Source organism: Phascolarctos cinereus, unplaced genomic scaffold (genome assembly GCF_003287225.1).
Source record: "Phascolarctos cinereus isolate Bilbo 61053 unplaced genomic scaffold, phaCin_HiC Scaffold_3;HRSCAF=262, whole genome shotgun sequence".
NCBI classification, from domain to species: Eukaryota; Metazoa; Chordata; class Mammalia; order Diprotodontia; family Phascolarctidae; genus Phascolarctos; species Phascolarctos cinereus.
In genome coordinates, this window is record NW_027555736.1 from 170386577 (window position 1) to 170530755 (window position 144179).

The window sequence follows — 144179 nt, forward strand, 5'->3', positions numbered from 1 at the left end:
GGAATGTCTCAGGGACCTCCTAATCAGGAAGGGAGGTTGAGCCCTTTCGGGTAAAAGCCTGGGCAGAGGTCAAACTCTGCCTTGGATCTTATCAGACTCTTAAGATCAGCCCTCAACACCTCCAGTGACTGGATTATAAAGTATTCAGCAGTAGCTTCACTTACCTAGTGGCTAAAGGTCACTAAAGAGTACATGAAGGGGGAAGCTAGGTGGTACAGTGGACAAAGCTCTGACCTTGGAGTCAGGAGGACCTGAGTTCAAATCTGGCCTCAGACACTTGACACTCACTAGCTGTGTGTCTTTGGGCAAGTCACTGTGATGGGGTGGCTCCCCTTTGTCTATAGGCCCCAGCCCCTCAGCTCCCTTTGAAAGCCCCAGCCCCATCTTTTTTATCTCATTCAGATACCTTTCAGTTCCTTCATTATCTATTCCCATTGTCTATTCAATCTCTTAGACATTCAAATCTCTGGGAATTCTCACCCAGATCCTTTTCCCAGACCCTTTTCCCAGACCATTTTCCTAGACCCTTCCCTGGTCAACCAAAGAATATAAGATCTACTCTGGCCCCCATTCGGGGCTGAGAATCTCAGGCCCACAAGGCTGAGGACGTCTCATGCCTGAAGACGAGCATCACCTGGCCTATATGTTGTATCGCTAATAAACTTTTCCTCTGGCTGAAGATTTGAGTTGAATTCTTGCAGGCAGGGCGGTACCGTGATTTTGGGGTTCCAGCAACACCCCAAAGTCCTAGACCTCTTCAACTTAGCCTTGATTGCTTCACCCCCCAAAAAATAATTATGAGTACATGAAGGCATTGAGTTGTAGTCAGTATAGGAGTAGTCAGAAAGAAGGAGGTGAATGTGATGAGCAAAGAGAGAGGCCACCTTAGACCTTTTATCTTTGAAACTAAATATTTAGAAGGAGGTCTTTTTATTTTTATTGTTTTATTGTTTGTTCTCATGTTTTTGTTTGTTTGTTTATTTGTTTGTTTTTTGTTACCAATACAGTCTGAGATTTCAGGCTGTGCTTAAGCAGCTGGTCTAGGATTCTAACCTTGAATTTTGTTCATTTCAGTTCCATTTTAATATATGTACATTAATCTATTTGTGAGTAAGTAATCCTTTCTGCACTGTGTGATGGAAGAAAAGAGATCAGAATATTGTTGGTGTGAGGTCCAAAGCATGAGAGATTTAGGAGTTATTATTTTGAGTTATTTGTATCCTTAGATAGTGGAGCCTCAGAAAGTAATGGGAAAAGCTGAGACTGGCAAAAATTGGTGTTTCATGCATGTGCCAGTGATAAGGTATGGGCCCAAGCTAAGACCTTTGCCCCTTTCCCCAAAAAGAATTTGGGTCCCATTTGTCTATGGGCCCTAGAAAAACCCCACCTTGGACTCTCCTTGAACTCCCACTTGATCAAGGAAGTCTCTAGAGTTCCCCTGAGGCTGTAATCCCATCAACTGGCCTTTAGTTATTGCCTATGCTATGACCTACGCCCAATCTCCCAATTCTCTGTTACCTTTAATTTAGCCCAGACCTCCGTTATCTATTACCTCCTGATGGTCCCAGGCTACTTCCCACCCTTGATCCTATCTCGACCCCATTCTCTTCCTCCCAGTCACTCCCATCAAGATCCTCCCTAGACCCCTCCTCTAGTCACCCCAACCTACTGCCCACTCCCATCAAGATCCTCCCTAGACCCCTTCTCCCAGACTCCTCCAGTCACCTTAAACTACTTGTCCTCTCCTCGATACCTCCCACAGTCTTTTTCTACATAAGATCCATCTTGTTTCCATTAAGGTACTCAGATTCTTTAAGAGTCTAGCCAAGGGCTGAGATTTACTCTAGCCTACTTGTCAATAGCATCACAAATGTTTAGATTCCTTAAGAGTCTGGTCAGTATGCAGATCTTTAATTAACCTTGTCTTTGACTGAAAGAAGGCTTAGGTCGAATTCATTCAGGCAGGACCCACGTATCGCTATTTCAGGGTCCCAGAACCCTTTAATCTCAACATATGGTTCCCTGAACCTCGACACCAGGATTGTGGTAATATACTTTAAGCTCTGAGTGCTTTCTATGCAGCAGCCTGGCCAGGTTAGCAGTTTCATTTTAATACGCCCAGTGAGCTGTGCCCACCTAGTGGCTTTCCCAGGCATACCACCCTGAGTATTCAACTTAGGCCATTCCTCCTACTGCTGTTAATAGAAGATACAATGATATCACTTGTTTCCAAATGAAGCAAAATGAAAAACCCCTAAGAAGTGCAGGATTTCAGAGGAGGAAGCTAATGCAATTTTGGAAGGCTGTCAGGAGAAGGGGTAGAGCTTAAACTAGGCTTTACAAGAAAAGCAAGACTTAGAAAAATAGAAAGGAAGAAAGGGAATTCCTATCTGGTCAACATGTGAACACAGGTAAAGAGGGAATGGATAAATGGTCAAAGGATATGAATAAGAAGTTATCTACAGAACAAATCTAAAATATCAATAGAAATATGAAAAAAATGTCCCAAATCACTCATAATTGCTATAGTTGTTTAGTTGTTTTCAGTCATGTTCGACTCTCTGTGACCCCATTTGGGGTTTTCTTGGCAAAGATATTGTAGTAACTTGTCATTTCCTTCTCCAGCTCATTTTACAAATAAGGAAACTAAGGCAAACAGGGTTAAGTGACTTGCCCAGGGTCACACAGCTAATAAGTGTCGGAGGCTGGGTTTGAACTCAAGAAGATGAGTCTTTTTGACTCCAGGCCCAGCACTCTATCCACTGTACCACCTAGCTACCCAACTCATGATTAGAGAAATGCAAATTTCAAAAAACTCTGATGTTCCATCTCATACCCATCAGATTAACAAAGTTGAAAAAACGAGGAAAATGACAAATATTAAAGGGGCTACAGGAAAACAGAAACATTAGTTTACTATTGATGAATCAATGAATTGGTCCGTCCATTATGCAGAGATATTTACAACCCCAAAGTCACTAAACTGTGTATACCTTTTGACCAATAAAATCACCACGAGGCCTATTCTCCAAAAATATCAAAGAAGGAGGAAAGGTATCCATAATTACAAAAATATTTATAGCAGGTCTTTTTGTGGTGGAAAACAACTAGAGACCAAGAGCATGCCCATTAACTAGGGAACTGCTGAACAAATCATAGTATATGCAACATATCAAACAGTAATGCAATACTGTTGTGCCATAAGAAATGGTAAAATGGGTGCTTTCAGAGAAGTCTGGAAAGACTTATCTGAAATGATACAGTGAGAACACAAGGAGAATAATTTTTAAAAATATCAACACTGTAAAAATAATTTTCAAAGACTTAAGAACTATGATCAACTCTGTGACCTACTTCTATATGATTATTTAAGACCAAAAATGAAGTATGCTACCCACTTCCTGATAGATGTGAAAGATTCAAGGTATGGAATACACACACACACACACACACACACACACACACACACACACACACGGATAGAGTGCTGACCCTGGAATGAAGAGGACCTGAGTTCAAATCCAGCCTGAGACACTTACTAGCTGTGTGACCCTGGGCAAGTCACTTAACCCTGTTTGACTCAGTTTTCTCATCTGTAAAATGAGCTGGAGAAGGAAATGGCAAACCTGTCTGGTATCTTTGGCAAGAAAACCTCAGATGGGATCACAGAGAATGATGTGACTGAATCCACTCAATGACAAAAAAAAAATATTTTTTGGATATGAACAATGGAGGAATTGTTTTGCTTGACTATGCATATTTGTTATAAGGGTTTTTGTCATTTCCAGTGGTGGGGGGAGGAGGTAGAAAGGAAGGAAAATAGATTTTAGTCAATTTTTAAAAATCAAAATTTCAAAACTTAAGTTATAAGGGGGATATAGGGGTGCCCTATTTAGAGAGCCATTAGTATACCAGTTTGACTAGATGTTGCACTCTCAGGTTACTAGCTCCCATCCCAAGCTGTCCCCCTTTCTTGGACAAATCATTACTCTGGGCCTTCCTTGTCTTATTTCTAAAATAAAGCTGATAATATATTATCAAACTGAAAGGGGGAAAAAAAAGACTGAATTCAATTGATTCCTTGACTTCTATAATGAGATGCCCCAGACAGGAAGGGAAATAAAACATATAGCTGAACTGATAAACAGACAAAAATTTACCTTATTTTCTAATTATCCCTCCCCCCTTAATTAACCATAGCCTCCTTCTTATCCCCCAGGTCCACATTTTGCCAATTTCCCAGGCCTATGTGAAGAAGGATTTTTTTCCCCTCTTCTACCAACCGATATTCTAGAGTTAAAAATAGTACCTTACTCATTAATTGAAAGAAAAATGTGTAACCAGCAAAACAAGGTCCAAAGTTTTCATGGTCAAGATTACAAAGAGCTGGCTGGAGTTCATTAACTAAGTCTCACTCAGTCTGCCATGCAGAGGCCCATCCCACTTCTCTTTCTTCCTCCTGGTCCTCCATTTTCCTTCTCAGCCCAATAACGGAGAGGAGAAGAAGAGAGGGAAGGAACCCTTAAACCTGTCAGTCACTTGGGGCAATGGTCAGTTTAAGGCAGGGGTATGTTAGCGTCAGCTTGAACTGGATTGTTAAATTTTTTTCAGCGTGAGCATTTATACCTCAGAAATTGGCAAACACTGCCAATCAGGGCTCAATTTATTATTTTGTTGTCTGCCTAGAGTTAAGAAAGTGATACAGAAAATGTTAATAATGCAGATCAAACATAAGATTGTGACCTAAATCCAAATTTTTTGGGGGGAGGAGACAGTTGTTAAACTGTTAAACCAGCACACTCCTGGTTTAAGGGGATAATGATGCCAAACTCCAAACATTTGAATCTCCGAGGAGAAAGAAAAGGATCACCAGTGGGAAATGTCTGTTGTAAAGTTCCTTTATAAGGCCTCTTGGAACACTGGGAGCAATGATTGCATGATTCAGTCAAACTGCTTGTCATATTATCTGCTCCTGTGGGAAGGAAGGTTGTAGAAGAATAAGGTGGCTTCCCTCGGGGAGGAATGGAACTGTAGAATTGGAGAATGAGCTTGATTTTAGAAGCCTGATGTTATGGAAAGACAACTGGATGAGAACTCCAAAGCCCTGAACTTGAGGCCCCTGTATGTTACAAACTGGTTGTATGGGTGAATCGCTAAACCTTAGTTGTCTCTTGCTGTTCAGTCTTTCAGTCATATCTGACTCTCCATGACCCCATTTAGGGTTTTCTTGGCAGAGATACTGGGGTGGTTTGTCATTTCCTTCTCCAGCTCATTTTACAGATGAGGACATTGAGATAAGCAGGGTTAAGCGACTTGTTCAGAGTCCCACAGCTAGTAAGTACCTGAGGCTGGATTTGAACAGAGATGAGTCTTCATGCCTCCAGGCCTGGCACTCTACCCATTGCACCACGTAGCTGCCTCTGAATTTTTGTTCAGTCATTTGTGACTGAACTCTTTGTGACCCCATTTGGCATTTTCATGGCAAAGATACTGAAGTGGTTTGCTATTTCCAGCTCATTTTACAGATGAGGAAACTGAGGCAAACTGGGTTAAGTCACTTGCCCAGGGTCACACAGTTAGGAAGTGTCTGAGGTCAGATTTAAACTCAGGTCTTCTTGACTCTAGGCCTAGCATTCTATTCGCTGCGGTATCTAGTTGCCCCCAAAGTTGCCCTACTTCCCTAATTTTGAACTCTAAAGTTCACTCCTTTGATCATGTTCCTCTATTCTATCACTTTTCCCACTACCACACTCCTAAACCTATTACTGTTCATACCCTCCTTTATCTCCATCATTCCCTGTTCTCCTGTTCTGACCTCCCTGTTCTGTCCTCACTTTCCTCCCTTCAGTCTTAACAATAGGTTGATACAATTTGACCCTTCAGTAGCTAACTATTGTTTATGCTGGTATCCCTTACTCCCTTGTTCATGTCCTTTTCTTACTCATATCCTTCCAAACGTCAATCCTGGGTCAGCCCCAGCTCCTACTCCTGAGTTATTAATGCTGCTGGAGGCAGTCATAAACCCATGCTGACCAGGCACCCTGCAGATTCATACCGTTTAACCTCACCTGGGCCCTTCCACGGTTCATCCTTCCTATCACACTTCACGCAGCAACTGTTCCAAACCTTCCTGCATTCTTCAGACTTCCCAAATCGACCCTCAATTGCTGCTGCAAATGATTATTATTTTCTCTCAAATGTGATAAGATAGCCACATAGATATAACAACCAGCTATTGCTATCCCCGGGCAAGTAGGGTCCTAAAAGATTACTCCTGGATCAAAGCACTTTGTAGGCCAGACTGAGCTAGATATTTTGTATTGCTTATAAATCGTCAGCTCTTCTTACCCCTACCCATTGATGGCTCCTTTTAATAGATCCAAAAACTTAACCGTCATTCAGGCTTCTAAGAACAAGGCATTTCATTAGATTAGTATGGCTATAATAAAAATCAAGACACACGTCTCCCGAGCTTTGGGAGGGCCAACCTGGAAGTCCAGTATCTTCTCCAAATGAAGTGGGAGTAGGGCATAAGAGTTTAACTCACAATAGGTGGTTACAAAGGACAGAGAAATGCTGCAGGAGCTTCAGAGATTTTGATCACAGTTGTACAGGCAAACACAACAACAGTATTGTTGATATCAGATTCCTGGAAACTCTGATTTGCCTAAGTCTGGCTTGTAATGCCTGTCTGTTCCTGAAACCCCACTACAGAAAAGGACTGAAGCTTCAATGCTGCACAGTCTGCTTATTGTCACAAATCTAATGCAGCTGTTGTATCCATAGCCACTCTTTTTTTTCTTGCTTATCCAGCAACCTCCATGTAATTCTCTTGCTTCTTGAATCATATCTGCAAGTAAAACTAATCTGGGTCTTGCTGGCACTGAAGTCTCTCTCTACCTCTGTCTCTATCTCTCTTTATGTTTGCCTGTCTCTGTCTCTATATCTCTGTCTTTCTCTGAGTCCGTCTGTCTTATGCTGATTTCCTTTACTCATGTGAGTTTAATAATATCTCTCTCTCTCTCCCTCTCCCTTGAATTCTAGTCCTACATGTCCAGTTATCTGCTGGACATTTCTGCTTAGATGTGTCATTAGCACCTCATGTTCAACACTTCTATACTCACATCTTCCACCCACCCCTCCGTTCCCTATTCTTGTTGGTGGCATATCCACTTTCCATATCCACTCACTTACCAATTTTTGTTATTCTACTTTCACAGCATCATGTGTCCATTCTCTCCATTCATATTACCACCATTCTAGATCAATGCTTCATCACCTCCCATCTGAACTCTTGTAATAACTTCCTAATTGATTTCTTTATCTCTAGTTTCTCCCCTCTAACCTGTCTTTCACATAGCTGCCAAAAATAATTTCTCAAAAGCACAAATTTAATAAGATCACCCCCCCCACTTAGAAACCTCCAGTGGCCTCTAGAATAGAGGGAAAATTCCTTAGCCTGGCATTAAAGGACCACCAAAATCTGAGTTTGATCTACATTTCTAGCTTTATTTCACATTATTCCTCTTCCACATTCCTTCAGATTAACTCTCCTGAACCTGACACACCATCTCCTACTGCTGTGATTTCATACTGGCCATTCCCTGCCTGGAATTAACTCACTTCCCTCCTCTGCCTTTCAGAATCTTTAACTGTTACAGCAAAATGAAGTGAACAATGTAGAATTATGATGACCAAATTTGTCCCCAGAGAAGAGATGAGAAAATGCATGTCATTCCTTTAATTGGAGACGTGGGGGAACTATGGTTATGGAATGTGATATATGCTATCATATATGGTTGGTGTGTTAGCTAGTTTTACTGAACTTTTTTTTCCTTTTTCCAAATCTTCATCACAAGGGAGGGCTTGCTGAGTGGGGTGGGGAGGGGAGGGGAAGTGTAGATTTGGAAATCATTGTGATATGAAAACAAATATCATAAATAAAGCTTTAAAAACCAAATCTTTATCTTCTTTCAAAGCTCATCTCAGGCAACACTTCCTCCATGCAGCCTTCTCTAAGGTACCCAGCAGAAAGTGTTCTCTCCCTCCTTAATATTCCTAGAACACCTCATCGGGACCTCTCATTTGCCTCTTAGTGAAACAGGCCTTGTACTATACAGAATTAAGTATAGTATATTTTGTATATATATATCTATATATGTATATATAATTATCTCTATATATATATATGTATACTTCTGTACTATACAGTATTAAATATAGGTATATTTTGTATCCCTGCCTATTAGAGAGGTAGGAATCCCCATTTCTATTAAAGTGTGTAACATCTATTTCAAAAACTGATCTTATAGAACACAGAATTACTGTAGCTTTAAGAACCAAATGGAATATTCGGAGTTTGGAACTAGCAGGTTGTTTTTTTTTTTTTTAGTGAAGCAATTGGGGTTAAGTGACTTGCCCAGGGTCACACAGCTAGGAAGTATCATGCGTCTGAGGTCAGATTTGAACTCAGGGCCTCCTGACTCCAGGGCCGGAACTGTATCCACTGCGCCACTTAGCTGCCCCGGGACTAGCAGTTTTTAAGAAACTGAGAAGAGCGAGGTAGTGGATATAGTTTGAGAGAAAGTTTAGAAAAAGCAGAGAGGAAGAAGACGAGGAAAAATTTTCTTGAGATAACTGTCAGTTATTTTATGAAGAAATTTTATAAAATTTTTCATGGATTAACTTATTTACCATACTTTTCTGCATCCTCACCAGCAGCTTTACAACCCTGAAGAAGCCTCTGCCCTGCGGTCTGTTCTTCTGACTGATATGTCCCTACTCTTTCCTAAGGGAGTCCAACAGTGTTTCACTTCAGTTCCAGATCAACTCACTGTCCAGACTTTTCTGACTCCTCACCAGCAGCCTTCCCTTTTGCTGAGTGTGTAGATCTTCAGTTTGACCTGGCTCAGATGATGCCTTCTGAATGAATTAATCACAAATGTGTTAGTACTGGGAAGGATCAACCTTCAAATCTGACTGGAGTTGGTTTGCATAACATTCCAGCAGCAGATGCTTCACCTAGATAGTCATTGGAATCAAATTCATGGACGGGCTGTTGAGAAGTCTTATAAAAGCTGTGTTAAAGTTGTTATACCAACTGAGGGCTGAGAGGAAAGAAGGCACAGTAATTTATATTGAATTTTCAGTTCACTAAACCTCATCCTATCCCCAGATATTTCTTCACATGAACTGTGTCTGTCTGCACTTCCTCCATCTTGTACTTATGCTATTGATTTTGGTGAAGCTAAGTATACAACTATATTGATCCCCATTCAATTTTATCTTATTACATTCAGCCCAGAGTTCCATCTTGTAGAAATTATTTTGGATCTTGACTGTCATTCAACATGTTATTTATTTCTTCTAGCTGTGGATTATCACCAGAAAGCTTCCCCCGGTATCATTTGTACACATGTGGACCACTACACATCAGTCTCGTTTTCAGGATTTCTAAGTCTCAGGAGTTTCTCCAATCCTGTTTTGGCAATATGTACCAGGAAGACAACAGATCTCCTTGCTGCTCAGGACAGATGACATGCCGTATTCCTTATTATCGCTCAGCATCGAGTCCACTGTTTACTCTTCCTCTGAGTATTATTGACCTCTCTCATCAGCAAGTCACTTAATCGCTCTGTCCCTCAGTTTTTTCATCTATAAAATGGGTACAGTTCCTGTAGCATCTACTTCAAATTGCTATCGTGAAATTCCAAGTGAGATAACAAATACAAAAGAACTTTGAAGAGCTACATAAATGTCAGTGGTAGTTAGTTGGTGGTGGTGGTGGTGGTGGTGGAGGTGGGGGTGGTGATGGTGGTGATCGTTATCATTCGTACTTGAATTCCCAGGTCCCACTTTTGTGCCTTTGTATAGGTGGTCCTCCACGTCTGAAATACACTCCTGTCTCATATTCACCTTTTAGGATCTCTAGCTTCCTTCAGGACACTGCTTGGGTACCACCTTTAGAAGAGACCTTTCTTGACTCCCTCACCCCCCCCAGTCATTAGTGTTCTTGAATTTACTCTGTATAATTTTGAATATGCTTTACATTCACTTAACTATGTACCCAATGGCATGCAAGGTCCTTAAGATAAAAAACTATTTTTATTTTTTGGTCTTTGTATCTCCAGGGCCTTATGCACTATAATACTTAGTAAATATTTGTCGAATTGAAATTTCTTGGAGCACAAGGAGCTGCAGCCTCATCAGAGGATCCAGTTTGTCCTCTCTACAGGAAAAGCCTATTACCTATTACAGACTCCAAAGCTTCATTGGTTCTTCTCTTCCTTGTCTGGGTCACATTCTTTTACCCTTCAGCCTCTTGACACAAGATAGGATTACCTTTGGATTGTTTTCCCTCCTTGTTTTTCTCTTTGAAACACTTTTTCCACTTTTCCAAGAAATGCTCAGCTCTCCCTGAGAATGCTGTTATCCAAGGCCCTTCATAACCTGCCCCCCATACTTTTCCAGTCTTCTTACACCTTACTACAGCACCTCTGTCCCCCACATCTTCTGTGATCCACGTTGACCTCCTTTCGGTTTCTCGAATAAGACACTCCATCTCCCGACTCTGGGCATTTTCACTGGCCTTTAAATGGCCTTCCCCGCATGACCAGAGCACTCTCCCTCCTCATCTCCACCAACTGGCTCCTCTGACTTCCTTCAAGTCCTAGCCAAAATCCCAGCTTCTCCAAGAAGCCTTTCCTGATCCCTCTGAATTCTAGTGCCTTCCCTCTCGTGATTATCTCCAACTTATTCCACATATGTTTGTATGTAGTTGTATGTTTTCTCTCCCAATTAGACTGGGACCTCTTTGAGAACAGGGACTGTCTTGACTTTCTTTGTATTCCCAGAGCTTAGCACAGTGCCTGGCACACAAGAGGTGCCTAATAAATGTTTATAGATTGACTGACTGACTGACTAGCTCTCCTGTAATAGGGAGACGAGCCTGTGCTTTGCACATGCCCTGCTGTTACACGGTAGTGGCAGAAATGCATTTCGTGCACTGTGCAGATCACTGCAGAATGCTTCTTGCTCTCCCAACCTGCTGAAAATAAACTATTCAGCCATCGGTCTTTTGGTGCTCACCGTGTGGCAGTGGCATATTTACCCTAAGTGAGGGCTCTGTCCCTGGGGGCTCATGAATGAGGCTTTATTTATCATTAGGGAGCCTGACTCTCCTCTCCATAGGACACAAGCTTACTCAGCTACCTTTGATTAGTAGTTAAGAGCCTCTTCGTCAAAATCCTATCACAAGCAGATTTTCCTCGACTAGAGCCTGAGAAAAAGCTCACGAGCAGAAACCCAACTATCGGCCATTTTGTACTTTTTCATGTTTATGAGGCCTCACATAACCTCCTCGAAAGGATCACAGATGTGGAGCTAGAAGGGGGCCTCAGAGACCTCATCCAAGCTCTCCATTTTGTAGATGAGGAAGCAAAGGTCCAGGGAAGGTAAATGATTTGCCCAAGGTCATACAGCTAGCATAAGAGGCAGAATTTGAACCCAAGTCTTCTGAGTCCAGACCTAGTACTCTTCCCATTGCACCACACCAGTTCCCCCTGTATTATGTGCTTCATCTTCTGTCTACAAAATGCTTATTGGGCCTAGTGGTAGGAGCTACCCCAGTGGCGGCTCCAGTACTCCTGCAGGCTAAGAGTCTGGGGTTCCCTTATTTTTCCTATGTTTGTAGACTGAGGGTCCTCTTGCTTTTCTACTTACTGCTGTTCTATGCTCCCACACCTGGGCCTTCTCCTTCTTCCTGTCACCTAGCCAGTCATTGATCTCAACCGGGAGATTTATTAATCCAGTTCCTCTTTTCCCATTTGTCCACATATGAATCACTACAAATCAGGAGTGGTTTTAAGTTTTATAAGACCCAGGAGTTTCTCCAGTCCTGTCTTGGAAACATATACCAGGAAGACAGCAGACCTCTCCATTCTTCATGACAGATCCACACGTGACTCCTATTCCTCAATATCCCTGCACCAAGTCCATTGTCTGTTCTTCCTCTGAGAATTATTGATTGACCTCTCTCATTGGCAAGTCACCTAACCTCTCTATGACTCAGTTTTCTCATCTGTAAAATGGGAACAATTCCTGTAGCACCTACCTCAAAGAGCTCAAAATAATTTAACATATGTAAAGTGTTTTTAGAAACTTTAAGAGTTATATAAATGTCAGTGGCACTTAATAGTTGGCGGTGGCAGTTGAGCGGTGAAAACGTTGGTGGTGATAATGATGGTGGCATGGGTTATCATCCTTCGTATTTGAATTTCCATCTCCTACCACTGTGCCTCTGCATAAGTGGTCCTCCATGTCTGGAACCCACTCCTTCCTCACATCTACCTCTTAGAATCCCTGCCTTACTTTGGGCACAACTCCCATATACCCTGTCATAATTTCTAACCCCAACCTATTTGAACCCACACTACTCTACAGAGGCCAAGATAGCTCCTAGTTATTGAAATATATTATATAAGGTCATCTAGAGAGAACTATCTTAAATAAAAATGGAACCATCCAGATGGTGATCTAAGAGGGTAAATAGAATGCCCTGTTGTACTGAACCAGAGTTCACAAAGTGATCAAATCCAAAGGTCTAGGTAGGAGTTGTGAAAGAGCCCATATCTAGTGACTTACATGGTGGGTGGGGAGGGAGTGGGAATCAGTCAACTGAAGAAAGTCAGGGGAGGAATAGCAGGCAGTAGGTGAAAGGGTAGTTGTCTTGTGAAACTTGTTCACAAAAAAAGGGATTCTTCCCCTTCTCTGCTTTGCTCTCTAATAGGATCCTACTTGGGTTTGTGCAACAGGCATAATGATAGCTAGCATTTATATATAGTGCTTTCAGCAGTTTGAGATATTTGTAAAGTATTTGATCCTCACAAAAACCCTGGGAAGTAGGTGCTGTGATTATTCCCACTTTACAGTTGAGGAAAGTGAGGCAGATGGAGGTTAAATGACATGCCCAGGGTTACACAGCTAATAAGTGTCTGAGGTTTGATTTGAACTCAGGTCATCCTGACTTCAGGTCCAGTGCTATGTACATGGTGCCACATAGGCTTGTTTTCTTCGAAACTGGGGCTTGGGGGTGAGCTGGAGGAGCAAGCTGACTCCATCTAAGGCAGAAAGGTAGAGTCATTTTTAAAAAATAGGGAAATAGAGGTCAAGAATCTAGACACAACAGATCTCACTGTTAGCCATCAGGGTCATTGGGGTAGAAGGAGGACCTAAGGCTGATTGGGTCTCCAGGGAAGCAACGAAGCAAAGAACATATTAGATGATTAAGAATAAGACTTTGGCAAGATGAGGTGGTGAAGATACAGGAAAAGACTGATTCAGGGTTTATGGCAGGGCCTGCTAAACTCTGACCTCCCAGAATGCCCAGTTGGTGGCTGCTGTGACCCTTCTTATAATGTATTTTAGAATATATTTCTTATTCAGGATTTTTGTAACTATAAGAGCCATCCTTCTTTTATGAATATAAATGAGTGGTGTTGCTTACAAGAAAATGTAGATTTGCAAAATACACTTATATATAATTATATTGAAGGTAAGATCTTTTGCTCCTAATATTAGCTTTTTTTTGTATTGAGTTCCTCCTCTAACCCTCTTTTTGACTAAACTAGCATTTATATGTGTAATCCTCCAAAAAACCTGTTATTCCTTTTTCAAAAAGGGCCTTTGTTCTCTAATCTAAGAAGACATTCATCTAACGATGGCCAAGTAACTTTGGGTGAAGAGAATTCCCTTGGTATACTTTTGCTCATACCAGTCATTTACTATTTTGTATACCTATGCGGCTTTATTTTGAAATGATCGATTGATCCTGTATCATTTTTTATTGATCCTATTTACAAGTAATTGATATTGTCCTATTACTGCCTAAGTCAGGATTCTTTGTCTTTGAACTTAGTTCAGAATTCAGCTGGCCTGTAATGGGTTAACTTTAGAAATCCAGTTCTCTTGCTAATCACTGGTCTGGTCTTGCCTCAAAGAATTGAACTCACCTTGGGGGATGTGGCTTGCCATAAGGGAGTCGGGTCCAATATCTTTATACCACCAAACTATCCTTCAATGATGTCTGGTTTGCTGTCTAAAAGATTTGGTCCATTATCTCTAGACCTTGCAAATGGACTCAAAAGATGAACACTTCTTAGGCACTGGGGTTTGGAGGGAATCATTGCTAGCCCCTCACTACCAAACTTTTAGTCAATCGTGTTGTTCCTCTTACCTCAGCTATGTGACTGATCATGTTGTCCTTGACCCCATGATGTCACCTACCCTGTACTATTCTTTGTTCTATGCTTATAAAAGTGAGCTGCATCTGCAGTTCTGGATCTGGCATAAATCGAGGCAACCCATTGATCCATCTTATTCTCAGGTTACCTATTCTGATAATAAAATGTTATCTTGCTCAGAGAAATATACCTCAATTTACCTTTTTGTTAAATTTCACACAGCACTTCCCAGCTGTTTTGGCCTTATACAGACCCCTAAATTGACTAAGATCCCATTATATTCTCCCCTTGTCAGACTTCATCTGGAGTATCATGTTCATTTCTGGACAACATTATCTAAGAAGGACATTGATAAAGTGGAAAGTGTCTGAAGGAAAGAAACCAGGATGGTGAGGGCCTTGAGTCTATGACATATGAAGATTGGTTGAAGTAGCTAGACAGCTTTAGCATGGGGAAATGAAGACAGAAGCTGTCTTCAAGTATTTGAAAGCTTGTCATGTGGAGAAGGAATTTCTTTGTTCTGTTTGGTCCCAGAGGGTAGAACCAATTTTGGCTTTACATCAGAAAAAAACCTCCTAAGAATTTGAGGTTTCCAGAATGACCTGCTTTTAGATGTAGTGAGCTTTCCTTCCTTGAAGGTCTTTAAGCAGAAGACAGATTTCTAGTGGGGATTCTTTTTGTATGTAGGTTGGACTAGATGCCAGATGAGGTCTCTTCCCACTCATATATTTAATTCTGTGATTCTGATCTTATAATTCCTTGTTATCAAAACTTGAGTGGCAGAAGGTAAATGAGCATTCCAATTCTATGCCCCTAATCCGATTTAACCAATTACAGTGATCATAGAGCAATCAACAAGAATTTATTGTTTACTGTGTGCCAGACATTGTTCTGGTGCCAAAGCTTAGCTCTGACGATAACACTTTCCTTCTAATTGCTGCCTCAGAATCCCTAAGGAACCAAGAAATTAAGGAAATGTCCTTAATTCCCAACCAGCTGATCTAAAACATGGGTAAACAGATGGCTGTGGAAGTCCTTTTGTTTTGGGGTTTTTTTTGCCTTTTTTGGTGAGGCAATTGGGGTTAAGTGACTTGCCTAAGGTCACACAGCTAGTAAGTGTTATGTGTCTGAGGCTGCATTTGAACTCAGGTCCTCCTGACTCCAAAGCCAGAGCTGTATTCACTGTGCCACCTAGCTGCCCCTGTGGAAGTCCTTTTGAAGAGGTAGACCTGAAAATCTTCTGTCTTCTGTTTCTAGCCCTCTTGAAGATTCTCATTTGGGTAAATAAGCTTTGTGCATGGGATCTCTTTTTCCTTTCCTAATTTGAACACTGATTTATCACACACACACACACACACACACACACACACACACACACACACACACACACACCCTCACTCATTTAGAGAGACATTTGCTACTAAATGTAAGAAATAATATGGAAAAGTGAGATTGATTACTTTCCTTTCAAGCTTATCTCTTTGGACCAAAACAGCACTAATTCAGGGTTAGGACTTCTAGACATAGACTAGTGGCTTGTTTTCAAAACAACAAATCTAGTAATTTCCAGACAAGTTTATTTTAAATTAAAAAAAAAAGATAACAACTTTAAACAGATAGACAGAAACAATGATTCTCAGCACTTACAAAGGCACCCTTCTCTTTTCTTAGGTCTCTTAATGAACCTATCATACTTTAACTATAGTTTAATTATCTAGGAACTCCCATTAATGGTCAGATCTCAAAATGTAAAGATCAGATACATGCTGGGGAACAGATTAAGGGATTGAATTGGGTTCAAGGATACTAAGAAACAGCTCATATATTTTATGAAGAAATAGATAAGATTCCTTGATCCGTCGGACACTTTCCCCTCGAGCCCAGTGGTATAAGTTTAAATTAGTGATTACCAGGAAAACAACTGTGGAAAATGATTCTCCTCTTACGGGCCTCTGAACACTTACATATTAGCTGTACTTAAGCTCCAGCTTCAGATTCATAAAATGCTTAAAGTCACTGTGCCTGGCATGTACTAAGTACTATATAAATGCTTATTCTGCTCTTTTGCCTTTTCTAGTCTCTGGGTGCTAATGAAGCCCTCCTGAGTTTCTTCCATATTCTCTTCTACCCTTACTCAACTTCTGTCCAGTTTCTAGGATCACATGTACTATTTAACACCCAGAGTTATAGCTTCATGTTCCTTGACAGGCTGCCTTATATGTTGGGGGAGAAGCCAGCTACTACAATGTTCTGTCCAGTGATGAAGCTGGAATCTGGAGAACACAGGAAAGACACAATCCCCACACAGTCTTCTGGTTGTCCAGTCCTGGATGGAAGAGGAAAAGGACTGAGATCAGAAAACCAGGCTCTGATTAATCTTGTCCTCCGTGTCTGTAGTTTTAGGAAGACCCAGGATGGCCTCCATCTTTATGGTCCCTCCATCTTTATGGTCCTCCAGTTCATGGACACTGGGGGGTTCATTCTAGGCAAGGATATACAGTAAGTTCTTCCAGGACTATGTTAATCTCTCATACCCTAGAATTTTCTTTCTCCCAGCTCTATAGAAGGTGCTATATGAAGTTCCAAAACTATTTACCTCTGCATTCCAAATAGTTTCTTAGCTGGCTCTACCCAGTTTTCTTCTTCTTGGACCTGAACAAAAGCAAAATATTGAAAGATTCACTGTGTTTAGGCAGAAGGATCATTGGATATATAAAACAGGGATAACCATGCTGTATATGCTTATAGAGGATGAAACCTGCTCATGCCTAGGGAAGTGAAATGGAGTGCCACTATGCACTATTTTTCCCAAAAAAAGATTAAGCACATATACGGCTACAGAGAAAGGAGAATCTACCCAGGCTCAGAGTATAAAGACTAGAAAGGATTAAGACTGAGTGTCCCAGTCCTGAATGGGTCTCCATAGGAGTTGGCCTGGACTTGACCTGATCAGGAATTTAATCATCAGTGGAGATGTTGAGAGGATTAGAGGAGTAACCCCAGAGTCCTACCAGCACTTTGGAGAAGTCAGTGTTGATAAAACCTGGAACCAGACAGTTCACCCGGATGCCCTTCGGGGCCAGCTCCACAGCCAGTGTCTTAGTGAGGCCCAGCAAGGCAGTTTTACTGATGTTGTAGGGGCCCAATTTCTACAAGGGGAAAAAAATCATGCAAAGTTCCCTGGGACTGGAGAACAGGAAATCTTTCCAGGCTGCTTCTCTCTGTCTTAGCTCTATCACAGGTTGGGGGAATATCTTTGGACTTGGACTGCCATATTTGTTCAATGATGATAAGACCTGCCCTAGATTTCAAGGGGATGTGATAAATGCTGAATGATGTAACAGATGAAAATACACGTTCAAAAATATAAGGCAACAAATAGAGAGTTATTGTTAGAATGTAGGATTTATACCTTTTCTCACGTACTTACTGTGGCCCACCCAAGTTCAAAGAGGTCAATACTTACTGGAACTGGAATGTAGGCTGAAACTGATGATACCAAGATCACAGAACATTCCCTATAAGGAAATGAACAAATGGGATGGTTGTAACTGGGAGACCATATATTTTCAAGAAATTAGCTTTTCTAGTGATGTAGAAGCTATAGAAGCTAGTGGGAGGAGGGACTAAGGTCTGTGATAAGAGGAAGGGATTTGGTGGCATCTTATCAGTACTTCTAGGTAGAAGCTGAGTCCTTAGGGTACTGAAGTATTGGAAAGCTTCTGGTCATAGGGATGGACAGTATCCCATGGGCCCCCATGAAAGACAGTGAGGTAGAATTACAAAATCATAGAACTGATGAGTCATATTAGGTCTAACCCCATACTGAAAACATGAATGTTGTCCACAAGTTCTCTGACAAGTGGTCAGCCAGTTTCTGCTCCACTGAGAAACTTCCTCCAAAGGCAGCCCATTCTATGTCTGGACAGTTCATAAAAATGGAACAGGCTTCACTCAGTGAGTCCCTACTTCAGGGTTCAGAGGAAGAGAGACTGAGAGAGTTAGTTTAGCCTTAGGCATACTAAAGAGAGGTCATCTAATTGTTCATGTTCTGCTTTCCCTGCTCTGCTTGGCCCAGCTCCTGTGCTCAGTAACCCGCTTATTCCCCTCCTCCATTTCATACCCCCTTTTCTCCATATGAGGCAACAGTTGGCCGAGAAGCAGGGCTGGAGACTTCACATTCACATCCAGAATCTGAATTCAGAACAAGAAGGAGATGCAATGTGGTTATTTCTGATTTCCTGCTCAATTCTGTAAAATTCCCTGCAGGAAGTGGCTGGAATGTTATAGCTCCTTTCTCTGTAAGAGGTCCCCAAGAAGGAAGAATCTAGAGATATATTTAAGGGTCTAAGGAACCCTGTCCCTGCCCAAACATTGTGAATATGCAATTTAGGAAAATCTTATAGTTGTCTCTTCCACCATAACTTCTCCCTGTCCAGGTCAACCTATTCTACAACAGGGTAAGAGAAAACAAGAGTAGAAGTAATGTAGGAGAGCTAGTTTAGATAGGTCTAATTAAATGGAGGAGACCCAAGGGGCAGAACAGGGTAGTTTAAAAAGAGAAAGGACTTTGAACAGAGGAGCCCTTTATGATGATCCCTTGAAGAGGGCTCTCATTCCCTCTGAGGGAAGTTGAGTATAGCCACTCTGGGTCAGTGACAGTAATCCAGCTCAATAGTAATGGGCCGAAGCTGAGGCCCTGGCCCCCCCTTTTGGGTGGCACCATATAGATTAAAGGTTTCCCTGGTCAAAGCCACAAAAGGTAGGAGGAAACAGAATGACCATTAGGGAATGTCTCTGGGGTTCATGGCTGGTATTGGGACTGTGGGGTCTGAGAAGAGCATCTTTCTGTGAAGGCAGCTTTTCTTTGGGTAGGGCAGAGATTTCCTTGTCCCTTCCTGGAGGGTTGATTCAAGTGCCATTTCAGGAGATAGAATGCATCCCATCTGATCCATGACATCAGAGGAATCCCAAGCTGAGACAGAGGGGGTAAGATCCTACCCCGAGGTCTGGTGACTAAAGTGCTTGGCCCCTGGGTTGTGCCTGAGGAAAGTTTGTGAATGGAGATAAAGAAAACCTAAGAGAGTGGGCATCTGTTTTCTTAGCATTAGGAGAACTGTAGGTTACCAGTTCCATGAGACAATGAGGACAGTGACCTTGTGGGAACCCGGATTACATTTGAATATATTATCAGCTATAACAGATAGCACGTGACACAAGAATCATTGAATCTGACCCGAAGTCCAACTCCTACGGCCTCACCTTGTTCCACACCTGCTCACTGGCTCCCAGAGTGCTCCCTACTAAAGGATTAACTCCAGCAACGCAAACTACAAAGTCAACACCTCCATATTGTTCTACAACCTAGAGGGGAAAAAAATGAGGCAGAAAATGTGGGGTCAGAGATGATGGGGAGGTAATAAATAGCCTCTCTTTCCCTGTTTGTTTCTCTGGCTCTCTCTTCCTCTATCTCTTTCTTAACTCCTGCTGGATTGAGAGGGTGTGGTCTGACCTGCAGACTCACTCATTGTATATGAGATAATATTCCTTACAGGTGCGTAGACTTAGAGCTGGAAGTGACCCTGGGAGGCCACGAGATTCAAACCCCTGATTTTGCAGATGTGGAAACTGAGGTCCACAGAGGTTAAATGACTTGCCAAAGGTCACACTGATAGAAAGTAACAGCTGGGATTTGCATCCAGATCTTCCTGACATAAAGCCCAGTTCCTTAACCACTAGACTATTTTGCCTTTCCTTGCTCGAAGCTGGAGTAGACTTGTTGTCTCCTGTCAAATTGGAAGTTCTTGCTATAACAACAGTAACAGCAGCAACACAACTTTCACATAGTGCTTTAAGGTCTTCAAGGTTCTTTGCACAGACCATCTCATTTGTTACTCACTGATGCAAGGCCAGTCTTTTCACACTTCTCTGATTGACTTTCTAGTATACTCCTATGGTAGTTGCTTCAAACCTTCTCTACTCCAGCCACCTAGGCCTCTCCTCCTCCTTCTCTCTCATCTGGGCATCTTGCCACACACTACTCTCTCTGCCCCAGTTCCACACTTGAAACCATCACCCCCATCCTCTCCCCTTTGCTCCAGTCTTGGAGGGTGAGATGGCCTTCTCTTAGCCAATGCCAATTCTTCTACACATACAAAGGAGGGTCAGATACCCTCCTTTCTCCTCTGAGACCTTAACCTTCATTCATTACTATTTCTCCCTAATTTTCAATCTATTCTTATCCACTGACTCCTTCCCTGCTGCTTAGAAACATGTTCTATCTCTCCAACCTTAAAACAAGTTCCTGTGCCCTTCCTATCCCCTCAAGCTATCATTCTATTATCTCTTCTCCCTTTCACAGTCAAACTTAAAAAAAAAAAGCTATTTGTACTCATTGTATTCACTTTCTCACCACCCACTCACTTCTTAGCCCTTTCCTTCTGGCTTCTGTTCACTGTACTCAAGTGAAACTGTTTTTTTAAGGTTACCAATAATCTCTCTATTGGTAAATCCAATGGCCTACTCTTTTCTCTATATACTCTCTCTTTTTTGGGTTGTTGTGACACTGCTTTATTGTGGTTCTCTCCCTACCTGTCTGACTACTCCTTAGTTTGCTTTGTTGATTATCATCCATATCTTGCCCCCTATGTGTGATATACCCCAGTGTTCTTTCTTGGGCACTCTTCTCTAACTCTTTCAGTGATTCCATCAGCTCACATGGACTCAACTAATTGTCTTTATGCAACCAACTTCCAAACTGAAATAGCTAGCCTCCATCTCTTTGCTCAGATCCAGTTCCACACCTCCAATTGCCTGATGTATCACTTGGATGTACCACGGATACCTCAAACTCCACATGTCTGAAACAGAACCCTAAATCCATATTGCCTCCTAACTTCCATCCTTCTATTGAGGGAGCCACTATTCCTCCATTCACCCATATTTGCAACCTTCCACTCTCTCTCACCCCTGATACATAATCTAGTTGCCAGGTCTTAGAGATGCTTCCTCCACAACATCTTTATCCCCTTCTCACTACTCATACCACAACTAATCTAGGACAGGCCTCCTTGTTGTTCTTCCTGAATCCAACCTCTCTCCTTTGCATAGGCCAAATTGACCATCCTAAAGCATAAGTCTGACCATACTATGTCCCCAGCTCAAGAAGCTTCTGTGGCTCCTGAGTATTCCTGGGAGAAAATACAACTTTCCTTTTGCCATTTCAGTTCCTTGACAGTCTAACACCAGGCTATCTTTTCAGGCTGACTCTTCACTACTCCCTCTCATGTACTCTTATATTCTAGCCACACTGGCCTTCTTGATGTCCCCCCATACACAACACTTCATCTCTCACTGCTTGCTTTCCATAGGCTGTCTCCTAGCCCTAGAATGCTTTTTCTCTTCACAACCACCTGTTGAATCCTTCAAGACTCAAATCAAGCATTACCTCCTTCAAGAGACCTTTCCCAATTCCCCCAAATCTTAGGCCCCATATACATATTTAGATTATTTTATATATATACATATCTTTCATTTACTTATCTGTGAACATACTGTACCTACCCCCCATCCAGTAGAAATTAAATCCCTGGAGATCAGGGACTGTCTTGCTTTCAGCCAATAGAGTTTCTGGCATGTAGTGGGCACTTAATAAATGCTTATTGATTCATTGATCCTCACAACGATTCTAAGAGGTAAGTGCTACAGATGAGGAAACCAAGTCTCAGAGCAATCGTCATTTGCCCATAGCTAGTAACTGTTAGAGGAGGGATTTGAACCATACCTCTCTGGAGTCCAAGTCTAATACTCTATGGTGTCATACTGCCTTGTCCCTGTTAAATGCTGTCCCAGAACCATTCCTCACAGGGTTGTATTCTTTGTAAACCTTAAAAGGCTAAACAAATGCATTCTTATTATTATGACATAATTTAAATTGTCATCCCAGAACCCCAATTTTGGACTTAGATAGACTGGGTTCAAGTCTTGGTGAATCTTCCCACTAATTACTCTTTGTTAGGTGTCAAGATATTAGGAGACACCATGTTTTCCAGAGCTAAGGCCCAGCAAGCAAACTGTGCCTTTAAGTTGGCATAACAACAATCATTTTGGTTCAGCCTTTGGATGATCTCACACTCTGGCAAAATCACATAATTATTGTATGGCTTTGGCCAGCACCAGGTGCTCCATAAGCATCTGCTGTATTCATGTTCCAAAAGTCATGAAGCCCTGCTATGAATCAAACTGGTGTCATTGTTGCTGTAACCTGTCATCGTCAGGGTTACAGCTTTCTGTGAAGCCATTGGTATAAGTATTAAGATCTTCCCACACTGCCTCGGGTCCCCAACTAGGATTGGGGCCCTAGCATATGTGTCTATATGATCCCCTCCTTGCTTGCAAGCTGTTTCCCTCACTTTGAAATTAACTTATGTTTGATTCCTGACTCTCCTGTCTCTAGCGCTCCAGCCATCCACAGGTTAGAGGCTGATTTGGTCTGATTGACACTTCTATCCAGGGTTTTCCCTGGGAACCTCAGAATATAATTCATTTCTTATTCTCTGTAGTTATGTGTAAAAGGGCTCTCAGTTCCCATCTAAGCACTCTAGCTAATAATATATATTGGATTCAGGACAACCTATATTTCATCCCGTAGAAGTGATGAAAAAAACACGAAGGACTGATAAGAGCCCATGTACAGTCAACATATGAGCTCTTCCCTCTCAGATGAATTCCACCTTCCACTCAGGACTCCTACAATTTTCCAGGCTCAGGGTGCCACCTTGTGGTAGATACTTCCTGGAAAGGGAGACATACTTGTGGCCAATAGATATGCCTCTCAAGTTTCCACCAGAGACCTACACAGTCTTCTAGACTGATAGCACTATCCTAAGGTTGGGATTCCCCAATTTTGGAATTTTGCACTTGGAGTGGCTAGAGTATCACTCCTCTTTCCGTCAAGACAGCACCATCTGTATAACTCAAGGTGGTAGTAGGTAGTAAGGTCCAGATTTGCTGCTCCACATCATAGTTTAGTCTCTTGCTGTTGCTCCAACACTGGGCCATGTGTTGCTCCTCTTCTTTGTAGGAAACTTGGTTTATCAATTTGAGAAGAATTATTCCTCTTCTCCCCAACACACTGGGTCTAGGAGTTTGACATTGTCTAGGAAATCTCCCTCTTTTTTCTAGGAGGAAGTGGGAGAGTCAAAAAATAAATGCTTCTTATGTGAAAAAAAAATTGTCATTACTCAAAGAATCACTCTCCATGTGTCAATGGATCAACAGTTACCCAGGTCAAGTATATTCCCCACACTTTACGAGGGAAATTAATTATCTCAGTAGGGATATCCATAGAGAGATGTCTTTGAGGCCAGAATATATCCAGAACAAAGGTCTCATCCTTCAATCTTCTTAGGCTGAACAGGCTATCATTTCATACCCCGTTAAGGAGATATTAAAAAAAAAATTGTTGCGCACAGAGGTGCCTTCCAAGCCTGACCTTTTTACCTTGTTAAGTTGACCAGTCTGCTTCTAGTCACAGCTTCTACATTATTATTCTTCAAAATTTCAAGGATCCTTGTAGGCCCTCCTGCCTATAAAGATTGGAACATCTCTTTGGCTTGGTTGGTTGATTTTGAGAGTCACTATGACCTTTCTGTGAAGATCCTTTTTAACTTAGTTAGGATGGTCCTCAGTCAAAAGATATAGAGTCTTTCCCCAGACCCACACTGGAAGCTCTGCTCTACTGATATATCCTTCCATAACACAGGGTTACCCATGCATCACAAGGAGGCATCGGAAGAGGCCTTATTATCATTATTACATCATTTAATTATTCCTGCAGCAGGGCAGGTTAAGAGTACTGGGTGACACATTTCTTTTTCTCTTGATAATGAGATGATATTGCCATGAAGACACATTCTAGGACAAATATAGCTAGAACTTGAGCCTGATCATGCAATTGTAACCTAGAATGCAACTTCTAGGGCCTTCTGGTCACCTTAATTTTAATAATATAATTTCTCTTTTTTCTCTTCTTCCAGTCACAGCCTTTATTCCAATCATTCATTTTTGCCTTTCTTTCCTTTCAACAAACATTAGTTAAATGGCTACTAGTTCAACCTCCAGGTAAATCTGTATTTGACTGTGGTATGATGATAACCCTAGGTTCTCCAAGCCTGTGCCAACAGAGCCCAAACTCTGGTAGACTTCTAAGTAGAAATGACTTAGAATTGGGCCCCCACAAAGGAATGTATGTCTGTTATCCAAGGGCCAGCCCAGCTAAGTTCAGATAGGTTCATCATTTGGTTGGGCACAAGGTAATAAATCTTTTGGCCACAGAAACTCTCAAAGTCCATTTAGCAAGTCATGGAAGCGTTGTGATCTGTGCTGGTGAAGGGAAGTACTCACACCAACAAACCACAGCTCTTTGAAGTATCTAAGCAAGCACTCATTATGATCAAGACTATCCATTGTATCTAAGACAATATTCCATCCTCTAATCATTTGTCATCATGCTGCACTCCAGACTTCCTCTCCCATGCCCCAGCTTTATATCCAGAAATCGCACTCTGGCAATAGAATATTCACACATCGGAAGTACCCACCATTACTCCTGTGGCCTCTCTCTCTGATTGGATAGCTCCTCCCAGAGCTTCTATTTAAGGAGGATACCCATGCCAGTCATGTCTTACTCCTCTCCAGGTGGCACTCTGGACTTCCTCTACTATCCCTCAAAGCTGGCTACCTTCATTCCAGATCTCAACCTCCCCACCCTGCCTTCAGCCCCCTTTTGTATATTGCCTTCCTCCATCGAATATAAGCCCCTTGAGAGCAGGAACTGTCTTTCTTTCAAGTTGTATTTATATTCCCAGTTCTTAACAGTACCTGGCACATAGCAAGTGCTTAATAAAGGTTTGTTGATTGATGAATTTTTCCTATATACTTAGAGTCCTTTCTCTGGGGGCATTTACCTGTTCACTATATTCTTCTCCTCTATGTTGCTTTAAAACACTGACATTCTCTTTTAAGAAGATTAGCCATTAACAGAACCCAGACTGGAGGTAGGTGATGAAAGTACTCACCTAGGGTACAGAAACGTGTGTTTATGTTGGGGAGGGGAGAAGGGAGGGAGATAAAATATTTCCACATTACTCTAAACATTTTTATTTGAACCTTTTATTTTTACACCACAGTCATTCTCTCCATTCCTCCACCACTGAATCATCCCTTTAAAAAAAAACCTAAAAGTTGTTGTTTAGGAGTTTTCAGTCATGCCTGACTCTTCATGACCATATTTGGGATTTCCTTGGCAAAGATACTGGAGTGGTTTGCCATTTCCTTCTCTAGCTCATTTTACAGATGAGGAACTGAGGTAGATGCAGGTAATAGACTTGCCAAAGGTCACACAGCTAGTAAGTGTGAGGCCAGATGAGTCTTCCTGACTCCAGGCCTGGCATTCTATCCACTGCACCACACAGCTAAAAGTAATAGTAATTATATTTCATAGGGTGTAACAGATGCCACATCTGTAGTTCCCTGTCTACTGAAAGGAGGGAGTGACTGAGATTAGTATTACCTTTGACATGCTTCAATATTTTGATAAATACATGTTATCTTTAGGGTGGATCTTCCCTCCAGTGGTGCATATTGCAACCCAACCACACCTTCTCTTCCTAAATCAAGTTTCATCTGGATCTTGTAATATTTTGCAAATACTAGTAAAACAATCAGGCTGACCATTTGCCATTCCTCACTCTCACTCTATGAGCAAGACCACCTTATTTTCCATTTACATATCTCTGATGAGATTTTCTTATGGTTCTTAACACATAATTAGTAATAAGATATAACTACCTCCCACACATCCTTGTGTTACTCACTATTTTGATTTTTCTGAGATTGTGGTATTCCATGACTTGTAGTCATCTAACATCACCAGAATGTTGATGTTAAAATATTGTTTTTTAAAAAATGAATATATTTTGAATGACAGAAAATTCTGCTCTTCAAGGCACATAGGTCCTTATTTTTTGATAGTCAAGGTGCATGTATTATGCTTTTAACACATGAGGCACCATCTCTTACACTTGGGCCCCCCAGAAAAGCAATCTCAGTTAAAGGTACTCAGTGGGTCATCACTCACTCAAAACCATAATTCATGAGGCCCTCATTGTATGTTTGCTTTTACCATCCAGCCACAGGGCACATTAACTCAAAGCAAAAGACATTTAATCAAATAAAGTGACCATTTAAACAACAAGAAAAGATTCCTCCCATGCACTACCGTTCCCAAATATTACCAAGCCATCAGAGGGGAAGTGGACATATGTTAAGAAAATATGTTACCAAGAAGAACACATGGATGGTACATGTAGGGAATACATGTGGCCTGGGCACATATATGAAGGGGCAATCATAAAGGACCTGCATGGCCAGGACTTACATAAAGAGGGTATGCTCCCAGAACAACTCACAACTTGGATCCTTTAGGGCTGTTGATGTCCTCTGGTGATGTTACCATGCTGCTGTCTGCTGAGAATCACGTCTGCTGCTCTGCTGGGTTGCTGGTGCATGACTTCACTGGTCCTGTAATGCCTTCTGGGTAGCTCTACTGCTCTCATGGTCACCAAACTACTATTCTCTGTTATCAGATTTTATGCTTTGGCTCTTCAGGGTCATCAAATGACCATTTTGGTTCCCAAATGATAAATGAGGTAACTAGGAAGCCTCTCCTTGACAAAGGCACATTGACAGATCTTTAATCCCTATCAGAGACTATGAGCCATGACATCCAGCTAAGGACAGTTAACCAAATGCCAAACTAGAATGCCCCTAGGCAAAGGTTAGGTCTACTCTGCTGATATGAAATCTATTGTCCAGATAATTATCTTGACAGGATTAGAAATTCTGTGTAGTTTACCTGTAATGCCTTATTTCGTGCTCCCAAAACCCATTTGGGGAGTGAGGGTGTGGGGGTCTGACAAAGAAACCCCCACAGTAGTTATGTGGACGCTGAGGCTACAAAGTTCATTTTGCTCTCATGATCCCTTCCAGATTGGCATGCAAATGAAGCTAAACAAAATTAAAAGCTAAATGAAGAAGGTAAAGTCATCACTCTCTACTCTCCAGAATTGGTTCCTGCCTTTATTATGCATATCTTCTAACAATTTTTTTTTTAAAAAAAGACCTTTTTTTCTATGTTCAATCCATTACAACACTTGACTCTCTCCCTATACACTGATGGAGTAAACTGGCTAAGGGACACAGGCAAAATTTCAAACCGTAAGGGTAAAGAGGAACTAGAATTCCCAAACCCTATCTAGGGGTGAGCCAATTCCTTGCTTTGGCTCTGCCAATCAGAATGTCATATTCCAGATAATGTGTAATTGAGTCCCCAAATCAAATCAATAAACGTTTATTAAGCACCTAGTATCCCCAACCCAGAGTTTCCCTAAGGCCTGAGTCATCAAGATTATCTTCTCTTCAAAGGATCACCTGGGATAGTCCACCCATTTAGGGCAGACCACAAGAGCCCCATGGGTGAGGATTCAGTTGTAGGCCCTCTAAGTCTTAGGCTGGGTAATTAGGAAATGGTCTGGTTTTTCTCTACAACATTTACCAGCATCTTTGATCACTCACCATAGTCACTAGCCTATCTCGGTCCTCTGCTTTCCCTGCATGGCACACCATGCCGCTCACACTCAGTCCTTCTTCCTTCAGTTTCGCCATGGCCCAATCAACTTTCTGCTGCTTGCGACTGCTCACCACCACGTGGGCCCCATCCCGGGCCAACCGTTGTGCAATAGCAAAGCCAATGCTATAAAAGAAAGGGAGACAGAAAGATACACTTGATATTCTCATTCCTTGGCCCCGCTGCCCTCTACCTCACTCCCCTAGTGGCCTCCTCTTTAGTGGAAAATCACAATCCTCAGCCTCTTTTAACTCTAAGGAGCTGACCCTACACTCTCTGATGGATCGGTTACACTCCTGAGAGTATAGACCCAATATCCCTGTTGCACTTTTCAATTAGGAATTTATCTTCACTTACCCCTGGGTGGAACCGGTGATCAAAGCCACTTTATCAGTCAAAATGCCTTTCTTGTCTACTCCAGTGCTGCTCATCCTTACTGAGAGAGGGACCCTGAGAGGAAACAAGGCTTTGCAGGCAAATGCCAGTGTCTGGAACATGTCAATCAGCATCTGATCTTCTTTCCAGTAGTCTCAGATTCAGGGAGAAGCTTGAGAGAAATGATCAACATCATTCATCATGTAAGAACCTCTGACTCGGTACATCATGGAGACTTTCTCTGACCTCTCTCTCCATCTTGGCCCAGGAACAGAAAAGAGAGTATCCTAACTTTGTTTTGTTTTGCTTGTCTATCTTTGTATTCCCAGAACTTAGCACAGAATCAGCAGCGTCATGGTAGGTGCTTAATAAACGCTTTGTAGACTGTCTGACCTGAGCTAGAGATGTCTTACTGTCATTGAGATTTAGTAGCACCGGAATTCTAGTTTTGCTGTCAAGGGGTATGCAGTCAGAGTCCTGCCACAGTTCTGCCATAGACTAAGCTTCTGTGACCTGCTGCCCAAAGGTTATGCTCTTTGTCAAAGTTTATAAGAAATGTCCTCACTTTGAGAAACCCAACTAATTTGTTCCTTGATAGAAGAGGCAGAAGAGAAAATGAGGAGCACCAGTGCCCTTCCAGCTTTAATAGTCCCTCCCACAAAGACTAGGTTATTGTTATCATCAAGAGAGGGAATAAAATCTTAGGAAGAGATAGTTTAGCTGTTTTAGAGAGAGTTAACTGCCATAGCTGAGAGAGACATAGAGAGAAAGTGCTGAGAGAACTTCTTTCCTGAGAGAGTGAGTGATTTAACTGTCATGGCATAAAAGTCTAAAGAGATATTTAGAGAAAACTGAGTGGAGAAGATAACCTGAAAAGAATTTTTGAGGGACTTGGGCATCCAAAAACAGCTAAATTCCTGTTGGATTATGTATGGTCTGTGAAGAAGTCAGCTGCTATAGTTGGTTAGAGATGGCTCTGGCTGTAATCTTTCTCATGGCTGATATGTTATTGAAATATTTAAATGTCTTTTTATTGCCTGATATACTGTTAATAAATTGTACAGACAGTAATATTAATGTTTATCTAAGCCTATGAAACTAGGGAGTTTAGTGAGGGGAGGTGGAAGGAAGAGAAGAATTTATTGGGAAAAGAGGTTTATTCATAAACTGGGATGGGTGCTCAGAGCTGAGTGATTAATGAGTGAGAGAGACTGTGTATTTCTATTCATTTGTGAATAAATGTAAGAACATGCCCCTTGATTGCTTTGGGACACGTTTTGAGAATTACTAAGGAGATGAGCCAGCAGCAGGTAGAGAGAGCTGAGGATGATATGTATCAACTAGTATAATGCCTAGGAGGCAGCTAGGTGGTGCAGTAGACAGAGTGCTGGGCCCAGAGTCAGAAAGACTCATTTATGTGAGTTCAAATCTGGCTTCACTTACTAGTTGTGTGACTCTGAGTAAGTCACTTGACTCTGTTTGCCTCAGTCTCCTCATCTGTAAAATGAGCTGAAGAAAGAAATGGCAAACCACTTCAGCATCTTTGCCAAGAAAATTCCAAATGGGGTCATGAAGAGTTGGACACGACTAAAAAATGACTGAACAAACCAATAGTGTATAGCAAACTAGACCCCCTTTAATATGTATATGAGTGGGGTGAGGGGGGGTTGTGCTTAATCCTGTTACATTTGTATTTGCACTGGTCTGAATAGATAATTGGACAAATATCTCTGTGGCCACTTTTTATCGAAATTCTCCCTTTTCAGCAAGATATCTTCTGCCTTCCCCACTGGGGTTTATTTCCTTCAGTTTTTTCTCTTTGTACCTTGTTTCAGCTGCCCCTTGATCTATTTTCTTCTTCTCTCTGAAATAGGCTCAATTTTTGTCTCCTAAAAGTCTCTCCATAAAGCCATTCCAACTTTACTATCTTCCCATCCCCAAAATCAAAACATTGTCTTTTTGTTGTGTTTTTAAAAATTGAATTCTATGGTTTATTGATCTCCTTTGTGCTGTCCATAAGTAGACTGTAAATGTTTCTTTTATCAAATATTTAGAGAACTGATCCAAATTTGTAAAATAAATAAATCGTTCCCAGTTGATAAATGGGCAAAGGACATCAACAGGCAGTTTTCAGAAGAAGAAACCAAAGCTATCAATAATCAAATGAAAAAAAAATACTCTAAATCATTACTGATTAGAGAAATGCAAATTAAAACAAATCTGAGTTACCACCTTGCACTTAATCAGATTGTCTAATATGACCGAAAAGGAAAATGACAAATTTTGGAAAGGATATGGAAAAATTGAGATACTAATGCACTGTTGGTGGAGTTGTGAAGTGATCCAGACATTCTGGATAATAATTTGGACCTACACCCAAAAGACTATAAAATTATGTCTACCTTTTGACCCAGCAATACTGCTATATCTCTATATCTATATCTCTATATCTCTATATCTATCTATATCTATATCTCCAAGAGATTTAAAAAAAAAAACGAAAAGGACCTATATGTACAAAGGTATTTATAACAACTCTTTTTGTGTGGACAAGGAATAAGAAATTGCAGGGATGCAATTATTGTGGCAATGCCCACAATGATGGAAAGACCAATAATAACAAAAATTAAACTGAATGCTACAAAAATATAATGACCCAGCTTGACCCCAAAGAAGAAATATGAGAAGGCACCTCCCACTGATGAACTTGGACAGACTTTGAAAGGTAGCGTAGAACAGAAGGACCTGGCGTGCTATGGTCCACAGGGTCATGGAAAGTCAGACACAATTGGACAACTGTACAGCAACAACCTCCCACTGCTACTTTGTGGAGGGATGAGTGTGTAGAACATTATGTACAATGTTAAACTTTGTTCATACTTTGGTTAGTTTTATTGAACTTCATTTTTATTCTTTATTATAAAGGACGGCTCTTTGAGGGTGGGAGAAATATCCACTGGGAAATGCAGGTGATCAAAAAATAAAAATTATCAGTAAAATGTATTTTTAAAATATGTTTAAGGACAATGAAGATGCTGGATTTCAAGAGGAGTTAATGCCATGAGAAAATGAATGAATGATATCTTATGGGGAAACTACATAGTGCAGTGGTTAAAACATTGGGCAGGATGACCTGAATTCAAATTTGGCCTCAGACTCTTAAAAGCTGCATGTTCTTAGGCAAGTCACTTAACCTCTGTTTGCCTCAGTTTCCTCAACTGCAAGGTGGGGATCATAATAGCACCTACCTCATGGGGTTGTTGTGAGAATCAGATGAGATTTTTTTTTAAGGCACTTAGCACAATTCCTGGCACATATTATAGGCTATTTAAATGCTAGCTATACTGATGATGTCAGGAAAAAGCATATGCAGGAAAAGGAAAATGCTACACCAGGCAAGCTGGGCCTTTTGAGATCATGATAACAATTAGGGATATTCTTACAGTATCCTCAGAAAAGCTAAAATCCTAATATTTTCATTGAAGATTGTACATGTTTTACTCACATGGAATTTACAGAGAAACAGTAACTTAACATGGCTTAGGATGAAGACCTATCCTGATGCCTATTATCCATGTGACCCTGGGAAAGTCATTTAAGCTCTTTGCACTCAACCCCCTAGGTTTCATCTACTAAGTTCTAACTGGCTCAAACATGGTGATTTGCATTGCTAAAGGAAGTTTCCATACTGGGAGCCCCTTATGCAGATGAAATCACAGATCCTTCTCAGTCTCCACATATTTGGATATACAATTAAAAAAGAACTACTAACTAACACACAGTATTCTTCTTATGGAATCATGAACAAATAAAGGTTCAGCTTAAGACATTATAGTGTCAATTTATACATGTGGCAGAAAAACTAGAATGAGGGGCTCTGTTTCAAATGTACTTAACTCGTGGCTGGCACAAAGCCCAGAAATTCCTTACTGTGCTCAACTGACTGAGTGCACAGGTTTTCAGTCCATTGCAGAATCACGACAAATGAATCTCGTGGTCATTTAAACCTCGTTCCCCAGGCACGTAGCCCTATAGAAGATCATAAATGCATCCTCCAAAGCCAATTTGCTATGTTTTAGAAGAGTGTAATTGATAGGTAATGTGAAGTCTAATTTCTACCCATATTTTGTCCAGATCTATTATGTCCAGATATTATTATTTCTATACAGTGATGTAGGAAAATGGAGGAAACTCCCAAGAGCATAGGTCACGTAGTACCCCCATGCCACACCCAAACAGGAACAGATCCCTGTGCAGATCCCAAATACTGGGTTAGAAAACTACAAATGAACATTTTCTATGTTGTATTGTGTTCTTTTTTCTTTTGTTGAACATTTTTCAATTATATTTTGATTTGGTTCAGGTCCCACATAGGAATTTTGCAGGCCATGTGGGGAGAGGAGCTTGCCCCAAATTTGACATTCTGATCTAGTCTAACTCCCTCATTTTACAAACGGAGAAACTGAGGTTCGGGGAAGTTAAATGGCTTATCAAAGGTCACACTGTAAAAACACACTCTGTAAAAAGAGTCAGTATCAGAATTCATGTCCCTTATTCCAAATCCAACACACCTTCCATTGCATAATGACTGAACATTTTGACCACACATAGAGGTAACAGGTGCAAAATGCATGCCAGACATGGCCAAGATGATAATTTGTTTTGCTTAATTATTTTTCTTTCTTGGAAGGGAGGATTTTATGGGTAGGAAGAAGAGAGAGACATTGGGAAATGATAGTAATGTTAAAAAAAAAAAGCACTACAGCATAGACATTTTTAAAAGAGCACTGAAACAATCCTCAAAAAAAAAAGCAAGCATTTATTAAGTATCTACTCTGTGCCAGGCACTGTGCTAAGTAGTTTACAAATACTATCTCATTTGATCCTCAAAACAACCCTGAGAGGTAAGTACTATTACTATCATTACCATTTTATAATTAGGGAAACTGAGGCACACGGCTTGAAAGTATGAAATGCACAGTTAAATGTTCCTTTTGATGTTAAATAGACTAACATTCAGCACATGCCTACTGTTTTTGAAGCTATTCTTTGGAATTGTTATTATGTCTAGCAGCATCTCACACATAGTAAGTGCTTAACACATGATTTTTGAATTGAATTTGAAAACTTGAAATTTCTGATCATCATCAGTCTAAACTAGCAAAAAAAATCATTTTCTCATTAAATAGCTTTTTTTCATCCTCACAGTCTATTCATTTGGTAGAAGAAGCAACAAGTCTGGACTAGAATCCAGAGAGAGAAAAGTGGAGAGTTTTCACGGACAAACCTTTTCAAGCTGTGAGAAAGTGCCAGTATTTGTGTGTTAATGGGAAAGTCAATCCCTCATTATGCGAATCAGTTTAATATAAGAAAACTATATTAAATATTAATATTTAATATATAACTAATTTATATGATTAACATTAAATATATTGTGTTAAAACTCAGGTTTAATATTAAAAATAAAGGACATACCATTGCTTTTATTGTTGTAGCTTTCTGTCTTACTAACTTTTGACTCAGTGAACATTCGGAGATTGTGTAATTCTTCTTAATGTAAATTTCTGATGGCCCGTTTATGGCTTCCTGCCCCCAGACTTAGCTCCATGTAGAAAGCCGACGTGAGGGGGCAGCTAGGTGGCATGGTGGATAAAGCACTGGCCCTGAAGTCAGGAGGACCTGAGTTCAAATCTGGCCTCAGACCAAACTCTTGACACTTACTAGCTGTGTCACCCTGGACAAGTCACTTAGCCCCAATTGCCTAAAAAAAAGTAAAAAATAAAAAAAATAGAAAGCCAACGTGAGCCAAACACCAGTTTGTGCTGAACCGTTTGGGGATCATAGTGCAGAAGCAATAGCATTATTTCATGACATTCAGCTGAGGAAGTCCCCTTTACCAATGCTTATTGGTGACATTGTCTGGGAAAACAGGCACACTGACATGTTGTTTTTGAACCTGTGAATGGGTATGACCATTCTGGAATACATTTTGGAATTATACAAAAAATGTTACTCAACAGTTTGTGTCCTTTGACCAAGTTATACCACTGCCACCGTTTACATGTCCCCTCTAAGTCTAAACATGCTTGGTACCTTCAATAGATTATCACATGGCACGATGTGAAGGGGCAGCTAGGTGGCACAGTGAATGGAGCCCTGGACCTGAAGTCAGGAAGACTTATCTTCTTCAGTTCAAATCTGGCCTGAGATGCTTACTAGCTTTGTGACCCTGGGGGCAAGTCACTCAACCCTGTTTGCCTCAGTGTTCCTCATCTTTAAAAGGAGCTGGAGAACCACTCCAGTATCTTTGCCAAGAAAACCCCAAATGGGGTCACAGAGATTCAGATATGACTAAAAAATGACTGAACAACAGGATATTAAGGTTCACACAATTCATGATAGTGAACTCTTCTGGTTGCCCTCTTTTGGATGCTCTCCAGTTTATGTACATTCTTCCTAATACATGTTACTTAGAACTGAGCATAATTCTCCAGATGTGGTCAGCCCAGGGCTGTGTGCAGCTAGGCTAGTTCCTTCCCTGGTCCTCTATTCTACACTTTTCTTCATCTAGCCTAAAGTAACATTATCTTTTTTGGCTGCCATATAACACTATTGATTCTATTGGGCCACTGGGGCAGGAAAGGGTAGGGAGGATGAGAAGGACCTGACCTATGATTTCACTAGTATAGAGAACTAATGACATGGAAATTCCTTCTACTACTGCAAATCACCACTGGTTCTGCAATTTGAAGTCTTAAAGAATTGACTGGGTCACTAAGAGGTTAAAAGACTTGTCCAGGGTCAGTATATGTCAGAGGAGGACTTAAACCCAGGTCTTCCTGAGTCTGAGGCCAACTAAAAGTCTTTCAAACAAATTGCTGTCGAGTCATGCCTTGCCCACTTTGTATTTGTAAAATTAATTTTTTGAAGCTTTGTGTCATCTGCAAATCTGACAAACATGCCATCTATGCCTTTATTTAAGTTTGTTATTTAAAAAAAAAACCCTAAACAGTAGAAGACCAATCACATGTTCCTAGCGTAAAATATGTGAGGGCTCCTTTTATGTTGATCATTAATGACTACTCTTTGGATTTGGCCATTTGAATCGTTCAGCTTACCTCCTCTCTTCTGTGCCTTGAAAAAGTATAAATTACCTGGACAGTATGAGTTTCCCTCTTCCTGAGTTCTCATCTTCCTGTTGATTCAGCTTTCTTCTAGCACCCACTCAGGTTTTTAGAATTGAGCTCTACCCTTGAGGTTGGCCTTTAAAGGGTTAATTTAACACAGAATTATGTGAAATGGTTGTGGGCAAATACGGCCTTTGCTCATCAGAGAAAGATCTGTTTCTACACAATCCGTACAAGGCACCACATAATACACTAAGAGACCTTATGATTTGACAGGACAGGAGGAAATGGCACCAGTTAGAGAGACTCACAGATACAAAGGTAAGTGATTTTTAAGACAGAGTCACATACTCACCCTGGAAAGAGGCCAGCAAAATCACTAGGATGTATATAGTTGGGATGTAAATCAGATTTATCTATTCAGTAATACCTGAATATCAGTGAGACTGTAGGTATGAGAAAAAGGGAGGCCTACCAAAGTGCAGGTTGACTGATTCTCTAGCAACCCAAGTTCTTTCTTTTCAAGAGGGCTCCACCTAAGATAGTACTATAAGTCTAAACATCTGTATTACTCCCTGGGGAAGAGGAAGAGTCACTGGAGAGGGGAGCTATCTTGATTGTGAATAGGCATTTCTAGACATAAAGACATGTAGGGATAAGACATTCACGGAGTGTTGGGGGCAGTAAATAAAACCTCTCCTAGATTTGATATTTTGTTATCCTAGGGCATGCATGGAAAATAAGAGGCCTTACAGAGACATGAGTCAAATTCTGATGCTCCTCTGAAAAGTCATAATGGGACAAATGAGCCAAAGAGATATCTGAGAAGTGCTTCAAAAATGAACCTGTCCTTTCCCGGACCAGATCTGCAGTTGTGAGTCATGAACAAAAAACGTATTCTAGAATTTTTCCATGAATCAAAGTCAAGTTCATTGGCCTATGGTTTGCAGAATCCACCCTGTCCCCTTTTTTGAAAATAGGGACATTTACTCTACTTCAATCCTATATCCTGTTTTCTGTTTCCACAGTCTCTGAAAGCATTTGTAGGGGTTCAGCCACCATATCCTTCAGTTCTTTCAATAATCCGAAAAGTTGATTTGAACTCATCAAAGACAACTAGAGCCTCTCTCACTGTCTCCCTATGTATCTTTTCATTTACCGGGTTTGGCTACAATGACATAAAGTATGGTCAAGATGACTAGTATAGTTTGTACTTCATACAAATAATATAATAACTGCTTTGTTCTTAGACTCACTGAAAGGCTCCCCAGGTTCCATATCCATGATGGAAACTCTGGCTACATTTCTAAGGATAAAGGACCTCTGTAAAGAAGGTCTTTTATGAGCTAACCAGTGTCAGAAGTACAGCCTCTTTGTATATCCCATGATCCTGTTCCTGATCATAGGATTATAGATTCAGGGCTTGAATGAATCTTAGAGAACATTGAGTCCAATCTCTTAATTTTACTGACAAGGAAAATGAGGCACAAAGAGGTTACATAAGTGATTTGCCCAGGGTCATGTAGCTAGTAAATGTTTGAGTCAGGATTTTAAACTAGATCTCACTGACTTCAGGTCTACACATATGCCCCAGGATTAATCTAGGTTCATTGTTTCAGGGAAAGAGAACCTGTGGTCTCACTAAAGTCTTGAGTATCTGGACCCCTTACACTGTCAAGAGGATTTGACCTCTTGTTTCCAAGGTGTGATCCAAGGTAGGAAGGGCAGAGAAAGAGGGTAAATGTTCTGATATCTCCTAGCATATTAGGTAATTAATAAATGCTCACTGATTGAGTGACAAATGGTTTCAGGAAGTGTCAAAGGTGAAGTGTCAATGACATTCTTCACCCACTCTTACACACACATCACCACACCATCCCCTAAGACTTTCTTCCTGACCATATATTTATTCTTTACTGTGATCTATCTGATGGGGCATGAGTGACCCATAAAAGGCCCTGAACTTTCTCCCATGGCCCAGGTCCCTGGTATTTACCTGGGGCACTGGGACCTTCCCAGTTAATAATCCTTTCAACTGTCCTTGAATTGTGGCTTTGACCCTGCCCCAATCTCCAATTCTCTGTTACCTCTAACCTAGCCCAGCCTGGGTTACCTCCAGATTATCTGTTACTTCCAAATCCACCCCTGGCCACTTCCCACTCTTAATTCTAGACCCGTTCTCTGTTCATCCCAGACTACTCGGCCACTCCTAGATCCTTCCCACAGTCTTTCTGTATAAAAGGTCCATCTTGCCTCCATTAAAGCGATAAGATTCCTTAAGAGTCTGGCCCACTTCTATCATCAATATAATAAACCTTGTCTCTGCTCAGATTCTTAAAATCTGGCTAATAGCTCAGATTCTTAAAATCTTGCCCACTTCAACTGGTGTTTTAATAAACCCTGTCTCTGACTGAAAGAAGTGTCTTTTGCTCTTGAATTTTTGGGGTCCCAGTATTGTGGTTTAGAGGTTCAGGGGTGCTGGGACCCCAAAATCACAACATGTGGGTCCTGCCTGAAAAAATTGGACCCAAGCCTTCTTTCGGCCAAAGACAGGGTTTATTAGAACATCTGTCATATTTGGCAGACTGTTAAGGAGTCTGAACATTAGTAAGCTATTGGCTAGATTATAAGAATCCCAGCATCTTAATGGACACAAAGATGGACCACAGAAAGCCTTTGGGAGGGATCTAGGAGTGGCCAAGTAGTCCATGAGGTAATAGAATTACCAAGGGTGGGAAGTGGCCTGGGGCCATAGGGAGGTATGACAATGGAGGGGAGATTGGGTGTAGCCACAATGAAAGGCCAGTTGATGGGATTATAGCCTCAGGCCAACCAGAGATTTGACCAGGTGGGAAAGTCCAGAGTTTTTCCTTTCTGGGGTCTAGATCACATCTTCATCATTCCCCCCTCAAACAAATGGGACCCACATTCCTTTGGAGTAAGGGGCAAAGGTCTCAACTTCTGAAACTGCTTCTGGCTGGAAGCGTAGAGCTGTTCCTGCCTCGAGGGGGTCCCAAAGAGGAGGGTGACTGGAACCAAGCATAGGCTGCATCCTGGAAACAATGTGGGGATATTGGCTGGTACTCACTGTTTGCTACCAACTGTAGGTGAATGGCCTGTAGTCTGGAAGACACAAATATGACAGAAAAGACTGCAGGGCCCAGATATAAAACAGGGACTAGATTTAGGGCCCAACTTTGAGAGGATAAAATATCCTTAGCTCTGTTTAGATTCAGATAATTCAGTTTTCCTATGAGCTTTTACCTCAAACTGCAAGTTTTACTAATCACAGCTCAGGAAAAACTTTTCCAGAATTTACACCTCAAACTTAAATTTGTCCTGGTGTAAAAAGCCAATCATTAGAGATTTCTATATACTCACAAGTTCTCAGCAAGCCATACATAACCCAGACAAACTTTTTGGCTAGTTTACACATTAAAACAATAACCAACAATAGCTAAATTATTTTAGTGGCAACCAAATTATGAAAAGTTGCTTGACATAACTGATACAGAAAGTTCACCAATTTGAAAGTTGAAACAAACCCATTACTAATCAAGTGACTACAGTTTTGTTAAATGCATTTCCAAATTACTTTACACAGAGAATCCATATCTCATCATTAACAGTTAAAACTACAAATTTAAAAGAGCATGCTTAACCAAGTTTGATGCTTATCCAAGTTTGGAGGTTAGCTTCATTACCTTGAATAGGATGTTCTGAATCTGGGTGGTGCTTGAGGCAAAGATTGCCCTAGGGCCCAAGGCCATTGTCAGGGAGATCCACACCATAGCTGCTGCCCCTCCCCCTTCTTCCTTTCCCAAGTGGGGGAGGATGAAATCAAAGGTGAGGGGTAAAGAGTGAAACTCTGTTCTCCTATAAGAGGGATTAACAGATACCCTCTTGACTCAAGGGAAGGGAGTGACCAGGTTGTACAGGTGTTTTAAAACTCCTTAATGATCAATTGCAAAACCTCCAGAATATGCCAAGATATTTTTAGCTGTTCTAACCTTCCCTGTAACCTCCATGAAGGAGGATTCAGAGGTGCAAAGGGAAGGGAGTAAGTAAGCCTCAGGGAACCAAAAAGCAACTGCAGTTTCCCCCAATTCCCTAGTGCCAAGGGAATTAACAGAATTAAGCATACACTTCCAGATAGGGCGTCTATCCTTGTCCTCCATGCTGAGGAAGGTGTACCCAGGTCCATGGCCTTGAACCAACCCAGCGAACTGAGAGCCTGAGAGCATCAGACCGAGTGTGAGACAGCCTCGTAACTGTTTCCCAGAAAAGCACCTCCAAGCTTTGGTGCTTGGAGAATGACCCCAACTGCAGAGCAAGAAAGGAGGGGAGGGGGGAGGTTTACATACCTTCCAGTCTTGGCTAGAGAAAAACTTGGAGTTAGGCAGTTTCCCCATATGGGCCATTAAAAATGATGCAGTTTAGAGATTTAGGAGTGCTGGGACCCCAAAATCACAACATGCGGGTCCTGCCCGAAATAATTTGACTCAAGCCTTCTTTCAGCTAAAGACAGGGTTTATTAGAATATCCATCATATTAGAATAGCCACAATGAAAGGCCAGTTGATGGGATTATAGCCTCAGGCCAACCAGAGATTTGACCAGGTGGGAAAGTCCAGAGTTTTTCCTTTCTGGGGTGTAGATCCCATCCTCATCACCAGCACCCCCAGACCACAACATATCCATTTTCTAAGCACTCCTAGTAAAGACCAGTATAGATCACTAAAGCAGGCGATCATTGGATCATAGGTTTACAGGTGAATAGGACCTTAGATCTCATTCAACTCCCTCTTTTTCTCTCAATACCATCCACCTGCCTTGGAGGACATCAAGGGCCCTAGAACTCCACAGAAGACCAATTTCAGAATGAATACTCAAATATTCCCTTCACCTCTCTCTGCAGTACTTCCTACCTAAGGGAAAGTAAATCTTCTGGAACAGTAAAGTCCTTGGGAAGAACAAATACTTACCTAGGAGGTAGGTCTAAACTGCCTCTTTTTTTCTGAAGAGAAGCCAAGTTGTTGTATCTGATGACTCCAGATGCCTTCTTTATCTGTGTTCTTAAAGAGACCAGTCCATCCCTATTTTCCCTCCTCTATGAGCACACACCCATTGCGTCTCCCTTGGCACATCTCTTCACCTCATACGTTGAGTCATCAACATATCCGTATGTGACATGAGTGCTCCTTCAGGAGTAGCTGGATCCTCCCTAAATGTGAATGCTCCCCTAAGAGTTTAGAGTCCTAGCTCTGAGAAAGAACAGAAATAGGGTTGATGGCTGTAAGTAAGAAGAGGAAGGTTGGAGATAAATGGTCCATTTCATGGTCACATGTCCAGGTGATTCTTTCAGAGTCAAGAAGTGGAAGGGATGTAGGGGGGGCAGAGAGATTCCTCAGTGGGACATATTAAAGGAAGCCAGTGTGGTTCAGTGGGACAAGCACAGGATTTGAAGTTAGAGAACTTTGGGTTTAAATCCCAGCTCTGCCATTTACTACTTGTGTGACCTTGAAGAAGTAACATAATACCTCTGGGCCTTAGTGGCCCCATCTATAAAAGAAGAAGGTTGGATGAAATAATCTCTGAGGTTCCTTCCAATTCTATTTCTATATTCTAGGAATATGAAGAAACAATGGTATAAAGACAATCTTGTGAAATCGTCCCCTTTCTCCAACCAACCAGTGCCACCTCTGACTCCTTTACCCCCTAGTGAACTTTTGTAGTGATGATAATCACATATTGCATTGGAGAACGTATTTGTCCTTGCTGTCAAATTATAAGGTCCTTCAAGGTGGGACCACAGTCATTCTCTATCAAGCATAGCTCATCTTGTTCTCTGCTCAGCAGTCATGAGTATTTCAGACATCTTTATTAATTCAGATACTGACAGTCCCTCTAGGTATGTACATGTTCCTATACTTTGTGTTCTTACTGGAGGGGATAATATGCAACAAACTTTTCCACATTCTTCTCAATGTGTCCTGGTACTGAGAAACATGTTGGTCTGTGTGGTAAGATGAGAGTCAGCCTGAAACCTTTCCCTGTCACCTCAATTGTTAGTGTTTTCTGCCTCCTTGAGTAAGTCATATTCACTGATGTGTGTACATGCTGGGTTCCCTCCATACTCCCCCCCTGCCCCCCATCCCCAGAATGTAAGCGTCTTGAAGAAAAGGATTGTTTTAGCTTAGAATTTGGGGACCCCCCACCTCATGCCTAACACAGTGCCTTTTACTATGCAGCTGAATATTTGTTGAATTATTGAATTTACATGTAAGAAATGTATTTCTGTGCACAAGGTGATTTAACAGATGTGTTCACCCCTCCCTTCTACAGATGTTACCATGGAAACTTGGCAGGCCAGGTACCTGCCTACGGGCTAGGCCAACTACCCAGTTTCCCAAGTTGCTGCAGTAATACCTCTGGAGGGGAGGGGTGAGCTCCATCGTGACATATGTAAATGAAACTTATAGTGTTGCCCCATTTTCTGAGCTGGGGAAGGAAGAGGGCAAGGAGGAGCCCCTAAGAAAGGGAGTTAACAAGAGGTCATAAAAAGAATAATTTAAATGTTAATAAAGAAATATTCAACCTAATTAAGACAAAGGCTAGTTTGTATATGGTGCTTTAAGGTTAACAAAGGACTTTCCTTATAATAAAACTGTGTGGTAGGTAATAAGAATGTTATTATGCTCTTAGAGTCTTTACTAGCAATTTTTGTGCCTGAGGCAAATTTTGTGCTTATATGTATATGGGGGTAAGGGGCAGGAAAGGGTGAAGGAATCTAAAGAAAGGGGTTGAGGAAAGCCAGAGGAGGAGATACACAGAGATACTTCCAAATTTTCTGAGCCATTAAAGAAAAAAGAGGATGGGGTTGCCTTTGGGACCAAGGATGGACAGGGGAAAGACAGATTGGTGTCCTTGTTGGAGCTGTCAAAGCCCTATGAATTCCTCCTCCTGTGGCAAATACTAGATGGCCTTGTCTTAGTGAGACTGTAATCTCCATTCTTCAGATGTTGAAACTGAGGTTCAGAGCAGTATAGTCTCTTGCCTAGGGTCATAATGATAAGTGTTAGTGTTGGAATACAAATATAACGGATCCTTCATTAGGTTCAAGAAAAGTGCAGGCCTTAAGATTCAAGGAACTCCTAGAATTCTCTCAGATTCCCATTAGAGAAAGGGACAGATAGCCCACTGATAGAACAGTGAGGTGAGTAGTGACAGACGTTAAGTATAATTCTAGCATAGGCTTTCTTAACCTTTTTGTGTGTCATGGTGATGGCGTACAGGCCCAAGGGGAGACCTTTGCCCCTTACCCCAAAAAGAATTTGGGTCCCACTTGTCTAAGGGATTCTCCTAGAATTCTCCCACTTTATCAAGGAGTCTCTGGTGGTCCCCTGAGGCCATAATCCCATCAACTGGCCTTTGGCTATGCCCAATCTCCCAATTCTCTGTTACCCTTAACCTAGCCTAACCCTCCATTGTCTCACCTCCCTGTGGCTCCTGGCTACTTCCCACCCTTGCTCCTACCTAGACCACCACCATTCTCAACCTTCCCAGTCACTCCCATCAAGATCTTTCCTAGATCCCTCCCACAGCCTTTCTGTGTAGTCCATCTTGTCTCCATTAAGGCACTCAGCTTCTTACAATCTAGCCAATAGCTTAAAGATGCTCAGATTCCTTAAGAGTCTGTCTAACATGGAGGCAGCTAGGTGGTGCGGTGGATAGAGCACTGGCCCTGAAGTCAGGAGTACCTGAGTTCAAATCCGGTCTCAGACCAAACACTTGATACTTACTAGCTGTGTGACCCTGGGCAAGTCACTTAACCCCAACTGCCTTAAAAAAAAAAGTCTGGCTAATTTGGCAGATCTTTAATAAACCTTGTCTCTGGTTGAAAGAAGGCTTAGGTTGAATTCTTTTAGACAGGATCTGTGTGCCATGATTTTGGGGTCTCAACACCCCTAAAACTCTAGACCTCAACAATGGATGCCTCTGGCAGCCTAGGGAGCCCTTCTTAGAATAATGTTTTTAAATGCATAAAATAAAATACAGAAGATTACAAAGGAAACCAATTATATTAAAATGTAGTGATTGAAATATTTTTAAAAACAAGTTCATAGTTTAAAGATCCCTGTTCTAAAAGAAACAATGTTACTTAACACTGAAAGCATATATAGGTTTAAGGTGTTTTGTGGAGAGAGAGAGTAAATTTATTATTTCATCTATTAAAATTTATCTGCAGCTTCTTTCTTCACAGAGTCCTCATCAAAAAAGGATTCCCTGTAGATGGTGAGACCCTCCAGATGATTCTGCTTATAGATAATATTGTGCAGCTGGTGGCACCCTGGATGGAGTGCTAGACCTGGAGTCAAGGAGACCTGAGTTCAAATCTGGCCTCAGACACTTACTTGTGGTGTGACCCTAGGGAAGTCATTTAACCTCTGTTTGCCTTGGTCTCTTCAACTGTAAAATGGGAATAATAATGGTACCTACTACCTCCCAGGGTTGTTGTAGGAATCAAATGAAATAATATTTGCACAGTACCTGGCACATAGCAGATGTTCAATAAAATCTTGTTTCCTTCTTTCCTCCCTTCCTTTGTGAGAGATGATCTCTCAGAAGCGAAGCCTCCTCAAAGGGTCAATAGTTCTTGTTAATAGTTCTTGATTGTTGCTTTCAAAACCCTCCCCTGCTCAGACCCTGTTTTTAAGTACTTAGCAGAAAGAATAGCCCTACCCCCAACCTGAACTGCTTGTCCTTGAAAAACTTTCTGCCTTTTCTTGTCTTTGGGCAAACTTGTGTCTCCGTGAATAGATTGTGCTCCCCGAAAGCCCAGCCAATGGAATAAGGGGAAGAGGGTTAGGGAGAAGGAGCTTGAGTTAGATTAGAAATAGGCCTTGATTTCTGTAATGAACTCGTGCTCTCCTGGCCGGCAATGGCAACTAGGAGCAGTACCCTTCCTCATGAGAAAGCAATAAACTCCTTTCTACTTTCAAGGTACCTAAGTCTTTGTTTTTATTTTTGAGTAAGTGGTCTCTGTCCCACACAGATGGGTGTTCTCTGGGATCCTCCCTTATTTGGGAAGGGCCTCCCAGCCAGTCCTAGGACAGGTGCCTGCTAGCCACTTGCCAGCAGTCCGTGGAATGGTTTGGGAGTTTCCTTTCACTTTTAAGGAATGGACCCAAAGAAAGACAGGTATCTGAAAGAAGAAACCTCGGAAGGGGCACAACAACAACCACCAGCTGAATAATTTGAATTGGTCACATAAGTTTTGTGCACACAGACCCAGGTAAGACAAGATTGGTGAGCCCTGGTAAAGAGGGCAAGAATTAGTGAGTCTCAGGGTAACACAGGAAAGAAAGCAAGGCTGAGCTTAGTGAGGTGAGAAGGCAAGGTAGGTGAGCTTTCTACAGAAAGCAAGAACTAGTGAGCCCTCGGCAAGATCTAGCCAGCCTCTCCTCCTGTAAGGGGGCAAGATCAGTGAGTTCTTGAAAGAGGACAGGAAGTAGTGAGCCTCCACCTCGTGGCAAGATATGGTGAGCCATGGGGATGTCCAAAAGTGGGTGGTGAGCAACATAGTTCCTTTCCAGATGTTCCAGATAATAGCTAATTGGACTTTGCCAAAGTATAAAGGGAAAGATAAAAAGAAAATGATTTTGTATGTCTGTTTTGTGTTTGTGTCTGTGGTGTGAATGAGTGTTCCTGTGTCTGGAAAGCAGTTTTAAAGGGACTTTAATCAAAGTCCATAAGAGGGATAAGTAGGTAGAAGGAAGGCAAGAAAGTTTATGGGTAGAAAGAACAGTGTGAATAGAGGGTTTGAGAGTAAAAGGTTTGGAAACTTTTGGGGAAAAAATAATAAAATAAAATTTTTTCTCTCTCTCTCTCTCTATGTTCTAACTCTGGCCAAGTTTTGAATGTGGAGGGAAAGACAAGAAAGAAAAGGGGAACCTTTTCCCCTCAAATAAAAAAGAAAGGCAGATTGAGTAGCACCTAATCTTTTCTGCCTCACTTAAAAGAGAAAAGGTGTGTGTGTGTGTGTGTGTGTGTGTGTGTGTGTGTATACTGGAACACAAACAAAAGGTAATTTATGGGCAGCCAGGGGCTTTGCCCAGGGTGGCAGCTTGTTGGGGGTGGCTGGGTTCAGCGGCTACCATGGCCATGATGTTTCCCCACAAGCCCCAACTCATTCAAATTGGTAAATATTTTAGATGAAATGTGGTGTTTTTAATTTAATGTTTAAGTCAGAATTTATTACACTGTTTGGCACTAAGGTAAATTGGGAAAATGTATGGATCTGAAATTTGTTATGATTGGAAGGTGCCTAACACAATGCCTACCAGAAGGCAGACACTAAAAATGTTAACAACTATTATTATTAGTTCCTAAATTAGATGTGACAATGCAAATGGTGAAGAGATGCCAAATTTTCTAAATTTGGAAATACAGTCAACAGAATTGGAGCCACCTGATTGCTAATGTGTCTGGTTTAAGTTCTAAACCTCTAGTATTGTTTCGAATTGGTAAACTTTTGTATTGTTATATTGACTAGCTTTTCATAAATTGGGTGTTATTAAAGTGAACTGAAATAAACTAAAGGATAGTGGAAAAATTATGTATATTACTTTTCAGCCCTGCTAACCCTGTCCATTTAGAAAACCAGGTATTTCCACCTTTACCTGTAATTAAAAAAGGGATTATAGCTAAAACAATTTGACTAAAGTTATAAGATTGTTAACTAAGTTATTTGAAATTACTGTTTTAATGTTAAAACCTAGAATTGTTAATTGATTACTGTGTGAAAAGGAGTAACTGCCCATTCAAAACAGTCCTCCTTGGGATATGGGGGTCAGTAGGTAAGCACACCAAGATTAGCTCCCTGGGAGAATCTGGGGGAAGCTGCGGCATCGCCCACCCCTCTCTGCAGAGAACTAAAGCAGTTACTCAAAGACCAAAAGAACTTTCTGCTACCTACGTCTAGCACCATCAGGGAATTCCCATTAAGAGAGGTTCCTTTAGCTTCAAAAAGGAACCAATTTTTGGGTCCAAATTTATATACTTGGGGAGAAATAGCAGCGATATTAGATATCTTATTCACAGGGGAAGAACAAGATCAGATTCAGAGGGCGGCAACGAAGGCCTGGGATGCTGGCCACCTGATAGCACAAAGGGAACCAAGGGGAGAAGAGAAGGTCCCCCCCTGTAGGCCCAAATTGGGACCATAACAACCTGGACCATAGAAAGAGCATAAGGGAATTAGAGAGATGATAATACAGGGAATTAGAAAAGCCATCCCTAAAAGCCAGAACATGATCAAACAGGAAAAAGAGGAAACTCCCTCTGCCTTTCTAGACAGGTTGAAGGAGGGTTAGAACCTGATGATTCCACTGCACAAAGTTTATTGAGAGTACATTTTGTAACTAACTCCTGGCCAGATATTCATAAAAAGTTGTAAAAGTTGGAGAACTGGCTATCAGGCCTTTAGATCAGTTGCTGGAAACAGCCCAAAAAGGGTATGTGGCCAAGGTAGAGGAAAGTTAAGAAGGAACAGACAAAGCAGAGTTCATCTGCCCTGAGGAAAGAACTTGCAGTTCCTAAACAATGAAACTGGCTTGCTGAGAAGTTGCAAGTTTATTTTCAAATTCAAATTTGAGAAAGAAAGATGTAAAGTGAAATCTTTCATGTATGTGAGTCCTGGTAAAGTTTTCTTATTTATTGCAACTCCATGAGAGTAAAATTAACTGTATCTGGCTTTAAGCTGTGATTAGTGAAATTTGCTGTTTAAGGTAAAAGGCTCTTGGGACTATAACTAATTTTGTTTTGAGTTTGAATTTGGGTATAGTTGTCTGCATTAAGTCAGTATCTGAAAGAAATGCTACAAGGTACAGTTAACAAGTGGAGGTCTGCATTTGGGAAAAAGCCATGAGGACAATCTTAGCCTCAATCTAGGATAAGAGCCTCCTGGCTCAGTTTTCCCATTGTGTTCCTTTGAGAAGGAATGTTTCCCACCTGACTATTCCTGAGTCTGGCTAGGATATGGAATTGATACTGCATGATTGGAGAACTGTGACTCTTATCTGAATTCAAACAGAGCTAAAGATCTTGTCATATTTGGCATGTCACATGTCCCTGCCTTTTTCTTTTATAATAGATTTCTCTGATCAGAGCAAGTGGTCAGTAAAAGAAGTATGTGAGATCTTGTTATTTTTATCTGAATTTGTAGTCATCTCATGGCCTAAGTAAAAAGTAAAATCAGTGTTTGAATTTATCATATGTAAAAGATTCAATTTCTGAAGTATAATTAGAGAAGGATGCATATGTTAAAATGCAGAATATGTAATTGTTAAAGGTACCATAAGAGTGATAATGTCTATATGTGATAATATGGAAATGCAATTGATATTATCTGAAGTTTATTGTTTATGTTACAAAAGTTATTCTGAGTCAGACTGATGATTTCATTGAGAGTTGCCACACAATTTCTTGTTAGTATAAAGTGATGAAATGATTTTCACAAGTGGAGCTTTGGTTGTGATTTCTGAATCAGCAAACTCAGAACTGGTTTCCTACACTCCCAGATTTCTATTTCTCTGCTTGACCTTTTACTTTCAATCCAGTCCCGTATTTTCAGTTTCTTAATAAGACATCTCTGCTTGGAAGTCCCACTATTACCTCAGATTCCAACATATTCAAAACTGGACTGAACTTCTTGCCCCCAAATTGGCTGCCCCACTTTTTAACTACCCCAATACTATAAGGAGTTTCCCTGTTCACTCAGTATTCCAGTCCAGAAATTCTTGAGTCTTTCTTGAAAAGGTGAAAGAACTAAAAAGGGAAAATTGTATTCTTGATCTGATTCTCACTAATAGGGAAGAACTAGTTGATGGTGTGGAAATAATTGGAATTCTGAAGGAAGTGATTCTCCCTCCTAGAATGTGTGATGAAGCAGGAGAAAACATTCAGGAATAAGCTGACATGTGCCCTAAATTTGAGCAAAGCAGAGCTCAAAAGTTCAAAGAAAAAATAGGTCCCATGGACTAAAATGCTACAAAGGAAGTTGACCCAGGAGGGATGGGAGATGCTCAAGAATGAAATGCTGTTTTGTTTTGTTTTTGGCTAGGCAATTGGGTTAAGTGACTCACCCAGGGTCACACAGCTAGTGGGTGTTATGTGTCTGTGGCTGGATTTGAACTCACATGCTCCTGAATCCAGGGCCAGTGTCCTATCCACTGTGCCACCTAGCTGCCCCAAATAATGAAATTCTGAAGACAGAGAAGGGAACAATTCTTCTTGCTTTTTTTTTTACACAGCACTTCATCTCCCAACACCATGTTTTGCATTGGCTGTATCCCATGGCTGGAATGCTTTTCCTCCTGACTTCTCCTTCTTGAATGCCTAGTTTCCTTTTAGGATAGAAATGCATTGGAAATTATGGAACAAAAAGGACTAATGGGGAATTGATATGCAAAATAAGAAAGGAGATAGTAAGGGAAAACCTACTTGCCTTTCATAAATCCAAGTCTCCTGGTCCAGGTGAACTACATCCCTTGTACTGAAATAACAGGTTGATGTGATGGTGCATGATACTTTAAAAATCCTGGGAAAAGAAAGGGCATACCACAGGACTGGAGAAGGGCAAATGTTGTCTTGATCTTAAAAGAGAGACGGAGATAGAGACACACAGAGAGACAGAGAGACAAAGAGACAGAGAGATAGAGACCGAATGTGCAGAGAAAGAGACTCCATTTTGGACAATACTGGATTAGATCTAATCTAATATGCTTAGATGAATTCAGAACTGGTCTGATGGTTTTACTCAAAGAATAGTCATTAGAGGTTCAATGTCAATACAGCATAAGATCTCCAGTGGCACATTCCATGGATCTGTACTTGGCTCTATGCTGTTTAACATTTTTATCAATGTCTTGGATAGAAAGTATAGATGACATGCTTACCAAATATGCTAAGGATAAAAAACTGGGCAGGAATGCTAACACACTAGATGATAGAGTCAGCATCCCTAAGGCTTTACAGGCTAGAGCATTAGGCAGAATCAAATGAGATAAAGTCAATAGAGATTTTAATGGACTTTAAACTCAAATGTAAAATCTTATACTTGAATAAAAAAAACAACTTTATAAGTACAAGATGGAAGAGTCATGGTTAGACAGCAGTTGTTCTGAAAAAGATCTGAGGGGTTTATGTGCTGTAAGCTCATTATGAGTCAGGAGAGTGATGTTGTAGTAAAAAAAAAACCTAAAGTGACCTTGGGTTGCATTAAGAGCATGATTTCTGTGTATAGAGAGGTGATTATACATTGAACTGCATTCATCAGACAGACTTCATTTGGAATACTATGTTCAGTTCTGAGCACTATAGTTTTATGATGACATTGATAAGCTGAACAGTGTCCAGATGAGCACAACCAGAATGATGAAGGACTTTGAATCTATGTCATATGAGAATCAGTTGAAGGAAGTGGGAAAAGTTAACAAAGACAGTAGACAACTCAGGGAGAAGGCTGAGGTTGGGGGAGACACGATAGCTATGTTCAAGTATTAAAGGACAATCCTGTGAAAAAGGATTAGACTTGTTCTATTTGGGTCCAGAAGGCAGAACCAGGAACAGGATAGGGGTTGTTTTTGTTTTGTTGTTTGGTTTTTTTTTTAGGCAATTAGGGTTAAGTGACTTGCCCAGGGTCACATAGCTAGTAAGTGTCAAGTGTTTGGTCTGAGGCCAAACTTGAACTCAGGTGCTTCTGACTTCAGGGCCAGTGCTCTATCCACTTCACCACCTAGCTGCCCCAATGGACAGGGGTTGTAAAGAGTTAAATTTAGGATAGATGTCAAGAACGATTTCCTAACAATTAGACCTATTCAGAGTGGAATGGCCCACTTTTTTGGGGGGGGCCACAAGAACTTCATTTTTTGAGTAACATGAGTTTTCAAAAGATCCCCACCCCATCCTTGTCTGAGGTACAATGGCCTCTCTAAGCTGAATCATGCAATTGGGTTGAGTTCCTCTACCTCCTACATCTTCAAGCAGAATCTAGATGACCACGCATCCGGCATGGGGATTCTTGCATGTATGGGTGGGACTAGATAGCTACTGAGGCCCCTTCCAGCTCTTAAATTCTGTGATTCTGTGTGTTGTGAGGGGAACTGATGAGGAAACCCCCAGCCCTAGCCCAGTTGATAAAGTTACTGAAGGTAAGGGGCAGATAACAAAGACAACTGGGTGTTAAAGACTTAAAGAAGTGTCTACACTTTGTCATCTCTTTAAATGGTGTGAAGAAGCACTTCATATAAGTATGATAGAATTAGAAGGAAGCTAGTCATTGACTGGTCAAAGATAAGCCATGGCCTTGCTGCTTCTTTGAAATGTAAGACACACTTTCTAGAGAAGATTCAGCAGTTGAGGCAGGAAACAGTGCTGAGGAGTATGAACTCTGGAAGCCAAGAAAAGAGCCAGCTAGGAACAAATAACCCTCCTTTTGAGAGAGAATTGTTTTTCATCCTTCAGAATGGGGAGGGGATTCTTCTCTCCTCCCCTCCTTTAGTGCCTAGGTTGTCTTGCAGCAGAGCTATTGAGTAGGGAGCAGATACAGAGTCAAGATATAAGACAAGAGAAGCTTTTTGATTTGAGAGTGAGTTAGCCCAGGATGTTAGGAATCGCATTGTGTAGAGAAACGAGTCCAAGGAATCCAATTTAATGACTTGCCAAGCAGACATGCTGCACCCAAGGGCACCACAGTGCTAGAGGTGGCAGTCACCTTGGCCACATGTCTTCCCTAGCATCCTTTATATTATGCTCTCACTCTTCCAACAGACACTTTATGGGATAGTATATCCCAGGTCTGCAAGGGAAGGGAATGATTTTTTCTCTTGCTCTTGTGATGCCATCTCTATAAATGCCTTTGCTTTGAGGTAATTGTGTCTACTGGCTGATTATTAAAGGTAAGTACACCAGTGCAAACTTATGTTTTAGGAGTGCCTAGCCACAGACTACTTTAACCTGAGGATAGTCACCTCTCTGGGGACCTAACCTGCGAATTTGAGTTGGAAGGTGAGCAGCCTGTAGGGAGTGTCACATGCGAACATGAGATTGAGTACAGAGATGATTGTTTTGTTTTGTTTTATCTCCAGAACCTAGCACAGTGCCTGGCACAGAGCAAATGCTTAAAAATGCTTGCCAAATTGAGTTACTTTATGTGCATGGCCAGGAGCTAGGAATCCTCAGCCCTGAGCCCTGTTTAGTGCCTCTGTACATGTGTGGACAGGCCCTGCTTGGGACACATTCCCAGCTTTTCTCCTTGCAATAATATTCCTGGTTTCTATCTAACAATATTTAAAACCATCATAATTTATAATTCACTTGACATATGTTTTCTCTCTCACAGAATCCAAATGTCTTCCCAACTTCAGCCTCACCCCCAGGACCACTCACTCATTCAATATGTATTAAAGTTGTGGGGATTAAAATTGTCCAACCTAAAATAAAACAGACTGAGGCAGAACTCTGAGCCAACGACACTTTATCAAAGGGTCCATGGTCCCCTTTAATGAAGAAGACCTCAGATTTTCCTCATGATCTCATGTTCCCCCTTCTTCTGGGACCTTGTTTTTATAGGGTTTGATACCAGATTTGTTACCCAGACATTCTGAAGCAGCTATACAAAATATGGAATCCCACTGGTTGACATATGATACATAAGCTAAAATAAGTAAAAATGATGTCAGCAGGGTCATGAGTTGGGGGAAGCAAGATATATCTCTGTTGACTAGGTAGTCATAAGAGAAATAGACTCCTCCTTAGGTTAGGCAAGAGAAGATGGTACAAGCTATACATAAGCTCCAAGAACATAACAAGCTGAGGCAGCTAGATGATGCAGTGGATAGAGCACCAGCCCTGGCTTCAGGAAGACCTGAGTTCAAATCTGGCCTCAGACTCTTGCCACTTATTAGCTGTGTGACCCTGGGAAAGTCACTTCACCCCATTGCCTTGAAAAAAAAAAAGGCACATACTGGGGGGACCCTCCCTACCATACCACAACCCATGCTTAGTTTGGTCATGGAATTTGAGCAAAACAAGATGGAAATATCCATGGCAGTGTTCTTGCAGTTATGCAAGTAGCTCCATAGCTGGTAAACACATAATGAACATTACATTAAAGTTTGAGGCCTGTGATAGGGCCCTCCTAATAGTATCTATATTCCCATGTGACTTATACAAAATATAGATTAATACACTATTACTAGCTGATTGATTAGATATATATTACTAGATGAGTATATTAAAATAATTGCTGACAATCATTGCCCCTTATAAAATCATAGTGAACTGATCAGCTTTTGAGTAGGGGTCCTCAATGAATTATTTCTCACAACATACAACTACTGGTATAAAATTGTAAGATATGGTGTTAAAATACTACTTGAGTAAATCACAGTCATTATTGTTACCACCTGAACTTTCCAATTCCTTCTCACCCACCCCAGCAGCCCACCTCACAGGGCCGCCAAAGACCAAAGTGGAAAGAACTCCAAATGTCCCCCTGAGATCAAAGTCACAGGGAGAGGAAAAATGATCTCACCACCACTGGCTCCCATTGCCTAGATGCTCCCCCACCCCCGATGGAGCTATTGCTTATTATCTTCAGGGACTATACTATTTTTTCCTACTGTCACCACCTGGGAATGGGGAGTCTAGTTCCATCCCCAGAAAAGTTAGATTCAGTGACTATCCAATCAAGAGACACATACACACAAAGTTGCTATATTGTTCTTTTAAAAGTAGACCAGGAAAAAAAACAGCATTTTAAAGACAAACAACCTTGAAAGGCTTAAGAATTCTGATCAATGTAATAACCAACCATAATTCCAGAGGGTGAGTGATGAAATCTTACTCCTGCCAAAAAGGTGGTAGATTCAAGTTGCAGAATGAGACACACATTTCTGGACATGGCCAATTGGAGAATTTCTTTTTCTTGGCTATTCATATCACTTACATATTTTTTTTTCCTTTTTTCTTTTTCAGTGTGTGGTATGGTGGTGGATGGGGGAAAAAGAAGTAGGAGAGAAAGAAAATTAATGTTAATTTTTTTTTAAAAAAGAAAAAAAGTTCCACAGGATCCCATGAGTACCACAATCCTGACAATTGCTCTTTATAATAGCTGGGCCATCTTGTCCACAACTTGTCTCTTTGGCACCAAATAGAAAATGTAAAATAATGACTACCTACGGCGTGAGAGGGGCTGCTACAATAGGTGCTAGCTGTATTTTTGTACTTGTGGAGTCTCTAACAAATGCATTAATATGCTTTCATTTTCAAGAAACAGGGAATAAAAATTTATAACAATAGAAAACTGTCATGTCTATGGAGCAAATCTGAGAGATAGACACAAAGATGTTTATTAACAAACTGAACCTGAATGAGCAAGCTTTCCTCATCAAGTTGCCTGTTAGATTTTGCAATGCAAAAAAAAAAAGGCATAACAAATTATATTTGCCATTTGCAGTATTTACTAAAAGGTAGGATATCTTGAATGGGTTTGTTGAAATTACTCTCAAACCACTTTCAGAGATTGCTTGGCAAACGAGCTTATGCAGTAAAAGCCGCAGTTTCTCAATTACTGTCAGTCTGTGAAGTATTTTTTTTTAATGGATAGAAGCAAGTGATAATTCATTTCTGATGTAAGCTGTGGTTTTTGAGACAACACATTTGCACAAAGCAAAATCACTGAACAGCGATTCAAGAAGGCAGCCTACAGGAGGCTCCATTGGGACAGAGTAAACCAAAGCTTTGTCCAGGGTAGCCGTATTTAGAGGTAATCGGCAGCATTTAGAGTCGTTGGATGTGCTCAGACAAGCTGCAATCTGCTTCTCTTCTAAACTCTACCCCAAACTAAGGCCTTCCAAGCAGCAGTACCTGTCAGTGGCCCAAGTTTCTTTCTCCCTACTGCAGAGAGATGTTTACCCACTGTCTAGAACATAGTAAACACTTGATAAATTTTTATTGACTTAGGGACATACACACACATCCCTTGGCTCAGTTTAGGGTTCCTTTTGTGCTTCTCACCCTAAGCCCAGCTGGTAGCTCTTGATACAGCTGCAAAAACCACTAATTATGTCTCTGGTAGTCCCAAAGTGTCAAGAAGCTGGCAATGCCAACTGTTACCAACAGAAACCTGAGATTCATAGAAAGGAAACCTTTAGGTTCTTAGGGCACTAAAGCTGGTTGTCTGGAAGGCCCCTGATCCTTAACAAATACCCTTGGAGATATTAAGTTTTATAATCCATTTATAAACTCAATGTGAGGTGTTCTGCTCCCTTCTCTACCAATTAAACCCATTCACCATTTCCTGAAAGTTTTAATAGAGTGCAAGAGAAGAAATCACAAGGACAAAAGGCAGTCGAAGGGAGACAACAGAATGCCACGGAGGAGATTGAGATATAAGGTGTAGAGGGAGGAAAGGTAGGTGAAGGAGTAAGATCTCCAAAACTCTGAGAGTGGAAAAAGGTTCAAGGAATATCCCTTTGAAAGAATAGAAACAAATACAGAACTAGTGTACAGTTGGGTCTCACTTTTTGGGCCCTGGGGGTTAGCAAGCCAGGAGATGATACTAAAATCTAGGAACAACAACCCAGTTTTCATCTTATCAGCATAAAGTGCATTAACTGATTAAAAGCCTTCAAATTCCAGGAATAAAATCTAAAGTAAAATAGAAAAATTAGAGCAAGCAGCTGGAGTTGTGACCAAAGCCTGCAACCTAAACTTCTAAGTCATTGTGGTCAAAGGTGGAATGAAATTGAGACAGAAACATTCAATAAATGTTTTTTGACTGACTGATGGGAGAGCTTGTAACTCATTATGAGGCAACAGAATTACATCTGTCTCTGTAATGCAGAGGCCCAGAGGAGACAGGCCCACGACCTACAGAAATGTTTTTATAATTGTTACTATTATTTCATTATTAGGATTTAGTTGCACTGGAGTTCTTTTCATTAGTAGTCTAGATACCTGGAATTTTGACCATTATGCCTTAAGCTTGAAAATTTGTATCAACCTCTTTTTGATCCTGATAGTGAAATTTCTTAGTCACTATTATGAAATGTCATCTTCACAGCGTGATGCAGTGGAAAGAACTCGAAAGACCTCAACCTGAATCATAATATCACAGAATTTTAGACTTAGAGCTGGCTTTTTTGTTCATCTGTTCTTGATCACATTTATTTTGAAGTCATGAGCAGACTGAGTCATCAGGTCAGGCTGGACAAATACTTGAGTGTAGCCATCTTTCTGCGGGTGATGAGCAGCAGAACTGAGTTACACAACAAAGGCAACATTTTCCCTTCCACTTTCAGGGAAAACCTTATTATTTAAGGCAAAAGGATGTGCACCTATTGAACCATGCAAAAATAACAACAAATGACGGAATAATAGGTGTAAAACAGCTTGGTGGCATAGTGAATAGAATGCCAAGCCTAAAGTCAGGAAGGCTCATCTTCCTGAGTTCAAATCTTGCCTTAGACACTTATTAGCTGTGTGACCTTGGGCAAGTCAATTAACCTTGTTTGCCTCAGTTTCTTCATTTTTAAAATGAGTTGGGGAAGAAATGACAAATCATTCCAGTATCTTTGCCAAGAAAACCCCAAATGGAGTCACAGAGTCAGACACAACTAACAACAAAAATATTTGATTGCTGAATCGGGGGCTAGAAAAGGCAGAAAGAGAAATTAAACACCAGGACAATCCAACCTCCCCATTTTACAGATAATGAAATTGAGATCTAGAGAGAATAAGTTACTTGAGATCATCCAGGTAGCAAGGGATAGAGGTAGAATTTGAATCCAGCTCCAAATCCAATGCTCTTTCCAGAGCACCCTGCTATCTCTCTTGCCTCTCCTATTTATGTGACCTCTGTTACCTTTCAAGAGTCATTCTCCCTCTCAAGGCAATAATTTTCTCATCTTCAGGATGGGAGAGTTGGACCAGAAGATTTCTGAAGTCCTTTGAAGCTCTACAATCATATGAAACTCTGATCTTTAAGGAAGAAGGTCTTAATGCCTCTCAGACTTCCAGTTAATAAGCTAGCGAGAGAAGGCTAGTAGCAGGAATTCACATGGGAAGTATAATAAGTTCTCAGGGAAATGGAAAATGAGGTCAGAGATTCTTGAGAAGGTCTAGGGAAAAGGTTTGTTTGCTAAGAGGGGAATATATAGAAATGACAGAGACTATGGGAAAAATGGATACTCAATTCAAGGTCAAGTCAATAAGTATTAAGTATTTACAGTGTTTCAGGCACCATGCTAACTGCTGAGAATACAAATAGAAGCAGAAAGACTAGAGATTTCCTGCCCACAAGGAGTTTTCATTCTAATGTTAGGGGTGGGGAATAACACATAAAAGGAGCTGAAAATCAAGGATGGGGTAGAGGATGGAGAAGGGACCCATTCAGGTGCATGGAGGAAAAAGTCTTGAGACCCAGGAGAAGCGTGAAGCCAGAGACAAATGAAGTCATGGCTTGACACTTTCCTTAAAATGGTGGTTCTGGGAAGAAATGACAAGTCAGAAGAAAGAGCCACAGAGACAGTGTGCTTGTAGGGTGAGAAGGCCAGGGGTAGAGGGAACTCATTATGAATCACCTGAGTTGTATCTGTCTCTATAATGCAGAGGGCCAGAGGAGACAGGACCACTGAGCTACAGAAATCTTCTTGTTATTAAGATTTAGCAGTGCTGGAATTTTTTTTAAAAATTAGTCTAGGTACCTGGAATTTTGAGCACCATGTCTTAAGCCCTGAAAATTTATATCACTTTCTTCTTGATCCCTACTTCTTAGCAACATCTGTGAAATGTCATCTTCACAGCTTGGTGTAGTGGAAAGAATTCAGAAGACCTCAATTTGAATCATAAGATTCAAGGATGAAACTGCTGATTCAAGGGTGAGATGGCTGCTACATTATGGTGGGGAAAGTCTAGAGCATCAGAAGTAGAGCCTGAAGAGGAACAAAGAAAGATAAATAAATGAATGGATGGATGAATAGACAAAGAGAGACCTTGGTGATGACATACAGATCCAGTTATAGAAGAAATAGTAACTGACATGTATATAGCATTTACAAAAGCATTTTCCTCATAACAAACCCATAAAGTATAAGTATTATTAAGCTTATTTTACAGATAGGAAACCATGCATACAGTTGGCCCCATAACACTACTACTAGACATATAACCCAAAGAGATCAAAGAAATAGGAAAAAGATCCATATGTACAAAAAATTCACAGGAACACTTTTTCGTTGCAACAAAAAATTAAAAAACAAGGGGATGCCTTTCAACTAAAGAATAGCTAAACAGATTATGGTATACAAATGCAATGAAATATTACCGTGCTATAAGAAATGGCAAAAGGGATAGATTCAGAGAAACCTGGGGAGACTTGTATGGACTCATACAGAATGAAGTGAGTGGAACGAGGAGAACATATACAATAACTAAACAGTGAAAAGTAAGATAAACTTGAAAAACTTAAGAACACTGATTCATGCAATGACCAGGCTTCAGAGGACTAATGATGAAACACATGTAACAGGGTGGTGGCCAATAGAGGCCTAACCCTTCAAACACGATCAATCTGCTCTGGCTGGTGCCAACCTACATGAACGCTTGGGGAGCCTCTTTCCACACATATTTGATGAAAACCCCTGCCCTCCACTTCAGAGAATGCACAGGTGTTTGGCAACTGTTTCCTATCTATTTACTGAGTGATGTTGAAAGTCCTTTAAAATGGCTGTGGAGGGGAAATTGAATGTATGTACAAAAGAATTCAAGAGATAAACTCATCTCTCTTTTCTGGCAGCCATAGAGGGAAGACATGCCGTAAGCCTCTGGGTAGAGAGAGATGCCTCAGGCTCTTATCTCAACCTTGACAGAAATGATTCATTGAGGACTCCTACTCAAGCTTTAATCAGTATTTGTTAGTTCATTATGATTTTATAAGGGGTAATGATTATTAGCAATTATTTTAATGTATTCATATAGTAATATATATCTAGTCAATCACCTAATAATAGGTACAAGAATAAGAAATGTATTAATTCATACTTTTGCATAAGTCACATAGGAATATAGATTCTAATAGAAGAGCCCTATAATAGGCATCAAACTTTAATGTAATATTTATTACTAGTTTAATAGCTATGGAGCTCACTTGCACAATCACAAGAATGCTAACACGGATATTTCCATCCTGTTTTACTCAAATTCCATGACCAAACCAAGCATGGGTGGTGGCATGGTAAGGAAAGTCCTCCCTGTATGTTCTTGGAGTGTATGTATGGGTTGCACTGTCTCCTCCTGCCTGATCTAAGAAGGAGCCCATCCGTCTTGTGACCACCTTGTCAACAGAGATATTCCTTGCTTCCCCCAACTCATGACCCTGCTGACACATTTTTGCTTATTTTAGCTTATGCATCATATGTCAACCAGTGGGATTCTGTATTTTGTATGGCTGCTTTAGAATGTCTAGGTAATAAGTCTGGTATCAAACCCTATAAAAATAAGGTCCCAGAAGAAGGGGGTATCTCAAATACTGAGGAAGATCTGAGGTCTACTTCATTAGAGGGGACCATGGACCCTTTAATAAAGTGCCATTGGCTTAGAGCTCTGCCTCAGTCTCTTTTATTGTGGGCTGAATAATTTTAATCCCCACAAGTCGGGCCACTATGTAGTCTTGAACATATGGCACATTGGTTTTCTGTCTTTGTTAGATTCCTTCTTGACTCCTCTTTGGAACAGACAAGGCTATGACCTCATGAGATTCAAAAGGTCAAAGAAGCCACCAGAAGTCCCAAGGACAGGAGTCCATCCTCCTGTTTGTAGAAGCCAGGGCAGGTGAAAGGTGTATCCCCGAGGAGTGGCCTGCAGGATCCAGCCCAGTAGGAGACAAGAGAGGAACTTGTCCATGGGTTGGGCCACACCCCAAAATGAACACTGTTGTGATAGAAATGTTTGCTGCGATCATGTTATGTTGGAGCCCCACATGCCTAGGGTGGAAAATAGTAGAAGGGAGAATGTGCCCCAGTTTGGGGAAATGTTTTTGTATTTTGTTTCTTGCTATAGTTTTTCAGTTAGTAACCTTTTGTAAAAGCTAATTGATGTTGAGAAGTGGAGCCAGATGGTGGAGCTCAGCTGAATTCTCCTAACATTCCCCTCCAAACAACTTTTAAAATAACTCCTCAAATCAAATTTGGAAGCAGCAGAGCCAACAGAAGGTAAAAATGAGATACTTTTCCAGCCTATGACAACTTAAGATGTCTGTGATGCTGGGGTGAATGCCGGTCCTAAGTGAAGGGGGCACCAGCACCAGCATATTGCTCTGCAGCAGCAGCAGCAGCAGCAGCAGCAGAAGCAAAGGCTTCAGAGACTCTCAGCTCAGAGATGGTAAGGTCGTCAGACGACTTGTCTGAAAGAGATGACAGGGGACCCATTGCTGGTACTTGGTACAGCTGGGTGCTGACTGGCAGGTCTATTGCTCATATGCAGTTATGGGTCACAGTTGTAGGGCAAAGAGGAGTATTTTCGGTTGGTCACAAGGGGGGCAGAGGCCCTGATCTCAGTTTGAGGGCAAAGAGGAGCACTACAGCTTGTGGCTACAGGAGAACAGGGGACCTGGTCATAGTTCCAGGCCCAAAAGGAATGCAGGTGTTTGCAGCTGCAGGGGAGCAGGGCCACTTCCTGAATAAAAACCAGAGCACAGACCAGGAGAGCAGTGACTACCCCTCTCCTAGGATCACATCACCTTGGAAGCACCAAAAAATTATAGATTCCCAGAACTAGCTCTGAAAACAGCAGAACAACAACAACAACAACAACAAACCCCTAAAACTTAGAATGGTGCCTCAGGTGAAAAAAAATTCAACTTTAAAATAAAATTCAAAGTCAAGAAATAGATTGGGAAAATGTTGGTGCTCTTCAGTTGTTTTTCAGTCATGTCCAACTCTTCATGGTGCCTTTTAGGGTTTTCTTGGCAAAGATAATGAAGTGGTTTGCCATTTCCTTCTCCAGCACATTTTAGAGATGAAGAAACTGAGGCAAATAGTGTTAAGTGACTTGCCCAGGGTCACACAGAGTATTAAGTGTCTGATGCTAGATTTGAACTCAGGAAGATGTCTTCTGACTCCAGGACTGGCCCTCAATCCACTGTGCCTCTGGAAAAAATGAAAAAACAAAACAAAACAAAAGAGAACTTGAGCATAAAAGGCTCCCACAGTGGCAGGGAAGACCAATACGTAAACTTAGAAGACAATTACGTGAAAAAAGATACAAACAAAGCTTCAAAGAAAAATGCTAATTGGACTTAAGCCCAGCAAGAATTCCTGGAAGAGTCAAGGAAAGAGGTAAGAGTGGTAGAGGAAAAATTGGGGAAAAAAATGAGAGTGATGGAAGAAAATTATGAAAAGAGAGTTAACAGCTTGGTGAAAAGAGGCACAAAAATACTGAAGAAAACGACCCCTTAAAAAGCAGAATTGGCCAAATGGGGAAAAAAAAGACATAAAAACTCACTGAAGAAAATAATTTCTTGAGGGCAGCTAGGTGGTGAAGTGGAGGACCTGAGTTCAAATCCAGCCTCACATACTTGACACTGGGCAAGTGACTTAACCCCATTGTCTAGCAAAAATAAAACAAAAAAGAAAATAGTTTCTTAAAAATTAGAATTGGACAAAGGGAAACTAATGACTCCTTGAGACATCAAGAACCAATAAATCAAAGTCAAAAGAATGAAAAATAGAAGAAAATGTGACTGACCTAGAAAATAGAATAAGGAGAGATAATGTAAGAATTATTGGACTACCTGAAAGCCATGAGCAGAAATGTAGCCTAGACATCGTATTTTAAGAAATTGTAAAGGAAAACTGTTATGTCCTAGATCCAGAGGGTAAAATAGAAATTGAAAGAATCCACCAACCACCTCTTGAAAGAGCTCCTAAAATGAAAACTACCAGGAGTATTATAGCCAGATTCTAGAGCTCCTTACCAAGAGGAAAATATTGCCCAAAAAAATCCAGAAAGAAACAATTCAAATATCATGGAGCCACAGTCAGGATCACATAAGATTTAACAGCTTCCATGTTAAAGGAACAGAGGACTTGGAATATCTGGAAGGCAAAGGAACTAGGATTACAACCAAGCATAATCTGCCCAGCAAAACTGAGTATAATCCTGTGGGGGGAAAAAATGGATATTTAATGAATTAGAGGACTTGCATGTATTCCTGATGAAGAGACCAAAGACAAATAGAAAATTCTACATTCAAACATAAGACTAAAGAAGGTAAACATGAAAGAGTAGTACATAAGGGACTCAATAAATTTAAACTATTTACATTCCTACATGGGAAGATGATATATGTAACCTCTAAGAACTTTATCATTATTAAGTCAGTTAAAAGGAGTTTACATAGACAGAGGGCATGGGTGTGAGTCAATTATGTTGGAATGATCTTAAAAAATGAAGGGGTGAGAAAGAGGGTGAGACACTGGAAGAAGGGGCAAAAGAAGAGGTAGAATGTGGAAAACTTTCTCACATAAAAAAGGCATGCAAGAAAAAGCTTTTACACTAGATTGAAACAGGGAGGGGTGGCAGGCAATGCTTGAACCTCATTCTCATTGGAATTTGTTTGAAGAGGGAAGAATATATAAACACACACACACACATACACACACACACACACTGTTGGGTATAGAAATCTATCTTAACCAATAGGTAAATAAGAGTGGAAGGAGATGAGAGATATGGGTGGGGGCATAATAAAAGGGAATGAAATAACAAAAGGGAAGATGGATTAAGGGAAACAGTGGTCATACAGGAAGCAGACTTTTGAGGATGGACAGGGGAGAGGAGGAGGAGAGAAGAAGGAGGAGAGAGAAAGAGAGAGAGAGAGAGAGAGAGAGAGAGAGAGAGAGAGAGAGAGAGAGAGAGAGAAGAATAAAAGAAGAAAATAGAATGGAGGAAAATACACAGTTAATCATTATAACTGTGAATGTAAATGGAATGAGCTCACCCATGAAATGGCAGCAGACAGCAGAATGGGTTAGAAACCAGAATCCAACAATATGTTGTTTACAAGAGACATACTTGGAACAGAAAGACAAATAGAGTTAAAATAAAAGGCTGGAGCAGAATCTATTATGCTTTAGTTGAAGTGAAAAGGGCAGGGGTAGCAATCATGATCTCACACAAAGCAAAGGCAAAAATCAACTTAATTAAAAGAGATTATCAGGGGAACTATGTTTTGCCAAAAGGTACCATAGATAATGAAGTAATATCTTCCTATGGCCTTTAAATCTACTGATGTTTTTAGATCTTCCAAAAATTATAAATTCCCTAAAAGTGATCTATTCTGAGAGAAGAGTGTGATGGAAAGAACTGAGATCAGTAGTGGGGCTGGCAGAATACCATGAGCCAAAGCACAAAGCCCAAATGAGACAGCTTCTTTGGTCCTTATGTTATCCTACACATCCCATTCATTGCAAAAGCTGGGAATTCCATTCAGTAGAATTGAATGTTCAACACAGCAAGAAAGGTGACTTGAGCCCATAGCATTAGAGAAAACCCTAATAACCTCTTGGAAGTGAGGAAGTGATTCCAGTAGTCAATCTGAGATTTAGTGTCTGAGAACCCTAGAGAGGTAAGTCATCTCAGCGTAACAGAGGTGATCAGGGGCAGCCCTTAATCTACTGGACTAGGGCAATTCTCACGGAGCCAGGCATGTACCCTGGCTCTGTGGAGAAGGACACATGCTCTGGCCTCTTGCTAAAGGACACACATGCCTGGCTCTTTGGGAAGTGTTCTGGTCTGGTAAATGAAGTAATTCCTTAATCACTCCTCTAGGTCAATGAAACATTTTTGCCCACACACAGGCACAGTTTAGGTCCCACAGGCACGGTATTTCTACTAGCCCTAAGTATGTCCTGAAATGGCTGCTTGGGGGAACTATACCTGTGCAAGCTAACAGGTGGTACTTGAAGCTTTTTTTGCTAGCTCATTCAGCTGCACATTTGTAGCTTTCTGTCTCCCAGCCTTTAGCTGCCAGTCAATCAAGTATGCTCCATCCTCAATCCCAGAGTCAGCATGGTGCATTGGAAAAAAACAATATGTTTACAGTCAGAGGACCAGGGTTCAAATCTTGACTCTGCCACTTAGTATTGGTATAAACTTAAGAAAGTCATTTAATCTTTATTAGCCTCAGTTCTTCATCTGTAAAGTAAGGGGGTTATACAAGCTAGCCTCTAAGGTTTCTTCCAGTTCTAAATCACCGATCTTATTCATTAATAATGCTCTGTGTCTAAAATCTCAAGGAATATGTTGATCCCAAAGAAGTCATAGTTCTCTTGTCCAATGTGTTTCCACTCTACTTGGGTCCTAGTCTTATTTCTCTTCTCAGCATATTCCCCCCAAAATTCACTCCCTTGACATACAGAACAAATGCATTTACTATAGTGAACACGAAAAAATCATTAACATCTGGACAGCTTGAACCAAGAGAAAGGAGTGAGGAACTCAGCAACAATGGGAGTCAGCCTCTCCAACTCCATTCCACCTGCAATGAACTGAGCCATTAAGGGGAAACAAGCAAAAGGATCAGATGAAAGGAGGGACCATGGGTTCCCTCCTGCAGGCATCTCAGAGCAGAACCCTTGAACTGAAGCTACCCATTGTGCCCACTTTCTCAAGGACTGAAGGAAATTCCAACAGAAAGGTCTGGTTTCTTTTTTCCAACTTTCCCTCCTCATCCCTTCTCAGAAGGTGGCATTTGAGCTGAGTCTTGAAGGAAGCCAGGGAAATGGGTAGAGGGAGATCATGGTAAGAATGGGGAACAGCCAGTGGAAAAGCATAGGGTCAGAAAATAGAATGCCATGTGCTAGAAACAGCAAGAAGTTCAGTTTTGCTGGATCTTAGAGTATACAGAAGAGAATGATCCTTTGATGTAATATATAGAGTATATAAAGCAAAAATGAGAGCACCATGTGGACCCGAGGGAATACTATATTGACTCTAGGCTAAAAAAATGAGCTAACTGTTGTAATACAATGTGGCTGATTAAAAGCCCCCAGAGACAGATGGGCTATGGAGGAGAGGGCAGAAATGAGTATCAGCTGGCCAAATGTACCCTCCACTGGGACACTCACAACCTCTGGTGTTAATAAGTGCTATGGTAGAGTCTGAATTTTTAATCACTCCCTCCACCTAACTCTATCTTCTGTATTTTGTCCCCTTTGTTCCCATAACATGGGTGACACACCCACAGGAATTCATCAGTATATGGGTTCCACCAAATGTTCTCAATCTTAAGTTCGTAGGGGGAATAGAAATCCATTTACCAATCTCTGACTTTCTCTAACTTAATGCTTCCATAGAGACTGTATTCAATTCATGCCTGACCTTATTTGCGTGAATGCATACATGAATGAATAAATGAATAGGTGGATGGATGGAAAAATGTTTATTAAGTGCTTACTATGTACCAGTTACTGTGGTTAAGTGCTGATGACTCTGTAATAGTCTAGGGACATTCCTCTACCCCACGTCTTCCCATGTGACTAGTCTCCGTTTTCATTTCTCCTTCTAGCATATCATAATCACACCACAAGTCCAAGAAAGAGTTAACCAAGAAGCCTAAATGGACTTCAAGAAACAAAGCACCTGCTCTTTCAAAAATCCTGCCAGAAGTGTGACATCAGTAAGAACTCTGTCGAGCTGCCAATGGTCCCCTTGAGGCTATTCAGTTTCACAATTCCGTCACTTTTTGGTGTGTGGGATACCAGAGCAAACAGGAACCTGCTGTACAAGAGAAGGCAACTATAGCAAGGGTCACCAACAGTGGGGAACCTGCTGCCTCGAGGCCACATGTAGCCCTCTAGGTCCTCAAGTGCAGCCCTTTGACTGAATCCAAACTTCCCAGAATAAATTCCAAAAGGATTTTCCCAGGTTCCCCACCACTGCCCTAGAGTCACAAATTCACCTCTTCTGGTTCTGGAAAAGTCTGTTACTGAAAGAGCATATCTGCCTAACTGTTTCCACTCCCTTATTCCACCTGGTTCCTGCTCCCATTTATACATGGACTATAAATGTACAAAGCCATGTCTTTTTTTTCCTGTAGACAAGAGATGTCTTACAAGTCACGTGAAAATGTGGACCCTTATATGATGATAGATAATAGATGAGGGAGAACTGAGAAGTAGAAAAGCCTGGGAAGGTTACCTTGTGCCCATGCAGCTCTGGGATAGGAAAGTGCAAAAGGGAGATGATGAAGAAATTGTGTAAAAGGGTAAAGGAGAACTGTGAGTTAGCAGGGAAAAGGATTGAATTGGAATAAGGTGCTTAGGGACTTAATTATATAATTAGAAAGAGGGACTAATTTAAGAGATTTCTAGTTGAAAAATCCAAAAAGAATACAGAGAAAAGATCACATCTCTCTGGCTATGACCTCAGTGTTGTTTCTTTAGCAAATGGCAGCGTTGGAACATTTCTAACATGGCTTCCTTGCCAGAGCAGCCCAGTGAAAGTGACAGAAGAAGCAAGCACATGGTGCGGAAGTGAAGGAGAAATAGAAAAGAGAAAAGACAGGGAGGTTAATGGCCATACAACACTAGAATTTCACTGTTGGACAGGCCTCCTGAGACCTCAGCTTGTGAAATTGTGAGGATGCTATTCCTTTCTCCCGGCAATTCTCCCAGATGCTGACCTTTGTTACAGGTGAGGAACGTCCACGAGGCTTTGCCTTTCCAGGATGGCAGGTAGAAGCAAGAGGAACGCTGGAGAGAGTGAGAATGGCTGGAACCATAATGATAGCTAGGACTTTGATACCACTTTAAGGTTTGCAAAGCACTTTGCATATACTATCTGTTGACCTTCCAAGGTAGGTGCTATTATTCCTATTTTATAGATGAGGAAAATGGGGTTAAGAAAATTTAGATGACTTGCCTTATGTCACACATTTTTTGGGAAACACAGGTTTTCCAGCCTCTGGGTCTAACATGAAATCCACTTTACTGTGTGGCTACCTACAGGAAATATGAAGGAAGAGCTACAGAGAGCCAACCTTGAGGTCATGTTTGTCCAGTAACGCTGCTTGGGAGAATCATTCAAATTAGCTTCATCAAACTCCAGGTCCAGTACCACCACCCTGATATGAATGATTAAAATAATCCTCTGCTCCTGCTACGGGGAGAGGTAAGGTATATTTGTTAAGTTTGAAACTGGCCTCAGGCACTTATCACTTATAGGACACTGGGCAAGTCAACCTCAGTTTCGACATCTGAAAAATGGAGATAATAATAGAGCCTACCTCCCAGGGTTGTTATGAGGTAAAACAAGATGACATTTATAAAGTACTTTGTAAACCTTAAAGCACTATGTAAATGCTAGATTCAACAATAATTATTATTATCATTAATCAGTCTCTTGGGCAGAGGTAGGAGCAGCAAAAATGGCCAGGAGGCCTAATGTTTAAAGGTGAGTCTGGCATTTCATTACACAGCCCTTCTGCCTCATCTGGCCTTATAGGTAAAGCAATATGGTTTTTGTTTTCTTCCCTGTAGCTTTTTGCCCCCAAAGAATAAGTCTCAGCCACTTTCTACTACATTATCTTGGAGGCCAAGGGGACAATCCCATTAACCTGACCTTAAATATGGAGGGTCCTGGCAACAGGGCTTGAGACAAACCTGCCAAGGCTGAAACAGAGGCCCCAATGTGACCGGTCTCCATCTTCATTTCTTCTTCTAGCATATCATAATTATCACCCACAAGTCCAAGAAAGAGAGACATTAAAAACACAGGCTGCAATGTGGAAAAAGCATTGACACTGAAGTCAGAGGACCTGGGTTCAAATCTTGCCTCTGGCACTTACTAAATGTGTAACCTTGGGCCAATCACTTGCTTAGGTTCCTAATCTATAAAATGAGAGGGTTGAAGGTCCCTTCCAGCTGCTTATCTATGATCTTTTTTTTTTTTGCACAATTGGAGTTAAATGACTTTCCCAGGGTCACACAGCTAGTAAATGTCAAGTGTTTGGTCTGAGGCCAGATTTGAACTCAGGTTCTCTTGACCTCAGGGCCAGCACTCTATCCACTTCGCCATCTAGCTGCCCCTCTTTATTTATGATCTTATGGCTCTTTCCCCACCCCTACTTGTAGCAAAGCTTCAGTCCCTGTTGGTTATATGTAAGAGGTGCCAAGCCAATCACCCTCCCAGACTTAGTAAGCTCAAGCTGATACCAAAAGGGCTTTTACCTTCCAGGTATGGCTCTTCACTTTGAGTTACATATGAACAACAGGGACTGTGTTCCTCCTTGTCCAATCTCAGAAGGTCTGTTGCTGGACCCCTAGTTCCAAGGCAGAGGGAAGGAGAGACTTCTGTCCTCTCCCACTCTTTGGTGCACATAAATATAAGAAGGAGGTAGCATCTATGATGGCTGGTCATTTAGAAAACAACAATGCACGTCTGTTTAGTCTCAAAAGAGTTTCTCCCCCACCCATAAAAGACTGTTTTTTGCCTAGTTAGTTTCTGTTAGTGGTTTTATAAAGTTCTTGAATGGGGAAGATGGGAATTTCTCTGGGTCCCCTGCCCTTACAACACCAGTAAGACAATTTCTATTGGGCCTCACCAAGACCTTGTCTACGCAACTGACAACCAAACTCATTTGGGTGAATTGCCTGGCATCAGGAATCAACAACACCAACTTTGGTCAGGTAGTAAAGGTCTAGGGTTACCTTTCCTGCTCCTGGGCAATAAGATTTGCCCTTCATAATCATTCTTTGGATGATACACAGCTAGTTTCTAAGCTAATAATACTTGGCTCTGGGTATAGCATGGAATAGTGGAAAGGGTCTTGTATTTAAAAGGAAAGGGTCTTGTATTTGAAAGGAAAGGGTCGGAATTCAAATCTCAGTTCTGTCATTTACTTCCTCTGGTGACACTCTAGGCCTCAGCTTTTTATCTGTGAAATGAAGGGATTCGCCTAGATGATTTCTAACGTCCTTCCAACTTAAAATTCAGGATCCATCTATGACGTAACAGTTTTTACACAACATTTCCCCCAACAAGCTCAGTTCCAAATGCACCATGAGATGAGTCTACATCACTGTTACAATTAAGAAGGGTCAGGCAGGTGTGCTCAGAACTTTGCTTCTCACAATTCTGTTTCTGGCAAATACCAGTCTGGACTATAGCTCCTGGACCTCTGGTCATTTGGTCTCCTGATCTTTAAAAACTTGCAAGATTGTTATTGTTTGGTTGTTTCAGCCGTCTCTGACTCTGTGACCCCATCTAGAGTTTTCTTGGAAAATTATTGTAGTGGTTTGCCATTTCCTTCTCCAGCTCACTTTATAGTTGAGGAAAGTGAGGCAAACAGGGTTAAGTGACTTGCCCAAGGTCACACAGAAAGTCTTTGAGGCCAGATTTTAACTCAGGAACATGAGTCTTCCTGACTCCAGGTCTGGTGGTCTATTCGCTGCACCACCTGGAGGGCCCCTTACAAGGTTGTAGCCATCTCCAATTTCCTTCACTTAAAACAGGAATGAATAAACACAAAGTGACAAAGAACAGGTCCTTATTCACAGGTTACATCACCTTTAACAGGGTTGGAGATAAAAGGGCCCAGGAGAACCATGAGTATGGCAAGTATTTTGATCTCTGCTTTCTTCCTCATACCATGTTCCCTTGCTGAGGACTTTGGCCTTACCACTGACCCTCCTTTGAGTGACAGGAGCACAGCCATTTCACCCTACTCCACATTCAAGCCTAGTAAACAAGTTATTTCAGGGGAGGAAACCTGGGTTGGACTTTTCTGGCTGCAGTAGCAGGTCTAGAGGATGAGGCTGAGGTTGGGTAGAGGTGGGAGTACCTAATGCCAAGCAGATTGGCTCCCTTTCCAACTATAATGTCATTCAGCCATGGGAATATGCTGGTGGCTTGTCCTTCCTGTTCTCTCTGGATGCTAGCTACATCTCTGTCATTGTGGTGGTCTTACTTTCTATTCACCATTCCCTTCCCTAGAGTAGCCAGGATGCCTAAGCAAGGTTAGGTATCGGGGGAGGGACGTAGGATTTGGTTGCTTCATTCCCCTGCAGTGAAGCCAATTTGTATGATGCTGGAAAACTTACTACGAAACTTACTACAGTCAGAAATCACTTATTAAGCACCTACTATGTGCTAGGCACTGTGATAAGCACTAAGGATATGAAGAAAGGTAAAAAACAAACAGCCCCTGCCTTCAAAGTCTAATGGGGGGGACAAACATGAAAATAAGTAGGTTCATACAAGATATATACAGCATAGACACAAGGTAATCTCAAGAAGGAGGGCACTAGACAAGCTAGTAGGACCAGAGAAAGGCCTCTTTTAGAGAGCAGCATTTGAGCTGCATCTTGAAGGGAGCCAAGCAGGCTTCCTCTTCGAGGCAGCTTGGACAGAGCATAGCATTCCAGGCCACGCAAAGGTGTGGAGATAGGAGATGGGGTGTCACATATGAGGAATAGCAGGTAGACCAGTGTCACTGAACTACAGAGTGTAGGAAGGGAAGGAAGGCTTAAGAAGACCAGAAAGGTAGTGTAAGCCCTGTCCCAAAGCCTGCTGGTATGGAACTCTCTCCTTATTGATGGAGATGAATGCCCTGGGCCTGTGTGAAGGATGGAGTAGAGTTGGCAAGAGGACAGAGAGCTCCAGCCTCTGCCAGTGTCCCTTCAGGACTCCTCAGGGCCTGGCCTTCACTCTTGGAATACCAGTATTTTCTGCGACTCTTCAAGTTTTGAGGTGTTTGTAGTGCTTCTGACTTCCAGCTTCAAGAGAGAAGATGGAAGAGGCCAGCCCCACTTCAGATAGATGAAGGAAAAAGATTCTAAGAGGACATGAGAGGAGCCAGCAGCTTCCATCACGTCCTTACCTCCAGCTTGCTTTACTAGATACTTCAGGGTGTTTCCCCTGGGGTGACATCAAAGACACTCTCTCTTGGTTGAGTTGAATTACCTCACTTTTCAATGGGAGAACTCTTCTCTGTATTGTCTGATATATATTCTCCTACCCTCTCTGATTTCTGTTTTGCTATGATTTGGATAAATGGGATTTCATATTCATCTTATAAAAATTTTTGGCTTAAGATGTTTGAAATATGGTAGTCATTTGTCTGTTTCTTTGCGTGTCTTCTCTGATTGAATGTTAACATGACACCAAAAAGACTTGTATTCTATCAATTGAGCAATATTATGAAACCTACTTTACCTACCTGATATGAAGAGCAGGGCACATTAAAATGTCTCCCATTATTTGCTACTTGCTCTGTATGTTCATTGTGGAACTGGGTATTTGATGGGAAAGGGGTCAAATCTTGCATATAGAGCTTGGGATCCCCCTTCCTCTCAAAAAAATGACAGCAATAAGTAGGTAGTTTGAAATCAATAATATCCCTTAGACTAACAATATTTAAGGGACCAGATAGATGTAATCCTCACCCCGTCACTCTGAAGAGAGCAGAAAGGCCTCCAATCCCAATTTCCTGCTTCTCCTCCTGGCAGAAATTAAAGTTTCCTCTGGGGAAGGGTCTGGGGAGAAGAGGCTAGAGATGTCTGTTCTGCCTCGCTTCAAGGCACACAATAGCAGCCCTCTTTTACATGTGAGCCCCTTGCTACACGTGGGGCCATTCTTCCTACAGTTGGAAGGGCTTTAAGTGCCAAAGAGGGGATGTTATATTTGATTTTGGACGTAATAAGGAGCCATTGGAGTTTACTAAGTGGTAGCAGGGGAGACACATGTTCAGATGAACACTTTAGGAAAATCATTTTGGTTGCTGAGTGGAGGATAGACTGGAATGAGGTGAGATGTGAGGGAGGGAGACCATTTAGGAGGCTTCTGTGGTAGTCTGGGGGGAGGTGATGAGGGCCTGAACTAGCCCTTTTCTTAAAAGGGCTGGGGTGATGGTGGTGGTAATAATATATAATTCATTCATTCAATGAAAATAAGACAGTATATGTTCCATGTGTTATAAAAACTAACTTTTCCCTTTTTAATTGGTTTTCTTTTTAAAATGTTGCTTTAATTTTCCAATGCAATCCTCTTCCCCTCCTAATAGAAATTTCTTATAACAAGCACAGTAAGGCAAAACAAGGAGCAGCTATGTGGCGCCATAGTGCAAAGAATGCCAGGCCTGGGGTCAGGAAGCCTCATCTTCCTGAGTTCAAATCTGACCTCAGACACTTACCAGCTGGGCGACCCTGGGCAAGTCACTTAACCCTGTTTGCCTCATTTTCCTCATCTGTTAAAATGAGCTGGAGAAGGAAATGGCAAACCACACCAGTCATGAAGAGTCAAACGTGTCTGAAAAAATGACTTACCAATAACATATCCCTTATTCCATACCTGCTATCCACCAGCTTTGTTCTAAAAGGAAAAAGACATGCTTCACATTTAGTCTTCTGAAGTCACAATTAGTCACTGCCTTGATCAGAATTCTGTGTCTTGCAAGGCATATAAAACAGATGTTAAGAAATTTGGAAAGATTTCACTGATTAGGGAAAGCATCATGGAAGAGGTGGCATCTGAATTGGACGTTGGAGAATGAGTTACGTTTTAGTGGAGGAAATTTGGCATGTGGGCATTCTAGGGAGAAGAAGAGACTGGAGCAAAGTCATGGATATAATTTGTGGCTGGAGAATGGCAAGAAGTACCTATTAATAGGGCCAGAGGCTATGTACAAGGGACCAGAGGGAGATAATGCTGGAAAGGTAGGTCAGGTCCACTGGTCTGTACTGGACAGTCAGGTCCAGACATTTGTCTTGAGTGACAAATAAAGAAATCTGGGTTTTATGCAATAGGCAATGGAAAGTCATTAAAAGTACCTAGCAGAGTGTGAAATAGCTGAAATACCACTTTAGGAAAGTTAATTGGCAGCAAGGACAGGAATAAAAGAGAATAATAGATAGGAGACCAATTAAAAGGTTCTGTAATGATTAGGAGACCAGTTAAAAGGTTATTGTGATGATCTGTGAAGAAAGGCCTGAGCTCGTGGTGCTGTGAGCTGGTAGTGCAGTGAATAGAGCTCTAGGCCTGGAACCAGGAAGAATGGAGTTTAAATCTGGCCTCAGATATCCTTAATTGTGTGACCTTGGGCAAGTCACTTAAACTCTGTTTGCCTTGGTTTTCTCAATTGTAAAATGAGGATTATAATAGCACCTATCTTGCAGGATGCTTGGGAGGATCAAATGAAATGATACTTGTCCAAAAAAAAAAGTGCTCAACACAGTGCCTAGCACATAGTAGGTGCTATATAAAATGATTTTTTCCCCCCCGATAAGCGAAAGGTTCTCCGCTTTCCTCAGTCTCCTTGGTTCATCTGCTCTGGACTCTGTAGACCCCATTCTTCTAGAAGAGTAATGGGTCCTTGATCTGCCATGTATAGATAGATTCCAGACCAAAAATGCCATAGTGACAGTACCCTCCTATTTCCCTCTATCTAAGCCAGGGGCTCTTAACCTGGAATCCATGAACTTGTATTGTTTGTTGGTTTTATAACTGTATTAAAATATAATTGGTTTCTTTTAATATCCTATATAAGGCAGCTTGGTGGCACAGTGGATAGACTGATGGACCTGAAGTCAGTAAGACCTGAGTTCAAATATGTCCTCAGATACCAGCTGTGTGATCCTGGGCAAGTCATTTAACATCCATCTGCCTCAGTTTCCATATGTATAAAATGAGGATAAAAATAGCACCTACCTCCTAGGGTCGTTGTAATAATCAAATGAGATATTTCTAAAGCATGTTGCAAATCTTAAAGTGCTATATAAATGCTGTTATTATCTTATTTTCTGCATTTAAAAACATTATTTTGAGAGGCACAGCCAGATTTTGCCAAAGGGGTCTATGATATAAATAAGATTAAGAACCCCTGTTCTAGGCAGTACTGATCCTTTGAGCTGAACTAAGGTAGTAGGAATAAGAATGGATATTATTAGCTTTCATTTTTATCATAGAAACACAGATTTAAAGCTGGAAGGTACTTTATAGATCACCTAGTTCACTGCTCTCAAACTCAAATAGAAACGGTTTACTATGGGCTGCATATTGATTGAGAAAACCACAAACTAACATTATCTGTGTTTGATTGTATTTTTATTCATTATATGGTCTCTAAGAGGGTCTAAGAAGTGGAGCTACTTGCTCAAGGTCACACAGCCAGCAAGTAGAAGAGACAGAAATGGAATCTGGGTTCTCTGTCACCAAGACCAGTACTCTTTTTGCTAAATGACAGGGGATAGGAAAAGCATTTTGCAAGAAGGATCCAGACTATGGAACAGCTAGGTGGCACAATGGATACAGCATTGGCCTTGGAGTCAGAAGGACCTGAATTCAAATATGACCTCAGACACTTATTAGCTGTGTGAACCTGGACAAGTCACTTAACCCTGATTGCCTCAAGAAGAGGAAGCAGGATTCAGACTTGGTAACTGATTGGATTTGAGGCTAAAAGAGGGGGAGGATTCAAAGGTTCCTCTGAATTTTCCAGCCTGTATGACTGGGAAAATAGTGTTACCACTCCCACAAATAGGGAAGTCAGGTGGAAGAGTTAGTCTGAGAGTAATCCACAACAGTTGGATAAATATTTATTGAGTGCCTACTATGTGCAGAGTATTGTGCTGGGAAAGGTTTGCTTTCTGACATAATGAGTTTGAGGTGCTAACTGGACATCCAGGGGCAGATGTCCAGAAGGCATCTGGAGATACAGGACTGAAATTTAAGAGGAAAGTAAGATTTTATGAGTGAACGGCTGGCTATAGGTCTGGGCACTCCTGCCCTTCTTGGGTTTTACCGTGTCATCTTACTCCCTTAGTTCTTTTCTTTTTAAATTATTTTTCCCTTCCACTGCTAGCCATTTAAAAGACTACGAACTCTGATCAATGCAATGACCAACCACAATTCTAGAGGACTGGTGAAGAATGATGCCCATGCCAGGCATGGTGGCACATACCTGTAATCCTTTAGGCTGGTGTGGATCACTTGAGCTCAGGATTTCTGAGCTGCAGTTGGGCTAAAAGGTTGATCAGGTGTCTTTACTAAGTGTGGTACCAATATGGTGAGCCTCTGGGGGTGGGTAGTCACCGGTCTGCCTAAAGAGGGGTGGGCTGGCCCCGGTGAAAAATGGAACACGTCAAAGCTCCCATGTAGATCAGTAGTGGGATCTGAGCGATAGGTGGCAGCTGCACTTCCAGCTCGGGTGAGATAGGAAGACCTAGTCTCATGAAGGGTAGATAGATAGATAGATAGATAGATAGATAGACAGACAGACAGAGTCAGACAGAGAGACAGAGATAGACAGAGACAGACACAGAAAGATAGATAAATACAGACAGAGTCAGACAGACGGATAGAGACAGACAGACAGACAGACAGAGACAGACAGAGACAGATAGAGACAGACAGACAGATAGATAGATAGATAGATAGACAGATAGATGATACTCAACTCCTGACAGAGAGGTGATGGCCTCAATATGTAGAATGAAACATACATTTTTGGACATGACCAACATTGAGATTTGTTTTGCTTGGCTCTGTTTATTATAAGAATGATTTTTTTTCCTTTCTCAGTGGGGAGAAGAGGGATGGGTGGGAGGAAGAGAAAATAAATGCTAATTAAGTGAAAAATGTTAATGAAGTGACCATTACAACTGGCACAAGCACTCAGTTCAAATAGACACTTTAATAGCAAGTAACCTGAAAGGCAGCCTAGCGTACTGAGCAGAAGGACAGCCGACTAGTCAGGGAGACTTTCCTTTCTCTGATGCAGCTAGCACGTATTCACCAGCAAATCACCGAATTAACTTCTCAGTGCTCTAGGCTGCTCTGCAAAACTCCACAAAGTGGTGTTATGAGCTGCTGGTCTGGACTGGTGGAGTTTGTTTCCACACACTTCCTCCGCACCAAAGCAGGTATAAGTTCATAGATCCAGAACTGGAAGAAACTCCAGGGGCCATCAAGTCCAACTCTGTCATTTTTGCTGGTGAAGAAAGTGAAGCCCAGAGTGATTCGCCCAAAATCATACAGATAATAAGCATCAGAAGTAAGATTTGAACCCAGGTCCTGGAATTTTATTCTAGAACCAATGAGTGCTCTTTCCACTTTACCCTATGGCATCACAGCTCTGAATCCCTTCTCCTCCTCCCCCAAATAAGCAAATAAGAAGTCTAATGTTTATGCTTGTGCTTTTTCTGCCACAATCCACGTGGACTGGATCCGTTCTGAAAAGGGTCCATTCTGAACTAGGATCCCTGCCAGTAGTCTCAATACCCCTGCTAACAGGCACATCCTGACTGGCTTCTAGCCCTCCCTTTAGTCCTCCACCTCTGTTGGAGCTAAGGTGGATCCTTTTGGTGGGGTTAGTATTGCCCTCTCTTGCTGTTCTGCACTGCTTTTAACCAGTATCAGCCGCTCTCTGCTGCCCTCTGCTGCTTCCTGAAAGGAATAGCTCTTCTATCCCAGAATCAGAGACTATCAGAGCTGGAAGGCTCAGAGATCTTCTGGTCCAAATCCTTCATTTTATAGGTGAGAAGACTGAATGCGTGCATGCACGCGCGCGCGCGCGCGCGCGCGCACACACACACACACACACACACACACACACACACACACACGGAGTTGTAATGGCACCCTCAAATTCGCACAAGGAGGGAGGAAGCAACCACAATGATCTTGCCTCCAGATCCAACATTCTTCCCACCACTCCACACACACTTGCTCAAATAAATCCCTCTCAGTTTGTATTTCAGCAACTCACAGTAACAAACTCCTAGTTGTGCCAACATGCATCAGGGATTATAAGGCATGCAAAGCTGCATGCTCTGCAGATCACTTTCACATACAAGATTTCATGTAAGACTCAAAACAAACCTGTGAGTGAGATACCGTTATTGAGTCATTTTAATTGTATTTAACTCCTCATGACCCCATTTTGAGACTTTCTTGGCAAAAATACCAGAGTGGTTTGCATTTTCTTCTCCAGCTCATTTTACAGATGAGGAAACTGAGGCAAACAGGGGTTAAGCGACTTGCCTAGGGTCACACAACCATTAAGTGTCTGAGGCTGGATTTGAACTCAAGATGAGTCTTGCTGGTTCCAAGCCTATTGCTCTATTCACTGTGCCATCTAGCTGCCCCAAGTGAGATAATTAACACTCGGCGAATAGACTGTTAAGACTTAGAGTCAGCAAGACCTGAGTTCCAATTCTGCCTCAGATAATTTTAATGATCTGGACAACCCTGAACAAGTTACTCATCCAACTTCTCTCATTGGTAAAATGAGGATACTAATAGCACCTACCTTACAGGGTTATCCTGAGGATCAAGTGAATTAACGTGTGTAAAGCACTTTGCAAACCTTAAAGGGACATAGAAAAGATAGCTATTTGTTTTCCATCCCTTTTTTACAGATGAGGAAATCAAGGAAGTGAAACAACATGCCAAAAGTCACACAGTTGATCAATAACAGAATTAGAGCTTTCCATTGCCCAGACAGGGCAGCTAGGTGGTACAGTGAATAGAATGCCTGGTCTGGAGTCAGGAAGACCTGAGTTCAAATCCAGCCTCAGACACTTACTAGCTGTGTGACCCTGGGCAAGTCACTTAACCCTGTTTGTCTCAGTTTCCTGATCTGTTAAATAAGCTGGAGGAGGAAACGGCTAACCACTCCAGTATCTTTGCCAAGAAAACCCCAAATGGGGTCATGAAGAGTGGGATATGATTGAAAAGACTGAACAAAAAGAACAACATTGCCTAGTCAGGACTAAGTAAGATTCCTGTGGCCTGTTAGATCACTTGATGGTGCAGGGGTATACACCTCAAGAAGCAGGTTGTTGTTTGTTTGTTTTTTCCGCTCTCCCTACTTTATCTCCTGTGTATGAAAGGCTAAGAGTCAAAGGAGTTGAACTGTCTTCATCATAGGAAGTGTTCAGGGAATAAAGGGGTCGAATTTGAGAAGAGAGTAGGGAATGGGGGCAGATGACGTGTGTGTGTGTGTGTGTGTGTGTGTGTGTGTGTGTGTGTGTGAAGATAAAACAGCCATCCAAATGAACATTGGGTCAGTGTTTCTAGCTTTCCTAGCGACTAATTGGATATCTGTTTGGAGATACTGTGACCTTGAGAACAAAGAGAAGGTAGATCTGGGATGTGTTTATAAAATGTTAAAGCTGAAAGGAACCTCAGGAATCATCTATATAGTGTTTGTGCATTGTTATTTGTATGTTGCCTCCCCCATTAGATTGTGACTATTTTGCCTTTCGTTGTAACCTTAGCACAGTGCCTGGAACCTAGTAGGCACTTAACAAGTGTTAGTTGATTGACTATTATAAATAATCTCTTAGGGTATATGTAGCTACAGTTGATTAATCTCATCCATTTTCTATTGATTTACGTTGATCTTCATTCGTTTTGGTTCCAGAGAGCATCTTTTTGTGACCTTGCCCCAACATTATTAGAGAGTGCATTATTTAGACTCTATGGACACCTACATATTAATCATACCCACTATTGGAGGAAACAACACAAAGTACACAGCCTGCTGATGGGTCAGGAGGGTCAGCTCTCTGTAGGAAAGTCCTGATGCTTATGTCTCCCAACTTTGAAGCCCTGCTTTTGACTGGGCTAGGCATGTATAGGGAATAGAATAGAGTAGAAATCTCAAACTGTGTTGTCTAAACAGCCCAAGCGGAATCACTTTAAGTAGAAAGGGCAGAGGACATACTTTAATAACACATGGAAACAAGAAGGCGTAATTGTGGGCAGCTGCAAAGAACAGATTGGGCCAGCAGGCAGCCCTTTGAAAACAAGCAATTCTTAATGGGCAAAAGCTTCACATCCATCAGGAGCCCTGGCAGCAAAAATCTAAATGGATGACAAGCTCTTCAAGGGACAGATGTCATGTGGGCTAGAAGAGAAAGAAAGGAAGGAAGGAAGGAAGGAAGGAAGGAAGGAAGGAAGGAAGGAAGGAAGGAAGGAAGGAAACATGTAAGTGTTTACTGTAATAATAATACTATATACCAGGCACTGGGGATACAAATGCAAGAGTGAGACCTGTTCTCGAGAAGTGTACATTCTAACAGGAAAAAACACAAATAGGGTGGTAGCTAGGAAAAGGTCTTTTAGTTTTAGAAGTCCCAGGTATGGTGAGTAGAGCCATAGGATAGTTGATTGGCTAATCTTTTCAAGTAGTAATAACATACTGATTCAGTTGTGGTTGGAGGGGTAGTTTGGGACTGATGGCTATGGGGGAGGGTGGATGGCAAGGTCCAGTTGTCTAGGGAGTGGACAGGGGCAGGACAGGGCAGAGCAGGGTGAAGGTGAAATATGAAGCATAGCTGAAGGTGGCTAGATATAGGGAGTCATTTGACACACTGAGGACAGAGCAGGCTGAGATTTCCAGGGCTGAGAGGGTTAAGTTCCCCAAAGGATGAAGCAGCAAACAAGGTAAATAGCAAGAAAATGGCAAGGTAGAAATGACCATTAGTCTTGAATTAGTTTTTTCCACTATACATGCATGAACAGGTAATCACTCACCAGCATTCTTATTAACTTCCAAAATGAAAGATAGCTGTAGGAAGAGAGATTGGTTTTTAACCAACTGAATAGATCATATGGCTCCAAACAAGTAGCAGCAGCCAATCCAGAGCAGTCTTCGTGAGAGATGATGCAGCCAATTTAGTTGTTGCTGTTCAGTTGGTCAGTCATGTCTAACTCTCCATGACCCCGTTTGGGGTTTTCTTAGCAAAGATGCTGGAGTGGTTTGACATTTTCTTCTCCAGCTCATTTTACAGATGAGGAAACTGAAGCAAACAGAGTTGAGTGACTTGCCCAGGGTCACACACCTAGTAAATGACTGAGGCCGAATTTCAACTCAGGTCCTCCTGATTCCATGGTTGGTGCTCTATCTACTGTGGCACCTAGCTGCCCTCATCCAGTTTAGACTAGATCCCCTTGCCCAGGAGGAAGGTGGATAGAGATGGTTTGAATGACTAATTAATCCATGAGGGCAGCCTCTGACACCAGCCAGTCAACAAGCATTTATTAAGCATTTGCTGAGCACTGTGCTAAGTACTGGGGTTACAAAAAAAAAAAAAGGCTAAAAACAATTATTTCCCTAAAGAAGCTGATATTCTGCTAAGGGAGGCAATACCCAAATAACTATATTATAGTCATTTTTCAGACGTGTCTGACTCTTCATGATCCCCTCTGGAGTTTTCTGGACAAAGATACTGGAATGGTTTTTCATTGCCTCCTACAGTTCGTTTTACAGATGAGGAAACTGAGGCAGGTAGGGTTAAGTGACTTGCCAGGGTCACATAGCTAGGAAGTATCTGAGGCTGGATTTGAATTCAGGTCCTCCTGACTCCAGGCCAGACACTGTATCCACTGCACCACATAGATGCCCCACAAATAACTATATACATATATATATATACATACACACACGTATACATACACACATACATATATAAATATATATGTGTAAATAACTAGGCATAAGCATCTTTGAATGAATTGTAGAGTAGGAAGAGAAAATGGGCAGGTCACATGTTGAAAGTGAAGGGTGACAAGTGGAAAATCAGAATGTTCCAATGATGCTTTTTCAATGTCAAGAGAAAAAGAGGAAGGTCTCCAGTATACTGAGTGGAACTCCTGTCATAAAATTATGGGAGGAAAGAGACATGAGTCTCACCAGATGGGCAGGTATGGAGGAGTTGCAATCTGAATCACTGAAAGGAACTTCCAAGTTGATACAATCACAGATTCAATTAAGGACTTTTAACATAAATGAGCACTGTATTTTATTGAGTTTTCTCTTCATCTATTGAGGTAAGCATGAAGTCTTTATTTTTTCTTTCATGAATATGTTTTATTATATTGATTATATTGTTTCATTATATTGATTATATTTCTGTGCTATTAAAGTCTCCATTTTGTTCACAAATATGCTTGGTCATAAGAGAGATACTATTTCAGATATCCTGCTATATTACATTTGCAAGTTTTTAATTTAGTAATTTTTTTATCAGCTTTGTTTTTGTTCACTTCTTCAAAACCATATTTATCACACAGTAAGAGTTAGGCAGCCTGCTATCTTTCTCTATATTTCTTTTTTTCTGGAATTTCTTTTTTTTTTAAAATTTTTTTTCCCATATGCTTTTGAGTTGAAAATTTTTCTCCCTTTTTCTCCCCCCCACCGTCCCCAAGATGGCACACAATCTGACATAGGCTTTACGTTTACATACCCATTAAATATATTTTCACATTAGTGAAGTTGTAAGTAAAAATTAAAACCAATAGGAGGAACCACCAGAAAGATGAAACAAAACTCAACAGAAGGTAAAAATAAGTGAGAGTGATTCAACTTCCATAGTTCTTTCTTTGGATGTGGACAGCATTTTCCTCTTTCTCTATATTTTGAAATGGTCTATATAATATAGGAGTTACTAGAATCCATTTATCAGTCCATCTGGCTCTGATATAATTTTTTCAAGGTAAGTTTTTAATGGCCTCTCAGTTCTCCTGAGATTACTCTATTTAGATTATCCATTTCTTGCTCTATTAGTCTAATATTAAGGAACCTATCCCAGGAAGCTGGGGCATTGGACTCATTCCCTTCCCAACTAAGAGGCCCATCTGCTCTTGATCTAAGCATGTCGTCTGAACGGGGTTCAGTTTTCAAAAGACTGGCCTCCAATGAGAGGAGTTAGGCTGCTTTTTATCAAACACTTTTGACACATTGTACTCCCTCTTGGTACTATGAGCTTATTCCTTATACTTTCAATCTCTTGGGTGTTAAAGAAGGACTCGAATCTGTGGTATGAGGGGTTGCTGAACTCTTTTCAGGGCTCCTCGTCTACCTTTGGTATCTACCTGTCACTCAACTCTCACCGGTGGTTTCAAGAAGCTAGAGCAGGCTCAGTGACCACACCCCAGTAAAACCATCCTGGCAGACAGGCTAAAGCAAGTTGAGGGTAACTGACAAGACTCAAACAGTAAGTGTGTTAGGGGGGTGTCTACCCAAGCATGTGAATACTTGCCCTACTGGAATGGGCTGATGAGAACAATTTGTTCCAACAGCCAAGAAGGCAGCTGAAGCAGAGTTGTGGAGCACTTTGAGTTTGGTCAGACATCAAAGACCCCAAAGTGATCTTGACTTTTGTCTTGCCACTGGACTTAGATGACTTTGGAAGAGAGAGTGAGGCTGACAACTTTATGCAACTCTGCCTCACTTAAATCCAATTCACACACCATTCAAGACATCACCCCATGAAGTCATTAGTTCTCTTTGAAAACAAAGGTCAAGGGGCAGCTAGGAGGCACAGTGGATAGAGCTTTGGCCTTGGAGTCAGGAGGACCTGAGTTCAAATCCCATCTCAGACACACAACACATGACACTTACTAGCTGTATGACCCTGGGCAAGTCACTTAATCCCAATTGCCTCAGCAAAAAAGAAAAAAAAGAAAAGAAAACAAAGGACAAACAAGATATCTCCAAAAGGGGAAAACAGAAAGGTACTTAATGTACAGCGTAAATCAGGGATGGGATCAGTGCTTATTTCCTGCACAGAAAACAAGGCCAAATACAGAATACTCATAAACATGCAACAGAAACTTTTAAAATGGTAGAACTATACTCTGTCAGGGAGATTGATATTTAAAATTAAATATGAGGCAATGAGGATTAAGAATTTGGGATTTAACATTCTACCTTGGGTCTGTACTGTCTCCTTTAGATTCCATGTCTTCTGGCAAAACAGGCTAGGCTTAGTCCCATCCTCTTGCTGGGGGTCATCTTGAATTAGGGGACCTTACTGCCCCTACCAAACCCAACTCTCTTCAGTCAGATTATTCAGAAAGAAATTGTATTTAACACCTTGAGGCCTTACCTATCCTGCTCAAGCAGACCTAGGACCTAAAAAGGAGAAAATCCTCCCAATTTGAGTAGGAAATTCCATTGATTTGTGAAACTAGATTATGTCAACACAGTTCAACCTGTAGGCCATACAGAAACTTCTTGTCCCTCCTCCCACTCTCTTAAAAGCTTTGTTGAATGTGGTTTATTTTAAAAGTTCATCTGATTCATAAACCTGAGGACTCACTTTTCCATGCAAAAGTAGAATCCTAAAAGAAAAAAGTAGAGCTCCGATCTAACCTATCAAAGTGATATCAGTGTCTAACCTCTTGAGGTGGCAGAGAAGGGGGACCAGACTAACTATGAACAGCCTGGCATCATGAGAGAAGCTCTGAATTTGGCCTCAGAAGACCTGGATTCAAATCTCTCCCTCTTATTACTTGTGTGACTTTGGGCAAGTCACTTAAAATCTCTGGACTTTCATGTCCTTTGACCCAAAAATATCACTGGTGAGCTGATACCCCAAAGAGAGAAGAAAAGGGCCAATGTGTACAAAAATATTTGGAGCAGTGTTTTTTGTAGGGCAAAGAATTAGAAAATAAAGGGGGTGCTTATCAATTGGAGAATTGGCTAAAGAAATTATGGTATATGCAATATAACAAATAATAATTCACTACAACTATGCTGTGAGAAATGAAGAAAGGAATGGTTTCAGAGAAACCTAGAAATATTTGTGTGAACTGATGCAGTGAAGTGTATGAAGAGAACAATTTATAAAATAATGACACTGTAAAAACAACTTTGAAAGACTTAAGGACCAATGGTGAAACATGTTCCCCACCTCCTGACAGAGAGATGATGGACTCAAGGTACACAATGAGAGATCTATCTTTCTTTTGGACATGGCCAATACAGGAACTTGTTTAGCTTGACTAGTTGTTAACAAGGGTTTTGTTTTTCTTTTGCTTTCTATTGTATAGGGAGGATATAAAAGGAAGAGAAAATCAATTTTTGTTCAATGAAAAAAATTAAATTTATTTTTTAAATGAGAGGATAGACTAGATGACTACTTAATTCCCCTTCAACTCTAAACATATGCTCCTCTGATCCCAAACCTAAAGTCATTCACCAAAAAAAATGGAATTTTTTCTTCTGGGATGTTTGTGAACTGCTAACTCCATGTTCACAAGTGAGATAACCCAGTTTCCACAAGCTGAACCCTCTTCCCCTCTTTTCTTCCTCACACCCACAAATAAAAGCTACATATCAGAAAAACCCAACTGTGTGACCTGAAATCCTGAAATCTGCTTGGTCCCAAGAGGTAGCCTGCTATTCTTTAGGACCATGCTTTAAGGATTGAGGTTGTTGGCCATACTCCCTTAGAGTCGTGGAGAAAAACCTGACACCATAATAGTTTCTCCTGTAATGTAGCTGGAGTCTGGAGAACACAGGAAAGACACAACTCAGCACATTCTTCTGGACACCCCACCCTGCAGGGAGACAAAGAAAGAAAGGAGGCTGGGCTATGCTTTATTGCCGTATCTCCCTCTGACCCCATTGACTGGTCTTGCTGTTGAAAAAAATTAGAAGAAAAACAGAAAAAAACTAGAAGCCTTTCCTCATTCTGTGGAGACCCTATTACTTCCTAGGGTTGAGCATGGGACTGGGCTACACAGAGACACACAGAAACTTCTGAGGGTTACACTGACACTGGGATGACCAGAATAGCATTGGTGGAAGAAAAAGTGAAGAATGAAAAAAAAGAATACCCTAGAAACTTCCCTTCTCAATACTCTTTTAAAGAACAAGGGTCCCAATACAACTACCTTGTAAGTCTATGTTGTTTCACGACATTCTCTAGAAAATTTTTATCATTCCATACCTGAGGGGAAAAGAGGAAAGACAAAAGTTTAGCACTACCCACTTAGTTTTCCTTTGAGATAGAGGCTTTGGTGGCCATGACCCCAATCCCACACCATTTGTTCTGGGTCAGAATTTACATGAGGTTTCTGAGGAAAACATTACTGCTCTTCTTGAAAGATGAGATATGCAAAGTGTGAAGCAGATGAACAGGAATCCTGGAGGACAGGTATCCCTGTTCTTATCCTAACAAAATAGACAGCAGACAGGATTCAGGGCAGGTAGTGGAAAGGATGGGTCCTGCATTTCTTTTCCTGCTAGGTCTACGGATGGCGACCACAACAATCCTCATACTCTTCAAGAATGACAATATAAGAGTCTGAGACAGCAATAATAAAGCTCAAAAAGGGCCTGAAATGTTGCCTCTTGGAAAGGACAACAACCAGGTGGGGGTTGAGCAGGCCTCCAATACCTGACAGGCAAAGGAAGGTCTTCTTGAGTTGGAGCTCTCAGAGCTGCAGAACTGAAGTCTGAGGGCCCCAGCCCTTAACTGTTCAGGTCTCTACAGAGCAGGGGTGGTGATGAGAGCTGCTTCAAGGAGAGGAAGACCAAGTCCTTACCACTTGGCTGAACTGGGTCCTGATTACTCCTGGTGCCAGGCAGTTCCCTCGGATGCCCTTTGGTGCCAGCTCCAAAGACAAGGTTCTGGTGAGCCCCAGGAGGGCTGTCTTGATGACATTGTAGGGACCCAAAGCCTAGGATTGGAAACACATAACAATTCCTATCACCTCCCTTTATAAACTAAGCCACTGATGAAAGAAAGGAAGAGTAGTGCAATGTAAAGTTAATTAAATTTGGAGTCAAGAATCCTGGAACCAAATCTTGGCTCCACTATTTATACTGTATGACCTTGGACAAGTGACTTCACTATTCAGGGCTCCTGTGTCCTCATCTGGAAAATGAAGGGGATGGACCATGACATAGTCACTAAGCTCTGCCCCTGCACTAAATCTTAAACAGTGGCACAGAATTTTTGGACAGGACCAAGCTGTGCCCTCTAAATGATAAGCAGTCATAGATATTTACTACTCCCTTCCCCACATAAAGAGGCACCAAAGAGTGAGAGAGGGCAAGGAAAAGCTCTTGGAATTGGTGGCCCAATAAGATTCCCTTCTCAGATTAGATTGCACAAGATTAGAGATTTACATCTGAAAGGGCCCTGACAAGACATCTAGTATGACCCCTTCCTTTACAAGTCATTTTATATCATTTTACAAGTTATTTTATAGGACAAGAAACTGAGGCTCAAAAGGGTGAAATGAACTGACATGGTCACCCAGCTAATAAGTGTCAGAGGTGGGATTTGAACCAAGATCTTCCTGACTCCAAACTCAACACATTCTACTCCTCCATGCTGCCTCTCTTGAGAACATATATTAAAACATGGAGCCTTTGGAATTTGAGGATAACAGGTAGCCTAAGGCACTGTTGGTGGAAATGTGACTTGCTTCAGCTATACTAGAAAGCAATTTGGAATGATGACTTCAAAGTCAGAATACAGTGTACTCTCTTTGACCTACTAATACCACTATTGGGTTTATGCCCCTAAAGATATCAAAAAAGAAAAGGCCAGTACAAAACTATTTTTAGCAGTTTTTTTTGCAATAGGGAAAAAAAACCTGGAAACCTACGAGTTGCACCCCCCCCCATTTGCTAATGGCTAAACAAATGATGACATATGGGTTTGATGGAATTTATTGGGCCATGACAAATGGCAGAATGGACAGTTGCAGAGAAAATTGGAAAGACCTGGATGAACTAATGAAGAGTGAAATGAGCAGAACTAGGAGAGCAATTTATACAATGACAATAGCATTAAATAGAAAAACAACTTTCAAAGGTTCTAGAATGCTAGTCAATGCAATGCCAAACCATGGTTCCAGAACACCAAAGACCAAGGATTTACTCACCCTCCTACAGAGAGAGAAGACTCATAATGCCGAATGAGATTTATATTTTTAGACATAGCTTGACTATGCAAATTTGTTATAAGGAATCTCTTTTTGGATATTGCTTTTTTTCATTAGATGGAGTGAGGAAGAGAAAATGAATACTTATAAATTGAAGAAAAAGGTGGAAAGGTCAGCCAGAGCCAGAGACAACACTATTGCTGCCTCCTCTCCCCCTCCGTCTTCTCCCACCCAACCCTTTCCACCTGCTGGGTCCCAATCTGGAGGAGGCCTGGTGGCCTAAGTTCAGAACTCTGGACAGAGCTAAGCCCACTCAGGGCTTTGCTTAGGTGCAGGAAATATAAGGAAGACACTCTCTGATGGTACTACTCAATGACTTTGTGTCTATAAGCCCATACAGTAATATGCATGTGTATTTTAAACCTTTTTTTACCTAAGAATAAATGGCTGAATGAATACATTAAATGCACATATGATGGGGGGATAAAACACAAAGCTTCCTTCCTTTATGCCCCTGGCTCCTTTAGGATAATTGATTTGGTTCCTGTCACATACAATCAACCTCACATGAAATTTTGATGGAGGTGAGAGATGAAGAGAGGAGGCGGTTTCTGTCTTTAATTTCCAGGAATGTTCTTGTTAGACACATCCCTATGGCCTGAGCCCTCCCTTCCAAGCTCAGGTGGATGTAATTGTCAAGCCTCCCTCATGAACCACCCCTCATACCAAGAGTTGAAGATTAGAACAACACTTACTATCTCAGGAGCATAGGCCACAACAGAGGAAACAAAAACCACAGCACTTGTCCTACAAAGAGAGAGGGAACATTGAGAGCTGAGTTTGGTCAGATGATTAGATGCTTGCTGGGGAAAGAAAGGGTGAAGGAGGATGGATGGGCTTTTCCCTGGAGGGGAGGAATCAAGGTTCTATCCTGAGGCCACACTCAGCTAAACTTCACCTTTGGTAGACATACTTCTGCATATGTTCAATCAGCAACCAGGTGTAATGGAAGGAACTGCTATTTAGGAGTCAGAAGACTTGGATTCAAATTCCATCTCTGCTAATTGATATCTTTGTGACTTTAGGCAAAAAATGACTTAATGTTTCTTGGCTTCAGTTTCTTCATCAGTCAAATAGCAGAGTTGGATGCTATGACCTCTGATAATACTTCCCACTCAAAAATTATCTGATTCTGTAATTAAGCACCAACTATGTTCTAAGACCTATACTAAATACTGGAGATAAAGAAATAATAAAAACAGCTAAAATAGGAAATGACACATCCCTCACTTCTCAAAGACCTTACAACCCAAGAGGCACAGTTACAACATGAATATGAAAAGTAGGATACAAGGTAGAATGTAATCTGATGCTTTTGACTTAAATAGGCCCAGTTAGTAGCAGCACAGCTGAATTATTATTTGTGTCCTAGCCATGGTTATGATTACAGATGAATCAAAACCTCACGTGCAGCTTCCTCCTTACAGTGATGGGCAATTCCCTTATGAAATGACTTAATAGCCCATTAGAGCCCAGGTTTGGTAGTCATCCTTGAGAAGGAATAATACAACTCTGTTTATATGGAAAGAATGACAGAGAACATTTAAAATAGAATCCTTGGCTTCCTTCAAAGCATGGCTTAGATTGCCTCCTCCTACAGGAGGCCTTTCCTAATTCTGTCTCTACCCCCACCTCCTCAGGTATTACTCTGTATTACCCTCTATATTTTATGGTTACTTGTGTATATGTTGTATTCTCCCATTAAAATGAAAACTCCCTGAGGGCAGGAATTATTTCATTTTTGTTTTTGTATCTCCAGGAACCTGTCCTAGTGCTTGTACATAGCACATGGTTCATAAAAATTTGCTGATCTAATGTAATTTCTTCTGTTCCAAATGTAGAACATTGACTTTTTAATCCAAACAGGGAGGTCCAAGCAGAGCCAGACAGTCCCTGACTCTGATCAGCAGTCCCATTTCATAAGAGACAGGTAGTGATCATTCAGGTCCTGGTTACAGTTTGAGGGAAGATCATTCCTCTTCTCTAAATCCAGAGAAAGTCATGGAAATGTAAACACAGAGAGAAATCTGGAAAGTGGGGTTGACTCTCCCAAGGAGAACTGGTTTTCCTGGGTCTCACTTACCTCGGATCTGGTTTTGCCCAAATGTCTTGTTCTTCCTCCTTTTCTCCTAGGGTCACCACGTGTGGTAAAGCCGGGCTGGTGCTTTCATGTTAATATCCATTATCTAAAACCATGAAAAGGATGGTGTAAAGGGAAACTTCACCACCTCCTGTCACCACTCAGCTGGACTTAGGAGCAGTGGTGGCCCAATAAAAAGTAGACTGGGGTAACATTAACTAATTCATGACTCCACTTTGGGTCCAGATTATTTTATCTTCTATTCCCTACATTTATTTGTCTTTATCTTCAAGGAATATACAGGAGATTTTTTTGAATGATGCACTAAAATCCAGATAAATGAGACCTATGAGCTGTCAGTGTAGTAACATTCTCAATCAACAATAACAATCAGTCAACAAGAATTTATTACATGTTCCCAATGTGCTCAGTGAAGAAACATGAAATCAATATGGAATGATATTCTCTTAATCAAACTATTCTAGCTCTTAGCACTGCTTCCCTTTCTAAATGTTTACAAAGCAACCTTTTAATTGTGCATTTGAAACGACTCAGGAGCACTGAGCCAGTCACTCGACCTTTCTAGGGTTCTTTTTCCTCATTTGTAAAATGAAGAGGCTGGATTTGATCACTTCTAAATCCTTCCCACCCCACAGTTCTAGATCTATGATTCTAATTATCAGAGGCTGCCAAAGGACATAGATTTCCTCACCTCGACTGATGCTTCAATTTACCCCACAAACTATGAGGCAAATGTCTGCCTCTCTTCTTGGAGGATCCATCCTGGGTGTGGTCTTACCTTGTCCCACATTTCTTCACTGGCACCCAGTGTACTCCAAGTCATAGGGCTGACACCTGCCACACAAACCAGGAAGTTGATAAACCCATGTTTTGCAGAAGCCTAGATGGAAATCAGAGGAGTTGAGGTTAAGTCTCAGTGGACAGATGGACAGTGGACAAATGAAACTGTTGCCAGGACACTGTCCCTTTGAGACCTGAATATGGAATTGTAAAGATGGTCTCCTCAGTGATATTCATACTCATCCTTGCCAAGAAGTATTCTCACCATGGACACTAGCCTCTTACAATATTCTTCCTTTCCCACATGGCACACGGTTCCTGAAGCACTCTGTCCTTGAAGTTTTTCAACTGCACAATCTACATTCTGTTGTTTTCTGATGCTCACAATCACATGGGCCCCATCTCTGGCCAGATGTTGTGCAACAGCAAAACCAATCCTATGGGAGATTGGGGGAAAGAGACAGAGAGATGCTCCCTTTCAGAGGACCAGGAATGAGAACCATAAGCTGTGAGATGAAAATTTCAGAGTAGCTATGCCTTTCTGAACCCCAATCAGTAGCACTCACCCATCTGTGGAACCTGTGATCAGGGCCACTTTATCAACCAGAACTCCCCTCCTGTCTGCTGCAGTACTTCTCATTCTCACTGAGAAAGGGACCAGAGGGAGAAACAGATGCCTTTGGGGCCATACCACTGCCCTCTACGTGATAGTTAGTGATCAATCTTCTTCTAGTAGACCTGGTCCCAAAAAAGGAGCCCTGAGATGGGCAAGACAAAAGAAAACAAACAAACAAAAAACCATTCACACCTGAAGTTAATAGCAGGATCAGCAACTCAATTTGAATCACAGAAGTGTTTTTCTTTCTCTGTCATAGAAAGGGTCAGAAGAGATTCAGAGAGAGGGAGAACTCTTCAAACTAGAGGCACCCATTACACTGGCAAAGGTAGTTAAGCATGATGAAATATAATGTTGGCATAGTTGTGGGGAAACAGGAACTCTCCACTCCACATGAAGTAGTGGATTGGTGCTGTCTCTTTGGAGAGCAATCTGGTAATAAGCAGTAAGGGTTAGAAAATTTGTCATGTCCTTTGATTCCTCAGCATAATGGATAGAATATTGAGTGGAGTCAGAAAGATCAGGTTTGAATCCTACCTCAGACCCTTACTAGCTGCGTGAGTCAGGACAAGTCACTTAATCTCTCAGACTCAGTTTCCAAATCTGCAAAATGAAGAAAATGGACTCAAAGTTATCAAAGGTCCCTTCTAGCTCCAAATCTATAATTCTGAGAGAATAGCAGGACTATCCCACCCACATTCCTGACCATAATGCCTGTCCCAGTGAAGCCTAAGAGTACATTATCTCTTTTGGCTTTTATTTTACTCTATTGACTGATATTAAGCTTGTAACCCACTAAAAATTTCAGATCCCTTTTTGGACAGTTTGTTACATTTTGTGATGGTTGTTGAATTCCCTAGGCATTTACTTCAGTCTCTTCATACAACTCCTGACTTTCCTCATTATTGGAATCCTTTACATTTGTATCTTCACAGCTTCATTCTTGACAGCTTCCCATTCATCCTGGACTGAAGTTTCTCCAGTAGAATTTTAGCCCATGGGGTCTTATCTAACCTCACTCTAAACTCTAGATATCATCTACTTTATTTTACAGATGAGGAAATTAAGATACAAAAAATCATAAAGTGACCTTAAAAAAGTCACACAGCAAATTAGTGGGAGAATTGGAATTGGAACCTAGATCGCCTGACCATCAGCCCAGTGCTTCTTCCACCACACAACACTATTTGCCTATTGTTGTATTCTAGCTTACATTCAATTTTTGGAATATAGGTTGCTCCTAGATTCAGTGAAAGAGTCCCCCATTATCACATGTACTATGGAAAGTCTGGCTTCATTTCCCAGGAACTGTGATCTATTGAGAGAAGGGATGAAGGTTAGAAAGATGAAACAGAACCCTAGCCCATCCTCTAGCCCAGTGGTTCTCAAAATGTAGTCCTGAGATCTCTGGGGGTGGCTAAGACCCTTTCAGGGAATTACCAAGATTGAAACTATCTTATTAATAATACTAGGGTGTTCGAATTTTTGGGGGAGAGGGCTAGACAATGGTGTAAAGTGATTTGCCCAGGGTCACACAGCTAGTAAGTGTCAAGTGTCTAAGGCTAGATTTGAATTCAAGTCCTTCTGACTCCAAGGCCGGTGCTTTAACCACTGTGCCACTTAGCAGCCGCTGTTTGAATTTTTATACAACAAATATCAATATGTATAATCAACATGAACAAAAGCTCTTTGAAGGAGGATCCTTAATTTTTTTTATGAGTGAAAAGGAATCCTGAGGCCAAAAAGCTTGAGAATCAGTGCTCTAGACTTTGCATCTTCTTTTTTGGTTGAAACCCCATGGTCAGGCAGGTCTCGTAGGTGGGGAAGATTTTGCCCAGTAATCTAGCCCAAAGCCCCAAAACAGGCTGAAAGAAAATTTTATCTCTTGATAAAAGGATAATTCCTCAGGGAGCTTGTGACTAACCTAAGGTTACACCAGGGATAACTGGTAGTGGTGGGATTCAAATTCAGATCCTATGATTTCAAATACAACATTCTTTCCAGTGTCCCAAGCTACCTCCCTGGGTGCCTCAGCCCCTGACAGTAACTGGGTTCTGTTATTCTAGCTCCTGGGGAAGTGGTCCTCTCTGTTGGCCCCAACCTCAAGGGAAGGGAAGAAGAGTGATTCTGTAGGTACAAGAACCTCTGGCACCAGAGATGAGACAGATTATAGAATCTAGATGAAGTTATTTCTTCCTTGAGCTGACAGATAGTCTAATAGAAGAAATGAACATGAGAGGAAAATTTTGCAAGTTGTTGAGGAAATAGTCTAGCCTGGTTTACTTCCATATACTACCTTTTTGTGAGTGAGGGGCTCCAGTACTTTTCAAACTTCCTAATATTGGTAGACACAGGGCAGTTTGAGAGATGATGAATGGAACTCGTGGCTAAGTCCCCAAGGACTACTCATTGATAAGAAGACCAAGGAACAAGGGGCTAAATCTCTGCAGAACAGCAACTGGTGATTCAGCTGCAGTGCAAGGCACTGAGGCACCCTCTAACTGTGGCCAGGGAGGCAAGAAGTATGGCCCAATGTCCTGTGTGTAGAACTATAGCTTAAAGAAAAAAAAATCACCATAATCACAGCCTAGAAAGAGGATCTGGGGACTGTAAGACAGGGATATCCCCTTGGTAATTATAGAACCTAAGAAAACCATTTCTTTCTGAGGACGCCCTTTAGACTACATCTCCATACAAATTTTCCCAGCCCTTCCCTCCTGACTGGACAACATGAATTTGTCACTTCTTCAGGTGACCACAACATCTCCCAGCACTGCTCTCTTCCCTTTTAGGGTAAAACAAAGAGCAATTCCAAAGAAGACAAATATTGGGCAAATTACTCTCTTCAGCAAAAAGTACCAGAGTGGAGGATTACAGGAGTAAAGAGAATTACCTTCAGGATGGATCCTGGCTACCTTGTCTGATGCTTGGACAGGACCTCAGGCTCAGTCTGCCAGGCTCTTAGTACCAAGGCCAGCTGTCTCACCTCTCTGCTCACTTCTGGCTTTAAATAGAAATTGTCTGTTTCTCACATCTCACAGAACACACTCCTGGACAATTTCTTGTCCCCTCCTCCATATCTTGTTCATTGAGTCATCAAATCTTTTTTTCCCTCCTTTATGGTATAATTTTTTTTATCATCCAATATTTAGATTAGACCTGAGATTCCAGCAGTAATAATGTGTATAGTAACTGGTATCCCTACCTCAGGTCTCTCCCTACTTCAGCCTATCTTCCCCACAGTTAGCAAAATATTTTCCTTAAAGGCAGATCTGATCCTTCACTCCCCTTTTCAATAAACTCCTTTTGTTCTTTTTTGTCCCTGAGATAAAAAATAGACTCCTCTATTTAGCTTTAAAAGCCCATTACAAAGACTCTATCCCCATCATATCTTTCCAGGCTCCTTGTATCACCTTATTCTCATTCCCCCTTCCTGTCCCCTTCCCCCATATTTTGCTTCTCTGTCTTTTCACTGGCCATCTGTTATGCTTGGAATGAAGTCCCTTCCTACTTGTACCTTACAAAGTTCCTTTCTTCCTTCAAGATGTACCTCAAGCATCACCCTTTCCTGATTCTCCCACACTAGTCCCCACCTTCCTTAACTACTTGGTACCAAACTACCTTAAATTTACTGCATGTTTATTTATTTTCTTCATATTTATTCATTCTATACACATATATATATGTATGTGTATATATGTATATATATATAATCTCTCTATTAGGATAGAAATTTCTTGAGATTAGAGATTGTTTCTTCTTTTATATTTGCATCCCTAACATCTGGCAGTTGGTACCTGGCCCATAGTAGGTGCTTACTAAGTGCTTGTTGACTTGATAGATTGAGAACAAAGTAAGCAGAATGAGGACAACTATTTACACAATGACCATGATAATGTAAAGAAAAACAATACGAAAAGAGTTCAGACTTCTGACCAATGCAGTGACCCATCGTGACTTCAGAAGACCAATGATGAAACATGATGAAGCTTCTGGGAAGAGGGGTATAGAATGAGGCTTATATTTTAAGACAGTGGGAAATTTAAATGTTTTTTAAAAAGAGCATTAATAAATCATTTTTAAAAGGAGTCACACTAGTTTCACTTTATTTCTTTTCTTGATAGGTCACTAAGGTAATAGATATGGGAAATGCCATTGACAGAGTATTCATTCAAGAAGCATATGCCTGGATTTCAGTAAGACATGACAAAGTCTCTTTCAACTTATCTTTGTGAACAATTTGAAGAATAACAGAAAATTTAACCTCAAATTTTTTTAAGTAAAATTCAATTAAGTAGATAAAGAAGAGACACTGTCAAACAGAAGAATCCCTTAGATAGTGAGCTAAATTTTAGTACAGTTAAATGGATTCAGAAATGATTGAATGATTAGACCCAAAGAATGTTAATTAATTATTGGGTTGATGTTAGTCTGAAAGCGGGAAGGCCAGTATGTCCTCCTGAAGAATGCTACATAGCTCTGGTCTTAATGTTGTGGACCATTTTTATCAGTGACTCAGAAAAAAGCATACATGACATGATGATCAGATCTGTAGATAGTACGAAACTAGAAACCATAGTTTACGCATTATCTGGCAAATTCAGGCTGTAAAAGGATCTTGACAAGATAAACCCACAGGCTAAAATTAATAGGATGAAATTTATTGTTATAAATGTAAAGTCCATCATTTGGGTTCACAAAATCACCTTCAGAAGCACAAGATGGTATGTGCTTAGACACCAGCTTGTCTGAAAAAGATGAAATTTTAGTTGGCTTTTAGTGGACTGCATTCTAAATATGAGTCAAAATGTCATATTAAAGTATAAAAAGATAATGAAATATTAGACTATATTTAGAGAAGCATCATATAGAGGATTGGAGGGGTAATAATTCTTCTGTACTCTATTTGCTGACCAACATCAAGGTCAGTTTTCAGTGTGAGGAAGCACTTGGATAAGTTGGAGAACATTCGAAAGAGAGGAACAAAATAATGAAGAGTTTTGAGACCAGCCCATGTGATGATCTTCAAAGGAATTGGAGGTGTGTAACCTTAAGAAGAGAAATCTAAAGGAACATGACTATAATTTTCAAAAATTTGAAGTGTTGACATATGGAAGAGAGATTAAATTTATTGTGCTTAGTACTAGAGGATATAATTTGGACCAATGGACCAAAGTTACAAGGAGGTAGAATTTCACTCAATATAGGAAACATGTTTCCTTACGATTAGTGCTAAGGGCTGCCTTGGAAGGTGGTTGATAGGAATTGATTGATTCCTTGATTGTAATCTTCACATGGCGGCTGGCTGGATGTTTATGGGTCATGTTTCAGAAAGCATTCCTACCACCCAGTAAGATCTATAAGATCATTACTGTCTCAGCTTTATTTAGAGGGAATCAGATTTTCATGGAAGTAATGCTAAAAAAAAAAAAGTAAGCTGAAAGCAACAATCCTTTATTCAGCACATTTAATGCCACACAAGCAAAGACCTGGGGTTTAATTTGACACACCCAGGTGCCTGAGGAGGGGTGCAAGGAAAGGCAGGGAGGGGAAGGCTAGATCCATATCACAGCCACCGAGAAGCAAGGATACAACCGGGTCTCCAGAGAGACATGACAGAGCTATAACCCAGCCAGCAGAGGAGGCAGCCTAGGCCTCAGATGGTCTTCAGGCCATAACAGGAGGAGAAAAGAGATCAGTCACTCAGCAGATGGTGGTGCTTCTTGCCCAGAATCCCAGTTCTTTCCATTTCAGTGTAGATACTTGGGGTTTCATTCACCAAAGTTACTTGAGGTTGCAGACAAGGGCTAGGGGTTTCACAGAGAGCCATAGGGAATATCTTATTGGTTCCTCACCTCTTAAGTTATAACCTGCAAGGTTATATGAACAAGTTGCTATGTGCTAAACAGTGGAGATATAAAAATGAAGATAAAGACAGTCTCCATCCTCAAGGAGGTTGATTCTAATAAGGGGAGACACAATAGGGGAGGAGAAAGAAACAAGCATTTATTAAGTGACTACTGTGTGCTAGGCATGAGGCTAAGCTCTTTATTTCATCTGATCCTCACAACAGCCATGAGAGATAGGTGCTATTATTATCCCCATTTTATAGTTGAAATTGAGGCAGACAAAGGTCAGGGTCACAGAGCTAGAAGTAGCTGAGGCTGAATTTGAATTCAAGTCTTCCTGTTTTCTAGGAGCAGCCCTCTATCCACTGAGCCATCTATCTGCCTCTAGTGGTGGCCAGGGAAGGGCATTTTAGCTTTACTTTCTTCTAGCTCATTAAATCCAGACAATAAGAGATGTGCTTAGTCAAACAATCTCAGGGAATTTGGAGATGTATGTCTCCCAGTCCTTCTCTAAGGATCACAATCGCTCTGTCAATTATCCAAGTCCATGTCCACCCTCTGACCTGCTGTCAGACAGGTTGGAGCTGTTGTTTTGGTTTCATAGCATCTGAAGGCTGCTTTCCTAACTGGACAGAACAATGGGTAATTTCCATAGCAACAAAACAGAGTCTGTTGAGAACGCATATTCAGCTGTATAAATAGACTTGTACATGCCCTTCGAGTAAACATTTCTGCTTTGGGAGTCAGGTTTCCCCTTTCTGGGAATTTCCCCAGAATCCCATCCAGTGACCTCCTAGTCACCCCCCTACCCTTCCTAGAGAGGGTGGTCCTTGTTTCCTTGTGATGGGTGCAGGGCATAGGAGGGGCTCTGGCCTAGCCAGCCCCAAACAACATTGTGAAACTGAGAAACAGCACCTGGTAGTAGAAAGAGATCTGACTTCAGAATCAAGAAACTTGGATCCAAACCCTAGCTGAGCTATTTGCTGACTATATTACCTGGAGTAAGTAATTTAAATTCCTCTGAGCTTCATTTTCCCTATCTGTAAAAAAAAAAAGAAGAAGAAGAAGAAGAAGAATACTTACACTATCCTTCTCCCAGGGTTGTTGCGAGGAAAGTTCCTTGTAAACCTTAAAGTGCTTAAACAAATCTGAAATTATTATTATTTGTGTGATCTTAAGCAAGTAATTTTATCTGAGTCTCAATTTCTTCATCAATAAAAATAGAGAGTTGGACTACATAGTCTCTGAGGCCTATTTCATTCTAAATTCTATGACCCTAGATGTCTGCCATACCTTCCCCATTCCCTTTTTTGAAAAATTATTTTTATTGAAATCTTTTGTTTTTATACGTTATTTTTCCCAAAGCATCTCTTCCCTCACCCTCCCAGATCCTTATTATCTTCCCACACTTCTATTCCTCCTGCTTGCTTCCCAGGGAAACTACATCATATGTCAGCCATATTAATCAATATTGTTTAATATTGATTTTAGACGATGTAAAATAATTAGACAGTATAAAGTTGGAATATTGTTGTGGTGTAGGAAATGAAGAGTCGGTGGACTTAGAAAAATATGAAAAGACTTGGATTTATGAAGGAAGATGTTATCCACCTTCAGAGAAACAGAGGACAAACAAGTATAGTATGGTCTTATATAGATGCATATGAATGTATATGTCTATATATGAGGATGATTGTAGATATCTAAGTATAGGTATGTATATGTAAATGCATGCATGTATGTGTGTCTATATATGTTTGTGTGTCTATATGTATGTGCATGTATATACATCTGTGTATGCATGTCTGTATGCATACATAATTTAAAAATTATAAGGTATTCATTAAAGTGTTTACTTATAATATATGTGAAAATGTTATCAGTATTCTTAAAACTGTGATTATTAAGGTAGTTTGAAAGCGAGGTTGGGGCTGAGTTGTGTTTGACAGGGTGATTCTAAACAACAAAATTGGGTAGGAAAAGGTAAAAGGGAGCAACTATATTATAAACCCAGCTTTTTAACAGGAAGTCCATCAGGATTATTTGGTGTTCCACACAAGGCCATAACAAGGCATTTATATGCCCCAGATAAGGTTTGAAAGTTGCAGCCTCTCAGACTTACAGAATACCAGCATTGGGAGGGATCTCCAAGGCCTTTTAATTACAACTCATACCTGAGTAGGAATCCTGTCTTTGGTATATCCCAACAAGTTGTCATCCAAGAGAAGTATCCTGTGTAAAAACTTCCCAGGAAGGGCATTCTCTCTCTCTCTCTCTCTTTCTCCCTCTTTCTCTCTCTGTCAGTGCACAGGATACACACATCACGGCCCTTCAAACACTTGAAGATTGTTATTATCCCCCCTTCTAAATGTTCTCTTCTGAACTCACAGTTACATTTGGTTTTCATTCATTTATTTGTTTGTTTGTTTATTTATTTTTGGTGCCGCAGTTAGGGTTAAGTGACTTGCCCAAGGTCACACAGCTAGTAAGTGTCAAGTATCTGAGTTCAGATTTGAACTCAGGTCCCCCTGACTCCAAGGCTAGAGCTCTATGTACTGTGCCACCTAGTTGTCCCTTCACAATTACATTTGTTATGTGTCTTATATATGCAAAGTACTGTGGTAGGCACTGGGAATACTATCCTTCATTCACTACATTTCCTGAGCTCCTTGTCCTGGTCACCTTCCTCTAACCATAGTCTAGTTTCTCAATAGCCTTCTTAAAAATGTGGAAATGTAGTGCCCAAGATTGCATTAGAAAAATGCACTGCCGCAGCTAGGTGGCACAGTGGATAGAGCACTGGCCTTGAAGTCAAGAGGACCTGAGTTTAAATCTGGCCTCAGACCAAGCACCTGACACTAGCTGTGGGACCCTGGGCAAGTCACTTAACCCCAATTGCCTAAAAAAAAAAGAAGGAAAGAAAGAAAATTGCACTCCCAATGTGTGTTACAGTTCACTCATGGCTTGGCCACCTTCATGAGAATACATGTGATTTTACATCACAAAATAAATACCCAAGAGCCATGGAAAACAAAGACTCTCTGGCATTAAAATCACGTGCATACACATAAGTGTAGTATTTCAAAGTATACCTTGTTTGTGTTCATTCATTCAGAGGTATTTATTAATCATTAAGATCCATTCTATATCTAAAATTTAAGATCTAAGATCTTATGATCCACCTACGATGTATTAAGTGTTGGGGGTACAAGGACAAAAATGAACAATGCCTTCCCTCAGGGAGCTTACATTCATTCTGTTTCTGAGCAGGAAATGAAGAAGGACAAGTACACAGAAATTGAAAACCAAATATATACAAACTAGATGCAAAGTGATTTCAGAGAAGAGGCACTAAAAACCTTGGAAGGGGATGGGGTGAGTTTAGGATAGGCATTCTATAAGAAGCAGCGCTTGAGCTGAACCTGGAAGGAAGGCAGAAATTCTCTAAGGCAGAGATGAGGAAGGGTGCATTTCAGTCATGGGAGACAGCCTGTACAAAGGTGGGAAATAGATTGTCCTGCATAGAGAATAACAAGTAGATCAGGCTGCCTAGAACTCCAACTGAGTAAAGAACAATAACGTGATGTGAGCCTGGAAAAGTGTTGTTGTTCAGTCATTTTAAACTCTTCATGACCATATTTGAGGTTTTTCATGGCAAAGATACTAAAGTGGTTTGCCATTTCCTTTTCCAGCTCATTTTACAGATGAGGAAACTGAGGTAAACAGGGTTAAGTGATTTGTCCAGGTCTACACAGCTAGTAAGTATGTGAGACCAGATTTGAACTCAAGAAGAGTCTTCCTGACTCCAGACCCAGCACTCTATCCACAGTGCCACCTAGTTGGGTAGGGCAACATTTTGACATGCTTTAAAGTCCCTGCAATCTCTTAAGTATGCAAAGAAAGTGACTAAAATGACTGTACTTTTTGACCAAGGGATTCTGTTACTGGGCTTATACTCCAAGGAAGTCAATGATAAAAAGAGAAGTTCCATATATGCTGGAATATTTATAGTGGTATTTTTTTTTTGTAGTAACACAGAATTGGAAACAAAATATAAGTCCATTGATTAGAGAATATTTCAATAAATTGTAGTATGTTAATGTAATGGAATATTACTGCACTGTAAGATATAATAAATACAAATGGTTTATATGAACTGATGCAAACTGAAGTAAGCAGAACCAGGAATACAACATACAGGGAGACAGCAAAGTAAATACAAAGAACAATAACAAAACTGAAAATGAATTGGAAATTACTGAAAATGAATGCTGTACAATTATAACCAAGCTTGTTCCCAAAGAAGAAAAATGAGAAGATGCCTCTCCCTGCTCCTTTGCAGAAATAAAAGAGCTATGGGAGTAGTGGGGGAGGTGGAAGAGAGGAAGGTACCCAGTGCCTTAGGGGGAGGGACATGATGAAGAAGTCTAATGTAATCCATTCTGACAGGAAATGAATAAGTGAATTGTGTGAGTGTGGCAGTTAATTCAAATCTCCCCAGTTCTTCTACTGCCCTGACCTACAACACCCAAGTTCAAGTTCCATTTCCATCACATATTATGTAACCATAGACATATCACTTAACTTACCTGTACCCCAGGCAAAGACTATACATCATAGACAAGTTGATGACCTGAACTAGTGGGGGAGTTTCCATAATGGGAGTTTCCTACACCCATGAATCCTAGGTCCAAACCTTCCTTCCCCCAAAACAAGTTGACAGAGACAAAAATTGGCATTCATCCGAAGAGGGTAGAATCAGGGCTGGGCAGAATCAAATTGCCTAAGAGTTGGGTTATAAGGTTCCTGACTCTAATTGCTATTAAACCCTGGAACATGTAAAATGGGTATAATAATAACACCCACCTCGCAGGGTTGTTGTGAGGATAAAATAATACTTGTGAAGTGATTTGCTCAAAAAATGTTTTTATTATAATGTGCTACAACTGGTGCTCAAAAGAGAAACTCAGGCTAGATAAATAAATCTGAGAATCATCAACGTAAAGATGCTAATGAAATCTATGGGGGCTGATGTCACCAAGAGAATTAGCCTAGACAGGGAAGAGAAGATGGCAAAGATCAGAGCCTTGGGGTAAGCCCCCAGTTAGGGGTGGGATATCATCAAGTAAAGGAGACTGAGAAGTGATCAGACAAGTTAGAGGAGACCCAATCAATCAATCAATCAACTTGTTAGCTGGTTGTTGTCCTTTGTTCTAGAACAGAACCAAAATGACATCATTATGCTACAGTCAAATTACAGTGTGTCTGACCATGGCTGATCAAACCAATACCAGATCAGAATGTTCTGCCACAGGTTGGGCACAAATAGTCCATGCGAACATGTGAATAGTCCATGTGGATTGTCTAAATTTGTGTATCTTGCGTTTCTTTTGAGCTGCTTCAATTCTGCTTTGCTCATAGAGCACAGCACCTTTTCTGATGAGATCATGCCATGGTGAACAGGCCTGTGCCAGTGTCTTCCATGTCACACAATCAATTCCAAAATTTTTAAGAAAGACTTTGAGAGTGTCCTTGTATCACTTCTTCTGACCACCATGTGAATGCTTGACCTATGTGAGTTCTCCATAAAACTATCTTTTTGGCAAGCGTACATTTTGCGTTAGAACAACATGGCATACCTATTGGAGTTGCACTCTCTGAAGCAGAGTTTAAATGCTTGGCAGTTTAGTTTGAGAAAGGACCTAGTGTCTGGTATCTCATCCTGCCAGGTGATCTTCAGAATCTATCAGAATTTATTAAGCATCTACTATATGTCAGGCACTGTGCTAGGTACTGGGATATAAACACAAAGAATAAAATAATCCATATTTACACAGAGCTTATGTTCTAATGGGGAAGACAAGGAGTACATATATATATAGTCATAGGACCTGAATTCAAATTTTATCTCAGATGAATATTCCTTATATAACCTAGGACAAGTCACAACCTCCCTGACCTATAAAATTAGGGGATTGGACTAAATGACCTTTGAGATCCCTTCCAATTTTATAGCCATGATATTATGATCTTTTCTACCCATTTTGGGGAGTTTAAGTTAAAACTAATTGTGGAAAGGCCACTGATCAAGAGCTATAAGTAAGCATAGTAATCCATGAGTATCTATCTCTCTTTCTCTTGCAAAGAGCTTCCAAGTGGAGAAAAAGCAGGCTAGATGTAGGATGGGTTGTACATGATCAAAAACATGTGTGTCCAGAGATACCCTAGTAGATGCAGTAGCTTCTCAGAAGCATTGATTCTCCCACTTAGGCAATGATTCCCTTTTCTTGGAACTCAGTTATATCTGGGTAATGGAGGAAATGCAGGCCCCTGAAAAACTGGAGTGACCCAAGGGCACCAGACAGGTCTTTTTAGGAACAGAGAGGTGAAAGCAAGGGCAGAGTGGACACAGGCACTGAGAATTTAGAGTCAATGTAGCTTTACTTGGAATCATCAGGAGCATTAGAAAGAGGGCTGCAGAACCCACCAAACTCAGGGAAGTCATGCAAAGAGTGGAATGACATTTAGAGGATGATGAATGGTGTGGAAGAAAGGGAATGATTTTGAGGGTGGAGAAAAAGGGAGATGGGTCATGCAAATAGTTTCTTCTGAGTGGGGGGAAGCCAATTTTCATAGCATGTCATCGTTAGTATCTAAATTCATCAGGTATCGACAAGGAGAGTCAGCCGACTTTAATCATGTTGTTGATGATGATAATGCTGACCTTGCTTCATCCTTGCAGAATACAAACGTCTTCTTTTTTGGAAAAGTCTGAGGTGATCTTTATCCATCACAGATGGATCACAGAATCTCAGAATTGGAAAAGGCCAAACCAAACAGTAATTCTTTCTCCAATATCCCTAGCAGATGATTATCCATCCTCTACTTGAAGGCCACCAATAAGAGGAAATTCACAACCTTTCCCCTACTCAGGAGATATATAGGGGTTTCCTCCTAAAGAAACTCTTATGAATCTCTAGGGCTGCTCTCTGAATGAAGCCTTGGCTATACTAATTACATTTATAAGGATTCTTCCCTATAGATCTTCTGATATCTTAAAAAAAAAACTTTGATTTATAATTTAATTCTCTTCTACACAGATCATATTTAAAAGATTTCTCTCCTATGTGGCCACCCATTCCACTTGTGGACAATTCTGATAGATACTATGTTTTTCTGTATATTGAGTTAAAATTTGCCTCTGAGAAATAAACTCTCTTTAATGATCTTGATTCTGTCCTCTGGGGTCATGTAGAACCAGTCTAATCTCTCTTCAGAGTCATAACCCTTCAACTTCTTGAGAATGGCTATCATCTTCCAGGGCCTCTCTTCTCTGAGCTTCAACCTCACATAAAGCATCCTACGAATGTCCTTAAAGGCCTACACTATAGGCACGTACTCTCTATTAGGCTGGGTGGAACTCCATACTCAGAGAATCTTTAAGCCCTGTTTAACCTGTAAACAGAAGTAGCTTAGGCTAGCCACAGCTTCCAAAAGTGTCCTTGCCTCCTCATTAAAGTTTGGGAGAAAGGGGATCATAAAGGGTAAAAACAACCAGAATGAAGTGGGTTTTCTCTTTCTGATTGCCAAGGGTGGATGGGGCCTCATGACTAGACTTTGCTCTTCATATGATTCCCCCACATACACACACATACACTTTTTCCTTCTGAAAGTATAAAAACCTTTAGGTTTTCTCGGTGGACATCTAGATACTCAGATATATGGAGGAACAAGGCTCTCAACCTTCTTTATCTCAATTAAAGATGCCTTTTTCCTTCACTTATGAATTTGATTTATTTCAGAGCTCCCATTAAGGATGGTAGTTGTGGGATTAATTGGAGATTGTGTCTTGAGCTATCCTGGGAGTGAGCTTCTAAATGCTCTAGTACCAGCACAGGCCCCTTGTGCCCAAGTCCCCACCCATTGGATCTGTAAGTACCTAGTCCTGCTTGAATCTGACTGCCCATCATTTTCAGTTGAGTCACCATTTTAATTGAGAATACTGGTAAAGACCCATGGGAAATTTAGGGTCCTCTTTATCTGGCACCTTAAGGGAACTGCAGCCAGTTAAATGGCTTTCAAATATAGTTGGGATGCTTGCAAATTCTAGGATCTGATCCTTGAAAACTCTTGACCACATTCAGGGTCCTCAGATAAGGATAAAATTAACTATTTAAAGATGTACCTTGACAAAACAGAACCAAAAATCAAACACCCTGAATGGGACTCCTTTTATCAGTGGCTGTTAGAAGCCATTAAGAGGAAAATAGAATTTCAGCTTTCAATCTTCCAAAAACACATTTAAAAAAAACCTCAAAGTTGAAAAGAAGGAGGCATAATCTAAAATATTTCTCCTCTGGGAAGGATTAGGCCAATTGGAATCCAAAAGAAAGAAAATGAAATTAAAATAGAGTCTCAGGAGAGGTGAAAAACCTGATGGAGGTACTCAAGAATTTCATATATATAGGATCGAATCAAACCTGTATTTACACAGTGTTAGTTTTCAAGATCATTTTCCAATTAAAGGTTCAGCCTTAAAAGAAGGAAGAGAACTTACTCTCTAACCTCTGCTTCTCTGAGTTAGAACAACATTTCTTTCCATGCTTAGTTTCAGTCGGTCGGTTAGCATTTCTTACATTCCTACTGGATATCTTATTGATACAAAAAGTTATTACTCAATCTTTTAAAATTGGTGTGGAAAGAGGGCGAAGAGAACATCTAGAGAAAAGCTGGGACTGACATGTTGGGACCTGGTCTCTCTTAAATTCCTGCTCCTTTTACCTTTTTCCTGTCTCAATAGGCATACTATACAAACTAAGGTATTGGTTATAGAAATGTTTTTAACAAATGGGTGTGGATAATATGAGCATCTCGTGGATTAAAGGGGTCTAGCCTGGAATACAGTTTAGCACTTCTGCATAGCCCATTGTAAAAATGATTAGGATTCTCACCCTCTTGTCTCCAGAAAGTTCATCAAACAATATATCTCCACATAGAGAGATCAGAAGAAGAAAAAGGTTTGTATTGCCTGACAAAAACCACATTATCTTGATTAGACCACAGGGATAAATTTTTAGGTAACCTAATGGCTTTTCCACTTTCTATTTTCTCTGGCTCATTTAAGGGAATCCCTTTGACTATGCCTTTTTTGCTATTTTACTTCCCATTACATGTAAAAATTCTTAAGCTGACCTAGGGGTAACTCTCTCAGTTTATTTTCTAACTTTATTCCATTAATTTCTTTTTTCATGCTTTATTGCAATTGCTAAGATTTAGGAACCTGTGTCAAATAGGAGTGGAGAGAGCCAACATCCCTATTTAACCATTTTTTGGATGGGATAGTGAGATAATCTAGTGCAGGGGTGGGAAACATGTGGCCCTCTGGGTCCTCAAATGTGGCCCTCTGACTGAATCCAAACTTCACAGAACAAATTCTTTTATTTATTTTATTTATTTATTAGGGGAGCATATATAGACAGAGGGCACAGGTGTGAGTTGAATATGAAGGTATGATATCTAAAAAATAAAATTAAGGCATGAGAGAGGAATGTACTGGGAGAAAGAGAAAGGGAGAGATAGAATGAGATAAATTATTTCGTATAAAAGAGGCAAGAAAAAGCTTTTGCAATGGACAGGAAGAGGGGGGAGGTGAGGGAGAGTGAGTGAACCTTACTCTCATCAGAATTGACTCAAAGAGGGAATAACATACACACTCAGTTGAGTATAGAAATCTATCTTACCCTACAGGAAAATAGGAGGGGAAGGGGATAAGAGAAGGGGGTGGTGTGATAGAAGGGAGATCAGATTGGAGGAAGGGGTAGTCAGAAGCAAAACACTCTTGAAGAAGGACAGGGTGAAAGGAGAGAGAGAATAAAGTAAACTGGGAGGGGCAGGAATAGGATGGAGGGAAATACAGTTAGCAATAGTGACTGTGAAAAAAATTTTTGAAGTCAATTTCTCGGATAAAGGCCTCATTTCTCAAACATATAGAGAACTGAGACAAATTTATAAAAATAAGAACCATTCCCCAATTGATAAATGATCAAAAGGTATGATCAGTTTTCAGACGAAGTAATCAAAGCTATCTACCTATAGCCATATGAAAAAATGCTCTAATTCACTATTGATTGGAGAAATGAAAATTGAAACAATTCTGAGGTACTACCTCATATCTATTAGGTTGGCTAACAGGACAGAAAAGATAAATGACAAATGCTGGAGGGAACATGGGAAGAGAGAGACTTTAATGCACTATTGGTGGAGTTGTGCGTTGATTCAACCATTTTGTAGAACAATTTGGAATTATGCCCCAACAGCTAGAAAACCATGAATAAATACCCTTTGACCTAGCAATACCACTACTAGGTCTGTATCTCAAAAGAGATTAAAAAAAAAAAAAGGAAAAGGACCTATAGGTACCAAAGTATTTATAGACCTCTTTTCTGGAGGTAAAGAATTAGAAGTTGAGGGGATGCCCATCAATTAGGGAATGGCTGAACAAATTGTGGTACGTAATTATGATGAATACTATTGTACTATAAGAAGTGATTAGCTGAACGCTCTCAGAAAAACCTATAAAGACTTGTATGGGCTGATGCAAAGTGAAATGTACTGTGTACAGAGTAACAGCAATTTTGTAAGATGATCAGCCGTGAATGACTTACCTATTCTCAGCAATACAATGATCCAAGACAATTCTGAAGGATTTATGATGAAAAATGCTATCCATCCCCAGAGAAAAAACTGTTGGTGTCTGAATAGAAATTGAGGCATACTTTTTTCACTTTATTTTCCTTGAGTTTTTTTCTTGTCTATGTTTTCTTTCACTACATCACTATTATGAATATGTTTTGCATGATTACAGATGTATAACCTAATGGAATTGCTTGCCTTCTCAATGGGGGTTGGGGATGGAAGAAGGGAGAAAATTTGGAACTCAAAGCTTTAAAAATGCTAAGATTGTTTTTACATGTAACTGGGGGAAAATTAAATACTAAATAAAAGCTTTAAAAAAAGAGAGATAGAAAGTTCATCTGATTCTTAAATCTGAGGACTCATTTTTCCATGCAAAAGTAGAACCCTGATCTAACGTATCAAAGTGATATCAGTGTCTAACCTCTTGAGGTGACAAAGAAGGGGGACCAGACTATCTATAAACAGCCTGGTATCTTGGGAAGAGCTCTGAATTTAGCATCAGAAGACCTGGATTCAAATCTCTCCCTTTTACTACTTGTGTGACTTTGGGCAAGTCACTTAAAATCTCTGGACTTTCATGTCCTTTGACCCAAAAATATCACTAGTAAGCTGATACCCCCAAGAGATAAGAAAAGGGCCAATGTGTACAAAAATATTTGGAGCAGTGTTTTTTGTAGTGGCAAAGAACTAGAAAACAAGGGGGTACTTATCAATTGGGGAATGGCTAAACAGATTGTGGCATATGCAATATACCAAATAATAATTCACTACTATTATGCTATGAGAAATGAAGAAAGGGGAGGTTTCAGAGACCTGGGGATATTTATGACACTGAAAAAAACTTTGAAAGACTTAAGGACCAATGGTGAAATATGTTCCCCACCTCCTGACAGAGAGATGATGGACTCAAGGTACACAATGAGATACGAACCTTTTGGACATGGGCAATAGAGGAATTTGTTTACTTTGACTAGTTGTTAACAAAGGTTTTGTTTTTCTTTCACATGGAGGGAGAAGGTGGAAGGGAGAGAAAATAAATTTTTGTTCAACAAAAAAAATAAAATTTATTTTTTTCAATGGGAGGATAAACTACATAATCACTTAATTCCATGTAAGCTTTAAACCTATGATACCCTGATTCTAAACCCAAAGTCATTCACCCAAGAAATGGAATTTCTTCTACTAGGATGTTTGTGAACTACTAATTCCATGTTCACAAGTGAGATAACCCAGTTTCCCCTCCCTTTCTCCCTCATACCCACAAATAAAAGCTACATATCAGAAAAATCCAGCTGTGTGACCTGAAATCCTGAAATTTGCTCGATCCTAAGAGGTAGCCTGCTATTCTTTAGGACCATGCTTTAAGGATTGAGGTTGTTGGCCATACTCCCTTAGAGTCGTGGAGAAAAACCTGACACCATAATAGTTTCTCCTGTAGTGTAGCTGGAGTCTGGAGAACACAGGAAAGACACAACTCCAGCACATTCTTCTGGACACCCCACCCTGCAGGCAGAGAAAGAAAGAAAGGAGGCTGGGCTATGCTTTATTGCCATGTCTCCCATTGCCTCCATTGACTGGTATTGCTGCTCAAAAAAAAAATTAGAGAAAAAACAGAAAAAAAATAGAAGCCTTTCCTTACTCTGTGAAGACCCTCTTACTTCCTAGAGTTGAACATGGGACTGGGCTACACAGAGACACACAGAAATTTCTGAGGATTACACTGACACTGGGATGACCAGAATAGCATTGGTGGAAGAAAAAGTGAAGAGTGAAAAAAAAGAATACCCTAGAAACTTCTCTACTCAATTTTCTTCTAAAGAATATGACAATTACCTTGTCTATCTATGTTGTTTCATGAAATTCTGGAGAAAATTTTTATCCTTCCAGATCTGAGGGGAAAAGAGGAAAGACAAAAGTTTAGCACTACCCACTTAGTTTTCCTTTGAGATAGAGGCTTTGGTGGCCATGACCCCAATCCCACACTATTTGTTCTGGTCCAGAATTTGCATGAGGTTTCTGAGGAAAACATTACTGCTCTTCTAGAGAGGTGAGATATGCAAAGTGTGAAGTAGATGAACAGGAATCTTGGAGGACAGGTATCCCTGTTCTTATCCTAACAAAATAGACAGCAGACAGGATTCAGGGCAGGTAGTGGAAAGGAAAGGGTCCTGGGCTTCTTTTCTTGCTAGGTCTGTGGATGGTCACCACAACAATCCTCATACTCTTGAAGAATGCCAATACAAAAGACAGTAACAGCAATAACAAAGCTCAGAAAGGGCCTGAAATGTTGCCTCTTGGAAAGGACAACAACCAGGTGGGGGTTGAGCAGGTCCCCAATACCTCACAAGCAAAGGAAGGTCTTCTTGAGTTGGAGCTCTCAGAGCTGCAGAACTGAAGTCTGAGGGCCCCAGCCCTTAACTGTTCAGGTCTCTACAGAGCAGGGGTGGTGATGAGAGCAGCTTCAAGGAGAGGAAGACCAAGTCCTTACCACTTGGCTGAACTGGGTCCTGATTACTCCTGGTGCCAAGCAGTTCCCTCGGATGCCCTTTGGTGCCAGCTCCAAAGACAAGGTTCTGGTGAGCCCCAGGAGGGCTGTCTTGCTGACATTGTAGGGACCCAGAGTCTAGGATTGGAAACACATAACAATTCCTATCACCTCCCTTTGTGAACTAAGCCACCGATTGCACAGAGTAGTGCAATGAAAAGAGAATTAAATTTGGAATGGAGACCTGGCTCCAAATCTTGGCTCCACTATTTATACTGTATGACCTTGGACAAGTGACTTCACTATTCAGGGCTCCTGTGTCATCATCTGTAAAATGAAGTGGGTAGACCACAGAGTGACTAGCTCTGCCCCTGCACTAAATCTTAAATGGTGGCACAGATTTTTGGGACAGGACCAAGCTGTGCCTTCTAAATGATAATCAGTCAAAGATATTTACTAGCCTCTTCCTCACATTAAGAGTCACCAAAGAGTGAGAGGGCAAGGAAAAGTTCTTGGAATAAGATTCCCTTCTGAGATTAGATTTCATAGAATTAGATATTTACAGCTGAAAGGGCCTTGACAAGACATCGAGTACAACTCCTTCATTTTATATGTCATTTTACAGCTCAAGAAACTGAGGTTCAAATGGGTGAAATGAATTGACATGGTCACTCCGCTAAAAGTGTCAGAGGCAGAATTTGAACCAAGGTCTTCCTGTCTCCAAACTTAACACACTCTCTACTCCTCTATGCTGCCTCTCTTGAGAACACATGTTAAAACATGGAGCCTTGTAACTTCCAGAATAACAGGTACCCAAAAACACTGTTGGTGGAACTTTGAATTGCTTCAGCTATCCTGGAAAGTAATTTGGAATGATGCCTGAAAGTCACTAAACAGTGCATTCCCTTTCACTTACTAATACCACTACTGGTATTACTGGTAAAGAAATCAAAAAGGAAAAGGCCAGTACAAAAATATTTTTAGTAGCTCTTTTTGTAACAGGAAAAAAACCTAGAAACCTAGGAGATGTTTCCCCCCCCCCCCAATTTGTTAATGGCTAAACAAATGATGACATATGGATATGATGGCATTTATTGGGCCATGACAAATGGCAGAATGGACAGTTGCAGGGAAAGCTGGAAAGACCGGTATAAATTAATGAAGAGTAAAATGAGCAGAACTAGGAGAGCAATTTATACAACAACAATAACATTATATAGACAAACAACTTTCAAAGGCTCTAGAATGCCAGTCAATGCAATGACAAACCATGGTTCCAGAAGACTGAAGACCAAAGATTTACTCACCCTCCCAACAGAGAGAGGACACATAATGCAGAATGAGATCCATATTTTTGGACATACCTTGACTATACACATTTGGTATAAGGGTTCTCTTTTTGGATATTGCTTTGTTCATTAGATGGGGTGGGGGAGAGGGAAGGGAGAGAAAATAAATACTTATAAATTGACGAAAAGGGGGAAGGCTTTAGCCAGAGACTGTTACAAGAGGAAATATATTTTTCTCCATTTATTTTCTATTCTTATTGTCCCATTTGCAAACACTATTGCTGCTTCCTCTCCCCCCCCCCACCCTTCTTCCATCCAACCATTTTGACCTCCTGGGTCCCAGCAGGAGGAGGCCTGGTGGCCTGAGTTCAGAACTCTGGACAGAGCTAAGCCCCTTTAGGGCTTTGCTGAGATACAGGAAATACAAGGAAGACGCACTCGATGGATGGTGACGCTCAGTGACTTTGTGTCTATAAGCCCATATGGTAGTATGCATGTGTACTTTTAAACCTTTTTTCCCTAAGCATAAATGTTTGAATGAATAAATTTAACATATGAATGATGAAAAAAGACAGAGCTTCCTTCCCTTGTGCCCATGGCCTCTTGTTGTCAGCTTGAGTTAGCTGAGCCTGGAAGGGTGATTGATTTGGCTCCTCTCATATACAATCAACCTCAGGTAAAGTTTTGATGGAGGTGAGAGATGAAGAGAGGAGGTGGCTTCTGTCTTTAATTTACAGGAATGTTCTTGTTAGACACATCCCTATGGCCTGAGCCCTCCCTTCCAAGCTCAGGTGGATGCAATTGTCAAACCTGCCTTATGAACCACCAATCATACCAAGAGTTGAAGATTAGAACAACACTTACTATCACAGGAGCATAGGCCATAATAGAGGAAACAAAAACCACAGCACTTGCCCTACAAAGAGAGAGGAAACATTGAGAGTTGAGTTTGGCCAGATGATTAGATGTCTGCTGGGGAAAGAAAGGGTGAAGGAGGATGGATGGGCTTTTCCCTGGAGGGGAGGAATCAAGGTTCTATCCTGAGGCCACACTCAGCTAAACTTCACCTTTGGTAGACATACTTCTGCATATGTTCAATCAGCAACCAGGTGCAATGGAAGGAAGTGCTGTTTAGGAGTCAGAAGACCTGGATTCAAATTCCAACTCTGCTAATTGATATCTTTGTGACTTTAGGCAAGTCACTTCACATTTCTTGGCTTCAGTTTCTTCATCAGCAGAGTTGGATGCTATGACCTCTGATAATACTTCCCACTCGAAAATTCTCTGATTCTGTAATTAAGCACCAACTATGTTCTAAGACCTATACTAAATACTGGAGACAAAGAAATAGTAAAAAAAAAAAACAAAAAAAAAACCAATTAAAATGGGAAAGGATACATCCTTCACTTCTCAAAGACCTTACAACCCAAGAGGCACAGTTATGACAAGAATATGAAAAGTATGATACAAGGTAGTATGTCATCTGCTGCTTTTGACATAAATAGGCCAAGTTAGTAGCAGCACAGCTGTATTATTATTTGTGTCCTAGCCATGGTTATGATTACAGTTGAATCAAGAACTCACATGCAGGTTCCTCCTTACAGTGATGGGCAACCACGGCACATTCCCTTATGAAATGACTTAATAGCCCATTAGAGCCCAGGTTTCGTAGTCATCCTTGAGAAGGAATAATACAACTCTGTTTACATGGAAAGAATGACAGAGAACATTTAAAATAGAATCCTTGGCTTCCTTCAAAGCATGGCTTAGATTGCCTCCTCCTACAGGAAGCCCTTTCCTGATTCTGTCTCTACCCACCTCCCCAGTTATTATTCTTTCATTCCCCTGAAATTACTCTGTATTACTCTCTATACTTTGTGGTTACTTGCATATGTGCTGTATTCTCCCATTAGAATGAAAACTCCCTGAGGGCAGGAATTATTTCATTTTTTTTTGTATCTCCAGGAACCTGTCCTAGTGCTTGTACATAGTGCATGGTTCATAAATATTTGCTGATCTAATGTAATTTCTTCTGTTCCAAATGTAGAACATTGACTTTTTAATCCAAACAGGGAGGTCCAAGCAGAGCCAGACAGTCCCTGACTCTGATCAGCAGTCCCATTTTATAGGAGATAGGTAGTGATCATTCAGGTCCTGGTTACAGTTTGAGGGAAGATCATTCCTCTTCTTCTCTAAATCCAGAGAAAGTCATGGAAATGTAAAGACAGAGAGAAATCTGGAAAGTGGGGTTGACTCTCCCAAGGAGAACTGGTTTTCCTGGGTCTCTCTTACCTCGGATCTGGTTTTGCCCAAATGTCTTGTTCCTCCTCCTTTTCTCCTAGGGTCACCATGTGTGGTAAAGCCAGCTTCACAAGCCGGCCTGGTGCTTTCACACTAATATCCATTATCTAAAACCGTGAAAAGGATGGTGTAAAGGGAGACTTCTCTACCTCCTGTCACTACTCAGATGGCCTTAGGAGCAGAGGTGGCCCAATAAAAAGTAGACTGGGGTGAGATTAACTAATTAGTGACTTCACTTTGGGTCCAGATTATTTTATCATCTGTTCCCCACATTTATTCATCTTCATCCTCAAGGAAAATATAGGAGATTTTCTCAAATGATGCACTAAAATCCAGATAAATGAGACTTCTGAGCTGCCAATATAGTAACACTCTCAATCAATTAATCAGTCAGAATTTGTTGAATGTTTCTAATGTTCTCTTCACTGTGCTCAGTGAAGAAACATGACATTAGTATGGAGTGATGTTTTTGGGGGGTTTTCTTGTATTTAGGTTAGGCAATGGGGTAAAGTGAGTTGTCCAAGGTCACACAACTAATAAGTGTTATATGCCTGAGGTGAGATTTGAACTCAGGTCCTCCTGAATCCAGGGCTGGTACTCTATCCACTGTGCCACCTAGCTGCCTCAAATGATGTTCTTTTAATGAAACTATTCCAACTCTTAGTACTGCTTCCCCTTCTAAATGTTCACAAAGCATCCTTTTAATTATACATTCAAGACTACTCATGAACCCTGAGCCAGTCACTTGACTTTTCTAGGGCTCTTTTTTCCTTATTTGCAAAATGAAGAGGCTGGATTTGATCACTTCTAAATCCTTCCCACCCCACAGTTCTAGATCTATGATTCTAATTATCAGAGGCTGCCAAAGGACAGAGGGTTCCTCACCTCGACTAATGCTTCAATTTACCCCACAAACTATGAGGCAAATGTCTGCCTCTCTTCTTGGAGGATCCATCCTGGGTGTGGTCTTACCTTGTCCCACATTTCTTCACTGGCACCCAGTGTACTCCAAGTCATAGGGCTGACACCTGCCACACAAACCAGGAAGTTGATAAACCCATGTTTTGCAGAAGCCTAGATGGAAATCAGAGGAGTTGAGGTTAAGTCTCAGTGGACAGATGGACAGTGGACAAATGAAACTGTTGCCAGGACACTGTCCCTTTGAGACCTGAATATGGAATTGTAAAGATGGTCTCCTCAGTGATATTCATACTCATCCTTGCCAAGAAGTATTCTCACCATGGACACTAGCCTCTTACAATATTCTTCCTTTCCCACATGGCACACGGTTCCTGAAGCACTCTGTCCTTGAAGTTTTTCAACTGCACAATCTACATTCTGTTGTTTTCTGATGCTCACAATCACATGGGCCCCATCTCTGGCCAGATGTTGTGCAACAGCAAAACCAATCCTATGGGAGATTGGGGGAAAGAGACAGAGAGATGCTCCCTTTCAGAGGACCAGGAATGAGAACCATAAGCTGTGAGATGAAAATTTCAGAGTAGCTATGCCTTTCTGAACCCCCAATCAGTAGCACTCACCCATCTGTGGAACCTGTGATCAGGGCCACTTTATCAACCAGAACTCCCCTCCTGTCTGCTGCAGTACTTCTCATTCTCACTGAGAAAGGGACCAGAGGGAGAAACAGATGCCTTTGGGGCCATACCACTGCCCTCTACGTGATAGTTAGTGATCAATCTTCTTCCTAGTAGACCTGGTCCCAAAAAAGGAGCCTGAGATGGGCAAGACAAAAGAAAACAAACAAACAAAAAACCATTCACACCTGAAGTTAATAGCAGGATCAGCAACTCAATTTGAATCACAGAAGTGTTTTTCTTTCTCTGTCATAGAAAGGGTCAGAAGAGATTCAGAGAGAGGGAGAACTCTTCAAACTAGAGGCACCCATTACACTGGCAAAGGTAGTTAAGCATGATGAAATATAATGTTGGCATAGTTGTGGGGAAACAGGAACTCTCCACTCCACATGAAGTAGTGGATTGGTGCTGTCTCTTTGGAGAGCAATCTGGTAATAAGCAGTAAGGGTCAGAAAATTTGTCATGTCCTTTGATTCCTCAGCATAATGGATAGAATATTGGAGTGGAGTCAGAAAGATCAGGTTTGAATCCTACCTCAGACCCTTACTAGCTGCGTGAGTCAGGACAAGTCACTTAATCTCTCAGACTCAGTTTCCAAATCTGCAAAATGAAGAAAATGGACTCAAAGTTATCAAAGGTCCCTTCTAGCTCCAAATCTATAATTCTGAGAGAATAGCAGGACTATCCCACCCACATTCCTGACCATAATGCCTGTCCCAGTGAAGCCTAAGAGTACATTATCTCTTTTGGCTTTTATTTTACACTATTGACTGATATTAAGCTTGTAATCCACTAAAAATCTTTCAGATTCCTTTTTGGACAGCTTGTTCCATTTTTTGATGGTTGGTGAATTCCCTAGGCATTTACTTCAGTCTCTTCATACAGCTCCTGACTTTCCTCATCGTTGGAGTCTTTTCCATTTGTATCTTCACAACTTCATTCTTGACAGTTTCCCATTCATCCTGGATTGAGTTCCTCCAGTAGAATTTTAGCCCATGGGGTCTTATCTAACCTTGCTCTAAACTTTAGACTTCATCTACTTTATTTTACAGATGAGGAAATTGAGATCCAATTAATAGTAAAGTGACTTAAACAAAGTCACACAGCAAATTAATAGGAGAATTGGAATTGGAACCTAGATCTCCTGACCCCCAGTGCTCCTTCCACCACACAACACTGCTTGCCTATTGTTGTATTCTAGTTTACATTCAATTTTTGGAATTTAGGTTGCTCCTAGATTCAGTGAAAGAGTCCCCCATCATCACATGTACTATGGAAAGTCTGGCTTCATTTCCCAGGAACTGTGATCCACTGACAGAAGGATGAAGATTGGAAAGGTGAAGCAGAATCCTAGCCCATCGTCTAGCCCAGTGATTCTCAAAATGTAGTCGTGAGATTTCTGGGAGTGGCTAAGACCCTTTCAGGGAATCAGCAAGATTGAAACCATCTTCTTAACAATACTAAGATGTTTGAATTTCTATACGACAAATATCAATATGTATGATCAACATGAAGAAAAGCTCTTTGAAGGAGGATCCTTAAAATTTTTTTACAAGTGAAAATGGGTCCTGAGACCAAAAAGGTTGAGAATCAGTGCTCTAAACTTTCCATCTTCTTTTCTTCTTTTGCCCAGTAATCTGGCCCAAAGCCCCAAAAGGGGCTGAAAGAGTGTATGTCATAGGACTAACCAAAGGTCAAGTCAGAGATAACTGGCAGTGGTGGGATTCAAATTCTGATTTCAATTACAACATTCTTTCCAGTGTCCCATGCTCCCTCCCTGGACGCCTCAGCCCCTGACAGTAACTGGGTTCTGTTATTCTAGCTCCTGGGGAGGTGGTCTCCTCTGTTGGCCCCAACCTCAAGGGGAGAGAAGGACAGTTATTCTGTAGGTACAAGAACCTCTGGCACCAGAGATGAGACAGGTTTTAGAATCTAGATGAGGATATTCCTTCCTTGAGTTGACAGCCCAATAGAAGAAATAAACATGAGAGGAACATTTTGCAAGTGGTTGAGGGAATAGTCTAGCCTGGTTTGCTTCCATATAATACCTTTTTGTGAGTGAGGAGCTCCAGTACTTTTCAAACTTCCTAATATTGGTAGATACAGTGCAGTTTGAGAGATGATAAATGGAACTGGTGGCTAAGTCCCCAAGGACTACTCATTGATAAGAAGACCAAGGAACAAGGGGCTAAATCTCTGCAGAACAGCAACTGGTGATTCAGCTGCAGTGCAAGGCACTGAGGCACCCTCTAACTGTGGCCAGGGAGGCAAGAAGTATGGCCCAATGGCCTGTGTGTAGAACTATAGTTACATTAAAAAGTCATCATAACCAGAGCCTGGAATAAGGATCTGGGGACTGTAGACAGGGCTATCCCCTTGGTAATTATAGAACCTAAGAAAACCATTTCTTTCTGAGGACACCCTTTAGACTACACTCTCCACATGAATTTTTATATAAGTAAAATTCAAGTAAAATGATCATCTAGGGCAGCTAGGTGACGCAGTGGGTAGAGCACCAGCCCTAAATCAGGAGGATCTGAGTTCAAATCTGACCTCACACCAAACACTTGACACTTACTAGCTGTGTGTGACCCTGGGCAAGTCACTTAACCCCAATTGCCTAAAAATTTAAAAAAAATTTTAAACAATCATCAATGTTTCATTTTAGCCAATGGTAATCACAAAGCCCCCAAAAGGCAGGGTGTGTATCTGTGTGTGTGTGTGTGTAAGCATTACAATGTGGTTCTACATGCTTTAATCCTTCAGTGGGAAAAGGAGACCAAACTACCTTCTCCTGGAATAGCATATGCCCCAGTGCCCACTGTCATCCCCACAAAATCCCAGGACAAAGATGCCAGTTCAGAGATGGCTCTTGCCCATAGTCAGGCATCTATCTAAGAGAAAGTTATCAAGAATGATATAACAGAAGTTCAAAAGCTCCAACCCTTTCCTCCTAACTGGACACCATTAATTTGTTGCTTCTTCAGGTGACCACAGTGTCTCCCAGCACTGCTCTCCTCCCTTTCAGGACAAACAAGGAGCAATTCCACAGAAGACAATATTGGGTAGATTACTCTTTTCAGCAAAAACTGCTAGTTTGGGAGATTCTAGGAGTTACCAAGAGATTACCTTCAGGCGGATCCTGGCTACCTTGTCTGATGCTTAGACAGGACCCCAGGAGCAGTCTGCCAGGCTCTTAGTACCAAGGCCAGCTTTCTCACCCCTCTGCTTACTTACTCTGGCTTTAAATTGAAATTATCTGTTTTTCACTTCTCACAGAACACACCCCTAGACAGTTCCTTGTCCTCTCCTCCACATCCTTTTGATTGGGTCATCAAATCTTGGGGTTTTTTCTCATCTTTTATTAGGTGATATATTTTTTTATCATCCAATCTTCAGATTAGACCTGAGATTCCAGCTGAGGTACCTATTTATGCAGTAATTGGTATCCCTACCTCAGGTCTCTCCCTACTTCAACCATCTTCCCCACTGTTAGCAAAGTGGTTTTCCTTAAGTGCCAATCTGGTCAAGTCATGCCCTCTTTCATTCTTTATTGCTCTTAAGATAAAATATAAACTCCATCACATAGTGACCCCTCCTATCTTTCCAGCCTCCTTGTTTATTACTCTCCTTCCCCCCCCCCCCGCACTTGTCCCCCCTTCCCCCACATTTTGCTTCATTGTCTTTTCACTGACTATCTATAATGCTTGGAATGAACTCCCTCCTCACCTGGACCTTACAAAGTTCCTTTCTTCCTTCAAGATGCAGCTCAACCATCAGTCTTTCCTGATCCTCCCAACTGCTAGTTCCCACCTTCCTTAGCTACTTGGTACTGAATTACCTTAAATTTGCTCCATTTATATCTTCTATATTTATTCTTTCTGTACTTATATGTGTGATTGTTATCTCTTTGTTAGACTGTAACATTCATGAGAATAGAGATTGCTTCTTCTTTTGTATTTGCATCCCCAAAGCCCTGCAGACAATACCTGGCCCATCTATATTAGGTGCTTACTAAGTACTTGTTGACTTGTTTGGAATTTAATAGAAACTTGGAGGTCATGTAGTCCATGATGATAATACTGATCTTGCTTCATTCTTGCTGAATACATGTCTTCTTCTTTGCTACAGAATTTGGAAAAGTCTGAGGTCTTCTTTATTCACAGAATCCCAGAAGCTGTGGATTGGAAAAGACACAAACCTAAAAGAGGAATTCTGTTTCCAATATCCCTAACAGATAGTAATCCAGCCTCTACTTGAAGGCTACCAATAAGATATATGATATATATATAGGGGTTTTCTCCTGAATGAACACTCATGATTCTCCAGAGTTGTTCTCTGAATGAAACCTTGGCTATACTAGCTACATATAGAAGGGTTCTTCGCTGTAGACCTTCTGATGCCTAAAAAAAAATTTGGTTTATAATTTAATTCTCTTCCACATGGCTCATATTTATAAGATTTCTCACCTATGTGGCCACCCATTCCACTTGTGGATAACTCTGATACAAAGTTTTTCTTTATGTAGAGTTAAAATTTGCCTCTGAGAAATAAATCATCTTTAATGATCTTGATTCTGTCCTCTGGGGTCATGTAGAACCAGTCTAATCTCTCTTTCTTCAAAGTCATAACCCCTCAACTACTTGAAGATGGCTATTGTTTTCTAGGTCCTCTCTTCTCTGCATTCAAGCTGCACAGTTCCTTCAACTGATGCTCAGGTGGTATGGTTTCCATTCCTCACTCCATCGTGGTTGCCCTCCTTTCTAGCTTCTCAATTGTAGTTGTTGTTCAGCTGTTTCAGACTCTTGTGGCCACATTTAGAGTTTTCCTGGCAAAGATACTGGAGTGGTTTGCCATTTCCTTCTCCAGCTAATTTTACAGATGAGGAAACTGAGGTAAACAGGGTTAAGTGACTTGCCCAGGATTACACAGCTGGTAAGTATCTGAGGCCAGATTTGAACTCAGGAAGATGTCTTCCTGACTTCAGGTCCAGTACTCTATTCACTGAGCCACCTAGCTTCTCAATGCTCTTCTTAAAATGTGTGTAGCAGGGGCAGCTAGGTGGCGCAGAAAATAGAGCACCGGTCCTAAGTCAGGAGTACCTGAGTTCAAATCTGACCTCAAACCAAACACTTGACAAGTCACTAACCCCAATTGCCTAAAAAATAAAATGAAACAAAATGTGTGTAGCAAGTGTTTCCACCACAGCACTTCTTTTCTGTCCAGAGCAGAAGGACACTCCTGAGCTTCTCAATAGAAGGAAACAGGGTAGTGAGACATTGGAAGTCGAGGGGCCTGGGCACAGGCAGCAGGTTGCTAGAGTTCCTCATTTTCTCTTCCTTCAGCCTTGACAGTTACTTCCTCTTCACCATTTGCCAATGGCTAGAATTTATGCCTTTTTCTGCTCAGAGACTCCATGGGAAAGAAACTTGTCCAGGGATGCGTTGATAGGTAACCTTGCCAATCATAAACTATCAACATTCAGTTTAATGTATGTTCAGAGCATAGGCCCATGGTATACAATCAATCAATCAACATTTTTTTTTGGTGAGGCAATCAGGGTTAAGTGACTTGCCCAGGGCCACACAGCTAGTAAGTATCAAGTGTCTGAGGCCGAATTTGAACTCAGGTCCTCCTGACTCCAAGGAAAGAGCTTTATCCACTGTGCCCCCTAGCTGCCCCTCAATCAACATTCATTAAGCACCCACAAAAGGTATTGAAATGGATTTAGCAATGGATTCAGGAAGACCTGAGTTCAAATCCAGTCTCAGACCCTTACTAGTTGTGTGACCCTGGGCAAGTCACTTAACCCCATTATCCTCAGTTTCCTCATCTATAAAATGAGCTGGAGAAGGAAATAGAAAACCACTTCAGTATCTTTGCAGGAAAACCCCTGACTGGAAAATGAACTTTAATATTGTTAATATCAAATGTAATATTCCCTTCTCTATCAAAAGGTCGTCCTGACAGTAAGAGAAAGTCCCTTCCCTCTAGAGCATCCTAAGAATGTCATTGCCTTCCTGCTCTACAGACCCTTATTCTTAATTAGGTTGGGTGGGGCACCATGCCCTGAGAATCTTTAAGCCCTGTTTATCCTGTAAACGGAACTAGTTTAGGCTAGCCTCAGCTACCAAAAGTGTCCTTATCTCCTCCTTGAGGTCTGGGGCAAAGGGGATCATGAAGGGTAAAAAAAAACCGGAATGAAGTGAGTTTTCTTGTTTGGATTGCCAAGGGCAATGAGGTCTCAGTCCTCATATGACTACTCCCTTTTCCCCACTTTTTCCTCCTGAAGGTATTAAAACCATTCTGAAAGTTTTCTTGGTGAACAGCCATGTACTCAGATATATGGGTGGCCCAGGCTCGAGACCCTCTTTATCTTTTTGTAGTAGGAAAAAAACCCAAACAAACCTGGAAACCAAGGGGATGCTCACCTATTGGCTAATGGCTAAACAATCAAATAATGTCTATGTTGTGAAACTTTGTAACACCCATGTAGGTAGGAAAATTAATTCTCTTGTCATTTAGATATGTTAGGTTATAAATTCAGTTGCTGAAGAGTTGTCTAAAAGCTGCTATCTTTGTTAAACAAAGAGTGCTTTATTTCATTCAGATTGCATTAATGGGAAAAGAAAAAAAATTCTTCATTGTTTTATCTGATAAGATGTTTGACATGGTTATAAATTTGTTTCAACTCTGCTAGTGACGTGGTATAAGTTCTATGATTTTTAAACCTAAGAGCTAGAGCTGAAAAGAGCTATAGGTATACCTAGTTAGAATGAGAAAGTTTTTAAGTTCCACTTAACTTTGTTTGATGGGGATGGGATTTTCTCTGGACCCCTAAAAGGAAAAGATGATGTCTTTGGGACCTGGACCCCAAATCCCCTGAACCCAGATATCTGGCCTTCTCCTGAGGTACCCAGCCCATCCCAGTCAATAATCCTTTTAACTGCCCTATTGTCTGCATCTGGCCCATCTCAGGCTACTTTCCACTCCTAGACCCCATCCAGATCTTCCCATAGTCTTTCTGTATAAAAATCTCATTCTCACCCTCAAAAATTGCACAGACTCACCAGGAGTCTGGCCCACTCGTATTGGTGTCACAAATAAACTCGCTGCTTTGACTGGAAGGCTTGAGTAGTCGAATTCTTTTGAGGCAGACCTATGCCCCATACCCTTGCATTTTGGGGTTCCCAGCACCCCTAGACCACAACATGTTCACAATGATTTTCTGTGTAAGTTAATTTGGGTATACATTCAACTGAATTAAGGCAACTTGATGAGAAACAGGTTTTATTTCATGCTTCAATTCCACAATTGTTTGTGATATTGTGCAGATATGCTGTTAGGAATATAGCTTCTCTTCTAATCTGGATGTTGCTAGATTATGAGCTGAACTGTTAAAGGTAAAGAAAATGTTTGAAAACTGTTAATATTTCAAAGTACAGTTTAAGAAACTAGAAACTTCTGTTTGCCTATAATAAGGAGGAAGGTTTATTGGCTATCTACTTATAAAACCTGAATCTCTTGCCTCATTGCAAACTCTTTTTTAGAGACAAATTTTATTGTCAGCACAATTGAAAACACATGACATACAGAGAAGCCCCCCCCCCAAACACAAAGGCAAGAGGAAAAGGCAAAAACAGACAGTAGCCAGTCAAGTCACCATCTTAAGAAGCTTATTTAGTCAAGGATGACTTGCCTTGGGGGAGTTTGAGTGGGAAGAGGGTTGGAGGGAAATACTTTCAGACACGTGGCAAATGGAAAGAATGCCTAATGCATGGAGTGGAAAGACCCAAATTTGAACCCTGGCTCCCCCATCCACACTTACTAGTCAAGTGACCCTGGGCACCAATGATAAGTCTCAGTGTCTTCCTATGTAGGATGAGGACAACACTGCCTGATACTCAACCTTCCCAGGGTTGTTGTGTCCAACGAGGTAATGGGCATAAACATACAGTGATGGTTATTGTACATGGTAACAAGAAAGAACTCACAGGGAAAGAAGAGGATGGGGACTGAGGGAGTCAAGCCTAGTCCCTTCCACCAAACTTGCCTGAATCCAAGATAGCAGGAGGGAACCCTGCCCCCAGATAAATGGGACCTGGAGGAGGAAAGCATAAGTATGTGTGCATACATACACCTACAAAATGTTAACAGTGAGAAAGAATGAGACATTATACAAGATCCATGTTAACAGGGACCACCACAAACAGAAGAAACACTCAATGTGAAACAGCTGGGGGGGGCACAGGGAAGCCCCTGGCACCCAGAACAAGTATCAAAGCTAGGGAAGGGGGTGAGGAAGAGAGAGAGGTAGACAGGAAGTTCTAGCACACAGACTAAGAAAGCATCAGAATTTTTGGTTTTGGGAAGAGTGGGAGGAGCCCTAAGCACACGAACCAAACATCAAAATTAGGGGGAATTCTTGATACACAGACCAAGAAAGCATCAGAGTTTTTATGATTTTGGGGGGCAGGAGGGGCCCTTAGTACATGGAAGAAAAAAAACACCAGAGCTTTTATTGGGGGAAAAGGCCCCCAAAGCAAGAAAACATCAAAGCTGGGGGAGAAGCCTTCCCCACACATCAAAGCATCAAAGCTGGAGGTGGGACAGGTTGGAGGAGCTTCTAGGACACAGACCAAGAAAGGATCAGAGCTTCGGAGTCGGGGTGGGAGGGTGCCAAGAGGGGATGTAGGCCTCAGCTTCCTGAGCAAGAAAGTACCAGTACTTGGGAGAAGCTCAAATGAAGAAAGCCTCAGATTTAGGAAGAAAAGGTTGGGGTGGGGGGAGGAACTCTTTTCACTGAATTTAAGAAAGCATCAGAGGTTGTGTGCATACACTGAGCAAGCAGCAAAGGCGGGGGGGGGGGGGGGGGGGGGGGGGGGGGGGGGGGGGGGGGGGGCTTAGCACTTGGAGCAAAGCTTGGGGGGGGCCTCAAACACTTTTTCATGAGAGGCAGGGGTGGTAATTAGGAATTTGTTTATGGTGTAAGACTGTTTATTGTGGATTATGAAGTTATATCTGGAGTGATCTCTACTGAAGTTACATTTTAACCAATTTATGGTCTTACCAAACTCCAGTCTTAAAGATTTATTTTTGCTTTAAGGATTGAATAAGAGATAGACATCTGCTAGTCTGGAGGTTTACAGCTATCATATATTCATTAGATTCTAATGACTGCCTTTTTACTTCAGGATGATTTTTAAACTGTTTTTGAGAAAGAGAAATGCTAGTAAAAAGGAATGTTAAGTAAAAATCTTTCATGTGATTTTTTTTTCAGAAGCCTGTTTATTTGATAGCTAATTTACTGCAACAACATGACAGTATCGCTAACAATTGTGTCCAGATTAGTGAGACTCTGTTGTTTGAAGTGAAACCTTTTGGGACCCTGAATATTCTTTTTGAACTTCGTTCTTGGGTTTGTTGTGTCCTTGGGCCAATGTTTTCACCACTTCAAGAAAAAACTCCGGCAGCTCAGTGGGAATGACATCTGAGATCTAAGGCCAGTGCATAGCTATTCCTGGGAGTAAGGTTGGGAGGATGACCTTGGGAAGGCTAAGGTTGGACCCTCCTAATTCATCTTCCCTTACAAGAAATCTTCCCATGGGTTAACTCTGAGCTTAGCTATGTATCCTGCCCTATACTTGGTCATTTATGCTATTCTTATACATGTGTTGAGTCATTCTGAGCCCTTGGATTTAGGCCTGGAGGACCACCATTGATGCTGTTATATTCATGTCCATGCTTCTTCCTCTCATAGCAAATATCTCTAATCAGGGCAAGTTAAACTGTGATTTTTAAAAAATAATTAATTGAAAGTATTATTTTCTATTATATTAATAACCCATTATTAATTAGGATTCCAGCTTTTTATTTCCTCATTCAGGGACCAGCCCTTGTACGCCAGTTAGTCTTTGAATGACATTGCTGATAGATAAGACTGCCTAAAATTCTCTAGGAACATTCTCTGCAGTAACTCTATGTCCTTGCACCCCTTTATTAGAATTTAAGGTGACCCAACTCATAAAGGAGAACAAGTCACCAAGCCAACATAACTTTCAATATACTTGATATATACATCCCATCCCAGGACCTTTGGCTACAATTGAAGTTAACTTGGCAACTTTTAAGTGAAGTCATTCGTGTATTAGAGGTCATCTTCTTATAAAAAGTGTTCTGTTACCTATGTTTTATAGGAGGGATACATCCTTCTCAGTCTCTACTCCTCCTAAGGGGGGGGGGAGTATGAATTAATTATAATTAATTAATTTGAGTTAATTAATATAATGTAATTGCAATTGGTATTAATTGAAGTTCTAAAAAACTGAGTAAAAATTTTGAGAAAACAACAAGGTCAGATGAATATTTGTACTTTAAAAGGTCTTAAGAATTCTACCTTCTGTGATTTTTAAAAATTGTTTGGCTTCTGATTTTTCAGTTTACATCTGAATTTCCTAAATATATCAACATGACAATTTGCTAACTTACAGCACAAGGCAATTATACGTAATAAACTGAAGTTCCTTTCCTTTCTGGAACTTGAATATGGATGAGGAATGAAATAGAGGAACACCAGAAGTTAAATGATGATGGAGTCAATGCCAATTTAAAAGGTACTTTTTTTAGTCTTAGCCTACATAATAACTACATTGGCAAATATCAAATTCATAACTCATTACACAAGTCATATCCTCAAAGATTCTTTTAGATTCTCCCTTCAGCCTGTTGCTGGCAGTATCCTAGTATCTGGTTTAGATATGGATAGGAGCAGCAAAGAGAATGTAAATTCTCTGGTTGAGAGGTTCCTAATTTGATGTTCTTATTAGAGCCATAAAGTGAGAGCTAGCTTTCACCACGTGACCTGGTTATTGGCAAAGCAATTTTAAAATGGAGGAACTAGAATTAAGAAGGATTAGAGAAAGCTTCCTGTAGAAGGTGGAATTTTAGTTAGGACTTAAAGGAAGCCAGAGTACAAAAACAAGTAGGCCCTGAGTGGCAGTTTGAGCAACCTTAGGTAGGTTTTAGTTACATAGGAAGGAGTACAATGGAATTTTACAGAAGGCAGAAGGTAATGATTTATATATCAAAGAATAAATAGCTAAAGGGGAAGATCTATATAAGTTTGAATCATAAACTAGTTAGCAAACACCAGGGTTATAACTGGAGTTTGCAAACTAGCCAGTTAGTCATGTAGCTAAAGTCTGATATCTCTGCTTCATTCTGCAGGCTCTAGCTAGCTACATAACCTGCTCATCTTAAGTAAATGGTGGGAAGAAAGTTAAGCTGAAAATTCTCCTCTCATAGCAATGATTACAATTACTTCTGGGCCATATACAAGAGAAACATGACTGTTGACAGACACTTCCTGGTGGCTGTGCAAGAAACCAGGAGCCACTTCAAAAAAATAAATAAATAAACAAGTCAGACTTTGGAGGAAAAGATGAAGACCTGCAAACAAGTGAGACAAGCCCAGGCAGCAGAGGTCAATGGGAAATGTTTCTCACAATAAAAGAAGAATAAATGGGGAACTCTAAGAATCTGCTGTTTGTACCCAGGCCTTTCTACTGCAGAGGTATGGAAAATAGCCAAGGGCCACCTACCAGTCCCAACATTCCAGTGTACTGCCAGAACCAGATTAAAATGTAATCAGTAAATATTCAACAAAATAAATCAAAATATAATAAACCATAGATAATATCACATTTTAAAACTAAGTCAACATACAGGCCTACAGAGACCCTTCTTGTATAGATTAGTGGTCCCCTTTCCAATTTGAGTTTGACACTACTGCTCCATTTCCAGTATCTCATTACTTCGTTTTTCTCATTCCGAGAAGTTGAGGGGCCTCTTCTGCTTCTAACAGGAATGAAATGCTACTGTGGAAATACTTTTACACAAATTTTAGGAAAAGCGTTGAGAAGCTGGAGAGGAAAGATGGAGTGGGGAGTAGATACCTTGGCATTTGAAGATAGGCAGGCAGTACTATGTAGCTTGAATGCAGAGAAGAGAGAGCTTAGAAAAAAAGAGCCATCTTCAAGCATTTAAAGGATTTTGATTGGAAGAATGATTACATTTATTCTGCATGATCCCAGAGGACAGAACCAAGAGCATTAAACAGAGTTTATTTCCCAGAGGCAAATTTTAGCTCAATATAAAGAAAAACTTAGCGTCTGTTAGAGTTATCCAAAAGTGGAATGGGTGGACGCACAGGTGGAAAACTTGATAAATATGGTCTGTGTGGAAGAGAATTAAATTGTAAATTAAGTTTTCTTTTTAAGCATCAGAAAATCTATAGGAAAGAACTTATATAAATGTAATTAGCATAGCAAAGACTTCATTCAGAAAACAGAGAAGGGGGTAGATAGGTGGTGCAGTAGATAGAGCTCTGGCCTTGGAGTCAGGAGGACCTGAGTGCAAATCCAGCCTCAGACACTTGACACTTACTATCTGTATGACCCTGGGAAAGTCATTTAACCTCAATTGCCTCACCAAAAAGAAAAAAAAAACAGAGAAGGGAATAAGTACTTATATAGTACCTACTATGCACAATGAACTTTTAAAATATTATCTCATTTGATTCTCATAAACAACCCTGCAAGGTAGACTCTGTTATCATCCCCATTTAACAGTTAAGAAAATTGAGGCAAATAGAGGTTAAGTGATTTGCCCAGGGTCACATAGCTAGGAAGTATGATGAATAAAAAAGTTTGAGAGACACAGTTTCTGGGTAATTTAATCATTTTATTAATAAGACCAACAAGTTATTAATAAAAGGATGGTCATTTTGGTGGTCTCTCTTAGAACAAAAACAATCATGGCAGGCTGGCCACAGAGCATATTTATATGTTCTTTTGGAAGAGGAGTGGCAATCAACTCTGATTGGTCAACATAATAGGAGGCGAGTTATATAAAAATGAGGGACTGAGAGTGACATCACGTCATCCTTGAATGGAGAAACTATCTCCACACTCAGACCACCCTCAGCTTTGGGCTATCTATTCGAAGAATGTACATCCCACCCAAGCCCGAGCTGGAGACCTCTGTCTCCAGGGTGAGTCTAATCTCATTATCAGCAGTGTCTTTCCAGAGGCTGAATTTTAAAATCAGGACTTTTAAAAAGGGAGGAACTCTGGATCTCCCCAATCATTGGTTATTAATAATCATTTCTCTCAGAAGTGTCTGAGGATAGATTTGACCTCAGGTCTTCCTAACTCTAGATCTAGGATCTATCCACTGCACAAACAGCTGCCTCTAGTGAACCCTAAATATTCATAAGAGAGTTCGTTCAGGAGAAAACTCCTATATATGTGGTATGAGAGAGGTAGTGAATTTTCTGTTACTCAGTCTTCAAGGAGAAGCTGGATGACTGCTCATTAGGAATATTTTCCAGAATCATAGATGTCTAGAGTAAGAAATGGGTTGATTGTGAGTCTTCAGATTCCATTCATGTGGAGTTTCTTCTGCTTTCCCTTGCTATTCGTACACCACCCACCCCACCCACCCCCCAACCATGTTTAGTTCACTCTCCATTAAATACCTTTAACTTTTAACTGCATCCAGGGCCATCTCCAGTCATCCTGATCTCTATCTCCCTCAGATGTCTCCAGAGGAGAAAGTCACCCTGGTCACTTTGCACAGCCCTCCCCCCTCCCCATTTAAATCCAATTCACTCACATGTCATGGCATCACTTCCCTGATGTAATGTTCCTCTTTGAGAATGAAGGACAAACAATAACAACTTTCTCAACTTCACCTAAAATTAGGTTGTCATAAATCCAATATTTACATAAGATCTCTAGAAATCAGTTGCTCAAGTCCAAACATAATCTATTTCTGAATAGTCACAATGAACTCTATCCTTAGTTATAGTTCAGAGGCAAAGATGTGGTTAATACTGGCACATCTCCACCTATTTTCCATTTATAACCCCTTCACCCTATTCCCCATCCACCCCACCTTCCTTTGGCCACATAAAAAGTATGTCAGACTGGCTTCACACATTTGTCAGCATACAGAGAGTATGTTGACTTCATCCCCTTCTCTCTGGGCCCTAGGAAATACCGCCACCCTGGACAAATCACTGGATCCGATTTACACTTCTAGATAGGATGAAAGGGAATGGAGAGACTGTCTACGCCAGGCATGGAGCTTAGGCACGGACAATTAGTACTTTGGAGAGGAATGTAGACTTGGGGAACAAGGAGGTTGAAGACCTCGGATGGTCCCAAAAGCAGCACATTAGTGAGCAGATTTCAGTCCTTTTTCTGAAAGAGTGAGATAAGTGGGACATAAGTGATAATTTGCATAAGCAAATTAACCAGAGCACACATTTAACAAGGGTTCAATAAGGAGCAAAATGGTCAGTTTCCCAACATATTTACCTGCTGTTCAGGACTTGACAATCCTTAAGAAGCTGCCTTTTCTCATCTACCTTCAATAATATCCAATTCTGAGTAACAACTCCATTCTCCTCAGCTGACTAATATAGACTTGTGAAGGCTTGGGGGGAAAATAATGTAAGAGGGCTTGATCACAGGCATAGACCCTGTGATCTCTCTGAACTGCATCCCCCAGAAAGCTGTACATTTTGAATGGTACTGGGGAAAATCTTGCAAAAGACAAGACATAGCATTGGAGAAGGTGAAAGATTATCCAGGAAGAAATGAGAAGAAAAAAATTTCTGACGTCTGATGATCATCTGATTTCCTCCCCAAGGGGAAACAACACTCTTCACAATGCTCCCAGGTTCCCAGGCCCAGCAAAAGCCAAGATATTCTCTATAACACTCTCTATAGCACTCCAAATTCCCCTACTAACACTGCCATAAGCATCTTGATGTCTTCATAGCTTCAGCTATGTCATGGAGACAGAGTGGCTAATAGGAGCTGAGACCAGATTTCCCCAAGACAGACATGGTTGGGAGGAGTATGTCTATTTAATTCAATGTTAATGTTTTTTTGTTTTTTACCTTACTACCACATTTTCATTAAAAGCCTTTCACTAATGACTTCATAATGATTTCCTTCTCTCAATAACCTCTCTTCCTTTGAGATTCATGCTATTCATATCTACTACCTAATTATCATCATCATAAATAGCATTTTATAGAGCTATCTATGTACCAAGAATATGTGCTATCAGCACATGGCTCACTATTTTTCTCTTCTCCACAACTCCTGCTTTCATATTTAGGGACTTCAACATATATATTGAATCTCCCTCAAACACTCTACTCTCTCTTTCTCAACCTACTCACTTCCCATGAGTTGCTCCACTACCCTACCTCAGCCACATGGAAAAATAGTTACACCCTTGATCTTGTCATCACCCACAAATGTACCACTTCTGTGTTCAAGAATTTCAAAATCCCCTTATCCCACAAAAATCTATTGGGTTTTCAAATCTCCCTCTGCCTCCCTTACCAAATCCTGCTATTTATCTGCACCTTTACCTCCAATCCCTCTACCACTCCATTCTCCCTTGCACTAGGCATTCGTTCCTCTTTTCTCCATCTTGACCCCAATTCAACTATGCACTGTCCTCCTCTCTTGAATCCCTAGCCCCTTATCATATTGCCAATTGTGCCCTGCCAAGCCCCAGCCTTGGATCATTCCTACCCTTTGGTGCCTTCACTTCTATACACATACTGCTAAACAAAGGAAGAGAAAATTACACAACCATTCTAACTAGGTCCACTACAAATTTATGTTGTAGAACCTCAAGTGAGCTCTTACTGCTGTTAGGCAATCCTACTATGCCCTCCCTATCAACCCACTATGCCACTCTCCACAGCAGTTCTTCCAAACTTTTTCGTCCTTCCTCAAACCTCCCATGGCACCCCCTGTCCCTTTGCCCTCCCAGCTGAGAATCTTGACTCATATTTTCTGGTAAAAATTGAGGCCATTCTCCATGAGCTCCCTCTTCTCCCCTCTTCCTCATCATATATCACTCATATACTTTCTTGCCATTATCTTCTCCTTCAATCCTGTCTCATATAATGAGGTGGTCTGACTCTTTACCAAGGCTAGGCCCATTGCCTGCCCGTGATCCCATTCCATCCCATCTGCTGCAACAGATTGCCTCCTCTGTCACCTCTATCCTATCACTTATTTTCAATCTCTTACTGTCTACTGGCTCATTTTCTACTGCCAACAAATATGTCCATGTCTCCTCCACCCTCATAAAACCCTCACTTGATCCTTCTGTCCCTGATAACTATCATCCTATTTCTCTTCTGCCTTTTGTAGCTAGCTAAGTTCCTCAAAAAGGCCATCTACATACAACAGATGCCTCCACTTTCTCTCCTCTCACTTTCTTCTTTACCTCTTACAGTCTGCCTTCTGACCTTATCATTCCACTGCAATTGCTCTCTCCAAAGTTATCGATGATCTGTTAGTTGCCAAATCCAGTAGCCTTTTTTCAACCTCATACTCCTCGACCTCTCTGCAGCCTTTGATACTGTTGTTCCCCCTCTCCTCCTTGATGCTCTCTTCTCTCTAAGTTTTCAGGACACCACTTCCTCTAGGTTCTCCTCCTACTTATCTATGCTATCTCATTTGGTGATCTCATCAGCTCCCGTGACTTTAATTACCATCTTTATGCTGATGATTCTCAAATCTACTTATCCTGCCCCAATCTCTCTGCTGACCTCTAACCTTGCATCTCCAGCTCCCTTTCAGAAATCTCCAACTATGTCCAGTAGACATCTTAAACTCAGTATGTCCAAACCAGAACCTATCTTTCCCCTAAATACTCTGCTTCTCCACTGTTTGCACTATTACTGTAGAGGGCAATACCATCCCTGCCCCCCCTCCCCTCCCCCACCCCAGTCCTTCAGACTTGCATCCTAGGAGTCATCCTAGACCTAGACTCTTACTGTCTCTCACCTCCCACATCCAATCTGTTGCCAATGTCTATTGATTTCACCTTTGCAACATCTCTTGAATACTCTCCCTTCTCTCCTCTAACACTGCTACTTCTCTGGTGCAGGCCTCATCACCTTATGCCTAGACTATTGCAATAGCCTGCTGGTGGATCTGCCTGCCTCAAGTCTCTCCCCACTCCAATCCATCCTCCATTCAGCTACTAAAATGATTTTCCTAAAGCTCAGGTCTGACCATGTCACTCCCTTACTCAGTAAACTACAGTGGCTCCCTATTGCCTCCAAGATCAAATATAAAATTTTCTTTTCAGTATTGAAAGCCCTTCATCATTTATCCCCCCTCCTACATTTCCAGTCTTCTATGCACTTTACTCCCTTTCATGTACTCTTCTTTCTAGTGACACTGGCCTTTTCACTGTCCCATGAACAAGACACTCATCTTTTGACTCCAGGCATTTTTTTCTGACTCTCTCGTATGCCAAGAATGCTTTCCCTCCTCAACTCTACTGGCTTGCCTGGTTTCCTCTAAGTCCTAACTAAAATCCCATCTCCTACAGAAAGCCTTTCCCTTCTAAATCTAGTGCTTTCCCTCTCATATCCTAATTATCTTGTATGTAGCTTTTTTGTACATATTTGTTTGCTGGTCTCCCCCATTATATGAGTCCCATGAGGGTAGGGATTGTCTTTTGCTTCTTTTTTTATCTGCACTGCTTAGCACAGTGCCTGGCAGATAGTAGGTACTTAATAAATGTTTACTGACTGACTGTCAAACTCATTTGGTCAGCCAAAGAAAACTTTATTGCCACATACAGCATTTTAAAGAAAAGATGAAAAATCCTTAAACACATTTCTTGCAATATTAACAGTTAGCCTTAGCTTGACCTAATTAATAACAGAAATTCTAGATGAGCCCCTCAAAAATATAGTATAGACCCCCTTCAGTCCCTTATATAACTCTAGCACCCCCTAACTATTTTTGGGTTCAACATGTTATTTTGGGTAATCAGGTATTCAATCCTCTGACTCAAGCCTCCATTCAGTGAAACTACATTGTCACCAGAATATAGCATAGACTATAGCATAGCAGGACAGAAAGGGGAAATAAATAAAGAAAACAAGAAATAATTATAAGCCTGATACTTTTATAGTAGTGGAACAATATAGTAGTGATGGAAGGTTTCAATTACTTAGACATGTATTGAAGTTTTCTCTGTCCAAAGAACAGTAGAAATTAATTTATTATCTTCCTTCAAAAGGCAAAGGAGCCAACCTGGACAAATTCTCTTCTATGTTGTTGTTATTTGTCCTTCATTCTCGAAGAGGACTATGACATCAGAGAGGTGATGCCATGACATGCAAATGAGGGAGGGTTGTGCAAAGTCACTGGTCTCACTTTCTCCTCCAGAGTCATCTGGCTCAGGACAACTAGAGAAGTCCCCTCTTTCTTCCATGCATGACCCTTTCCAAGGAGAAACTGGCTGATGGGATGGAAATGAGGAGAACCTTTCAAGAAAGTGGCCAGTCTATCTTAGAATGTGTCATACAGAAGAAAAGGAAAGATAGGCATAGTCTGATATATACCCAAGATATGGAGAAAGGATATTTCAAAGAGCATAGAGAAAATATAGATGATAATCTCTTGGCCAAAATTCCAATGGACTCTAGGTTATTGAGGGAAAGGACTGTTTTTATTATTATCTTTGATTCCTCAATGCCCTGCGCATAGTTGGTGCTTAATAAAAGCTGCTTGAATCAGATTGAATTCTAAAAGGAAAATGAGCCTAGGATGGATGGGAAAATGTCAATAATGAAAGTTTGGAAACAGAAAGAGGAATAATTCTGATGAGGGACAAAAAAGGAAGCTATCTAAAAAGACAGATATGAGCACAAAGGGAATTCATCAATCAGCTACCTCTGAGGGCAGATATTGAGCAAGAATCCGAAAGTGTGATGGTCTTGTTAAGAATAAGGTTAGGAGCACTAAAGCTTGGAATGACCCAAGGCTGGGTATGAAAGCTAAGGACAACAAAAAGAGTGTTTTAAAGTTGAACGTAGGAATACCAACCTAGGATATAATGTAAAATGGCAGGAGTCAGATGAAAAGATATTAATATGTTAACAAAATGCTAACATTCTGGAACCCCTTTATGAAGTGTCAAGTTTTTCCTGATGGAACTACTCTACATATGTAGAATTACTTTACACATATTGCCTCATTTAATCCTCACAGCAACCCTGGGAGATAGGTGCTATTATAATCCCCATTTTACTGCTACTACTACTACTACTACTACTACTGCTACTACCACCACCACAACCACCACCACTACTAGTACTACTACTACAACTACTACTATTATTACTCCTCCTCCTCCACTAATGATGGTAACTAGCACTTTTATAGTACCTACTATGTGCCCAGGTATTGTGCTAAGTGCTTTATAAATATTAAATCTCATTTGATTTTCACAACAACCCTGGAAAGGAGGTGCTATTATTATCCCCATTTTACAATTGAGAAAACTGAGGCAGCCAGAAGTAAATGAATTGCCCATGGTCATACAGCAAGTAAAAGTATAAGCCTCCATTTAAACTCAGGTCTTTTTAACTCCAGGCCCAGCACCACCATTCACTGGTGACCATCTAAGGTGCTACCTAGCAGCCAGATGAGGAAACTGAGGCAGAATAAGGTGATATGTCCTAGGTCACATGGAAGTAAATGTCTGAGGCAATATTCAAGCCCAGGGCATCCCAACTCTAATTCTAGCACCCAGTCAGTATACCATGATGTGTCTCTAAATGCTATCATCACTAACCAAAGGTACAGGACTAGAGTCTAGGCTTCCTACTTCCAAGGTCTATGCCACGAGAAAACAATTAAATTTTATACACATGATAGGTAGCAAGATTAACCATTTGATTTTACCAAATCACAAAAGACGCTGACACTCCATTTCTATAACTCTTCTCAAATTTTTCTCATGATCCCCTACAATGATCATTACCTAATGGAGAATAAATCTTTACTCTCTGGTCTCTCCTGATCTACAGCTGTCTGTTATGGAGTTGTGAACAATATGAATGACACCACCAATTCCAATCAGTATTTGCTCTGGAGAAGCTTCTGAATTTTCTGAGCATCCAAATTAACCTTTTTCCTTTAAAGTCCTTCCTCCATTAATATGTACATTGATTGCCTGAGGCAAATGTTCCTAACCTAATCTTGGTTCTCTCAACAAAGGAGGTTACATATTTAAAATCTGAACTTCTTTACTTGGCTGTCAAGAGGTCCCCATCCTTCCTATCCAACTAAGTCTCAATGTGTAATCTCTGTTCTAATCAGACCAGTTTTCCTTATACTTTAGTGCCAAGGTCAAGTGCCTTATCCAAGCTCACATTGTGAGTGGCAGCAAGTCTCTGAGCTTAAAATATCTCAAGGCCTCAGAGAAATTTTAACTAGAAAGCCCTATTTTGCAAGACCAGTGAACCAAGCCCTAAACCATGGAGCCTCCCTTTATTTACCTATCCTTTGCCTTTTTGCCTGATGCCTTCCTCCCAGACACACTTCAAGCTCCTCTTTATATGTTTTGTCCCTTCATTAATGAATGTAGGGACCAGCTTGTATTTTTATCCCTAGTGTTTAGCCGAATGCCTGAATCAAAGCACATGCTTAATAAATGCTCTATCTAAAGCCTGCCCATACTTCAAGGACTAGCTCTAGTCCCACCCAAAAGACTAAACCTTCCAGATCTCACTTAAGGAGCTTAGACTAGATCAATAATTTTCTAAGTGTATACTGTGACATAGTAATGTCTACGGGGGATTTTTAGGAGAACATAAGTGACTCCATTTTGTGCCATATTTGCTGTTATCATATAAATGTAATAAATGTCTCCTTTGGTACCTCCCTTCCCCCAATCACTTTACAGTTACAAAAGAAAACTCAGAGGACTTTGAATAGTTCCCAGGATCTTACCCGCTTCTCTTTATCCTATCTAATAAGGCACAGTAGTAGGAGCTTGTTCAGTCATGTCTGACTCTCCATGACTTCATTTGGGGTTTTCTTGGCAAAGATACTGAAGTGGTTTGCCATTTCCTTCTTCAGCTCATTTTACAGATAAGGAAACTGAGACAAACAGGGTTTAAGTGACCTGCCCAGGGTCACACTGCTAGTAAGAGTCTGAGGCCAGATTTGGACTTAAGAAGATGAATCTTCCTGACTCCAGGTCCAGTGCTCTATCCATTGCACCACCAGCTGCTCAATAAGAGCTTAACAATGCTAAGTGACTGATAAAGAAAATGCTGTCTACTTTGGACTGGTATAAACGACTATTCTAAAGGCTTTTGTAACTGTTTAAGCATCCTTTTTCTTTTTCTTTTTGCTGTCCACATACCCTACCTGATCTTACTCAACTCTAGGTCATGTAGGATGGAAGGAAAGACTAAATGTATTTATGTTATCATGAGACACACATGTCCATCACCTACTGATGGGGTGTATCATACCCTTGAGTGGATACACAAATTGCAGTGGACCTGTCTGTAACATATGTTGGCTTATTCGTGCAATGGCTAGCAAGGACCTGAAAATTCTTGCAACAGTAATGTACCCTGATTTTTAGCCAAATGGGCTGAATTTTATAGAACTTACTCTTGAAATCACACACACATGCATGCACACACACACACACATATATATGTTATGTGTGTGTGTGTGTGTGTGTGTATATATATATATATATATTTATTTATACACACATATATATATATATATATATATATGCAAGTCTCCAGACTTTTCCAAAATGTGCTAAAATTGCTCCCAGAAAAGAGTAATACTGGCATGGGGGGGAAGCTTGGAGACTCACAGGAGGAGGATTTTTATTCTAAAATTTCTTGACTCTTTAACTATATAGTGGGTAGCTAGGCAGTGCAGTGGATAGAGTGCCAGGCCTAGAGTCAGAAAGATTCATCTTCCTGAGTTTAAATCTGGCCTCAGACACTTACTAGTTGTGTGACCCTGGACAAGTCACTTAACCCTGTTTACCTCAGTTTCCTCATCTGTAAAATTAGCTGGACAAAGAAATGGCGAACCACTCCATCTTTGCCAAGGAAACCTGAGAAGGGGTCACAAAGACTCAAACGTGACTGAACAACAACAATAATTGCAACATCACTGTCTAAGTCAAGGTGAGCTGTGTTCACCCTCCCTTTCCCCCTGGATTCCCGTAGCATTTGTAGTCTGCGCTCCACAGTTTAGCAATGTTATACGTTGTTCCAGATAGTGTGGTGTGGGAAAAAGAAGACCTGGCTTCATATCCTAACACTGCCATTGACCAATCGCATGATTCAAGTCTCTGCTTTAGATTTATGAGTAATTTAATCAATTTTGATAATTTCATTCATGTAATTAAAGGATCTTTAAAGAAGTAGATCTTATTCGCCTTTTCCTTTCCTATTGGGATAAACACACACAAAGAAGTTAATCTGGACTTCTGCCATCTGAATTTTTATCATGCAGGACTTTAATTACTGTATAGATGAATTGTAATAACAGTTATACCATTAAGATTTTCTTAAGCCAACATCAAGGTCATAAACCCTAATTGTCTACGTAAACTCATATAGGCTTGCACTGTTACTCCTTGGTGTGACTTATTCTACCGATCAAATTTTAGGTCAATTACTGGCAATTAATACATTTCTGAAATATGTTGATCCAGATTGTATCATTTGCAGGCTAGTAAGTACTATAAGATATCCCCAACCAAAATTTATAGCCTCATTTTTAATCTAAAGAAGTTAAGCCAACACAAGTTAATTGCTACAACAAAGAGACCCAGAAAGTACCTTAGCAAATGTTTGATTTATTTGCCAAACAGATTAGAATATAAACTTGTCTGAAAAATCTTATGAAAGATGATAGACAATAATGAGTAGTATCACATAAAGCAAAGAGAGGTAGTGGAGGGTAAACCCATTTTAAAGAAAGCTTAGCAGGTGGTGCAGTGGATAAAGGCCTGGCTCTGGAGTCAGGAGGACCTGAGTTCAAATCTGGCCTCAGATACATAACACTCACTAGCTGTGTGACTCTGGGCAAGTCACTTAACCTCAATTGCCTAACAAAAAAGAAAAAAAAAGCTCAGCAAGAGAGCCAACTAAGCAAAGTCATGGTGAGGGCATTTAAGTAAGAAAATGGAAAGAGGGCTACAAACAGAAGAAAAATGGAAAAGATTTGCAAAAAACGTTTCAAAAAACTTTTTTCCCCATCCAGGATAGAGGAATACTCTACTTAGACCCTAACATCACTGCCCCTCAGATGCTCATGGGGAGGAAAAAAAAATGGGAAAAGGAGTTTGATTGGATTAAGTATATGTATAGAGGAGATTCATGCAATAAGCAATACAGTTGCAAAGGCACCAAGGCATCAAAATAGGATGTATCTAAAAGAGAAGGTACTAAAGGTATGGGAAAACAAACCTTGTTAACATGCAAAAAAAAAAAAGGGAGCTGGGAGAACATCAGGAGCTACTGACCTATATGCCCCCTCTCCAATCTATATAAAATCTATACACAAATTGAGGACATTTTCAATGAGATGGTTACTAGGAAACAAGCAAGTTTTCATAAGCAGTATTCAACAATCAGTTACATCTTTACCATCTCAGACACTGACTCATGCTTATTAAGCCCAACAATAATTGATCAAATGAGATAATATTTATAAAGCATTTGGCACAATACCTGGAATATATTTTTTAATGAAAACCTGTTCCCTCCACTTTCCTTTATTGTCTATTGATTGCAACAACAACAACATCAGCAGTAACAGCAACCAAGGAGTCTACTTAGGAGGGAAAAAACCCAACTAGCTGACAGGTTGTCTTACCATAGTGTGTCTCCTATCCATATATCAAACTCATTCAGGCATAGAACAGGAACATGCTGGCTCATCGAAGGTATTTATCCTTGGGCTGGAAGAGATCGAGGGCAGAGTACAGGTCCCAGAAGACCCTGCGGCTAATGAGGGCCTCCAGATGTTATCTTTGTGCATGACGTTGTGTTGATTACACCAGGCCCCATGGCTCTTTCTAGAAAAGCTTCCTAATCACTCAAAGGAGTTTAACCTTTATTTGTGCACAGGAAAGACCAAGAGGATATAGGATGCTTATTGTCCAGATCTATTTTCCCCCCAGCAAGAAACAGGGGATGCTAATAATGAAATCTTCACAGAGTATATTACAGAATGATTAGAGTAGGATTCAATAATTTAGTATAGCTTCAGATACAGTTGGCTGGGAGGCTGATAGCTAAGCCTCACCTATACATAAAGCAGATTTGTTTTGTTTGGGTTTTTGGAGAGGTTGCTACTTAGACACTTCACTTTTCTTCTCTGCACTGGCATTGTCCCAGACCTTCCTAAGCTCTGGGTTGCAACTCCATATGGGGTCGCGTAACTGAATGCGGGGGTTGCAAAAAATTTGGCAACAGTGAAAGGTTTCTGAAAACACAATGATCAAAAATTAATTCAAAATCAAATGTATAATGAATCTGAGGTGTTTCTGACACTGCTTGCCCGTGTTGCATGGCGCGACTTCACTGCAGCCTTGGTTCTGAACACACAACGTGTGCGCTTTGCACTGTGTGTGCCATCACACCGCATGACGCCAATGAATTCTGCCAGAAACAGCTCAGCTCAGATTCGACACTATTGTATGTTATGAATTGCAGTGCTTTTACTGTACATACAAAACTGCTAAATGAATTTTGGCTTGGGATTAGGACAGAATTTCCAACAATTTCTGAAATGGCCCTTAACATACTTCTGCCATTTTGTACTACGTATTTATGCAAAGTGACATTCTCAGCATTGACGATTATGAAGTCAAAATATCGATCAACTGAAAAATGTTGAAGATGCTCTATGTCCTGCAGTATCAAAGATTTAATTCTTTATGTAAAAACAAACAAGCACCTCCATCTCATTAGCATGCAAATTTGCTTTCATCTTTAATAAATGGCAAAATTATATGTATACCAAAAATTGTTTTAAAAATAAATTTCTTTATTTATTATCAATATTATTCTTTATCATTAATAAATGTTTGATTCCTAAATACCCAGAGTCACATAAAAATTTCTCTGGTGAAAAAGGGTTGCGAGAAGCTTAGAAGCTCTGGTCGCTTAGCCAATCAACTCTAATCTTCCTGTCAGATTTTTTCCAATGCCAACTCTTCACTTAATGCCTGTTCATCACTGCCACTGCTCAGGCAGGTTCTCACCCCTGCTGCTTAGGTGCCAGAGGTGGGGAAGGCACACCAACTACAAAACTATCAATGCTTATGAATTTGATGCTTTAGGAAGGAAAATGCACTAGAGACGAAAGCAACTAGGAGTTCTGATACAAGTCCAACTAGTTGGGTCCATTCCAACCTCACCCCCATTTCACTGGGACAGAAAAGGGTCACCCTTAACTCTTTATGACTGTCGCATCACCCAAAATATTCATCCAAGAAGGGGCATTACCCAGATTTTTATATGTATCTATCTGTAACAATGACTACTCTGGTCATTACTGCCAGGTCTATTACCTTTCACCCCTCTCCCAAGGTTCTCTGATACTCTTAAGAGGGTTAAAGGAGTGTCCATTCTGTCTGCCATTGGCTCTAGACCCTCCCCAATGGTATTCCCCAATTTTAGGGGTCTCTTGCACTCCAGTTCCATTTAACTACTTAGTCAAATTAGCTTATACAAAGGAATATTTACTTCAAAGGTTGAGCAAAAACACAGACAGCGATGGGGGGTGTAGAGATCTATTCCTCATGTGAGATAGAGCATAGACACAGATAAGTCAATGCAAGGTTGTTTGAGAAGGAAGAGAAGAGAAGAGGCCAACATGTGCTGTGTCTCTCACAGTTCCTAGGCCATGTGAATCTCCATGAGTACTTGTTTCTAGATAGAGAATCAAATTGGGACAGGAGGCATTGGAGGAACATGCAAAGCATCTCAAAGCTCATGTTCTTGGCCCAGCTTCACCATGTATCTTTTTCTACAAAGAGAAAAATTGAATGAACATATCCAAGCTGATACATGCTCCCAAATAAGAGAAAACTGAGCCCCAGTATATGTGTTAAGGAAAGAGGAATTGCATTCAACGTAGTATGCATTTATCAAGCTTCTAGCGTATGCTGGGTGCTAGGTGAGAAGGGCACCTCTCACAGAGGTGAGAAGGGCATACAGAAAAAAAAAATCAAAATAGTACCTGCCCTTAAGAAGCTCACATTCTACAAAGGGGAAATTATATAAACACAAATAAATAAAAACATGTGTGTGTACACACATGTATGTGTGTATGTTATATATACATGTGTGTACATATTTTATATACATATGTATATGTAAGTATATATATTATATATACATAATATATACAAATAACAAAATAGAACTTCCCCTCAAGGAGCTTACACATTCTGTCAAGAGGAAAATGCACATAGAAAGTAAGTAAATAGAAAATATTTAATTTGTATAAATTATCCATAAAATAATTGGGTAGGGAGAGCATAAGCAACGGGGGGGGGGGTTTGGAAATGGTTTCATATAGGTGTTGGTGCTTGGGTTGAACATCAAAGGGACATGGATGTCAAGAGGTAGAGGTGAGAAAGGCAGGCGTTCCAGGAATGAGGAGCAGCTTGTGAAAAGACACAAAAGCAGGAGATTAAGTCACCTATGGGGAAGAGCAAGCAGCCCAGTTTGGAGGAAGAGTAAGAGGGCTTGAGCAAGGAGTAATATGAAATCAGGCTAGAGAAATGAGTTAGAGATATATTGTGAAGGAAGTGGAATGCCAAGCATAGAGTGACAGAAATTATTCCAAGAGACCAACATTTTGATCATTCCACTTTTCAACTGTTGTTAATATCTACCATGCCTCAGATTTTTATAAGTGCCTTCCTCTCATACCCATCTGAGACAACCTTCAGATCTTCCTGTAGTATATAAAACAAAACAGAACTTGCCTGCAAGGAGCTTACATTCTAGGAGGCCAAGATGAGTTTACGGCCTTTTTCAAATGTCCTTTCTCAGTCTAGCCCATGTTCTAACAGTTCTCCATTGTCTAGTCCCTGACTGTGCTCCCAGGTTGACATTCCTTTCAGCCAGTCCTACTATGAGACAGCCCATGCCTCCACCTTCTTTTATGAATGAGTTCTTTCCTTTCTGATAGCACAGGTTGAAGCCAAGCAATGCAGGGCAAAGAGCACTGGATTAAGAGCACAAAAGATCTGGATTCAAATCTTAGAATTGACTAGATGTGTGACCTTAAGAAAGTCATTCGGCCTCTCTAGGCCTCAGCTCCGGGACTAGATGAGGTTTGAAATCCCTTCAAGCTCAAACAAACCACAAATCTGGGTGTGCCTATCTCTAAGAAATAAGTGTATGAAAAATATGTATGTTAATCAGATATACTGGGAGAGTCATTATTTAAAAGAGCTTCCTCTGAATCCTTTTGTAATGGAAATGAACATGTCATCATTTATCTATTTGATATATTTGTATTTTCAAATGCAAAGTCATCTTACTACAGAGCCCAACCTTCAGCTATTTTCCCCTACAGTGGGGAAAGGGTTTATAGAATTTCCCCACCAAGCTCCTGTACCATGAAAACAAGATGTCAAGCAAATAAATCACCGCCTCGGGGCACATGTTTACACAGGTTCAAGATAAATACTACAATTGTATCATCATAGGGTGGGGAGTAGCTTTCATGTATCTGTGGTAGGGTTTGGTTATAATGTAATCATGATATTATTGTGAAATAATGTTGCTTGCAACAACTTTCTGTAGAGTAAATTTATACTGTCCAAACCTCCTTCAATCCTGTTTTCCTCTAGTCACTTATTCCACTATTGCTTGCTTTTATTACAATGAGACTTTCAGCTTGGTTATATTTACGTAGGAATGGCAGTTCCACATGAGGAGACTAATCCAAAGTGAGGCAGTGGGGAAAAAGAAGAGCCCAAAGATCAATGTATACAGTGACTACAACAGCATAGAGTCAACATAGGCAACAAAACTCTAGTAAAATGCAGTTGATGTTAGTACCATACTATAAAAATTTAAGGACACATTCCTCCTTTCCATTAACCAATCAATCAACAAGCAATTATTTAGCACCTACTGTGTGCCAGGTATTGCATTGTTGTTGAGTCATTTTGGTAGTATCCCATTCTTCGTGAACCCATTTGGGTTTTTCTTGGCAAAGATATTAGAGTGGTTTGCCATTTCCTTCCCTAGTTCATTTTATAGATAAGGAAACTGAGGCAAACAGGGTCAAGTGATTTGCCTGAGGTCACATAGCGAGTAAGTGACTGAGGCTGGATTTGAACTCAGGTCTTCCTGATTTCTCCACTGAGCCAGCTGCCTTCTCTTTCCCCCATAGGGAGGCGCTAGAGCCCTTTTCTGTCAACACTTTCAGTCTTTTTTTTCAGACCACCACTGGCCATAGCTACAATGTCCAGCTGACTACTATCTTCAGAGCCCCCTTGGTACTCTGTCCTTCCCCAGCATGGGGAGGGGGGTGCTGTGGTTAGTGAGGCAATCCGCATAAGGAAGAGCTACAACTCTCTTCAGTTCAGTCGATGGTAATAACATTCTTCCCCTCAGCAAAGCAGTTCACAAAAGGCAGCGTGTGCTTAGACTAAGATCATGTTTAATCTTTGAATGCTTCTTTCAGCTCTTCTAAGATCTATTCTCTCCTCTGCTGACTCCTCTGTGTCAGCTCAACTCTCATTTTGATGGCCAGAAGCCCCCTTTTAATTCCTAGGCCTTTTCATGTCTCCTGAAAGGTAAACGTCCTCAGGGTTCAGCTCCTTCAAACAGAAAAGAGCTGAACAATGCTATGTTGAGGAAAGTGTTTTGAACCTGACCCATCATGCTCCTATACCAATAACAATATTGCCTTTTACCTTATTTCCCCTCCAGCAAAACAGCACAACCTGATTTCCTCATCTTTTTGTAAATCAATTTTTAAAATAAAAAATAAAGGAATTTTACCTGTAAAAAGAAAAACGTGGCAGTCTTATGGCTAAGTTTAGGAAAAAACTTTAAGTACCAGTACCCCCCCAAAAAAATCAAAGAAGGCAAGGGAATGGTTATTCTCCCTCCCTTTCCTTTTATTCTTGATCATAATGTTTGGTTTGTGCAAACAGAGATGGAGTCAGCTTTTATGATCACAGTCTTAACAAACTAATTTGTTTGTTAATGCTAATTAAAGTGAAAACTCTCCATTTTGGGATCAGTTGTGCTTCAAGACAAACTTTTTTGGGACTACAAGACTACTCAGAGACACGAGGAGCAAACCCATACTTAGAGGCTATGTAGTAACCCATTTGTGGAGGAAATGAAAAGGGGAATGGAATAACAGAAAGAGAAGTGGATCACAATCAATTGTGATGTAACTGGGAGACCTTAGACAAGGTATTTCTCTTCTCTGGGCTTCAGTTTCCTCAAAATGAAAGAGTTAGAAAAGATGACCTCTACGATCTCTCTCTGACCAGCTAGGTAGCTCAGTGGATAAAGTGCCCAGGCCTGGAGTCAGGAAGACTCATCTTCCTGAGTTCAAATCTGACCTCAGACACTGAATACCTGTGTGACCCTAGAGCTTCCCTATCTGTAAAATGAGCTGGACAAGGAAATGGCAAACCACTCCAGTATCTTAGCCAAGAAAACCCCAAATGGCATCAAAAAGAGCCAGCCACAATTCAACAACAAGATTTCTCCCACCTTTAAAATCCCACGTTCCTATAAGTTCAACCTGCTCTAGGAAGTAAAATCTGGCAGAAGAAATCAGGAAACTCAAGATACCCCAGAACAAACAGATGAGAGCTGGCATCAAGGTTTTTTACTTCTCTGATGGTTCACACAGAACCTGAAACAATAATAAACTGGCACAGAATATACTAATTAATTAGAACTGTGCTATGCTATTTCAACTTGCAATATAATTAGTATAAAACAGGAATGAGGAAAGAAATATGGACGGTCTTCAGAAAAACTAGATCTGATTGTAGGATGAGCTGACTGCACCTGGAGCAACCATTTTAAAGTCTTCAAAACTGAAAATTAGAAAGAGAAGAGAAACTAATTAAAGGAGACTTCTTGTGGCTCCAGCTACTGCAGAGAAGCTTTGACCTAGAACTAAAGTGGGGAGGGGGGGTGCAGAAGAACCTTTTATCTTCAATCACCTGGAGATCTTAAAGAGAAATAACTACAGATTGAATAAGAGGTGGACAATAGCTAGGAAGGACTGAGTAACCTAAGGGTTGAAACTATAGCATTGTACCTATG

At 40.9% G+C, this 144179-nt stretch overlaps 3 protein-coding genes across 4 annotated transcripts; all 3 read right to left on the reverse strand.

Annotated features, from left to right (window-relative positions):
* Positions 1-16355: 16355 nt before the first annotated feature.
* LOC110206664 (dehydrogenase/reductase SDR family member 2, mitochondrial-like) lies at positions 16356-28424 on the reverse strand. Of its 2 annotated transcripts, XM_020984258.1 has the most exons (9): positions 28285-28424; positions 27876-28053; positions 19503-19604; positions 18364-18434; positions 17707-17758; positions 17252-17389; positions 16969-16972; positions 16837-16885; positions 16356-16566 (listed from the first exon to the last, which is right to left on the reverse strand). In XM_020984258.1, exons 1-9 carry the CDS (start codon positions 28422-28424, stop codon positions 16455-16457), a joined length of 846 nt encoding a protein of 281 aa, XP_020839917.1. In that variant the 3' UTR covers positions 16356-16454. The 2 variants fall into 2 exon arrangements, with proteins under 2 accessions (XP_020839917.1, XP_078006755.1); XM_078150629.1 differs by lacking the exons at positions 16837-16885; positions 16969-16972 and having other exon boundaries at positions 16356-16606; positions 17239-17389.
* Positions 28425-59772: 31348 nt separating this feature from the next.
* Positions 59773-95063, reverse strand: LOC110206886 (dehydrogenase/reductase SDR family member 2, mitochondrial-like). Its single transcript, XM_078151631.1, has 9 exons — positions 94964-95063; positions 89690-89768; positions 89389-89560; positions 89122-89223; positions 88382-88428; positions 86938-86989; positions 84833-84967; positions 60073-60166; positions 59773-59894 (listed from the first exon to the last, which is right to left on the reverse strand). Exons 1-9 carry the CDS (start codon positions 95061-95063, stop codon positions 59773-59775), a joined length of 903 nt encoding a protein of 300 aa, XP_078007757.1.
* Positions 95064-107937: 12874 nt separating this feature from the next.
* Positions 107938-118699, reverse strand: LOC110206876 (dehydrogenase/reductase SDR family member 2, mitochondrial-like). Its single transcript, XM_078151632.1, has 10 exons — positions 118695-118699; positions 116290-116345; positions 113900-113978; positions 113598-113769; positions 113331-113432; positions 112406-112465; positions 112327-112334; positions 110922-110973; positions 108772-108906; positions 107938-107967 (listed from the first exon to the last, which is right to left on the reverse strand). Exons 1-10 carry the CDS (start codon positions 118697-118699, stop codon positions 107938-107940), a joined length of 699 nt encoding a protein of 232 aa, XP_078007758.1.
* Between the last annotated feature and the right edge of the window lie 25480 nt (positions 118700-144179).

Excerpts from the sequence above, each read along its gene's own strand:
- LOC110206664 (XM_020984258.1), bottom strand. The coding sequence starts at position 28,424 with ATGTTCCAGACACTGGCATTTGCCTGCAAAGCCTTGTTTCCTCTCAGG. Across the intron at positions 28,054-28,284 it reads ATCACCGGTTCCACCCAGGG|CATTGGCTTTGCTATTGCAC; the intron begins GTAAGTGAAGAT and ends TTTCTTTTATAG. Across the intron at positions 19,605-27,875 it reads GAGATAGGCTAGTGACTATG|GTTGTAGAACAATATGGAGG; the intron begins GTGAGTGATCAA and ends TTTCCCCTCTAG.
- LOC110206886 (XM_078151631.1), bottom strand. The coding sequence starts at position 95,063 with ATGACCCATAAACATCCAGCCAGCCGCCATGTGAAGATTACAATCAAG. Across the intron at positions 89,769-94,963 it reads GGCAGCCCTTAGCACTAATC|TGAGAATGAGAAGTACTGCA; the intron begins GTAAGGAAACAT and ends TCCCTTTCTCAG. Across the intron at positions 84,968-86,937 it reads TGGCCTATGCTCCTGAGATA|GCTTTGGGTCCCTACAATGT; the intron begins GTAAGTGTTGTT and ends TTCCAATCCTAG.
- LOC110206876 (XM_078151632.1), bottom strand. Across the intron at positions 113,979-116,289 it reads TCCCCAGATCCTTATTCCAG|TGAGAATGAGAAGTACTGCA; the intron begins GCTCTGGTTATG and ends TCCCTTTCTCAG. Across the intron at positions 108,907-110,921 it reads TGGCCTATGCTCCTGTGATA|ACTCTGGGTCCCTACAATGT; the intron begins GTAAGTGTTGTT and ends TTCCAATCCTAG.